The sequence below is a fragment of the Calonectris borealis genome, chromosome 6 (genome assembly GCF_964195595.1).
Source record: "Calonectris borealis chromosome 6, bCalBor7.hap1.2, whole genome shotgun sequence".
NCBI lineage: Eukaryota > Metazoa > Chordata > Aves > Procellariiformes > Procellariidae > Calonectris > Calonectris borealis.
The window spans coordinates 35,432,623-35,576,189 of record NC_134317.1 but is presented as its reverse complement, the minus strand read 5'-3'; the positions used below and the strand labels follow the sequence as shown (position 1 = coordinate 35,576,189).

Genomic DNA, 143,567 nt, shown 5'->3' with positions numbered 1-143,567 from the left:
TATATGACTGAAGGAAAAATATACCATTTTTCCTATTAAGAAATATGCCTATACCAAGGATTTTATACCATGTTTGAATTCCAAAGAGGAAAGACATTCAGAGATAAGCAACATACACATCTGTCTTCTTACTGACAAACTGCAACTTGGTTAGCTTAATCACAAAAGTAGCTTTAGAGTCTTTGGGGCTAATATGAAACAAAGTATTTCCTCCCGCTCGTTCCTGAGAGCTGACTTCCTTCGTGAGACAAAATATATTTCATATGGCTGGGCACGGAAGCAGCTCTCCTGCCCTCGGCCACAGCGCGTAGCCGTCCTGACAGAAAATACATTGCGGAGGAGAAAAGGAAAAAAGAAGCAAAAAACCATGCAAATTCACCCTGTCCACTGCTGAAGGAGAACAAGGGAGTGATGACTTCCATCAGGCTCTGGTTGCCTGAAAACAATTTTAATTTTCAAGTTTTTCTGACCCTTGCTGTGCAAATTAGCCCTCGGACGGACAGAGCCGCTAAGGAGTTTGACCGGTGGGGAATGGGGCTGTGCGCCGGGGCTGATGGAGCTCATGGTGCTCCCCTGGGGCCTGACCCCGGCGAGTCTGGCGTCCGAAGGCAGCAGAGACGTCTCAGGGCAACTGAAGAGATAAGAAGAAAGCACAATGTCTGAATTGGACTCCTTAGACGCTTCATTTTTATTTCTCATTCTAAGACTCCTCTCTTGGGCTGGCCTGGAAAGAAATGCATCTGGCTGAAGAATTGAGGGTCTGTAAGTAGAAAAAGAAAACATGGAGGTTTAAAGTAAAAATATAAAATAGAAATGTTAACAGTACTGTGTAACAAGTAGGTAGACACGAAGAAGAGCTATTTCGTTGTTACACCTGCCTGGGATCCTGCCCCAGATGGAGGGTTGGAGCTGAGGGGCGAGGTTTCCCTGTTCTGAGGGGAGCCTTTGCCCGCCTAAGTCACACAGGCAGGAAGACAAAGTTATTTATCTGCGGCAGCGCACATCTCTGCTGTTGCTGTTCCCAGTGTAACAGCGGCCTGGAAAGCAAAATGCTTTTGCTTCCTCAGCTCCTGACCACAAGGAACTGGAGTATGAAAGAAAACAATTTTTGTCTTAGTTTTGTTCTTGAACCTAACCAGGACCTACCCCATTTAAAAAAGGTCAAGTCTAAAGAGCCTTTTAATAAAGGCTTATAATAGAGGGAAATATAATACTGAAAAACAACTACACTCATCCCTTTCCCTATGGAGGCATATAGCTTCTTGAAAGAACTACAAACACAATGGCTCGAATGGATAGTTTAGTGTGAATGCATCACAAAATTGAAGCCATTTTAACCTTTTCAGGAACAACAAGCAACATTCCGTTCACACAAGTTTTGGACTGAGTGTGAATTTCAAAAGCAAAACGTTCACAACTGGCTTTCTGCAAATAATCTGCAGAACCAGCAATTTTTACCAACAGAATTCAGAGTCCCACAGTACAGGACGGCCACATCACCACGGTGGCAAACGCTGTATACAGTTACACCAAGTGATCACAGTGATCAAGTGAGCTATTCTATGATTCAGTCAGCACGAAGGTAGTAATATTACTGTTCACATTTTTTACTAGTTAACACTGAACTCTTTATTTTGAGGATGAAATAAATTGAGTAATACTTGGATCAAAAAATCGGGATTATCATGGAACGTTGTCTGTGTTCAACAGTTGTCTATATTCACAGACTCTTACAGTACAATATGCAGAACATGTAGATTTTTATAATATGAGTAATCCCATTTCTGTTTTGAACTCATTTTTTTCCAAGTATTTTAGTTGCAACATAAGCGTGATGTTAAGCAACCACTTCAGACAGCAGTTTAATCCATTAAGCATAAGACAACGGGCCTGGGGTTTTTTAAACTCTTACCCATAGGAACAATGAAGCAGCAACAAGGGTATGATCCTGAGAGGCAAAATTATACGATATACGACGATATATACGATTCAAACACTTAAAACTGAAATACTTGGAGATATATCAGACTATAATCACACTACAATCACACAGCAGGTAAGGTGTGGAGATGACTGCTTTTATAATTCTTTGCAAAAGTAGGAAGAATTAGCAATAATTAGCAGTGGTCCCTATTCTGAAACAGCAAACCATATTTTCTTTCTGGCAAGCAGCTGAATTATTAATGTTTGTAAAGTATACTGAGATCTATCAATAGAAAGCATACTAGGAGCGGTAAACACATCACCACCCATGTGTTATACAGACCTGCATTAATTTTACTCCTTTGAAACCTAGTTTGAATTAAGAACTACATAAAACTTTGATGTAAAGCAAATAATTGTTCTGCTCAAAACACAAACTGTTTTTGTGCTTTGAAGATGTGTGGCAGTAAAGAGCGGGAAGTCACAAATGATTTCCATGGGAAACAAATGACTCCACAGTACCCCTATCATTGCTCAGACATCTACTCCTGGGTCTATCTGATTACGTTGTGAAAGGATGTGAAACCTCAGAAGTATTATTTCTTGTATATTTTTACATGTCATGAGCACAATGAATGTGATTGCTCCCAGGGGCAAATCAGAGAGCATGCTTTTGCTAGAATCAGAATGTGCTAAACTCAGGTTTTGATCTATTAAAATAGACTATTTACAGCTAAGGTTTCCTTTTTGAAGAAACTTCCCCTTCTGAAGTCTCAATTTTTTTGCACATTTAGAGTTTGATAGTACATGTATGGTTACATGAGGATGCGCTGTTACGCATGGTGCACGTATTACGGTTTTGGTACTAAATAGCAAAAGCTGGTGTAGTGTAACCTGTTTTCCCTTCAACATGTAGTTCTCCAGAGAGAACCACCAAAACTTAGATGAGAAACCCTGTTTGTAGAGGCCCGAGTATTTTCAGGACTTATGAAAAATTGCATCTCTGATGCTGTAGTAAATAAATTGAAAGAAAAATAACTTTCATTCACCAAAAGGCAGAAACAACACCTGACTGACTAACTTTTTCAGGTGACATGTAAGAAAATGCATTCTTACAGCTTTATAGGCAGACCGACTATTTTTTTACATACCTTCCTGGATTTTATCCTGTTCTAGTTAAGTTTTCATCAAGCACCTCTCAAAGTATCTGAATATCTTTGCAACATCTTCCTGCTCAGTGCCTCTTAGGAAGACGCAGCCATTTCGCAGCTGCTGCCTGTCATCCCTGCATTTCTGGCAAGTGTCTCTATGACGTGACAAATAACTTTTGGCCCATAACACCGATTCTACAAAACTACTTTCTAATTAAAATGTCATTTGAAAATGCCTTCTTATCCTAGCATCTGAAATGACTTGAAACTAAATAGAATACATAAAAAAATTATCTTCAATTTTAAGCTTGTCTTTTTTTTTTTCATAATTTCTAGCCTGCTTTAGGCAAAAAAAAGTAACTTCTCTGAAGGAGTGTAAACAGGAGCTAGAGGTTCATTCCAGACCATATGCGAGGCAAAAGAGCACATTAGCTCGTTTCAAGGCAAAAATAAAGATCATGTGAGGAATGTGCCAACTTTCCATAGATAACCAATAGACAGCGATTTGACTTCCTAATTGCATTTCTGTTTTTCCAAGGACAGAGGAAAGAGAAGAGCTTCAGGGAAATGAAACTCCCCAATGTTAAGTATCAGCATGATTACATTTGCTATAACTGTGCTGAGAAAGATGACTTTTCTTTCTAAGTATAGAAAAAATAGCAAATATTCTAACAAGTGATCCTGAGGTGCCACATGAATTTTCTGGTCCACATAGACATAATGTTTTGGAATTGACAGATCCTTGTATTAAAAGTCATAGTAAGCCTTCCTGATGTTGAACAGGCACTGGAGCAGGCTCTTCAGCGGCTAACGCATCCTTGCGATTCACAGCCTCTGAACAAGCAGATGAATCTGCTCTCCAGCACAACGTTTCTTCCCTATCAGAGGCTGCGTGGAAGACATATTTCATGGCTGAGGTGAAGTTCATTGTATGAAATTAAGCATAAACTTGGTACACTACAGATGGTGTTTTATACATCACTGACCTCATATCCACATCTTTTTAGCATGCATGGAAATGTTTTACTGTACCTTGCATCCCTCTTTAAGGAACTATTTCTTCTATTTTGTCAGTAAATTAGTATTTGAAGTCTAACAAAATATGATGAAGACTATTGATTTTTCATCAAAAGTAGCCAAAAAATTTCCAGGAATAGATACACTGTGACAGGACTGTGGCATAAGAACTGAGCCCTGTGTCACACTGTGTTTAGAGATGCAGTGCTGCGGGGAGGATGGAGGGGAAAATGGTGGAGGTGTGGATGGGAGCTCTGAGCCATTTCTTAACGAATCCTTTTGAAGTGCTACCACTTAGGGGGCAGCTCAGGTGGGGAACAAGCTCAAGCTAGGATATCAAGCTAAAGATGATCAGCAGGTCTGAATGTTAAAGTAACCGTTACAGTTGGTTGACTGCTAGTTTGAAGAGAGCCTTTGTATTCACCCTGTTAGAGAGCAGGACAGCTGAAATTTCCACCTTGTTAGTAGTTGTTAAGCAGAAGTTTTCCAGAATCTGACAATTTTTTGTTGCTTTTCTGCAGTGGGTTATGAACAACAATCTGTTCTCAAAACATGAGAGCTTCTTTTAGGGTGTTGATTATCGCAGATAATTTTTTTCTTGTGTCCACTCCTACATCTCAGTCAGTCAACAGAACCGAGGCTGTTTTGAAAAACAACTTCTATGCATGTTTTTCACTTGTAGTCTCTCAACTTAAACGGCGTAGTTTTCCTGGCTTCTGTTTAACTCGGGAAACAGAACCAATAATGAGCACTATTACAGGGAAAGAGAGAAGTAATTATTTGAGTTGGAGTGTTATTAGGTTCATAACGCTTAAATCATACTAGTGATTGCTCCCTATCATTCCTTGTATGTGAAGCCTAACTTAAAAGAGAAACTTGAACCTGCAAAAAATTTAAAAATCCTGGCTGGATTATTACTACTTTACCTCAAAGCAACAAATTGTTTCCTACTTAAGGAGATCCGTTACGGTGTTCTGCAACAGCTGTTTTGTGATTTGATAATCAGAATTCAGGTTTGTGATTTAATGCAATTCAAAATATATATTAGTAGTAATAAACCTGTCTTACAGTAGACAACACACATTTCCTGACCCTGTGAGGAGAACTTCTACTCATGGCAGTAAAGAATCAAAGTCTGCAGTCAGAAAAATGGACTGTTATTTTGTGATCAGCTGTAATTGTCATTTTGATAATACTTTACTAGTAAGACAAGCAATGCTTTCCTTCTCATTCCTAAAGGCAATAGTCCATGCAGGGAATCTATTTGTGTAAAGTGCTTGCTGCAATAGTTTAAAATGAAAGCTTACTTGAAAAATAAAGGTTTAGGCCTCAAATCAAGAGCGTTATGTGGCATCCAACCTTTATGTTTATATCCTTCTCATTCTAATAATAACCATTTTCAGAATCTGAAATGAAAGATGAGTGGTAAAGGCAATATTGATTTATCTTTTAAATGATGGAAGGTCCTGTACGGATTTCTCTCTGTTTTCATTAAACAGTGTTATCCAGGTGAAGTGATTTCAGAGCCTACTTTCAAAGGGTGTTTGCTTTTCCAGGCATATGGAAACACCTGCATGTACAGTTTGAGTATCATGATGTATTACATAGAAGAATAAAGCTAAAGCAGGTAAAAGCAAGTCATACCTCCATCCAGAAGAACAATGTGTGTTGGTAAGGGACTTTCTTACATGGAGGAAAAAAACACACAGAAAAAAAAGGCTGTCACCCCCTAGGAATTTCACGAGTACCTTTGCTAAAAGAATCTAAAAAAATAAGTGCAAGATATTGTAAAATCGTTTCCTTTACTAGTGCTCTGGTTTACCACCAACTTCTGTTTAATAGAAGCATCTGTTTGAAGTGTTTGGAACTTCCAATCAAATTTCAATATTTTAAGAATTTCTCAAGGAACGAACACAAGTTTCAAAAGTCAATTTTAGTTTTTTCCCCACAAAAAAGATACAGGTGTAATGTCAACATCCTCTGTCAGCTTCTCAGAGACTAAAATTGGGAGACATTCAAAACAGCCGTGGCAAGGCTCCAGCCGTGGTAGGAGGAAAGCTTTGTCACGCCTGCCAAGAATCTCAGCGACGGAGAGGAGACAGCTGAACTTTGCCTTACATAGTGGCTGACAAGCCCAGAGGTCTGTAAGGCTTTCATATTTTCATTTGGCTTTACTTGCTTACAAAAATGTAAACTCTGTGGGAATCCAGAAGAAAAAAAGCTTTCATTGTAAGTTACTAATTCATACTGTGTTAAGCCAGTAGTTACAGCTTTCGCCGTGGCATCCAGCTACTATGGATTTCTTCAACATACCTTCTCATAAACAGGTTCCCCCCCCCCCATACTGACTGATAGGGTGGCTTTATTCATCTCTTGACCTAAAGGGCCCTGCTTTGCCAGAAATAGCCAAGAGGAAAACCTCACGTGACATGCCTCACATATGCGTTTCACTGTCGAAGTGTTTAATCTTGCCCGTGAACGGCTGAGTTTCCAAACCTTCAACAGCCATTTTCTTAAGTTACCTTTGCCAAAGGACAACTGATTTATTCTTGGAGGGGTTTTATTTTCTTAATTCTTTGGTTTGTTGGTGTTCTGGTGCCCTGATGTGACATAATATTTGTTCTTACCATTTCATTTTCATATCTCTTGTACCCCCCAAAATACAAATCAGCAGGCTGGGACTATAGCATTAAGGAAATTATGTTGTGAATTTGGTTTAAATCACAGAACAGCTTCAACCAAAATAAATAGATTTTCCTCTCCACTTGAGTAAAAAAACCAAATAAGTTGTTTGGGGTTTGACATTTAAAAACATTTTAATATTCTACTTTGCAGAGTTACTTTTGTTTAGAGAATGTTGCTTTTTAGTCATACTTTGGATAAAGCTCAATATTTTGGCTTTCCCAAATATATTTCGGAGTCTGTGTTCTTTTGTTGTTAATTTTTTGTTGTTTTTGCCAAGAACATTTAAGTGTTTGAGGTTGAGCGAGACCCATGTTGGGTGTTTTTGTCCTTCTCAAGAAATCTCTTCTTCCCCAGTTCAGTCACTGAACCAATATCTAGTTTTATTGCCTAGATGGAAACTTTACTGTAGTTCTAGATCATGGACTGAATCTGCCAAGGCATTTAGGTGCCTAACACCCATAGCAACAACAGGAATCACTAAATTCCACAGAGAACTGTGCTGATTATTCTTCGCTTTCTCAGTGGGCACTGTGCTATCAGGTCAGATTCTTTCCACCTCTGGCTCCCTGCCCCTCCCTGCAAAGGAAATACCATGAAATTTTTCTCCAGAGGAACACGTTTGATTTCACGGATACTGGAAGTTGCCCTTTACAATCCCACTAACCTTCATGCCCCACAGAAGACAAATGGGCTGGGCAGTGCCTGGCTGGGTCGCTTCTGCGGGGAGCTGGAAGCCACTTGCTGGGCCCAGGCCACCTCGCAGCTCCGTAGATCGTAGCAGCTCCCAGGGGCAGCACCTCACACACAGGCTTCTCCTCTCCCTGCAAGGAACGGGGTGGACGTGTCAAGGGGCATCAGATGTGCTGCATCCTATTTTCTGCCTGAAAATTGAAAGGGAGCCATGAAAGCTGGTTTTATGGGACAAGTGGGCTAATGTAGCAAGGAAGCCAAAGTGCTTTCCCACAGTAAAGCACCTTATTAGGATTCTTCCCAGGGAAGCTGAAGGAGGAGGTGCTCCTGCACACGCTATTAGTCAGCTACCCAGCGAGATGGCAGGGCAGTGGGAAGAGGGCATCTGTGCAAAGCGTTCCTGTGTGAATAAAGAAAGGGGATTTATAAACTGCTGAAGTGTCCAAGTCATGAGTTTTGTTTCCTTTTTAGGTCTAATCAAGATTTTTATGGGAAAGGCAGCAAAAATATTGCTTGCTGCTCGTGATGCTGTATTTCTGCTACATAGAACGAACCCTCAACACAGGCCAGTTACAGGAATGCACACCTGACCGCCGATCAAACAAGAGCATCTCACGCACACATCCCGTATTTTAAGATAGTTGAACCTCACCTTTTTCATTATGCTTATGTTCACACGTACACTGTCAGTTTAAATTTCCAGCCTTACAGCTGACCTCTGATCATTGTATATTTTTGTCGTCGATGTCAAATGAGTAACTGCAACCAGAACCCCAATCCAGGAACTACATACAAGTTGCTTCCTCTGTATTAGTAGCCTTGAGAAGATTACTAATCCTCCTACCTGTGTGCAAAGTGACATCAAAGTAGTATGGTACAATACAAATGAGTTGCCCCTGCCATGGTTATATTTCACGGGGTTTGGGTCTCTTTAGTTCAAACTTAATTTTCTCACAGGAATTGAAGTATCTTAAAGAGTGCCATAGGTAATTATATTCAATGGAATAGTGATCACTGTATCCATTTGACTGAGTCTTCTCACTATATTTTATAACCTAATGTGCTCCCATTCTTATTAATGAGTCATACATTAATAGATTTACCATATAATCACAGATAAAGTAAGAGAGGAAAACTGTTACTAAGAAACATGTGATAGCGAGGCTTAAAATATTCTGGGATAGGTTTGAACTACTTGCTGGCTAGGAAACTGCTGAATCATGCCCTTAGGCTCATACCGAAAATCGTGTTTCATTTGGCAAAGCACATCCAAGCTATTAATGTTCCCTATTGTTGAAAGCCTGCTGAATAGCTGCTGATCACAAAGGATGAAGAGGCATCCTCCTAACTTTTCTGCCTCCTTGAGAGAAAGAGAATAGCAAGTATGTTTTCTCCTACAGTAGCTCTCCCTTTCACAACATTAGCTTTTAACAGAACAAGAACGTCCCCAAAACATTTTCAAAGCATTCTGTCAGCTTTCTGAGTTTGAGACACCTTAGAAGAAACTTTACTTGTCTTCTTACACACATAGCATTGATGGGTAGTAGACACCACTCATCTCTCAGTTGGAGTCCTCTCTGGTGAGACCGTGATGTTCTCAGTACACGGTCTGTAAGCTATTTCTTAGACCTAAGGGGAAAAAAGAGCCTTTCTTGATTGTTTAAAGAAGATCGAATTAATACAAGGAAAGTGGTTCTCTCTGAGGTCTTGGAAAAGGTGACTGCTTAATGCCCTTAACAAGGAGGGAGAGGTTTTAAAACGTTGAGTTCAAAAGCTCCAGCTGGAGTTAATTATGTTCTCTAATAGGCTTTGTGATGACTGTGTTTCCTGGCCTTCGGCATCCCATAGGCGGAAGGCGAGACGAGAGTTGCCCTCTGAGCGTCTCCGGGTGCCTCGTTACCTCCTCCCTTATTGCTTCTGCCCCCGTACGACGGAGCCCTAGGCTGAAGTCCTGGGTTTATCAGCAGGAAGGGTGCAGCGCAGGCTGCTGGAATGAACTTGGCAAAGTCCGCCGAGGCTGGCTGGGCACCCCTCTTCCAGCAGCACAAGTTCCACCCCCCTTCCCGCCCCGTGCCGGTGCGCAGGGCCTCTCGCCGGGCCCCTGACGCAGCGCGGCGGCTGCTGGCCTGGCTGGGGGCCTTGGCCCGGCTGGAGGGGTCGGTCGGGCAGAGCAGCCCCCCCGCCAGAGCCGGCAGGGGACAGGCACCGCGAAATGGCGGAGAGAAGCCTCAGAAGGGGAGAAATATTATTGCGGGTCTCTCTGCTCAGTCTGGGAGTGCGACTTCCCACCCCTCTGGTTGACTTGACCTCTCCGCAGTGGCTGACTGCCATCCACGTAATGTCTGACCGTTTAAAACACGTTGGTGTTTTTTAAACGAACGGAAAGTATATTACCCTTTAACCATCTACCCTGTAACCTTTATACAAGAATTTGGGTGTCACATAATGAAACATTTTCTCATGCTCTTTTTATTACGGGAGGGGTAAGAAAAATGTCTGCGGTGACACAGCCACTTGAAGTTGCAGCTCTTGCATTTTGTCTGTAACTTACATATAATCACGTAATTTTTCTTGCAAATAAAATCCATCTTTGAAGAGGAAAATAATCTCTAGGCAGGAAGCGTGGGCAGCCCCTCTCTCCAGTCTCCGTGGAGGGAGTTTACTCAGAAAGCAGAGGATGACATTTCCAGAGTTTCCTTTACGGAACTTCAGCTTGTGGTAGGTTGGACACATGAGGTCTGTTGAAGAGACATGCTGAGTTAATTTGCTGCTTTAGTAAAGCTGCCTGGCACAGGCCATCTGCCATATCCACACTGCATAGGTACCTTGTGCTATGTATTTCTGCTATAGAGAATGAACCCTCAACACATGGTAACTACAGTTACCTTTGTGCTATGCATTTCTCACAAGTTCATGAGTAATTCACTGAACTCTTCAGCACCGCTGTAATTAGGTAATTCCTCCTGGTCTCTGCCCAATGGGTTACTCTTTTTCCTGGAATCCACAAACACATTTTGCTTCTTGGTCCGACTTTTTTAGATTTCAACAGCAAATGACTGAGACTATCAGAGTCCAGAAATGGCAGTCTCCTGCATTCATCAGGCCCAAGACACAAACGACCTGTATTAATTAACCTTCCGTCAGTACCATTAGGACGGCACAGAACCACCTCACTCAGATGACTTCAGAGGCAGGAGGGAGATCGAGAGGCGGTTTCCTGTAGCGTGACAAGCGATGCCTCAGGGCAAGGGAGCAGGGAAAGACGGGAACGTCCACTGAATAAATTAAAGGTCTGACGGGTGCAGGGATTTAAATAATGACTAGAAGCGAGGTAATCACGTGAAACCAATGAATCTCATTCTGCTGTGTCTGTGTGTCCTCTGTCACACGCTCCTGGTGGGCTGCCATACTTCCCGCCTCCTAACATTTCATACACTTTCATCGTCCCACTCCGAGCTCTCCAATAGAGTCTTCTATGGGCGCTGGACAAATATTCCTTTACAAGAAGCTGCTTTCTCCCCTGCCTCTCTTGCTGTCAGCCATACTTTGCTGCTCTGTGAAACCAGTCAGAACTGTCTTTTCCATTTCTAACCAACGTTTGTACTTAGGGCCTCCAGAATTGGTTTACTTTCCCCATCCTATTGTTTTGTGATCGTAGCCAAACTTCTGGTATAATTTATTTAGCATGATGTAAGATGAGAATTGCTGACTCATCCTCAAGCACATCTAATAATGCCTTGTATCACTTCCTCAGGATGGTCTTGCGAAACTGGTCTTCCCCTTTTTTTTGAACAGTGTTATTCGTAGATGTAAGCAAAGTTAGCTGAATAAAAATGCATTGTAGGAATGGCAGTCAATACTACTGAGGTGAGCTATTCCTATTTTATTGCTTAAGCTTTTACTCAGTAACAGTTTTCACAGGCAATGATATGTAATGATTAAATTGTTTCTAATTTATCTAATAAGAAGCAGGATAACATACTGATAGACTTTTATTTTGAAGTGTTTACAAGGAGGATGAGAACGGCAATTTTGTGTTAATGATTCTGTCTTTTATTGAAGAGAATTAGAAGACCAAAACGGTCATCAAGAAATCATTCTCTGAATATATATCTTTATTAATTCGGTACAATATTTGCTTGTTGTCCTTTCCAAAGATGAAGGTTCAGACCTCCATGCACTGCTATGATAAATTGCAAGAACCTTCACCTTCACTGCAGTTCTAATCCTCCTTGTACGGAGATCTACACAGAATGACCTCAAGTAATGCTTAAGTATGATCCAAGTAATGCTCCACACATTCATAAACTACAAAAATGAAAATTGCTGCTGCCTTGGTCATCTTACTTGGCACTAGGCTACAAGGAAGGCCTGCACGCTGAAGCTTAGTCCATGAAAACCACTGATAACCCTGCTGAAGTGCCACTGATTGGGTAGCTCCTCTAGATCCCTCTTTTCTGGTGTCAAATTTGTCAATGAATACAAAATTATCTTCAGCAAATAGGTGATGCATGGGAAACGTACAGACCCAGAAATCAGCACCTATCCTGAACACGCAGGTGCAACTTTCATGATTTGGAGCTCTGTGGATGTGGAGGTGGGTGGCTAGGGTTGAGGAGAATGCTGATCTGTACTTCAATTCCTTTGTCACGTTTAAGAGGACCTACAATTGCCAGAAAGCGCTGAGGTTATTAACATGATCTTCTAGCACTTCTGTTTCCATGCTCTGATACCCATCTAACCTGTGTCCTCTATGGCCAGTGGGGAATGCCAACCAGACAGCAGATGCAACATGGGAAAGAAGTACAAAATCAGTCTGAAGTTACAGCTTTCTGCTGAACATCCAGCTATCAGCCTTGGTCTCTTCTGTTTGCTCTGTTCCATTTAGATAAGACAACATTTAGATTTTACCACAGCTAAGCAGATAAAATGAAACCGTCCGTTCCTCTATAGCCCTGAACTTGAACCAGTAACCTATGTTAATAACTCAAGTAAATAAGTCAAGTTACCATTTTGTTACTGAAAATACAGTCTCAGTTAGCAAAGCAGAACTGGATAACAATTTCATTTTTGTGGAGGGAGGACATACCCAAGCATTTATCTTAAAAAAAAAAAAAATCTCTGTTATTGTCTAATCAGGCTGCTGTGAATCCAAAGATTAGACATCCTCAGGTCTGATTCCTCTATTCACTGAATTCCTCTATTCAGAAAATCTATTCCTCCTTGTGTCCACAGTCACACAAAATTAAAGACATAGAGGAAACAAACAGTGGGAGAACAGTTTCTTTTCCCTCTTTTGGCTAAGTATGAGCCTAATGACATAGATTCAGGGGAAGGAATTAAAGGTGATGAGTCGTATTTTATTCTTTTGTAGATATTGTGGATTTTGCACTGAGGCTAGCGGTATCTGCTAGCTTCAGGCACTAATTAGAGCAAGCAGGATAGTAGAAAACAAAAGAGCCAAAGCATGACTCCACTTCTTTGAAAATCCCTGGAAAGGCTATCCTGGGACAGGAAAGGCAGTAAAAAGGCTGTAAAGTTAAAGGTCCTTGAAGTGTGCATGACAAAAATGGCTGTTGCTTTATAAGAAGACATATAATAAGAGAAACATGCTGTCTTAAAAATAAGTAAATAAAGGCTTCCCAACACATATAAAGTTTCTGGTATTTCAGATGGGGAAGAAACTTTTCAAAAGACATTCAGGAGACTTTCTTGTACAAAACTTTTCTCCTGGGAGAAACGTTTTAATTTTTTTTTACATTCCTTCCATGGGCATATATCTAGTGCTATTTTGTGTGTTTCTCTCCAGGAACCAGTTGTATTCCAAATGCCCCAAATTCCAAGTGTGCAAGGGTTGCAGGGGAGTTTATTCGTGATGCCATCCTCTCAGTCCACTAATACCTTGAGATTATGCTACTGAAATTTGCAGTGGACTTCTGCAAAGCAGCTCTGTCTGCTCATTCAAAACCTCTTGAAAGAAAATGTTGCATGGCTGAAGTTGCCTGTGCTCAGACCTCCACCAAGGCAGCTCTGCAGCTCAGACGGGCTGTTTAGTGTTTCTTTGGTTCCCAGCTGTGTCACAGTTTGCTCCTTCGGGGCATGGCTGAACAATGCCAAGGTCAGTACAGGATGACATGGAATAGTATATTGCAGCCAAGCAAACAACAAAAAAAAAACTCCTAAAGTTTCAAGTAAGTAATTTTTATTCCTCTGAAACTTCTGTCAAAACTGTCCCAAAGAATGGATTTTTTATCTTGTTTTGTTATCTTTAGAAGATAAATGGACTGCAGCACACTTCATACTGTAAACAGTAACTTTGACTGGCCTTACTCAGTAGCAGCTGAACAAATATCTCTAACATGGACAACTCCTCCCTCTTTCTCAGCTGGACAGACCACATATTTTTATAACTCACTGTCAGTTCTTACGTCTAATGCGGTCAGCCAGGGGAAGGAAGCTCCCAGAAATAAAGGAATTCAAACACTGCATTTACCTTTTCAGCAGTCTTAGAACCAAAATGTGCCTTTCTAGGAGCAGCCTCAGAAAACACACGGTCCAAATTCTCCAAGTTAAGGTCTGCAGCTCTTAGTTAAATCAGCAGGCTACAGAGAGCTAAAAGAGCTCAAAGCAGCAGACTGTATAGGATACGTATATATGCAATGCAGGCAGGCTCTGCACAGGAATATTACATGTCAGCATTTTGGAAAACAGTTTTGGCAAGTCTGCGTAATGAAAACAGGAATATTTGTACTGTTGTGCCAAAATAACTTGAGGGAAAATCTAAAATTCCTAACAGTTATGCTAAATAATTCAGAAGACCTTGTATAGGAAAAGAAGATTCTCTGCTGAAATTATATGAACATTAATCAAGAGGCATCAGTTTGAGTCCTTTAGTTCAAGATAAAATAATCTGAAATGGTTCAAACTGTAATGAAAATGTTAATGTGAGGAATGTGTGTTTTCCTCACTTCAGGTGTCCTACTTAAAAAGGCTCCTTAGATGAAAAGGTGCCAAAGCTGCTTTACTTGTACTTTCTAAGCATAAAGAGGATTTTCACGCTAACCATTTTGTTCTTTCAACCACATATTTCAGCCTTCTGTCTTCAGCAGTGCCCGTTTGAAGATCTGCTGTATCATTGCTCTACGAAATCTGACTGTGGTAATTGCAGAGTTTTGACAGTACTTGGGGAAAAAGGTTTTAATTCTTATAAAAGATGCCTGAACACTTTAATAATCATGCAGAACAGCTCGTAATAGTGAATTCAGAGATTGCTTAGAAGCTGAAAGCAAACATTAAGACATTAAATGAAGAGAAAAGATATTTTTATTGATGGAAAAGCTATCCATTGGAGAGATCTCTGGAGGGCAATTAACTGGTGGTTAGCTGATGTGGAAAGTCAGTGTGAACTAGTCTGCTCGCTCAGCAGTGGTTCTAGAGGAAAAACCGACCTGGAAGAACTGCAGAAATACATTACATACAATTGGAGAAAAACGGAGCTGGAAAAAAGGTACCTGCCCTTGAAGATATTCAGAATTAGAAACTCCACAACTTTCAGGGTTTCAAGCATGTAATCTGACTTCGTTACTGCTTGTCTTCTCCAGATATGAAGGAAGAATGGGATGCAGTACTCCATTTTTCCCAATTCCAGAGAGAACAGCAGCCTGTACGATTCAATTCATGAATCATACATGCTATAGACCTGTTTCCATTTATTTTTTGATGTTATTTATGTTTGGCCTTTGTTGTGCTATAACCTCACAATTCTTTTCTACAAAAACAGATAGGTGTTCCCTATCCAGTATTTGAGCAGTCAGTTGGTTCTGCCTAAATGTAGCGCCTTGCACTTGTCTACATTGGATTTCATCTTATTTTTTCCTGGACCACTTTATCAGTTTGTTAAGCTGTGCTGTTGGCAATAGACATACAGCCATATCACACATCACATTACAGGCATAACACATTTTTACCCCTTCTTTCTAAGGACACTGGACTTACGCAATCACACTGTTCTCTGTCTCCTCCATCACTTCCTGACAAACAGCTTTTGAACCACTCGGTTAATTCCATCTAAATATGATGAAAGAGAAAGGTCTCAAAGATTGACTTGAACAGTTTTGTGAGAATCAGCAGCTGGGGAGAGGAGAAGCCTGAAACTCTTTCTCTTCTCAGAGAGAAAAGCCTTTGGCACGAGCACAAGACTCGTGCGTGCCGCTTGCCCTGCCAGCTGGCTTATCGGGCCCTGAGCACTCCTGGGCCCATCGCACGTGCATCGCTCCCGAGGATCAGGCCGAGCATGTGCTCTGCTTTGCTCTGCTGATAAAACAGGGGAGAGGGGAGCAGTGCAAGGAGACCTCGTGGAAGAGCTAGGATTACACAAGATGGGTAGGAGCTACTGTTATTGCCGTTGTGGGTGTGTAGGGACCGAGGACATGTATATAGAGAAAACCATGCTTCGTTAGTTCTGCTGCTCAAGGAAGAACTTATTTTCAGACTCTGGTATGGTGTCGTTGGGATGCGGATATCCTGTATACTGCCTTTCCCCTCCCTGAAGTGCACAATGGCTTTCCATGACAAAGTGGGTGTGTGTTCTAAGCCAATCTGTACAGCTTTAACAAGTGTTTTGCTGTTTTGGGGGTTTTATGGTCTTAATGAGTTATGCTTAGGTACCTACTGAAGTTCTAACAGCAGCGCCTACTGTACATTCTCTTTCCCTTATCTGCCAAAGGAGGAGAATCAGATTTTCTAAACATAAGTCAAGTAATTTCCCATGCATTTACGAAGGATTAAGAACTCTTAACTCTGCATGTGTGAAAACAGCTTGCTCCATCTATACCTAGAGTAAGAGTGGAGCGCATGGTTGCGTGCTTCTCTTGTGACCAAATGCAATAGTTTAACTAGAAAGAAATATTGACCCACACAAGGACAAGCTGAAGTATTTGAAAAAGCTTTATTGAACAGCGTGCACTTTGTCCATGCACTTTGCAAGCCTTTAAGCAAACATCCTTGTTCAGTTTTTTCTGCCCTTCAGAGTTGCAAAATACAGTCTGTCTTACTTAAAGCAGAAGCTAGAGGCATAGTCTTACTCCAGGAATAAAAATCAGTTTTAATACTACAGTGATTATCACACCATGCAGTTAACAGCACTCACAAGCAGGAAAAAGAATGTGTGAATACAGAGGGTAAGATAATAAGGACTACTACTTCAATACTTACTACTAGCTTCTCTAGTACTAAGTACTTGAGAAAGATATGAACGCAGAGTACAGCACAATATATTCCTGGATGACCTGAAAATAGGTCAGTCTTCAGGCAGATAAAAAAGCATTATCATCTCCACAGTGCCAGGTTTAAAAAAAGCTAGATCTATTAGTTGAACTCTTTCTCTAGCAGAAACAATCTTTACTCTCAATTATTTCACGTTTGCTTGTAATCTTGTATTGCTTCAAAGTTGTGAAGAGCCTGTGACTTGGCATTGACTCAGTAATATCTGCTAGTTTTTAATACTAAAAAGCAGCAGAAATTATTGTTTTAAATGAGTCTGCAATTGCCTGTTCATTTCTATTACAGAATGTTTGGTTTCTTTATGAAGCTTTACCTGCAAATTGTGATCCTTTGTAGATTAAGAGTTTAAATATATGCTTTGAAAACTGCTTGTGTAGGAGGCTCTGAAAGAAGCCTCTGTCCAGAGGGAAGGGAGTGTAACACTGTGACATGAAAAGATGTGATCTTTGACAGTGGTCACTGAGGGAACGCTCAGCCACTTACAAAGGAAATGAGCTAGCTCTGCTAACCTGGGACATATACACCATATACTTTGTAGAAGCAAAGACAGCAGTAACTGTAGTATTTTAAAACTACTAGATATGAACCTACTTACTCTTTTGGAATTTCTACGAGAGAGTTTTCTCATGAAAGAAAGAGAAAATAATTTAAATTGAAGGGACTGAGTTCACTCTATCCTTTTTCCTTTATCAAGATTCCATTTTTAATCCCTGTATCATCAGTGCTCAGTTTGAGAAAACTCTTTTCAAAATAAAAGCAATAAAATACTCCAGAGAAAAATAGTAAAATATGTAATATGCTATATACTTTGCCTTCCACAGGCAGGGTTGATATTGCAACTACCTAGTAAGCCAAGTAGTGCAACAAGCAAAAAAAGTGGCAGGTATCTTCAATCATTCTACCTTTGGTTGCTGAGCACCAAATTCCACAGGGTCTTAGAAAAAACTCAGAACCTTCCAAAATGTGAACACCTGAGTAAAGGAAAACAGTGAAACCATCCAATGGTAAATTGTGAAGGGCCTTCTTCAGTCAAAAGTGTGTTCTTTATCCATTAAGTATACTACACTACACAATGCCATTCACAATTCTTTTTCTTTGTACCTACAGGGGTAACTACATTTTCAAGTCAGTATTCTAACACTTTTCTAAGTTTGTAAGTGGCAGTGAAGGAGGTAAACATTCCTGAAAATGAAAATTGGTAATCTGACTTTAACATTGACATTTTGGTAGCTCCTATTAAAGAGGCATATCACTTACCCTAATGCTACCAGCTCTGATACATGCAACAAAGCCTGTAGTTTTAACTCACCACATTCTAATTCCCACATGTGAATGACTAATTTTTACTAATAACAATTCTAATTCCCATAGGGGAATAACATGGTAATAACTAACTGGGGACAACTCATGAAGGTATTCTTCTAGGAGAACCTCTAGTTCAAAGAGGAATCAGTTCAGGGAAATCCTAGTGAATGAGCACAGCATCCTTCCAAAGATTAAGTCAAGTAAATGTGCCTTAAATGCGTGTAACAAGAAGTAGTCCTGTATAAAATACTCAGTTGAAGTACTTTTCAAGACTAAAACCAGAATATTAAAAGTATCACATTTATTTGTGACCACTCTTAGGCCTAGTGTTCTCACCTACAGGTTGCTGCGACAGAAGGCCATCATCTCTAATTCAATATGGTAAAAAGATAACTGGGAAGGCAAAATAATTTGCTTTCTATTCCTTAGCAAGCCAATACACAAAACTGCTCTATCACCAATGCTGGCTGAGGTTGTAAGACCACAACTTCAGCTATTGCGTCTTAAGTTACCACCGTGGATGGTAAATAAAGATCAGTTCACTAAAGACAGAGCTACAGGGTCACTGAAAGGCTGTTACTACACTTGTTTCCTCCTTAATGCTATTTGTGCTTCACAGCAGTTTCCATCCCATCACTACGGAAAACCTTCATCTACAGGATCCATGTTAAAAATAGCATACTGAGATGCCCACAAACTGAATAATACAGGACAAATAAATTTTTATGCAAATTTATTCATTAGCTTTAACAATAGTAATACATAAATCAGTACTATGTCCAGCATAAGGTTGTATAATAAAATATGCTATTCTGGTAAGATTGATTTCTAGTACGTACATTTTAAGGGCAGTTTTCATCCAAATTGGACACATTTAAAAATAATAAATAAATACAAGGCCAAAAATGCTTACTTAATGAAAGTCCTGCTAAGTAAGACTTCAGGCTCCACATTGCTTCAAAGCACTAATCAGTACAGGTCTCTGCGTACATCTTAGACTTATACACACACCAAGGTTGTGCTCAAGCAGCATACATTTTTTGACATCTGACTCAGACCAATACATACTTGATTTTCAATTTAGACCTCGTTATTCCTCTTAAAGTTAGCATCCACTTTCTTCTTTCTCTTTTAGGACTGTCTTGACTTCCAGCTGTGTATCTGCACATACGAATCCTAGCAACGTTATGTGTACAAAATACAAAGGTCCAGCCCCCTCCCAATACTACTTTTTTGGCTTGAGATACAGACTGCACTATCTAGTGGAACTGTTTGAGACAAATTACTACTCAACTCAAATAAGGCTACATTGCTTTTGGAAAAAAAAGGACTTTGCGGACAGTCGGGAACATGGTATGCTCCCAGCTCTCTGTGTTATGTTTTTGGAGCTCTCTAGACTTTAGGTGTACACCCTCTCTGGGATGTCTGGTGCTTAGTGCTACAGCATTAAGCTTTAGGCACACTGGGTTCTGTAGGCTATATACAGCCCACAAGAAACTGCGTTTTCAGTTTTGTCTCCCTGATGGCCAGTGAGTCCAAAATATACAGTGTCATTCAGATGTTCAAAGTGCAGTATAGAAGCATTCACTGACATTTGGGCTACCTTTATTTATATTCAGCAATATTAAAATTTGGTCCCAATTTAGATTAGATACACATGAGAATATATTTGGCAAATCAGAGTATTTTATTTACTAGTATACTTATCACATACTGTATAGGCTATCCTTTGGGCATATTTATTCTACAAATCTAGACAAGCTTGTTTGTCTTCTGACTTAAATTCTGCTGATGGCAAAATTCCCTTTTCCTTAAGCAGTTACACTCAGGATTGAGTCACAAATTTTAAAACTACTCTAATTTACACATTTTACTTTATTATATCAAAACAAAACCCAAAAGCTTGGTCAAAGTATAAACACTTATAAACCTAGTGAAAACATCCCTGAGAAACTTTCAGTAACATAGTAGTAATGATTAGTGTTGGTCCATTATAGGAGAAAAATTGTTACATCCATTTATTGAACACTGAGGGCTATAGGTACATTCGATTCCCATTCATTCACTTTCACTCCTCTTAATGTTTTGTATCTGAGACAAAAGCCACTAGAGGTTTTTTACATTTACATTCTATTTAGTTTGATACACAATATAATCATTACAAATTTTAAGACGAATGGCCTAGATTCAGCCCTGGTGTAACGCCTTTAATGTCAATGGAGTTCACACACTTACATTCCAGGGTTGAAGTCTGGCAACACAGATGACTGTGTGAAGGACAGTACCTAAAATAAAAAACCTTAAGAGTTATACAGGATACTTTTCAGAAGTTGCTGATGTACGTTTTTGTATACCACTTATTTTTCAAACAAAGATTTAAGTTTAGAAGTCGTACTGTCATGCCATAGGAAAACGCAGAACACTACCGGGTTCAACTCTACTGAGAAAGCAAAGTGCATAGAGTAGCTTCCACAAAAGTGCACATATGGTTAATGACTATGGGAATATTGTGTTAGTACACGTGCAGGGTAAAAAAAAAAAGCAAGAACTTCTTGAAAATCAGAGGGATTATCATTCTTCATTGCTCTGAAGCTGCTTTAGAGGGCCACAGTCCAACATCTCGCTGTTTTAGCAGTTTTTAAGAACAAACTAAGTCAGAATTCACATATATGTAAAACAGATAAATGCAAGTAATCCATTTTTTGACTTCTTTTGCCTGGAATACTAATTTTCCAATACATCAGGCTTTAATAGGGTTTCTGAAAACAACAGCATTCAAAAATAAACTAAAGCTGCTTGTACTCTAAGGCAAAAACTAAATTAGCCCTAGACTTCATCTTTCTGTACCAGTACTCCTGACCTTAGCACTTTCTGCTACATCAAACCTGAGCAGACCTGTCATTTGCAATTAAAAAAAGCCATGCTTTATAATGTTACATCAATAGCTTCTGCTAAAATGAGACTATGTTTTAGTTTATGAAGTGCAACAAAAATGTAATACAATATCTTGTACCTAGCACTCATCTAATTTGTAAGGAACCATGCAAAAAACCCACAAAGGTGTTTCTGTAAAGTTAAACCAAAACGGATAGAATACTAAAAAGGTATTTTGGGACGACATTGGAACTTAAGAGTCAACTTCAAGAATCCAAGAAGGATGTTTGTAACAATTTGAGACGATAAGGGAGCAGAACTGTTCATGGTAAGGGAAGAACAGAAAAACTCCACAAAACCAAATACTGTATGTCAAGTTATCCTGAAGCAACTAAAAAAAAAAACCTCGTTTTCCTCAATGAGCACGAATTGTTCAGAATTCATGAACAAATTGAGTATGTATAAGCACTAAACAGTATCACTGTGGGGGTCAGCGACAGAAGTTCAACCTTATTTTTGTGATCAAATACTAGATGTATGACTTGTGGGGATCCTTTGAAACACCAGCTGTTAAGAACCAGCTAGGTTGTCCTCTGTCAAACATGAAACATTTGTACAGGATCACTGTAAGATGAATTTAACTCTTTTGGGACAGCTTCTTCAAACAGCTAAGTTATGCATTCAACTCTAGAGAAACACCTCAGGGTCACAAAAGGCAGTATATGTGTTTAACCATGATATTTGTGTAGCAAGTTAGTAAGAAAAGTGGATCCTTTCAGACAGTAGATGTATTACCAGGTGGTGAACTGTCAGAGACTGCTTTGGGATCAGGAGTGCAACAAACAAAGAGTTGTTTTCCCAAGGTTTTTTGGGCAAATCTGAAGTACATTATGTGGCCCATCGCAACAAAAGACACAGAAATAAGCACCAATAAGCCAAAAGCTTCAGGGTTTGGGGCCAAGATGACCATGATGAAGTGCAGCAAATCAAGAAGATAATTCATGGAGTTTTGGACACCGTTTATGATGCCTCTTTCAGATTCTACCACGTTTTCTTGGAGCAACTGTGTGACAGTCAAATCAAAGGACCAAAGGCCTATGGAGAGAAAAAACAGTTATCCATACAGCTGGGCTTCTCATGGTAAGCTTTCATTACTGGCACAATTCAATTCATACTTGCAAACACTCACTTCTGCCAAAAATGCACGGGACAAGCTAGTCTTGTCAGACAAGAATGGATTTTACGCTGACAGTCAAGAACAATTTACTTCCCCTTTACTAATATTTCCTGAAATTATACATACAGCTTGACACATTAACTTGCCTGTCACATCTTGCTTCAACGTCTATTAAGTTAATGTTTTGCTCATCTGTTTCTTATTTAAATAGCTGTTTTACAGCTATTTACAGTGTATTCATGCTAGCTACGATTGCTAAGTTTTGCGTAAGATGTTTGCAGAAAAATCAAACATGTTTTAAACTATGCAGAATACATAATAATTTACAAGTCTCAGCTGACACTAGCTTCTATACTGTTTCAGTCCATTAATGATTCAGTTTTAAAAATTTATCTTGCAAACAAACTTAATACATGTGAATCAAGTATTTTCTTCATCCAAAATTCAGCAAAAGCTGCAGAAATTAAGCATAGAAAAATTCTACAGATGAGAATTACTGTTCATTACATTTACGTATTTGACTGCCTCTTCTGTTGACAGATGCTAATATTATGTTAACCAGCAATTCCTCAAAAAAGCAAGCTGTCATCCAAATCAAAACTCCTTTGCTGGTCACAAGTTTAAAGGTTACACAATTTATTTAATGACTGGATTAATTTAGTAAACTGCTAAGTTTGAAGGTTTTCATAGTGGATGTGTTTAGTTCTGTTTCCAATTAACAAATGGTTTTATTTGGTTGCGAAGGAAGATCATTTAGAGATGAGCATTCCAAAAAACAAGTTACATTCATCTCCAAATGTGGTAACTTTTCTCCTATTAGTGATGTATGATATGCAAGTAGTACTGCAGTCTCTGCACTAGCGATACTATTGCAAGATCGCTTCATTTTTGTGATGTGTAATGAATTAGCCTTAGAAATGTGATATAACACTTCAACTGTAGCCTACAATTCTAAACTCAAATTTGTATTTAGTTGACAGGCACTGTAACTTCTGGAATTAAAAGCAGCCAATAGATCAGATTTTAATAGAGACATAATACTTACCAACTCTAGCAGCAATGACTCCTGCAAACAGGAGACTAACAGAGATTAAAGGCACAGGCTCAGGACTCATCTCTGGGTCACTGTTAGCAGGAGTAGTGGACCCGTTTAACAAGTTGGGCATTCCAGTTGCAAAAACCATTGCAGGCTTATCTTCTGGAGATGTTAGAGTAGGTAATGGTTCACTTTCAAACAGCCTGGCACTGATGTCAGCAAATGGGGAAACAGTCAAATCCAGAGGACTTCCAGGCATGAATACGGAGATGGCACACAAGACCAGACAAGCAAATTGAGCAACTCCAGAAATAAGGCCCGTGCGAACCAGGCCACATTTGCGACGAAGCCAAGTGAAAGCTACTGTTCCCATGATTCCAGTGACTGCAGAGGCACCCATCAGGAGGCTTAGCACAGAGCCACTCAAACCCTGAGTGTATGCATAGCCTGTAGTAATACAATCAAAGCCCAGAACAGTCATATACAGAAATGCAAGACCCATGCCTGCAAGAAACACTGGCTGGTTGTAGTACGCAACCCATCCATCACGAAACGTGATGAAAGGCTCAGCAATCCGGGCAGTGCAGCTGACTTCCTTCTCCTGTTGGGGCTCAAAGCCAGTTACATCTTTCTCAACAATTAACTGCACTCCTTCCGCGGGTTTCACGTCACTCTCTGTGAACAGAAATGTAACTGTTAGATACACTCCTGCCTGGAAAGTGCAGAGCATAAACTGCAAAACAACTGTTTGCAGTTAGTAAGTTCACTGCTACAGAAGTGCATCAGTTAAATTCTGCAAGCAACCTTCCTCTGATTACTTAAGTGTTTTAAATCCCACCTGTATAGTAAGATCAAGTAAAGTTTATCCCTATCAATTTAATTAAACTGTAGTAGGAGAAAGCATATCCTGCTTCTTTTCAATAGACTTGTGACTGAATGCTCCACTTCCATAAAGAAATCATTTGCTTAAAGAATGCCAATGTTAGCTGGCATTTTAACATAGCTTTGTCTGTTTAAATACACTAACCACAGAAAGTAGGGAATACTTAAAACATCTGTCAAAATCTCATGTCATGAGAACCGAGGCAGAGATGCTTGCTGAAGCCTACCAAAGCCAAACGCTTTCAAAACTTGACTTAAAAAAATCTCAGACCATGCTTTTCTACAATTCCATTTTCACTCTAATATAGGAGAAAAGCAATTCCACTGGTCACAAACAAAAACCCAAAAAACCCACAGCAGTATTTAGATTAGTAATGTGGACAGAAACTGTATAAATATATATTTGGATGCTTGAGCAGTGTTTTTACACTGTCAAGTTCAAAACAAACTTCACATACAGCAAGTGAGAGACATGAAGTATTTCTGCAGCTTTTAAAAATGCAAGTCTTCTACTGAAATCAGAATACTGCAATAACAAAGATTAAGAGGCATCTCCTACGTATTGACATTTGCTAAATGCTTCATCCTTCAGAAGCATTCAAGAGCCAGTTCCAAAGCTATAGAGCCTTCTACTCTCTTCATCTTGCTCCCCTATCCTAGGCTGTCATCAGCCTAGTCCAATAGCTTACTGGACCAGCTATTACCACAACAGATCTGCTGGCTGGGAAGAAGATATGTCTCTACAGCACTTTTAATACAGGCCTCCTATCTCACTATATATTGAGCAAAGAACAGATTGCTAGCTAGCTTTTAAAGAAAAAACAGGAATTCTTTATAAACTTTCTTTAAAAAACCCCCACAACATGTTGTAGCTGGCAGCCCATAGCTTGAGCTTTCAGGAGTATTCACATATTGCTGTCTTAGAAATGGGAAAATGCTTAAGTTTTGTATTCCGGTATTTGACATTTCAAGTACTTCGTAACAAAAAGTCTGCTTCTGAAACAATTTTAATTTCTGATATTAAGACTATCTAAAGTAGTGTTAATATCAATTTCAAGGTTGCTTATAGTCATAGCCATCTACACTGCAAATCCCAGTTGTTCAGCTTGGCCAAGGAAGCAGAGTAGGTCAAAGGAGATTTTTTTTTTTCCCCTCTTCACCATTTCCTGCAGCATGTGGAACCCACTGAAGCATGCCAGACTAGAAATATTACCACCTATTCTACAACCTCCTGAAAGCCTGTTAGTACTATGCGTAAGTAGAGATGAGTTAGCAAGAAAGAGTCCTACGCAGGCTGTTTTGCTTGAGGACACTACAGAGCAAAGGGCTTTGTCAGCTTATTAGCTATGGTGTAGATGGATAGGAGCATTCCTCTTGAACAGCCCTAAATAACAGGGCAGACTTACTCTAAAGGATTAATTATGAGAATTCATTCTTTGTCTGCATTTTATGGGATTCCTCAAATAGCTGCACAAAGTATTGTTACTTAAATTAGAGTCTCTGGTATCTATATCCAAAACCCAAAACCTTCAAGCTATGAGTAGAAAGCTTTATAGCCTAAAAGAAGCGTCAACACTTCAGTTTGACTGATACAGTGAATATACTGTGAATTTGAACAGTTACTTTTGTGTTTTCAATACCTTTCTTTACATTCAGCTGTTTCAGTTCCGATTCTTCAACTTTTGCAGATTTTAGAGCCAGAGTAGGGGTTTTCTGATAAACCTTCCAGAGCAGCAGATATTCCACACACATTGACATCAGGTTCCAGCCAGAAATGAATCCACAGCCAATCATCGGGGAGCCAAATGTCATTATCTGACCAACTGCCATTGGGGCCAAGATATTGGTCAACTGATCAATTCTTCTTATTGTGGCATTCATATCTGTCAGAAATGATTTCATGATATGAAGTAATTGCTGAGCACTTACAGTGAAATATTCACTAACATAATTGGGGATTGTACATGTATACACATCAAGCAAGAAGTTTTGCTCCAACTGTAAGTGGTTCCAGCAGGAGCAGGAGTTGGACTGCTAACCAGAGGCACCTTTAGAGTGTTCCAATGTTTAAGTTTACTGGGACCAACCAAGGTGTTTGCAAGCCAAATCCCTACTCCTTCCAGTTGTGCCTACATGAGGACTTTCAGGTTTCGCATGCTGGGTCTACAGTGGAAGAGTAGTCCTGCAGGTAAAACTCTTAGTCATGAGATCAGATTACCCTTACATCCTAGTGACATTATGGACTCCTAAGTCTACCTCTGTAACATTCAAACCCAGCATACACAACTCCAGATATTAAAAGGAATCTCATATGGTGGAATTCTTTCCTGTGAAGATAATTTTAGCGACTACTATCTCCCAATACTGGACCCTGTATTTCTTAATCTCCTCCATTTATTTCTAATAACTGGTGACCACAGTACCCACCGTGATAGCAGCAGACCTTTGAAATGGCTTTAAATTTCCTTATCGAGTCACATTGGTTGATGGCAGTTGTAGGCATTCTCAGAACTTACTGAGCAAAGTCCTCACTCCTTTCTGTTCCACACTTTGATGTTTATGGTCAAAACACGCAGACCATTCTTAGCATGAACGCATCTTCCATTTGCTGGTAGGGGATGTCTCACCCTCCCCAATCTTATCAGCTTTAGTGTCATTACACCCTCTGGGCTCCTGTAAGTTTCCAATTAATGGTGCCATTGTTCCACGCCTAAAAGCTGCTAGACACTCAATAGTTTTGCACATCAGGGCTTCAGGCTGCTTAGAAGTACACCTCAAACCCATTTTAGAGCCCTATTATGAAATTAGAGCTTTTGAAGGGCAAGTGAAACTGTACACCAGTATGAAGCTGCTTTTCTGAATCTGTAGAGAATTACTCCTTGCCATTCAAAGAAATGTTTAGATTATTCTGTTTAGAATTCAGAGTCAATTCAATGTTAACTATTTGACTGATGATGAGCAAGTTAGATATTTGCATGATATTTGGTTTAGAAATTCCAAGAACTAAGCTTTGTTTTTTGAGTTATTTGAGGAAGGCTAATATTTCCACTCAGGAAAGGTACAAAGTAAGAGTGAATGGAAAAATTAATCAAGGACAATACAGAAGGGGAAGCCAAGGCCATTTTTTATTTCCCTATTCCACTAACTTACTTGACTAAGTCCCTTCTTTGAGGAAAGGTAACAGCGCAGAGATTGACAACAGTATTTGCTGCAAAGTCAATGTTGGCATTTAATTTTTTAAGTTAAGGAATTTCAACAGTCTCCAAATTACATTACGATTCAACACATAACAGCCCTATTCAGCCTGGAAGAGATCCGTTAGCTAGATCTGTTGAACTAAGGTGCTTAGTTCAATGGCTTTTCTGTTTTTAAATTAAGTTGCATGAGAATTTAGAGTAACCTCTTGCCTGATTTTTCAGTACAGAATGTAAGTAGTCACGTAATTCTGTCTGAGATCATGAAGCAGTACAGAGGCAGGACTGCCTCCCATGCAGCAGTTCTCTGCGGGTGTGGTCTGTACCTTATCTCCTGTGTAGTAAGTAGTACAGGCATTGGGAAGATGATTTGCTGAATAATATCTGACACAAGAAGAAAGGTTAATGAGAACCATTAGAACTTCAAGGCTTTTACAGATAGATGATATGTTTCTACTTGTGATTCACATGCATAAAGAAAGTTAACCTGTACTGCTGCTCTACAAAAGGCATGACCTAGAAAGGCACTGCAAGGTCAAAATAAGACTATGGTGGAAAATTTCTATCCTGGGAAATGAAAGCAAGACACATTTAATGCATCTAATTAAGAACTAGCCTCTACTGGATGAGATGGGGAAGTAAGATTCCTTCATTGGAGATAAACATCAAGAATAAATCTGCAATATACAATTCAAATCCCTAAAAGGACTCTGACACGTAAACTGAACTTTATGGGCAATTTAGGCAGCTTCATACAAAATCAGAGTCCAGAAGCTGAAATACTGCCTAGGCCTGGAAGTATCTAAACTCCACAAGTGTGAGACTTAAAACTTTAGTCCCAGTGTTACTTTAGCGAGCTATAAATGTCTTGGCAATGTTAAGCTGCTCTGTGCCTTGTTTGCACTTCAGTATCAGTTCCTCTGTCTGGGAAGGATTAACTCCCCTTACAGGGTTGATTCAGAGCCCACATAGCCTGCGCAAGTTCACTGCAAAAAAATGCTGCTTCCCATACTGTCAGTTACAATCAGAGCAGCAGCAAAGCCAAAGATCCCTTGGTACGAATGGCCTTGTGGCTAGGACCCCCCAGCAAAGGAGAGTCAGGTTCAATGCATCCTTGGGGAGGATCCCAAACAATCTTTCACATCCAAGTACTGTCATGACCACCAAGCTGCAGTAGAATTTGAATGGGAACTCATTCTCTCTCCTAATAATGCCATGCCACTGTGCAAAGGAGGGGAAAAAGAAGGAAAAATATTTACTAAGCGAAAAAGTAGATTAAGTCTGTAGTCTAATACCAAAGGTATCAGATGTCAAAGGAATACAGAGCTTTCAGTTCCAACTGAAGAAAAGTATTCACAGCTTTTAGACATCTAATGCTAGAGATGTTTTCAAATATATCTGCATGCACAGCATTTCCTACTGGCAATTTCCTGACCCACCTACTTTACTGTTCTGGACTTCATTCTCATGTCCCTCTTTCTTTGATCCCTATGTGAGGAGCGCAGTTACGCAACAGTTTTCTGTTTCATTCCAGGGACCTAAAAATAAAATATTGCAACACTTGGCTTTAAGTGCCTGGAAGTTAAATAGCTTTTCTATTAAACACTGGTTATTTCATTTAAGAGTGTGGTGTATGTTTATTTGTTCAGCAAGAATAAAGTTTTCCTGATAAAACTGCAGTAGCACTAAAAGGAAGACAAAACAAGTTTAGGGATGCCTAACTGAATTGTAATCACAACAGTAATTCCTAATCTTAGTAAGTGTAGGCCAGAGCAGGGAAGAGGAAAATAAAAGCTGCCCTTTTTACCTGCTGTTTTCTCATAATATCTGTAACTCAAAGATGTGCTGACCTCTGTAAAACACTAGTCTAAAATCAAGCTTGGAAAGTAAGACATTTAAGGTATTAAAAAGGCAACATATTTCACCTGCCAGTTTGCTTCTGTCTTCCCCTGCAACCACAACAATCCAGTCCCTCTGAATTGTGATCGCTGTGGCAGTGCTGGCCAAATTGGCAATATTTGCTATTGTGATAACCAGGATATAGCACATCGTCTAGAGAAACGGGGGGAAAAAGTTACAATGTGAGAAAATTGATGAAGGGAGATCTCCACTCCTACCCTGTACAACCAGAAGAGACACTTTTACATTTGAATCCGTACATTTTAGTGTTATTCTTCAGACAAAACAAGACCAAGTCTACTTTACAATTCCTGACAGAAAACAATCACCTCTGCTTACCCAACTAGCTGAAAGTTTAATTTGCCAGTTGTAGCTCACAGGAACATCTAAGACTAGATGAATTTTTATTTTTTAATTTTTATTGTCTTATCTGTGTCCCATGCTCCCCAAAGTTTCTTTGTAAGTTAATTCCTCATTAGCAAGTTCAAGCACTCACAAGAAGCCATCCATGGTATAAGGTCAAAAGCTGTGTCTTAAACAAGAAGACAATCATCAGGATAATACCACAGAGGATGACAGATGCATTCTGTACAACCAAGGATGTCTGGGCCACTGTTTTAAACGAAAACAGAAAGCAACAGTTATGAACGTAAGAGTGAGCTAACTATAAGCTTAAGGAGGTTATAATTAAGGAACATGCACAGATTCTTTAAGTATTATTATTTTCCTGTTCTCCCCCCAAAATCTAAGTGGTAAAACTATACTTCATACTACATCATCTTAGAGAAACAAATTAATGTCTGATGTAACTTTGTAGCTCTTAACAATTCATAGCCCTTAATTTACAGCCCAAGTAGGTCTTTTCTCAATCAAAAAAAACCAAACTGTACCCGTTTAAATGCTGACACTATTTTTAAAGGGGTAAAAACAAGACTTAGCTTGAGTTTATAAAATTCACCTTCAGCATACCATGGAAATGATGCTATTTTGTAAACTTTTGGAAAGTAAAAATGCATATGAAGAACTTGATGCCATGTTATTTATAAAACAGATTGGAGCATACATACTTAAAATACGTATAATGCAAATGCAGTGCATGTTTACACTTAAGTGGAAGATGTTTGTATCCAGAAGACAACAAATAATGCAAGTGTATCTTAGTATTAGACTGTAAAGAACTTGGTCTGCAGTCCTTAAAGTTATGTGCTTTTTACCTTGTGCATTTCTGCACATCTCTACGTATTGTACAGGTTTAGCCTGAGTAGTGGACATACCATGACACAAAACTGTTTTCCTCTTGTCTTTGACACTATCTTTGTATAATCATTACCACTCTGAAACACTATCCTTCTTTAAAAAAACTGAGCAAGCCCCGTTCTCATATTTGACTTGAGGAGTTAACTCTAACAGCTTTATCTTTTTACATTAATTTGATCCATCCTTAAGTAAATAACCCAACTCTAGGCATCTAACCTTTGAGCCTGGAGTTCTTGTCCACCCAGTCTCCAATAATGGCTCCCAGGAGAAGAACTGATCCCGCCACAACCAGTCCGTAGACTGCAGTCAGGAGTAAGCTGTTTCCATACAGTTCAACCAGGAATACAGACACAGCAAAATGCCACATACGATCTCCCTTTAAGAGTAACAGAGAGTACATACACAACATTACTATTTGCACTTTGCAAGCACACAAGCTGACTATTTTACTAATGCCCTGACAAAAGTCTGTATTAAAATAAAGGTTTGTTACACATGAAGGGGTGTGGGGGGGTGGGGGTTTGTTCTGTTTTTTGGGGGTTGGAGGTTTTTTTTGACGACTACATCCTGTCACCATTGATTTTTATCCCAGTATCACTAAGATCATCTGTCCTAATCAAGTGCAACATTACAGCTTGTAATACCACATCAAAAATCCCAGATATTTTCTATTATGATATTACAGGACAAAGTCTGTTACCAGCCATATCCAACAAACCTCAGAAAGCTCACACAGATTTTCCAGCACAGATCAAATATTAGCAACAGATTTATTGATTACTGATACTATTTAAATAACTTGTCAAGACAGCAGTTTGCTCTTAGATGATCAAAGCTTCAATGCTGCTTTAAAACACAAGATAACCAGTCAAGTCAAAGCAAGTCATAATACAATTCGGGACAGACATGGGTAAATCAAGGAAGGTGTTGTCCTAAATGTTAACTGAAGTTTCTGAAGTCAATGGACTTAATCTCTTTTTTAATAATGTTAAGCATTGGCATATCACTAAGAGGTAGAATATCAGAGTTAGTTTAGCCTATTGTAAACCCATTGCTAGTTCAACCTATTTAGCCTATTGCTAGTTTAACCTAGTGCTTAGAATACAAAATTTTCATGTTCTGATACCACTTACTACAGGTAAAAAAAAAAAGAAGCCCAAAATGCTGAACATGTCCAAGTAAAGTAATTTTCATACTATTCGAAACATTTTTAGGTTTGCTACCAGAGAGACCTGTGGCTTGCTAATGAATACATCGACGTTTTTATGTTGTCACATGAGAGGAGTCATATCTCACTTTATTTTTAAATATATTGCAAGAAATGCACTACAGAAAAAGCTTTATGTAATCAGTAACAAAGCAGAAGAATGGAAATCATTCATATTATTCTAGGGCACACAGTTTGTTTAATAAGGGTCCCTAATGTTAGCCTTTTATAAATCAAACATGAAACTGTTTTATTCTGCTGTCTTATCTTAAATAAGCAATTGCTATGTGATACAGCAAATAGTACAAACTTCTAAAGACCTCAAATATTCTAAAGTGCTGGGGAGGTGTAACATAAAAGCACTTCTAAAAAGCAAAGTCTGCCAAATCTAACATATCATATAACACAGCAATCAAGAAATATATAAAAAGCATGCTATTTGGAGGGTCAAAATAACTGCGGTTTGATTAAAGTCTTCAGCATAGCATAGACGCACAAAAAGAATTCGCCTTTTAATATTACTGAAGTTCTCTGAAGGAGGTTTCTTCAAACATTGTAATGTATAAACATTCATATTTGTTTCCTTAACCACAGGCAGAAAAATAATTACATTCCAATCATGTGGGAACAAAATTTCACCTGTTCAAGGAAAAGCTCTGGGTATTTTACATGTTTTCTAACTAAAACCAATGAAAAAATGCAAATATAAGCATAATCAGCTTAGATGTGCCCTCTCATGTATAAGAAACCAATTTTCACTCTCCAGAGACACCTGAAGTCTTCTGTAAAGTAGGTTCCACTTTTATTCCATAGTTAGAAGAAGTATATATAAAGTATTCCAGCAATGAAAACATAGGGATATAGCTGCCCAAATCTAGCATTCACTTAAACTTAGTATGACCTGAGGTACCTCTTTAGTGAATTTCACTTAAAATACATGCAGGTGGACTAACTAAGCTTTGATTAGCCTGGTAACTGTTTATTAAGCTAGAAAAATAAGCCAAAAGAGTACTATGACATTAAAATTTCCTAACAGAAGTTTGGTTTTTATACAGAGATGTTTCAGTAACTGAATTCTAACAAGATGAAAAAGACATTTAAAAAAAATTTAAATTATGTGAAAGTCAGTGGCAGCCACCACTGTCAGACTGAAAAACCTGATCTCACTTGAAACTCACAGGAAGATTCCTTTGAGTCCAGTGAGATCCTGATTTTGCTATACAATTCATTTAAGGAGCCTGTGAACTCTGTTCAACCTTATCCAATACATTCACCCAGAGTATTTTGATCAGGCCAATCCACACAGATAATTTTGAGGGTAACTAAAGCTGTTCCAACCTGGAAGCATGACTTTCTTCCAAGAATTAAAAACCTTAAAGAGCAACCAAGATTAATTAGTGTCACAGAAGAACAATATCAGTGAATTAGAGAGGTTTGAAGCAGGTATGTAATTTCAAGCTAAGATCTACTGAAATTTAAACAGTAAATATTGCCCTCAGAAGTGGGCAAAGCCTTGATCATATATACTTAATCCCACTTTAAAGTGTCTCAAACTGTGTATTTCAACTCAAATAATTAACTACAGCTGTTTAGCCTCACCATACTTTTAAAGATGGTTCTTGCTCTTCTGTCATTCCAATTATCCCTATAATCATCTCAGACCGAACGTATACAATCCCATCTCAGAACCGAAGCCCACAAGTTAAGCAGTAGCCAGGCTACTACCTACTGACAGGCCTCCTGAGGTCCGAGCAGCACTGATAAGGCCAGGCAGTTGCAAGTGACCTCCTGGCAAGCATCAGGACTGGCACCAGCAAGGTGAACCCAGTTTCATTCTGTACTTTCTCTACTGCCAAGTGATAGACAACAATGAATTAAAAACATAAAAGCAATAGCCTAAGGTCTGAGACTGCAGATCAGCAGTGCAGTCCAGCCTATTAAGATCACTGAGGCCAAGCACACATTCAAATGCTTTACTGAACAAGAGCCTAAGACATAGTCTAGACTTTGTTCAAATCTGAAAATTTGTGGAGATGTGACATGTTTAATCATTTACAGCTTCTCTCTGTATTTGGGAATGGCTTAGTAACACAGAAACCAAATTAGCTCTCCCAATTACAGCAAAACCACATTTCTATCAGGTTTTGTATTGTGGACATAGCCATTTTAGAACAAAGATGCTACATTACTTTGAGTTCTGAAGATTAAAGTGCTTGTTTATGGTTCCTGTTAGCCAAAACATTCAGACTACAGGAACACTAAAGCTTAGGAGATACAACAGGTGCAGTCCTGCACCTAGTTCTGTCAAAATAAGCTGTATTTCTGTTGTTTCAGCAGGTTTGGCTGGGTTTTTTTGAGTCAAGATTTTCAGCACAAAAGAAAACACACTGGAGCAAGGAGTATACTATTAATATTGCTAAACACCTGAATAGACATCTTGCAGTCTAATGTTTGTTATGGTGGCGACACTGCTCTCAAACTCTGCTTTGTCACCTTTACTCATGTACTCTGAGAGCAGTCCCACTGCCGAGCTTTGAAGCACTTGTCAGGGAGGAGTAAGCAGGGTTAGTCAAATTGCCAGTTAGGCACTTCGTGGACATTACTGACAAAAACTGTTGCAGGTAACGACCCTGGCCTCTGAAAAGCAGTGAACCAAACAGAAACATCACCATCCAGCTCCTTCAATAGTATTAATAATAGCTAAAATATTGCACTTGTTTAAACAAGCGTTTGGTACCACTCCAAGCCTTCTTCCATTAGGAGAAACATCAGTATGACCTTTCAGGTTAGTGAAAGCAAGGAGCTGCCAGAGTTAGGCATGCAGTGTTGTAACTGTATATCAGCCATTTGTTCAATGCTATACAAAGCACACATTAAACCGGTCCAAACCCAGGACTAATGACAAAACAGGGAATATTGGGGAGGAAACTTTCCACTTTTTGAACCAAGCCATTGGATGGAGACTTAAGACTGTATTATAAGATACATATATATATTCTTCATTTTATTATACAGAATAGAACCACACTGTCTATTCTTAGTGCATATTTTAAGATTTTTTTAGTATCTTTCAAGTGAGTAAAAACTGGTGTAGTAAGTTACTTTAGTACAGAAGGAAAGCATTTCAGAAGGCAAACAAGAATAGACATCTCCTGACACTCAACAGGATTGCTAATGACCGGCAGTAATGGGTCCATCGTAAACACTGAGTATTTCCCATTAGTAGGTGTAGTAAGTGTAAGAGTCCTCCAAATACATGTTGCAACGGACTGTCTTTCATTCTGCTACGGACTATGCTTCATTTCTTTGACTCAGAACTTACTCTACAAGGAGTCTCACTGGTTCTGTAGTTACTTAAAGCATAAAAAGGTACAGAACCCGGCCTTCAGGAAATTGAGTACTGCACTACTCAGCACTAATGAAAACTGAATCTACTGCAACATATCATGTAAGGATTATGAAGACTTTTAACAGCAAGGTGTCGTAATAAGACCTCTGTCTTTGTGGTGGTGTGCTATTTCATGAAGATTTTTTGGAAAGTACCAATAATGTTCAGGTATGTCATTGCTGGATTAATAAAATCCTACTTCTACCAGGCCAATATTTTACTTACCCAAGTGGACAGTGCATGTCCAAGATAAAGAAGAAACTTTGCAGACGTAAAATAGGCAACCACAGATCCTAAATGAGAAATAAGAAACAAATGCTAAAGCAGATTCGGGCACATCCACCACATTTCAGTAGACACCGTGTACTATTCCCTGCCGTGGAGGAACGCAACAGAGCGAAGCCGCCGCCGCCGGGACACGCCGCGTTCTGGGGCGGCGGCTACCGCGCCGGAGCCCCCCACCCGCGGGCAGCAGCGCGCAGCAGCTTCGGCGGGGCCTCTCGCTCGCCCCGCGCCCGCTCTCCCGCGCCCACTCCGCGTCCGGCAACCGAGCGAGAGGCGGCCCGGCCGCCCCCGCCGCGCACTGACCGCAGCGCCGCCGCTCGCCCGCCGGCTCCGCTCCCCGCGCCATGCTGGCCCGCTCAGCCGCTGCCAGAGCCCGATGCCGAGAGGAGGCGGGGGGACGCGCGGCTTCGCTCCGTGTTGCCTTCCCCGACTTAGCTAGCACTGTAGCTGAAGTCGGAAAGCCTTAGCCTTATGCGCCGCGGGCGGCTGGAGACGCTCCGCCGCGGAAGGGCCGAGCGCCGTACGACGCCCGGCGCGGTCTACGGGGCCTGGGCTGCCGGAGGCGCGGACGCTTCGGGCTCGGCGTTGTGCCGCGCACCGCCCTTTGTACGCCGCGGCGGGCACCGCCCCCGCCCGGCCCGCCCCGGGGGCGGCCCCCGGCTCGGCATCGCCCGCGCCCGGGACAGCCGAGAGCAGCGCCCCGCGGGGCACAGCTGCCGCGCAGCCCCCGGGGCCGGCACGGGGCGGGCCGGAGTGCACTGCCCGGCGGCCTCCGCAGCGGCCGCGGCTGCCTGCAGGCATGTGTTGGGCCCCAAGCACCCACGAGACCCGCTTAAAAAGCGTCACAAGGTGCTTTCTCTATCGCGGGCCGTAAGTGTTCTTCGTTTGGGTTGGCTCGCTCTTGTTGCCTTTTTATTTTCTGACCTTTTAAAAACGCGAAATTCTTGAATATTCAAATGCATCAAGAAGCTGGGGTTGTAAGACAAGCAGCAAATACCACAAGACTAAGGCTGAAACACTTGCAAATGACAGTGCTCCTAATTCATAGCTTTCAAAAAAACCAAAACAAAGGCACCAAGGTACCAGGGTGAGATGTTTTCATTGTGCAATACTGTTCTCTCCTGTATGTGTAAAACTGCTTTTGGTTTGCTCCCCCCCCCCAAGTATATAGGCCATCCCAGAAGCAAATGCCTGACGTAATAGACCAATAATCTGTTCCAGTTTTGCCACTCCTGTGATCTTGTTCAAAGTATTTCTTGTATTAATTAGATGAATTTCTATGCATGAATCACGGTTTATCCTTTGCATAAAGGGAACTATACCTTGGGAAAAAGTAATATAGAAATAAAAATTCATATAAACATAGGAAGCCTAAAATTACTATTTTAATGGAATTGGTTATCCTAGGTGAGTTAAGTGTTTCTTCTTATGGTATGTTCCTTAGAAAATGCACAAAATCTTTTTTCAGATTGGCATCAAAAGTAGAGGAAATTTTCTTCATGGCTCGTCTTATAAAACTTTACTGCTTAAACTGTATTCTTCTTTACTAACAGATAAAAAGAGAATTATTTTTCCTAAAACTTAACATTTTAATATTATTAAATATTAATATTAAATAAATAACCTACAGGATATCAAAATCAACTGATCCTTAGTTGGTTTTAAGTCTATTAACTGTCAGTGCTTGCACCTTTACTGACAATTACGGTGTATTCCCCAAGTAGATGCACTGAATTAACTCGGGTTTCTTCTGAGGTAAGGCTCTGATTAGTGTCTAAGTTACTCGTATCTTGGGCAGTAAGGCGACGCACAATCTTGAGGAGCAGAGTGAGATGCCTGTAGTGGTCCACACAGGCCAACACATTTGACTTGCATCTTTTCCACCCCTGTCCCTGGTGGCACTTCTGGCTGCTGTTACAGTTTGGTTACTGGACTAGATGGATCTGGGGTCTGGTCTAGCCTGTCAGGTCCCATACATAATACAGCAGCAGCTGACCTGGATCCGAAAGAGATTTACTCTCCATACAGTAACACTAGGAACACTTACCAGAAAAGCACTGCTGGTTAGACCTTTTTTTGTTACTAGAGAACAACTTAGATGAATTACAGTTTAAATAACCATTTCTGACGGAATGCTTGCAGTACTTTACACATGTGCCTTGGATTATGTAGCTGAAATCATCATCCTCATTACTTTTTCCTACTGGGCAATGAGTCTTTTCTGTGATATTTAAGGCATAAGAAAAGGGCAAGAAAACATACCTACCATCCTTTGAAATTTAAAAAGCAAAGTTCCCATATTTCTCTGAGATTTCTCAGGCAGAAGTAAGCATAGTCTGTCCAGTATATACACAGCGAATCCAATGTGTCCATGAAATACTGAATTTATTGGACATCAGTGAAAGATTGTATTGTATGCAGTGTAGAGTTGATACGCACACAATAAAGTGTGCACACAATAAAGCCTGTCCAGAGCGCACGATGTATGATGCAAATGATTTGCATAGCGCAAATAAACCATGCAGTTCATATATTGTAGGTCATGTATATCCCAGACATACTAGAGTCACTGCACACGTGACACTGCACAGTCAACCTGCACCAATAGGTACAGTAGGTACCATCCAGAATTTGTTGTATCTGAAGGCAGTAACAGCACCTTTTCTAACAATTTGCCTGCCAAACGTCCAGAGGTGCTAGACATATAGCTAAAAGGCCATAGCTGATTTATGAAGCATTTGTTTACTTCCAAAAGCAGTGGAGTTGGTAGGCAGGGGAAATCCATAGTTTTTCTCCTGAATTTGCCACAACTTTGCTGCATGATCTTTCCCCAGCTGTTTATTAAAACAAGACTGTGCTCAGGTTTCTTTCCCTGGCAAACACAGAATAACAGAACATTCCTTACAAGACTGATGTTAAACCTAATACAGTAGCTTGAGCACTTTGATTTTTACATCTAAGATGCTGCTAAAAAAGCCCCAAATATTCTTATTAATACTCCACTAAATCCAAATTTTATTAGATTGCTTTGTGAAGCCCTTGTGAATATTTTTAAAGAGGCAGCTCTTGTTTCAGGTTGGCTGGCTCACCGGAGTCTTTTCACCACAATACTTACAGATTTCAGATGCATTTAGGGAGGCGTTTAATAGCTGGAAGCTGTACGAGAGGAGTTACCAGTTTTACTTGGTATAGACACGACTCAGCAGTCTTACAGCAATAATTTACATAATGGGACAGCATACCAGCTGTGGATCTGAGCCCAGGTCTGACTAATTGTCACTGCCAGGGTGGAAGTAGAGACAAAAAAGTGGGATTTTGGAGAAAGAAGAGCCTTCCTTTGTCTGAACACAGGTGCCAAAAGATGTCTTTAGATTCAGAAAGTCTGCTTCCATATCGATGTTTAGGTTTGCAAATAATAGCTTCTGAGTTTTCAGAGGTAATAGTTTCAATAGGATTTGCCTCTTCCTTTACAACAAGGGCAACCAGTATATGCAGAAGCCCTGGATTATGTTAGCAAGTGTTGACCAAAACAGTAAGCCAACCTTGCTATGCAGATAACTCTGGCTTTCCACCACTCTCTGGAATATACATGTTTGTGGGCAACCCTATAGCCTCTTCTATTGCAAGGCCAGCCCTAGCCTCCTACTTAATAACTTGATGTTTCCTGTTCTTACCTACATCTGTGCTTTTCCTATGGGAAGGCTTAATCATTTCTTTTATCACTGCTTTTCCAGATTGTTAGATAGCACAATTTATCTTTGTTTTGTTTCTCTTTTAATGTGAGGAAAACCCTTTCAGAATTTGTATTTACTGCTATTGTAGCTGTCAAAAAGCCATTTTATTCTTAATAGAAATCTTTACAGAATTCTTTACAGCCTATCACTGGAGATGCACAGGAATTAACAAGACATGTATTTATGTTCTAGTCTTCCGAGCCAAAGTTTTTCAGTGGATAAATTCCTTATGCTTTATTAAAAATACATGATTAACGTCATCTCTCTAGTTATTATTTGAGTGAAGAAATGTAACTACTGGATTATTTTTCAGGATTTTTAAGTTTTGTATTAAAATCTAAAAATAATTTCATTCAAAAGACAGAAACATTCTTCAAAATGTTTCTTCTGTCTATAAATGAAAAAAGTTATAATATATTTAACTTGTCTGGCAACAAGGGCAACAATTCAACTATAAGATGTAAACAACTGAAAATGTTTTAATTATTATACAACTATGATGCTAAGAATATTCAAAGATACACTTCCAGGAAAGACATGTCTTGAAAAATAAGAGAGGATATATTTTGGCTTTAAACAACTGCCCACATCAGTGGCAGGTTCTATAAGCACTATGCTTGTAATAGAGCTTCTGAATCTAGAGCAATAGCAATTTTACAAAATAATACCCACAAATGTCATCATGGTTTAACCAAAGAGGTGTGAATAATAGTGAGAGACCTCATGTAAGCTCAGATCTTACACTCAGCTGAGAGGTTTCGTGAAGTTTAATTATGATGATGTTACCATTCTTCATTAAGAGGCCCCTCTTGGTGTGCGAAGTGGTTTTTTACTCATATAGCTTACACAAGGCCTAGCAAAACTGAAAAGAATAATCTGCCATCTTTTGAATGGTGAAGCCTTTACTGAACTGACCCCTGCTATGACTTAGGCATGGAAAGCTGTGACTCTGTTGCTCATAACCCCACACGTGCAACTATCAGAACTACCATCTCCGCTTCAGCTGACACTCAGAGTTCGAAGTTTGCAATGCGCTTGCACAGGCAAACAGGCAGAGATGGGGTGCAGAAAAGTCTCCCAGGTTTTTTTTAGGATTCCTTTCAAAAGAGATGCTTTTTACTCCAAAACTTAATTTCACTTACATGTAAGTAATCTGAATATCTATACAGGATATATCTATCCTTATTAAGCAAATGTCTACTCCCTCCCACTTTCTCTAAGATTCATAGTGTTATGCTCCTATTGGATTTGTTTCTCTCAGACTTCAAAGTGACAGCTCCTGTCTCTCAGGGCTAGATGACAGACTGCAGTCATTTTAACCTGAAACAATCATCATTTTCATTATCAGAGCTAGACTCCTGTGACAAACTCTTGTAGGAAAACCATCCAGAAGTTCTAGCAAATTCAGAATTCAGAGGTTTATTCAGAGCGGCTAGAATTATCTAGCTTGTACAAAACTCCAGCTCAGGGGACTGAACCAGCTCTGTGCTCACATGCCCGAACTAAGATGTTTGTAATTGAAAAGTGATGGCCTAACTAGTGAGGAAAACAACGCTTAAAATCCTCTCTTATGTGTGACAACTTGTTTCAATAAGAGACTCCTTTTGTCTGATCTTTCTCAGTCATAAGAAAACACTGTACCCAAAAAACAAATAAGGAAAGCATCTTGTAGCAAATGAGAAAAGTAATTAAAAGACATGAAAAACACCACATCTGCTAGGAACAAGTGGATGTTTCACACCCAAATGTCAACAGTAGCATTTCTGCAAACTCCCTATATCATACTGAACAGCCATTCTAAAGAGTGGGAATTGTGGACTTGAATTGGAACACTGTGTCTCGAGGAAAAGACTGAAATGAGTCTGGAGGGTAAGATAACAGCCTGTCTGCAATTTAAGCTCATTTTGTTTAGTTTTCATTAGACCTTGCTGCAGTTTATCTCCTACAGGGTGTCATTGTTCTGTTACTAAACAATACAACAATGCTTAATAAACAGTATTTTGTTTCCTGTCTGTATTTTAGTATGCAATATGAAAACATTGGCATTTGTTATTTTCCCTACAGCCTTCTAATACCTATGAATTTTGCCTTTATTTCTTAGTTTAATGTTCAGGAATTTTGATACATACAATAAAATCAAATGTGAAAGCAAGTCAGTATTTGTAGCCCTTAAAAAAGAAACCCTGTTATAAGTAGAAGGCATTCTTCTCTTGAACAACTCCTGCTGAAGATTATGGTGACCTCTTTAACACAGTCAGATATTGATATCCCTGTTCACCTTTCTGCAATATTTTATTCTGATTCGATGCCAAGAAAATACTTAAAAGCACATTTTTAACTTCAGGCACATGTTTAGTTTCCACTGATTTCAATGAAATAAAAAAAAATAATTTAAGACAATGTTGAAAGATTTTTTGGAATAGAAGTGAACCAGGGAATAAAAGCTTCTTTTGACCTGCCGTTAGTTTGAACTGAACAATCTGTAGTATCAGTGATCCCACAGCAGGAAAAGGGAAATCGCTTAGAAGAGCTTCAGTTGCACTATCAATTTCTGTTTCTGGGTGTCTCCCAGAACAGTCTTTATAAAAACATGTTTGTCTTTGGAGACCAGTATTCACTTATGTTCAAATTAGCCACAACTTTAAAGTCATTTTTTGGAAGGCAAAGCATAAAGTACAAGAAGTACTTAGAATTACATGATGAAATAAGTATATGTCAACAAATAAAATAATTAATTTAAACTGTTCTGCAGTTATACAAATAACATCTACCTCAACAGCCATCAATTTTGTAGGCATCAATTTTGCAGGTGAATGAATATGGGTGGAACCCTCCGCCCATATACAGCACCTTATGTGAACAGGACTCTGCACTGGGTCATAAGACTTAGCCAAATAAATCTTCAGCAAAACCTGCATAGATGATTCTGGCATGCGTTTATAGGTATGAGAAAAACCTCATACTACCAGATGACTGTACTTGATGTTAGACAGTGATTAACTAAGTTGCCATATCTTATTAAAAATTAATAAGCCAGCCTCTTCCCCTTTTGCAATATCACTAATAAAATCCTTTGGTGTTAGCGCTGTATTGATTATTCATAATAACCCATCTAGTAATTAGCCGTCATTCTACAATTACTTAGCTTTCAATTCTCATAAATTCTAGCCTTTGCTTTCAAAGACTAGTTTACCCATCAGACTCAACCTGATACCTTCTCGTCACTGGTGGTATATGACTTCACTAACACTAGTAAACATCAAATAACTATTGTTTCAGTCAGGTAAAGCTGTTCCCATAGAAAGTTTTGTCCATCTTTAGGCTTTTTTCTTAAAAGGTGTTTAGCATTAACAAGTAATTGAAAAATTAAAAAGAAAACCTGAAAATGTACGTTTGTTCTAGAAATTCTTTTATAGTGGCTCTAACTAGAACTTTCATTTTAATATTGTTATGTTAATTTTCTAAGTTATCTGAAGTGCAAGTTAAAATAATACCAAGGGAAGCACTCTCTGTTCCATTAATGACACCTGTGGCCTGATTCATATTACAGAGATACTGTGAGGGAGACCCCCCCAATATCCAGAATGGTATGTGGAATCTGTTGGCCCCAGCATATATACGTAGCTGTGCTCAGTGACAAGATACAAACCTCTCTGCCTCAGGATGTTTTTCAAAGAGATAGTCTTTGGCCACAACGGTGGTCTTAGCCCTCAGTTTCAGCTTTGTGCAAGCACTGCTCTATCAGAGCTGAAAATGTGGCTTACAGTATTTGCAGAGCCCTTTTTTTTCAGTATCTTAAGCACAAATCTACTCATTAGCTTAAATCAAGCTAACAAGAAAACACAAATATGACTGATAGCTTGCTGTTATCTTGCTATAATACTTCTCCACCCTATTATTATGGCTAGCACTCCCAAATGGACAGAATGACCTGTTATCCTAACCCAGATAGCTGGCTGAAGTACAATTTTTCATGGAACAATTATGCTCAGTGGCCCAAATTGTGATACATTTAAATAATTTGGGAAATCAAGTCTCAATATAAGTGCCCACTGAAAATTTGAAAAACAAGTGTGGTCAACATTTCAACAAAAAGTTCATCAGAAGCAAATGCAAAGTCTTGTATCTGGGATGGAATAACTCCATTCAACAGTACAGGCTGGGGGACAACTGTCTAAGAAGCAGCTTTGAAGAAATGGATTGGGGAGGCCTGGTGGACAAGTTGAACATGAATCAGTTGAACATGAAGCAGGGTGTCCTCGCAGCAAAGGCAGCCAAGTCCTCAGCTGTTTTAACAAGAGTGTGGCCAGCAGGCCCACTGGGAATTGATCCTTTCCCCATTTGGCACCTGTGAGACTGCATCTAGAGTACTGTGACCAGTTTTTGATTCATCTGGACAAGAAAGACATTGACATACTGGAGTGAGTTCAGCAAAGGGCCACCGAGATGATCAGGGGGCTGGAGCACACCACATAAGACAAAAGGCTGAGGGAACAGGGCCTGTTCACACTAGAGAAGAGAAGAGAAGAGAAGGCTCAGGGCACATCTTAATACTGTCAGAGGATACCGAGAAGATGGAGCCAGACTCTTCTCGGAGGTGCACAGTAATAGGATGAGAGGCAACAGACACAAGTTGGAACATGAGAAATTCCAATAGCTACAAGAATTTTTTTTACCACAAAGGTGGTCAAATACTGGAATAGATTACCCAGAAAGGCTGGGGAATTCCCCTCCTGGGGGTGTCCAATATACAACTGGACAAGTCCCTGAGTAACATGCTCTGGGACTTACTTTGAACAGGGCATTGGATTAGATGACCTCCAGAGGTCCCTTCCAACCTAAATTATTCTATGATAATGGAAACTTTATCACCTTCAACACTCAATTTCTCAACCTGCAGGCTGTGGACATCTCTTTTGGGGGAATTGTAAATAAATCCCATTACAGATCCACCAAGCAGAGTCAGTGTATGTGAAGAAGAAATGGTCAAAATCTGATTCTGTTTGTTTGAAAAGGCAATGTTGATTTGAATTTGGGGAAGAGTTGTACATAACTCTATATTACAGAAGAACTACCTGTATTCAGTGCTTATGAGTCAATTCAATTTAAATCAAGATTAAATTAATATAATAAGCACATCAGGAGATCAAACATTAATAAATTAAGGGAACCAATATAGAAAGTTAGCAACATCATGGGGGTCCTGGTCATATGAAGCCTGGCATGTGAGTCAAACGTGAGTTAGCAAGAATCCTTTCCTGCCATATCAGTGTCAGGAAAAAAAGCAAATATTTTCAAACAACTATGAGAAGAAAAAAATCTAACAAAGCCTGTATATTACTGGTACTGCAAAGAACAGCTGTGTATTAGCTATATTCTTAAACTACACTGCATGGGTTCACACATGGACAAAGTAAAACAACGGCAAGAACAATGGATTTCAAATTATCTCTTAATACAGTATATTGATCTTTTTTTTCTGACCTCAATTGAGGCTGAGGCAGGGCTCTTGCTTCACTGCAAAAGAGATTGGTTTAAGTTGCTTTTCAAGGTAAATTTCAACTAAGTAGTCTTTTAAATCTATGGGCTGCTCACTAATTATGTCTTCAGTCCTATAAAAACATGTAATTGCCCATTACTGTATTCAGTAGAAATAGTCAAGTATTTATTATGCACGTGCTTCCAAGTGTTTTCAGGATGAGAGTCCATGCCAAAGTCAATTAACTATAGGGCTCCAAAGTGTTGGGAAATTATATAGGATAAACAGGCAGAGGATGTTTCTTAAGTGAAGGTGCAATTCTGGATGTCAGACATGGTCAGAAGCATTGTTGGGATGTATTTAACCTTGCGAACAAACACAAGAGTTGTTGTAACACATAATTACGAAAGAAAACATTGACACAATTAAGCCTCTAACTAATGTCTATTTACACAATATTCACATCCATCCTGAGGAGCACAGGTTTTTCATTTGTGAATTCCTTTCTTCTGTAGTCTTTCTGTTTTGACCACATCCTTATTCTCAGCAATCGATTTCGTACCTCCTGTTGCAAAACAAGTATTTTCTTTATGCTGTTGTGCATAACAAGTTTCAAAATGGTGATTAATTTAGCTAAAAAAACTGCACAGTGACTACACGCTACATAGGGCCAAAATAAGCTGCCTAAACATAGGCATCTAGTTTGAGAGACCTCTGTATATGTGAGAGACTCAAACAGCAAATACAACATAGGTCTTACAAGACACCTGTGCTCTTCTGGTATATTAACTGGGTGGCAGACAGGATACCCTCTGTCATCTCAGATGATAACAGATGTCTAAATTTAGAAAAACAGATCAAACTCTTACTCTCTAAAAACCTTACTGAGGCTGTTGGAGACATGCTAAATCTTTAGGACAGCAGGTGTTTATTAATATGGTAAGGTTTTGGTTTGTATGTTATCCTCAGAGTACTTTGCCAATATTTCTACACTGAGACTCAGCAGCACCTCTGCGCTAGGTATTACAGCTACACTGTGGAAGAACTGAGGTTCAGGGAAATTGAAAGCCACATTCAGTTTTCCCAAATTCTTCTTCAGCCTTTGTGTCCAGCATTTTTCACTGGAAAAGCCTAGAGCCAACCAACTGAAACACTATTACTTAGTTGCAATTTGGATGGCTGAGTTTGGCCTTACATAACTTCCTCTGGGATGATTGCTTGGAGCCATCAGAACCCTTGGATGCAGTCTTAGTGGGGAACTTGTCCTGATTGATTTCTAGCAGGCAGCCTCAAAGGAGAAAATGAGGGCTTTACAATACATGAGCTTGTGGTGTTGTAGTAAATAGCAGGTTGTAGTAGTAACTGCAGGAGCTACTCACTAGGAAGGTGAGAATCATTCTAAATTGTCCGCGGGAACATGCTTGCCTTCACAATTATTGATCCTTAGATAATTAAATACATGGAAATTGGCTGTGCAAATCACTGTTTGGAATAAAATGGTTCAGTTCCTTATCATTTTGTATAGGTGCCTAGACTTAGAGATTTAAAGGAAGCCATCAAAAGAAGTATTTCATTAATTAATTCAAGACATGAGATTCACTCTTTGTTCAGCTTTGCTAGGTACAGCCATTTAATTAGTACAATTATGTAATTATGCTCTGATATATCAAATTAACAAATGCAAGATACATTCAATTCAAGTTTTATTACTTTCTCTAAAATGCACAGGTCAAAGACAGGACCTAAGAGAACAAGAAGGCTGGACATTTACTTAAGTAAGAAAGGATGGAGGAAGAAAGAAAATTCAAGACTGCACCTGCCCATGTGGACATGATGGGATCTCCAGTGGGGCCTGCGGGAAGTAGAAGGCAAATGGGAAGAAAGCAAGGAAAAAAAAAATGAGGCTTGGGCACACAGGAAGACAGTACTGAGAAAGAGACTAAATCCAGCGACTGACCAACAGGCTGGGTGCCAGGCACTTCTGGATTCTGATCTTGGATTCATTGCTGACTCACCATGTGGCCGCAAACAAATGACTCCACCTTTATGTTTCTGTTTCTCATACGCAGGGTGATATTTATCTACTAGTCTCACGGAATGTTGTAAAGATAATTAATAAATGTTTGGAAAGTACTTTGAAGATGAAAGACCAAATTCACAGTAAGGCCTAGGAGGGCATCGAACTGACTTGCTCATTTGTTTTCAGCAAAAACAGTCTATACTTATAGAAAGCATGCAAAAAAATGCCAACATAGATTTGTTACTGCTGCCTACTCTCTCCTCTACCTATTTTCACCTGTGATTACACTCTGTATTTAGCTAATGTTTGATTCAAGCAAATCATATGTGTACAACTATTTATCAGCTAAAGTTAATCATGTGCCCAACTGATTGTCAGATTAGATTCCAAGACTAAATGGTGTGTAGACGGCTGTCTTTTATTGTATATCTACAGAAACATCTAATAAACACTTTTTCAAATACAAATAATAATAGCTGGTAAGTTATAAAAAAGTAACAAATACATTTAGCATTGGTCATCAGCTCTCTGAAGTTGGGACCATTTTTAAGGTCTATTTTTGTGCCTTAGCATCAAAGTACACTGTTGATGGCGGGTGTTCAATAGAATTTTATATTATTAAAATATATTTAAAAAAATCACCACAAACTATAGGATACATTTATTATTTCATCTAATGTCAAAAGCCTACTACACCTTAGGCAGCTTTGTGTTTATTTGGTCACAATCAGACCAGAAGCAGACTGGTATTCTGGGCTGGTAAAATTCTGGTTACTTACTTTCCCTAATGATTCCTCTGCTCAAGGCTGAGGTCTTTCAGGAAGGCAAAACAGTCTTAGCTGTTCGGCCATTAGTGTCTTATGGGTGCCATAAGTCAACTGTAATTTCTATTCAACTTAATATGCCTGTCCCTCCTCTGAGTCTATTTAAAGTTTTGTGTGTCAGGCTTTATATATGCAACTATCTATGAAATCACAACAACTTGATCTAATTTGGTAATGTTGAATAACAGAAGAAAGGTCAGCTGAGAAAGTTCACTAGCCATCCCTAAATAAAGTTTGTTTGTAAACTATTCAAACAAATTGTTTAATAAATATTTTTGAACTATATATTTAGTTTGTTGCCAATTAAGATTTGCTGTGTTTGGGTCAGGTACTGCTGCTGACTTAAGTAAATTATCATGATCTAATACAGCAATAGAAAAGACTGCTATTCAGTGTGAATTAGTACATGAAATACCAGACATGCCATACTAATCAAGTTATTAGTCCACTTTTGCTTCTCCTGTATCTAATCAGCAAGTAAACCATTTTTTCAATCTAAGGACAACAAGAAAATCTGCTGAAAGACCAAAATATTAGTAAATGCTGAGACAGAATTTGCTTTTATGGCCATTTTAGTTTTGGGCAACCCAGTAATTTATCATCTCTGCAAGGTAGGAAGCAGGGGTGTGTGCTTTATTTGCCAAACAAAAAGAAAACTAGGTTGTCCAGCTCGTTTTCAAATGGGAACACAACCAAGCACCCGCATAGGTTTTGTAAAATAAGCCAGCAAGTCGTAATTATCTAGCAAACAAAATAACAGCTAGTTTAAGAACACACACAGGCTGTATCCCCAAACCATAGCACACAATCACTAGTTTTCAAGAACACCACATATAACATCACTTGAGAAGTTGCAAAAAGTGACATTACATCTAAATATTCACATCTGAATATGAAAGAAAAACAACAATATTTTTGTGGCTTGAGTGGCTTAACTGAAAATTGGATGGAACCACTGATAATTCACTGCTTGCTTTCTCCTTACTGATACCAAAATGAAATGATATAGCAGCTTGCTAACCAGTAATCTTGGATTCATCTTGTGTCTGGCTTTGTCACTAATACAGGGTGCACCTATACTGCAGTCTCTAATACCAATCTAGTTATGGCAGCACTGAGTTGAGCAGAAGTTACACAGTTGTCTAGGAAATGGGGTATGTGCTCAGTTAGTCCATGTCAAGCTTTATGCTGCATACCTACTGGTACTGATACAGAATGAATACCGCACATGCTACTAACTCCAGGAAAAACATATCAATAGTGTGTCACATTTTTCTTTATGCTTTATTAGCAGCTTGATAGCTGTAGAGTGACAATCCACTGATGTCAGAGTCTATTTTTGGTTCTATCACAGGTCTTTTGTGTATTCCTAAACAAGTGCGTATTTTGTCTGTTTCCTGCGCTATACAAAGAGAGATATTTTCTAAAATTCTATTTTTAAAATTTGTGGATGAGTAGTGTCCTTCACAGTAAATTCAGAGTGCTGTCATATGCAGTCATGTCTAGTTTTATATCCTCCAATTTCCGTATCTATAGAATGAGGATTATTTTATGTGTTATAATTAACGGGTCACTAAGAGGTTAAATTCATGAATGTCAGTCAAGTATTCTGAAAACCTGAAAACGGCGGCAGCATTCAAAGAATTATTATTATTTTCACCACATGCATATTACATAAAGCTTAACTCTACAGAGGCCAGGGAGCGGGAGACAGGGAACAGTGATGTTATTGTGCCCAGAGTGATATTAGAACAATGACTATTATAAGCCGATGATACTTTATCAACCGAACGGAACAATGGCCAAGGCTTAGAACCCGGTACTCTATTAGTTGTGACATTATAAATCAGAGAGATCATAAAAATGAGGTCAGTTCTCTGGGCTAATTGTGTTTGGCTATTTGTTGAGAATTGTTTGTATAGGAAAAAATGTGTAGTTCAGTTTACAGATCTTCTTTACTAAAAAATGAGAAATTCAAAAGGGCTAAAACTCAGCTGAGCTCCTCCCCCAGTGGTACCAGTCAGGTTCCTTTGTGGCAGGATGCCGAGCACTTTTAAAAATCCCAATGGAAAGCGTGCAGTTTGCAGGATTCACGTGTCATGAATTGTTCTTTGGGAGGAAAAGTCACACTGTTAACACCTAAAACATATGTTTACACACTGTCCACAGTACTGGGTGCTCCTCAGGGAACAAAGCAGTTGGACAAAGCTAAGTATTGGGGCTACCGCTATATTTTTCCTCACCTACTTGGTTACTAGAGATATATAGAGATATATATATTATACTAGATGTTTGGGTAATTCAACCACCATTTTATTTTTTTTTATATATATATAAAAAAATATAGCTAACAGCACTGGACTTGTCACACTGAAAACTATTGACCAGCTATTACCCAGTGTGTCTCACTTTACTATAGTTCTCCCAAGGAAAGAAGATCCTTATATAGCCAGTGAAGAGGTGCTGAAGTTCAGACAGACATCACCTTCCTTGAATGTCTTCAGAGCCCTCTCACCACTGCATGCCTTCCCAATGTGTTTGCCATGTGCTTTCTGATGTGAAACAGCTTTTTGATGACCAATCTGCACAAGAATTGTGGGATAAAGTACAGCTGTTACAGCAGCGACTGTGCAGCAGCACAGCAAAGAATGTAGCTGCAGGAGCAAAGAATGCTTATCTATTGAACGGAGGGGACAAGAGGGGAAGCAGAATTAGTAAAAGTAAAATCTGAAATGCAAGATGTGATTCTTTAGGTGTTAGGAAAAACATCAGAATTAAAGAACAGATGGCGTGAAAGGATGAAAGTGGCTTGACTGGACAGGTCAAAAAATTTATTCTATCGCAAACAGTGTGATAAAAGCATGGAAGGTAGGAAAACAGGTTAATTGATCACATACAGTACTCTTATCAGCATGAAAGAGGTAAGGAAATTAACTTCAGTAGTTGAGCACACAAAAGAAAATAACGGAAGACTTCCTGCAAATATAATTAATGTGGTACACACTGTTCTTGTCCTCTCCTCTCTCCAGTATAACTTAATGGAAGTTAAACAGAAATTCTGTTGCAGCCTTGGGGACAATTGATCAGTACAATCTTTCTACTGGAGTCTGGGGCAGATCAGTGGGTATGGGAAATGGGTTTTAGGTAGCATTCCACCCAGATGCAGGTCATCTAACAGAAGCAGGAGATGTGAGCAGCCTCACTGGAAAGAAAGCCAATCAATTAAAGGAAGATGTTGCAGGTAAACATCAGGCCAGATTGTGGCAGGTTTTATTGGCCTTGTGAGGTGCTAGAGACCTTCAAGCTTTTCTTGATCTCAAAGATTTGAATAATAGGACAATTCAGGTTGGAAAGGACCTCAGAAGGTCTCTTGTCTAATCTCTTGCTCCAAGCAAGGTCAGCTATGAGATCAGGTTACTCAAAGCTTTATCCAGTCTGGTCTTGAAAACCTCCAAGGTTGGAGACTGCAAAACCTCCCTGGACAACCTGTTCCACTGCTTCACTGTCCTCATCTGCATCTTCTTTTATCTCATCTGAGAAATTAATTAATGCTTCCAGTTGCCAAATATCTCCTGTATCTGTTCCTGCTTCATCCGAATTGATGCTGGCACCCTGGAATTGCTTTTATTCTGCTAAGGAGGCATGACTAGCTGAAATTTTTTTTTAACAAAGTTCATACAGTATGAGCTGTGGCAATGTGAGGAGAATAAAGTACAAGGAGATGATGCTGTGCTATAAACTTAAAAAATCCCACCTTTGTTCAGGGGATTGTAAAGCATTAACAGATGGCACTGCCATGTTATGAACAGTCTCATAGCTGGTATATTTAAATTCTGTAGGTTAAAAGGCTCTAGTGTAGTGATTTTAGGAGCTCCCACCTGACTTCAGTACAAGCTGAAAACGTTCTCACTGTCATCAGAACAAGGATTTCAGTCCCCAGGGATGTTTTATGAAAGAAAAGAAGCAGCTGTGCAACCATTCCTGCCAAAATAATCAACAAAACAGTAACTAACAGTAACTGGCGTAAGTGGCTGTATATTTTGCACCCTGAGAACCGCAGGGAGTTAAAGTGAGAGCAACAGCTGTGGAAGTAGTAGTTAGGGAAATAGAAAAGGACAGCAAGATACTCTGTGATACAGATTTTTATTCATTCTGAGGTATGCATATGTGCCTTCTGAGACAGGGGCAGGATGCTCATCCCCTCAGAGAATTAAAACTCAGCAACGTCATTTGTCCCTCAGACAAAGCAATGATAAATGTTCTTCCCACACCTATGCACAGAGGTGTGGCACTCTGGTCTTTCATCAAATCTCTATTTGCAGGAAAACAGCTTGCTAGGTAAAGCTACTGCATAGTAAGAGCCTTCCATAATGCACTCTAAACCTGGCTGGGTTACCAGGAAATTTCCTCCAATTAATAATTCTTCCTGTTTGAAGATGGCTTTTTTGGATAAATCTGTAGAGACTGCAGCGTGCCTAAGAGCAGAGTATTGGCCCAATTACACCACACGCCCTCTTCAGACAAAATGCAAAATTTTCAGTCAGGATGTTGCAGCTGTTCCACTGATGTACACAGTGGTACTATGCAATGATTTAGGCCAGGAAATGGAGATTACTTCATACTAATGCAGAGCTGGTGATGACTTTTAAAAATTCTCAGAGGTAAAGTTTTATTTCACAATAAAACAGCAAGTAAATAAATACATGAAGCAATGGCACCAAAGTCAAGCATGAAGGCTGCTTAATAACTTTTAAATATGAAGGAATAAAAGTACAGTCTAACATAAAATGACAGTAACACATGGAACAAATAAAAACATCCTCAGCCTATTCACCTCAACTGCTGAGTTTACCAAAAATATTTAGCCTGCTATTGGATCATACAGAAGTTGCTCCATAGGCAGTAAGAACTACTTGATCCAAGCACAAACACTACATCTCATCTGTTTGATGAGAAACAAACTATTAAGAATTAAATAATTAAATGCTGCTAAATGATTTTTCTATGCATGAGGTCAGTACTATTTGAAAAGAACTGCCATCTATTCTGCTAATCAGAAATTGACACACATATAATAAACCCTTGCAAAAAGACCTATTTACTATCTACAGCTATACTATAAAGTCTTACTTTTAAAGATGAACTAGTTAGAAAATCATTAAAAATTAATCATATTGATGCCTAAGCAGAATTCCCTTTTGTTGTATCTCTTAGTAAAAACCATAACAAACGCTTCAGGGGAAAAACAAAAAAAAAAACATTATAATGCTAAAATGCAAATGCAAAGAACTTCAGTGAATTCAGTTATTTTTAATTAATCATTCTAATTAGCATAGTAAAAACCTCAAAATTGAAGATGATAACCAAAGGCTAGCATTGCCAACAGCCTATCTTCCCATACAAGAAGACAACTCAGACTACACTGGCATTTGTGAAATTGTTTTATTACTTAACAGCTAGCAGTAGTTACATATAGCACAAGATACTGTGCCATTTTGTTGTTGTTGTTGACTTCTTAAAAGGAACGTTTGATACTGGAGCATAAGGTCTATTGCATTCATCTAAGTGTCTGACATTCTGGCCTCGCTCTGACCAACAGCCAGTACTACAGAACAGATTTCAGTACATGTGCAATTCACTGTTGCATTTGCACACACTGGTGCAGAAGGAGACTTAAGGGCTTAAACCAATTCCTTTCTGACACTTGCTTATACGCTGAAGCATGAGATTTGGTTCTCCGTGTTCTACTGTACCCTATGACAAAAAATATCATTAGTGCTCATAAAATTAGTCTATTAAAAAAACAAATCAGCATTTTAAACTAGGAATTTCTGTGGCATTACATTTCACCCACCAACTGTATGCAACATGAATATTTGCAGTTTTAAACACATTACAACCCCACCACCCATCAGTGCTTTTTCTGTTATAAAATTAAATTAAAAAGAGGCAACAATCCCTACTATTTGGATGTCTCATTCAACCATTTTTCTAGTTCTAATACAACTGTAAATAAATTCTGCCACACGTCAACCACATAGTACCAGCGAAGTGTTAGATCAGAAAGATAATTAATGTCAACACTGTTAGCAATCATCCTGCCAATCATCTAGCAAGTATTTCCTCATTGTTGTTCTGTGTTGAGCCAGATACGTAGGCAGAATAAATGTTGCAATCTGTCATTAGAAGCTCTGCTGGGAAGAGGCTGAATACTACAAACCTTCTCCTCCCCCACTCCCCAAAATCACTTCCCTGTCTACATACTAGAACGGAAAATCTTTACCATCAATATCTTCAGCTTTATCCTCAGTATCAGAATACGAGACACACTGACAACTTCGCAATGGCTAGAAATTGAATTGTCCAGTAACTAGAGTCAAATCTTCAGCTTTCTTCATCAGCCACGTGCACGATGCAACCATGTGTTCTACCTTGTCAAAGAAAAATACCTTCCGTTTTGAAAATCTAAAAGCAGCTTGAATAAGACTGAATATATTATCAAGATAATATATTGAGGTATATATTGAATACCGAATATGTTTATCAAAAGAAATACTAAGACATGCTGCATGGCTTTGGAACGGAGTAGTGCCTGAAAGAAAATAGTAAAATGCAGTGATCTTAAATGCATATTTAGGTCTGATTCATTACATGTGATGTGGAAACTGCCCCCTTTGGCTGTTCCATTTCTAATAGTGTTTTAATTCACCTGAGTTTAGGTTTTAATGACTTCTGTAAACCTGAAAAAAACATTAGTTGAGTTATCCATGATGATTTAAAAATCCTTTTCAAAACAGGATCTGGCATCCCTCAGAGGCCATCAAGCCTCAGAGAAAATTTTTTATCTGTAGGCAAGGCAAATCAAAGGTGGAGTAAGAACAGCATCTATTCAGGTATAAAACTATTTAAAATTCTTCTTGTTCTCCTTAACTGTTTTTTAGTTTGATTTTTTTTGTTTGGGTTTTTTTGAAGTGTTTAGTATCACCTAACTTCCTTCTTTAACTTCTACTTAGTTGTTAAATATTTCAAACAATGTTGGCCCATTAAAAATCCAGACTCTTCTCATAAGTAACTTCTAGATTCTTCATCCTGGGAACAGCTATTCTTGTCACTTAGGGCTTCATCCTGAAATGAGTTTATGCTCTAGGATAAGTCTGACCTTGTCTGCTACACAGAGCACCAATTATTCCCATATATTCCACTACCCATACAATATTTTCCAAATAGTTTACAGTAGTTTTGCTTTTTATACATAAAGTATCAACAGATTCTGATCAAATCCAAACTTAATTCTGAAACTCGTATGGGTTTCAACACAAGTGCTTGCTGAAACTTGTGGGCACTTTTCTACAGATTCGTAGTGATCTATACCTGGACCTAAACGAAAATTCACAAAAATCTAGAACTATTTAAGTAGGGAAGCTGTTCTACAAACCAAATTAGCATCTGTACTGCATCATCATCTCTGCTTTGCTATCTAAAGAGTCTCCTAACCTCTCCTTGGTGTATAATTTTAATACACAGTTCTCAACTTCCAAACTGTTTTCTGTAAGATGATTCAGCCCTTGCCAATTTCTCCACATTATTCCTGTTCGATTTTCACTAATAATTTCTTAAGCTTTTCTGTCTACACTTCCAATATTTTATCTCTGCTTCACTCTTTCCTAGGAATGACACTAACTTGGGAATTATTTTTTTTTTAAGAGTTTAACTACGAACTCCTTATTTGACACCATACATACATATGAAACATAGAATTCCACAATATAAAGAAATGCTACTAACAATAATTAGAATAGCTAGGATGATTATTATCTAATACAGTATGCTTATGTGCATATATATAAACTTGTATTTCTGTACTCACACACAAACTCGCACACACTTAAATTTACACAAATGAGACATGACGTTCCATTAAAGCTAATGGACATCCTCCACAGCGAGACTTTCAAGACTGCGTTGCTTATATTCCCTACAGAAAGAATGCAGTCACCCAAACAGTTCTTTATAAGCTAAATCTTGCTCATCTTACTTTGTAATCAAATGTCATTCGATTCAAATTACCTACAAGAGGAAGGCAGCAGAATTTGGCCTTGCGGATTACTATGCATTTAAACAAGTAAGATGCAGATGACATGTTTTATATAATAAGATGATAATGACTTCTATTACAGCTAAAAATACCAATTATAATTGCAAACTAAAAATAAATCTATTTTCCAATTATTACTCAAAAGAAGAAATGCTTTTTATTTCCCAATATCATGTATGAACAAAATTTTCCAATTTTTCAGTCATACAAATATGTATTTTATTCTCCACGGTGTTAGCTGTTAGCTCTTTTATTAAAAAAATAAAGGTAGAGCACTAAAGGAGGAAGCATACAGTCTGCAGGAGTCTATTCTAGTGCATGATTGAAAATAAGCATGGCAAAGTCTCCTGGCAACACTTTGTGTAAAGAGACAGTAAACAAATAAGTGTAAGTTACATGCACAATAACTGAATGCTAGAGCCTTCATTTCTTATCCAAAAATATTTTGAATGGTTCTATGTACTGTTAAGGAGCTGTTGCACTCATTTCAGTAGTAGACAATCCATGTAAGACTATATTTAGTGAACTTATTTAACAGAGGATTAAAAGTCAATTAAATACTTCAGATAAAAAGTAAAATGCAAAAAAAGAAAGAGTAGTAATCATCTTCCTCTGATTTTTAAAAAGATCATGACCTCCTTCTAGTTAATATAACTTTTAATCTGATCTCTTAATATAATTTCTGCAGTAGCTGTTTAACTAATAGAGTAAATCTGACAGTTGCAAGGGCTGGCTACGAGGCCTTTTCAGCAGGTATTTGCCAAATCTGTCTGTTCTGCTTTAATTGTGCTGAATACAATATAAATTCTTTAACAGTTGTGACAAACTTACCACTTAAACTCTGCTCACCAATAAGCCAGGCGCAGCCTGTGACACTACTGTTCAGGGGCTTGAGTGTGGGTTTTTTCTCCCCACTGGGACAGATACTTGAAGAATCCTTGCAGTCCGACTGTCAACATCTTAACATACTCTTTATGCCTAAGGATTGCTTTAAAATTTGAATTGCCTTTTGAGTTTTGAACACTGTTCATAAGAGGATTTTGACCACACTTACAGATTACAAAACGTGAAGTCTAAACACTTCCTCAAAAGGAAGTAGCACAGTCTTTTGCATTCTACATAGCAATAAACCAGGGACTAAATTATAATCCTGACATTGACATGAACAGTGAGAATGGGGCAGATCAATTTACCACAGTCCCCTGTTTAACCTATGTTATGCGCAAATTAAAATGGTCTCCAACAGCCACTTTGGGGATTAATTACTTACCACTTTCTGCATACTATAAACACACATTATTACTCCAATGTAACTACTTTTGCAGATTGTTACTGAAAGACAACGTGGCTTGCTTTTCCTTTTTACCATGTACTTGTGCTAGAAAACTGTAGTTCTCCCAGTCTAATAAGTTAAAAGAAGCAAATAAACATTTATTCCTTAAAAATTCCTCCCAAATGCTTAGCTGTCCACCACAACTGAGAAACAAGTTCCCAAGAGATTTTGTTACACACTGCGCTTTCCTTCTCTGCTCCGAGAAAGTACACACCCAACTCCTCCTTGATCAGGAAACAGGAGGAGACAAATCCATCTCATCTTGTTAAAGAAGGCAGTATGATTTCAAAAAACAAAAGAACTTCTGCCACATAGATCACCTTTTCTAGTGTAACCAGCATTTGAAACAAATTGTTTTTTCTTGTTTATACTTCTTTGCATGTTCTTTCCTGGGCTTCATTTATCAAATACAGATGGAGACAGCCTATAGAGCTAGATGGACCTTTGATCTGACTCCAAGCAGCCACTTGTGTGTTATCTTATGTTCTAACCTACTTTTTTTTTCTGCCACGGAGCGCCATGTATCTGAAGTAGTAGAATTTTCATTGTACCAATTTGGTCTTGTAATTCAGATATAAGTATACTGACATAGTTTTATGACTGAGATAACATTATTGACTATTTTTTGGTGCATTACAAGGAAGGGCCATATCCATATAACATACACATAGTCCACACTAGAAAAATCTACCACATTCCTCAAGTACCTATTTTCAGCTTCCATATCAAGGACTGAAATTCATTATCTCCCTGATAATCATTTTTCAACATTTGATTGAGGATGGAAACCAGCTGAGAAGGCTAAGAAGATAGAGAGAAAGTGAAAAACAGTTGCCAGTTTTCCCTTCTTTTGAGAGAACTTTAATCCTTTTGGACTGGAATAATTCTAGAAATTTATGTTCCTTCATTACAATTCATTGTCATGCCTCTTTTTTTGTTCCGGTCTGGAGACAATCAAATGTAGTCACATCTTGCTCACGTTGCTTGCAATTCTACCAACAGAGGGTAGCTCCATAGTTTAGTTTCATATGCTACTACTGCTAGGCCACTTTAAATTTTCCTCCTTTATGCCCATGTAAACTGATACTGACATTACTGTCACCTCCAACCTATTGAGACTGTAAGCAAAATTTGGCAAAAGGTTGTTTATTCTAAATTCAGTATTCTTATTTCTGACTTCCACTGCTAACCAAGGTCACTACTACTGAGTATGTCTGTCAAGTTACACTCATACTCTCATATTCTTTTTAAAAGGTTTTTAAAATTTGCTCTAACAGCATTAACTGAACTTACAACACGCGTAGGCCGAGATTTTAACTTAGAGGTATCTAATGTTTGTTTTGGGTTGTTTTTTTTTCCGGACAGCTACTTCACTGTCTTGATTTCAGAAGTGCTAAATACCTTTTATTACAGAAATGTTGGGATATTTATAAAAATGATATGTTACTCGAATGTTCAGTGTTGCAAAATTGTATGATTTACCTAGGCTACCTCTCTCACATATGCTCATGTATGTCACTGGCAGAAAGACTGTTTTTAAGCTTTCTATTACCTAAACTACTGTTAAAATATATGCCAGGAATTATGTAACCATGCCTCTCCCTCCCTTGTGGTTAATTCTTGCTCCAAATGATGAACTATCATATTAAAAAATCAGTACTGTGAATATTAGTAACTCAGTCAACATTACTGCATTTCAAGTAACTGTATCAGCTACAGATAATACTATTAACATTTAAAGCCTACCAACACTTACATTGCTGGTTTCTTAGCTTCTAAGGTTCTGCCTTAGAAGAGAAGGAAACCTTTTGAGGGCTATTATACTATATAAAAGACAAGGTTCTTACACCTCACAGTAGTTATAGCCCTTTTGTACTACTATATGTCCTTCTTCCTTAATTGTAACAGCTGTAACTACTCTAAAAATTGTGGTAAAAGTGGGAAAGAGTATAGGATCAGTGATGGTGTTTCACAGGGGGATAGTTGGGGAGAACAGTTAAATCTCAGTGATGTTTACACTTTAAATAAGATGACAATCATAGTAATGCATAGGACAGCAACTTGTGACTAGTGAATTTTGCCTTTCTTCAGGTTTTATGTCAACATGACACATGGAAGATACTTTTGGCCAGTGATATTTCAAAAATAAAGGTTTCATGAGATCTATTCTGTGAGCTTTTCTGTCAGAGCTCACCTAGCTGTGGAATCCTTAGTCTGCTGCCCCATGAGAACTTGATCAGAATATTTTCCTTCTAGCTACTGAGATGAAGTGTCTAGGCTGCCAAGCAAGCACGATGGTTTAAAACAGTCAACATAAAAACTGCGATAAAATTAAAATAGATACAAATTCACCATTCAGTGCAGTGAATTTTTTTGTACTGAGTAGTTTTCTGACTGTGACTTCATAAAGCAAAAATAGCCTCATTAAACACGGAAATAGTAATTTCTGCTCATAGGCAGAACATGTGAACATGTGAAGAAAAGCTAGTTCTGTTCCTCACTCTGCCAACTCACACAACTTTGGCTTAGATTTCCTCTCTGTATTTATCTATCTCAGTCAGGCATTTTGAGTTCTATGGACCCCTAAAGCAGTCAGAGCACTAAGTATCACATTCATCATAAAATGATGGTGAACAAGTATAACCCTCAAGACTGAAAACTCTAATAAGATTTCAGTTATTTGGGTCCCAGGTGGTTTTGCCATGTGTGCAGGCTGATTTGTACCGAAGCTTCAAATAGAGAAAAAAAAAACAATGGCTAGAGACGAATAAGGACAATGGGTAAATGGGAAGCCCTCAGCATAGCCTAAGACACAAAGAATTAAGTATAAAAATAAGTGAAGCCAAATAAACTGTCTGATAGCGTGGCCGCTGGCACATTAGAATTTGAAAACCTAAGAGTTTCCTTTCAAATAATCCCCCTCTCCAAACCTGGAAAAACTAAATTTTCTCTCCTTGATGTCCAAGTGGCTGTATTTGCTCACCAGCAAGCACTAAGTTCAAATGTCTGTAACAATGAGAACAAAGGGACAAAAAGCACTTGAGAGCAATGCATTCAATAAATCAGTCTAGGTAAGATCCTAATCCAACTGGGTGTCTTAGAACAAACAGCCTTACCTTCACTCTTGCCTCAGAGAGCCTTGCAAAGGTATTAGGCATTTCCGCCTCTCTCCAGCCTACTCAGACATGTTCTGGTCTGCCCAAGCTCACACTTAGGCAGGTCCATTTTGTGTCTAAGGTTACAGTCCCATAAAGCATGTTTCCAATCTCAGCCAAAATGACCAAGTCCCTGGATCTAGGAGACCCGTATTAGAGTAACACAAGCAGGCTGCTACTTCTGTACCTTCAGCCCATGCTGCTCAGGCCTGCCTACTCCTTCAAAGCAATCTAATCTCTGTGTTTTATCTTCAAGAAAATATCAGTTGTACGTAGTATTAAACACAGTACTTACTGTCAGGGAGGCACTCCCAACAGGAAATAGAAGCAAGCACATAATTATTCCTCTAGTCTTCTCCAGGCTTCCTAGCTCAGCTTGCAAAAAGCAGACTACTGGGCAGGCTGACTCTTCTCTCAGAGTGTATTTGGTGCAGTTCTCTTTTCCTTTTCTCATTAGGCAGAAATATTAGCATGATCTGATTTTGCATCAAGATGCCCCAATCCAAGGTAATGCACATGAGGCATAGGTCCATCCGGTGTTCACAAGCAGTTCTAAGCCACTCATACCCCTGCTCCTTAGTGGCATCAACAGAAGGGCTTCCAGCTTCCAGCCAGCAGGCCTCCAGCTTTACACTGCAAACAAAATGTTTGTTGTTGTAAGAGAGAGCACTTGATTTTTTTAAGATTCCTGAACATTCACTGCTCAAAATGTATATCTGGAAATCTGATTCCATATTCAAACTAGACGGTTACTATAGTAAACCTGTGTGGTACTGGGTTATGCGAGGGACTGTCGTGCCAGGTTATAAACTCTCTATAACAAAAGAGAGTTCATAAACAAGAGACAAAACCAAATCTTTTAGTTCTACCTTTCTAAGTCAAATTACCACTCACATGAGCTTCTCAACTCTCTTTTTAAACTCTAGCAAAGTGCACAACAAGGTGTTCTGCACTACGGAATGAAAGATTATGAGAATTAAAGGTCAAACTGTGTTCTCAGCTACAACAACATAAGACCTGGAGAAAGGCCCTTGTATTCATTAGTTACTCCAGTTTTACACTGAAGAACACAGAGTAGACTTGGAAAAGTCTATTTTTAAACCCTCCTTTATTTAAATCATGAGAAGAAAGACTATGCTGGGAGTATTTTACAAACAAGCTGCTTGGTCCAGCACTTTTAGAAGCTTTAAGGAATAAAATCAGCTTGTAAAAACTAATGATATATTGATGCTATGCAAGTTCTCAGCTATTTTCACAACAGCCTTATAATCTTCCATGTGAAAGTGATGAAATTCTGCTTTTAACTAGAAAAGTAACAATTTTATGCATCTGACCTATGCAGAAGTTTTGTGCAAAGGAGTTTTCAGATTGCTTTAACAGTGTATCAGAAGTAAATACTGAAAAAACTGACTGTACTTCAAGCTCATAAAAGTGCTCAGACTTCTTGTTTTGTTTGCAGTAATAGGACTTTTAAAGCAGAATGATTAGAGGGTTTGCAAAGTTTCTTATGCAATTGATAATCTAGATACTTAACCTAAGGAAACAAACCGCAACTTTACATAGATTCCGGTACATAGATCCAGATCCCTGGTTGTGTAAACTAACCTAACTCCCTTCAAATCCTAATGTCTCAATCAAATTAGCAGAAGGATTACCACAAAGCAAACGCAATTAATTTCAGCAATTTGAATTTTCTTAGATTGGTATGAGTTAATAAGTTATTAAAATTTAGGTTCAACTGAGAAGTTAATGTAGAGATAATGTTACATCTCAGGATTTACTCACATGGATTCTGAAGTTACAATGTCTGAATACAAAATAACCCAGGATGAGAATTTAAAATATTCCAAAAAAGACCAAAAAAAAAGCCAATCCCCTCTGACCATGCTCTCCGCCTTCTAGTGATCTCATCTACCTGTCTTATATCCCAGGCTCCATTCTTTGACTATCTCTGGATTCACCAAACAGCCAGCACAGTTACAGCTTGCTCTCTTGTGGCCAACATTAGAGCTACAATTGTCCTGGTACCGTTCAGTTCCAAGGACCTTCAAGAGTCGTTCTAAAGCATGACAAGTCTCCTCAGATTACAGTCACTTACAGCTGAACCTATAAATGACTCAGGTTTGAACCCACAATCAAGTTATCGTGGCTTAACATGCTACCAAGCATCAGCTTAGATACAGAACTGAGCATATGCAGATTTCTATCCCACAGTAAAGCATGGAAACTTGGCACTGCTAAGCCCCAAAGGCATTATCAATGCTACCCTCTACCTCTCACATCTGTAAAAATCATTGGACGCAAATGTACTGCCAACATCTTGAAAAAAGATCTTGAAGACTGATAGCGGTTTTCAGAAGGATGGCCTAACATTCTCAGCATGCTTTTAACAACAGTCTGTCAGAGCTTGAGCTTAGTTATTTGAGGATACTGTTTTGGTCATGCGTTTGCTAACACGCGATGGCAACTTCAAATATTTTCTGGCATCCGTAAGGGCTGCCTGTTTTGTAACTGTTTACACTGCTGTTGGGTAATTTGTGTTATTGTGTATATTTTTAAAGATCCCAAATGCTGAAAAGGTGAAGACTTTAAAAAGACTCTGAAATATTCCTTGCTACTTTATTAACATTGTGTCAGGCATTACTAACCTCCCAAAAATAGTTTTATGCCAGAAATAGTTCAGAGCACCTAAGCTGGCACAAGAGAAGTGCACAGACACAAGCAGATTGACCAGAGATGTATCACTGAACTACATTGCCCACTTAGTTGTCAGCCAGATCAGCTCCTGAGTCACCTCACCACCTCTCATGAAGAACAGTGCAAGCACATAGCACACAACAGAACTACAGCAGCCCTGAAATAAGGTTGAATCAAGATGTCACAGCTCTGCACAGGAAAAGGTGCCAACCTTTTCCTTTGTTGAGTTTTAAACACAGCTACTCTTATTGTGGGTATGAATGTGAGTAATTTCAGGAGTAATCATGTTCCAGGAATACATCCATTTTAAAAAGGACTTAACAAGAGCACATTCCATATCAGTAGAAGAATCAGCAATGCGTGGTAAGACCAGAAGTTGAAAACATTCCACATTTGCTATTATGCCTCAAGACCATTATCATCACTCTTATGAACCAACCAAGGAAACATTCTCAGGAACAGAGTGATGAATTTTTCATTAATAAACATTAACTGTATTTATTACTGAACATGAAAAGGATCATCAGTACAGAAATTATACTTTGACTACTGGATTACTTGATCATCAACCTTTGTAACATATCAACAGTAAATAAAACACTCAGGCAGCAAAGGGTTGGGAGGTACTCAGATTAAACAAATGACTCCACAGAACAAAAGTGACAAACTACAAAGCACACTGAGCAATAGCATCAAAACTGTTGTTTGTGACCCAGGCATGCGTATTTCTTCTAGAATTTGAAGGGACAAGCCCCAGAACCTCTCCAACCCCTAGGCAACCGTTCCCCAGCAGCTTCAGTTAATCTGCTTTGGGACTGCCAGGATCACATAAGCCCTGGTACACTGCAGAGAAAGCCGGATCAGCTACCTAACCTGTCTCACCACACCATCCCATAAGCAGCCACGTTGATGCAAGAGTGGAGGCAGAAGTGTGTGGCAGAAGGTGGAGGGAAGAGCAAGACTGACCTTTTATGAAACCGTAACCTCAGTTTCTCTTTCTGTTAAAGGCAAATAAGCATAACATTTGCAAGTTACTGTGTTGTTAAATATTCTTATAGCCAAATTGTCTTTTTTCATGCTTCTACTAGCAGCCAAAATCCTTATTCTCCCTACACCACTACCAAAAATTCCAATCAACATCACAGACATTCCAACCAAGCTTATGGATACCACCAAAACAAGGTGTAATCTTGCTCACAAGCTCTAAGTATTATCAAAATACATAACACATATGATTATGTGAGCCACAAATCACAAAGCAGCAAAAGTCAACACTCCTACCTCACTTACTAAAATAGAAAGTATTTCAAATAATTCATGAAGATTTGCACAATAATTGCAGTGCAGTCAGCAGCGTAAGGACTTGTAGGATTTTATGAGATTTCTATCCCAACTGAGCTATCAGTAGTAGTCTGTAAGTTTGGGATGGCTCTTGAGTCTTTAGAATAATTACACAACAGTATTTAAAAAGAGGGAAAGGGATAACATGAGACCAGAAAATACCTGTAATGTTCCTACATCAACCACCTTGACAAAGTTTTACCCAAATTCCCCACTGATACCCACTAATACTCATTAATAAATATATGATCTATTTTCCATGAAAATCAGCAGGCTTCTGATTTCCCACGATACGCAGTTCATTCACCAATTAACTCAGTGAGAAGAGCATGTAATTCCTTTCATAAGTAAATCATACTCTATTTTGTTCCTCATTAGTGCTAGTGGAAGACATTTTCAAAACCTTCTTCTCACAGTAATTGGCTCCTTTTACCACTTCTCAGCCTACATTTATTTATGATAGCAAATCGTTATAATATTATTTGTCGTTGTGCTATCATCATCCTGCCACTTACACAACTTCTTCCCTGTATTTATAAGGACAGGAAGACAGATGCATCACTGCAATATATCTATAGTAGAATGGAAGAGACAGAGAAATATTAAGACCATCCTACCAAAGAGGAAAACATATAATCTTAATATCTGTAAATATTATATAATTCATATCTCCTCTGGAATACCTTTACACAAACTGCTTGAAGGTATTCCAGAGCAAGCTGCCTGACTCTGGTTCAGGGTCACCACTGCACCAAGCAGTCCCAAGGCACTTTTCTTTTTCTTCTCTTTTTCCTTCACACTGTACAAGGCCCAGTCTCCAGCCCTCATTCCAAACAGCGCTTTCACCTTGGCCTTGCCAATGCCCTCACGGACACGGTGACAGCTCGCCGCCAGCGTAGCATTCCCAGGAAGTCTTTCACTGGGCCAAGACGTCCCCTGCTGCCCGTGCGGACGGCAGGCCGGTACCGGGAGGAGCGGGACCCCTCCTCCGTTACCGCCACCGCCGGCCGCCTCAGGTGCGACGGCGACAGCCCCGCCCCGCCCCGCCCCGCCCCACCCCTTCGCGCCTGGCGGCTCGCGCGTGCTCAGTTACGCCTCCGGCGGAGCAAGCGCTGCTGATTGGTGCTCCGCGGGGCCCTGCCGCACGCATGCGCGCACGCCGCCGCCGGGCTGTTTGCGCATGCTCCGGCGCGGCTGGCTGTGCCCTTTGGGAGGTGGTGCGCGCGGAGCCGCCGCCGCCGCCGCCGGGTTTGTGCGCGTGGTGCCCGGCGGGGCCCGCTCCGCGGGGGGATGTCGGGCCGCGCGCCGCGGCAGGAGGAGGGGGAGAGCGCGAAGCTGCGCCACAAGGAGGACCTGAGCCGGAGGGTGAGCTGAGGGGCCGGAGGGAGGGAGGGAGGGAGAGAGGGAGAGAGGGAGAGGACCGCGACGCGGCTGGCGGCGGCGTCCGAGGCCGCGGCACTGTGTGTCGTCCCCCCCCGGCGTATCGCCGCGGTGCTCTCGGCTGAGTGGGGCGGGCTGAGGCGCGGCCAGGGCCGTGCTGCCAGGGAGTGGGGGCCCGGCGAAGCCTGTAACCTCGGGTGTGATCAGCGTGAAGAAGAGGAGAGCGAGTCCTGTCAGGAAGCTGGGGCTCCTGTAGCACCGGGGTTTCGTGGTAGGGCTCGGAGGAGAGCGTCTGTCGTGTAGCGAGTTCTGGTCGGCCTCGCTGCTAGCTCTCTTGTCGAATTGTTTTTTTGGTTCTTACCGCTCCGAGTTGAGCTTGAAATGTCAGGTGAGTCGCGGTGAGGTTTTTCTCTGTAGCATCTACTTCAGCTGTATCTGCTCAAAAAGTCTGGGATTTCAGTCACAGAGGCTGGCACTCCTCATAAATCTGTTTTCTGTGGTGCCAGTAGCTTTGTTTAGTATGAAATCTGTCAAGTCTTATGGAACTGCTTTCCCTCAAAAAATGCCTTACTTTCCATATGGCCATATTGTATAAAGTCACTGGTATTTTTGATTGCCTGAGAAGCTGTAAAGCTAGGACATAACAGTATTGCAGGTTGCAATTTCTGTTATGCTTAAATGTGGCTGGTTTAGTCCGTAGCAAAATACAATGCTGCTGGTTTGTCTGTTGGAATTGTAAATATAAGATACTGATGTAGCTGCTGGAAAAGTTGTCTTTTCTGTATGCCACATTCAGTTTGGCTAACCTAGCTCTGTGGCAGCTTTCTACCGCGGCACCAATTCCAGGAGACACAAAGGAAGAACAAAGAAAACCGTATCTCTGTCTAACAAAAAACATTAAGTGCCTGCTGACCAGATTTTGTTCTATTTGTTGGCTTTTATGACGGTCCTCCTGATTGCTCTTTAGCATTGACAGCTGTCATTGTAAAAGAAAATGGGAATACCTGCCACCTCTGCCAGTGCAGTTGAACAGAGTGGTAAATCCCCCTAAGGAAGTTTGTGCAAAACTCCAGAGTGATAGAAAAGCTTCCATTGCTCTTAATACAGTTTTAGGGGGGGTTAGGTTTTTATTGGTTTCATTTTAAATATGGAGAATACCTGTGATTGTAAAGTCTATTGTAGATATTATGCTAAATCTTGTTTTCTAAAGTTATTTGATGTTTTATTAGTTATTTGCATGTTTTCTTTTCTTCTGGGGGAAAAATGTGATCTCTGATTATAAATAGGTAGAGGTACTCTGGCTTCCCAGTAGTGATTGCTTTCGAGGGTAGGAGAAATATCAATCCATGCAAGATAATCCATTTCTAGAGCAGTTATTTAGTATTTAATTTTTATATCTACTTCCACTTTGTCTTCAATGGTCCATTCGGAGAACAGCAACTATATATGAATGTAACTGTCTTAAAATATCAGTAAGCGTGTTCACCACCAGGATTATAATAGTGGTTTATTTTTAATAATTAAATTGAGGTGCATCTTTTGCCTTTCAGATTAAAGAGCAGAAGGTTGTAGTTGATGAGCTTTCTAATTTGAAGAAGAACCGGGTAAGTATTTAGGAATTTGCTTTTGACTATTCCATTTTAGCATCGGAGAAATAAGCATAGAGACAAGGCGGGGGAAACAAAATCAGAGCATGCTGTCTTTAATTTGTTTTAATACAGATTTTGGTACACATGTGGTCTGCTGTTCTCAGAATAATTTGTCCTCCAAATGATTTGATTATGTACACTTGTGCAGTGTAACACAGTATGTTGTTGGGGTTTTTTGCCTTTTTACGTTTTACCTGAGTTATTTCATTAAGATGTTTGAGTTGATCAGAAGACTTCATGAAGTATTCTTACTTTTCATGTGTATGTGTTTTAAAATAGAATGTGATCCCTCGTGTATGAGGAAGAGAGAAATGCAGAATAGTCATGGGTTGATCATGAGATGTTTTTGAAGGTACGACATTAGAATGTTGGTGTTGTCAGGGCAGAACTTACCCTTCTGGCATAAAAGTGAAGAGGTATCTCGGTGGACCTGCATCAGCTTCTGCTGCAGTGTGGTTGCCAGAGTTGTTGCTTTGACTTAATGCAGTGTTGTTTTTGTTTTACAGAAGGTTTATAGGCAGCAACCCAATAGCAACATATTCTTCCTTGTAGACAGAACCGAAACGCTATCTCAATGCAAAAGTAAGTTTGCAGTGTAAAAGTTGATCAAACAGTTAACTCTTTAAAAGCTGCATTTGTAGCTGTGAATGATCCCAAAAGTATACTAAAATGAAAAACTGGCAACTATATCAAATGCAAAGTAGACCAGACACGTGCTTGTTTTTCTGTGTTGGATAAATGTAAAAGTCTTCCCACTTGATATATGGATGTGATAAAAGAGCAAGTGCTGAAGATGTAGGAAGAGCGAGAACGTCTGCCCCAAAGAGGAATTGCTATTCTCAGTGTGCTTTGGGAAGCTGTATAGCGCTTTGTCCCTTTTTTAAAAAAAAAAAAGTCTAAAAGTTGCATGGGATGAGTAGGAAGAAAATAATGACAAGTTAAACTGGAGGCTAAGCTAGAAATCTTTAGGTAGTTGAAAAAATGGATCTGTGGGATTATGAAGATAGGAGAATGATGATAAAGAGAGTTGATGATTGAACAAATGTTAGAAATATATAAATTTATTTCCTGGAATGAACAATTGCTACTTTAATTTTCTTTCCTTTGATTTGAGTTAATAGTGTTGACATTTTAATTGACAGTTGACTTTTCTTATTATTACAAATGTGTAAATCATACTTACATAGGCAATACATAGGCAATAGTTGGCCATTCCCCTAATTCTTATGCCTGTAGTGTGGCTTTCTTTGGGAGAAAAAAAAAAATCGTAATCTTTGTATAATTGAAGGGGAATAAGCTACAGTGAGCTATGTTTGTGTTACATCAAAACTATAGCTTTTTTGTTACTTAGTGTTTCATGTTTATCTCTTTAATTGAACAAGTGGCTGGAGTTACTCATTTCTTAGATACACTCTTAAACTTATCTACTCATAAACTCACTCATAAACTTAATCAGTTTATGAAACTGATTATTCGTGTTTTTTTCTCTTACGCAGATACATTAGATGAATTAAAGAAGGCACATCAGGAGATGGAAAATTCAGAAAAGACTAAAATCAAGAAATAATCCATCTGTATTCAGACTGTGACTGACCACAGTCACAATGTGTGGTATTTGTTGCGTTGTTACCTTGTGTAGCCAGCATGCTATAAATGATTTCTTTAACGAAGACATACTCTGCCGTCTTAGAAGAAGAGGACCAGATAGTAGCCAACAGTTGATAAAAACTGCGTCTGATCTCTCTTATGAGTGTCTGTTTTCTGGCCATGTACTTCACTTGAGGGGACTGATGACTCCTCAGCCTCTGGAAGATGCCAATAACAATATTTTTCTTTGGAATGGAGAAATTTTCGATGGAGTGCCTGTAGGATATCTAGAGAATGACACTGAAGTAATGTTGCATCATCTTGCATTATGCAGTAGTGAAGCAGACATTTTGTCACTCTTTTCATCTCTTCGGGGTCCATGGTCTTTTATTTATTATCAAGCATCTAGACACAGTTTATGGTTTGGTAGAGATTATTTTGGTCGTCGTAGTTTGCTTTGGCAATTCAATAATGAGGTTGACAGTGCTTTCCGTCTCACATCTGTAAGTGTTTATTCCAAATTGGGTAACCAATGGCAAGAAGTCCCAGCATCTGGAATTTTCAAAATTGATCTCAAAGCTTGTGCAACAGCTAAATCTTTGTCTTTAACATTGTTTCCATGGAAGTACAGCTGCACAGAGAAAGCAGTAGAAGAAACATTCATTAATGTTCTGGACCAAGTTTCAACACCGAACCACATACCTCTCATGGTGAATGAATCAAAACTATGTCTCAGAGCACCAGTTATTCCCTTAAATAAAAGAATTTCTGAAGCTTCAGGTGAATGTCCAGGCACTAATATCAGCAATGTTATCCATACAGTTTCTGTAGAAACCCTTCAAGGATTTCTTGCAGAGGAACACAAGAAAAAATTAGTCCATCAGTTTATTGATGTTTTAAATGAAGCAGTGAAGAGACGGGTTTTATCTCTCTTTAGAGATGAAGATCAGAAAACAAGAGAAGTTCCAAGCATGTCTAATAGGAAAGCACACGTTGCGGTGCTCTTTTCTGGTGGCATTGATTCTATGGTTATTGCAGCCCTTGCTGATAAACATGTGCCTTTAGGGGAACCAATTGATCTTCTCAATGTAGCTTTCATGATAAAAGAAAAAGCTAAGCAAAAGGGTACCACTAAAAAACATACCAACGGGCAAGGACAGCTTGATTTGCTTTGTCCTCAAGAAAGCTGTAAAGATCTTGATGCTAAAACTGGTGCTCATTTATCTTGCTTTGATGTTCCTGACAGAATCACTGGTATGGCAGGACTGAAAGAATTAGAAGCCATTAATCCTTCAAGAAGCTGGAACTTTGTGGAAATTAATGTTACACTAGAGGAATTGAAAAAAATGAGACAACAGTGCATTAATCACTTAATTTATCCACTAGATACAGTCTTGGATGACAGCATTGGCTGTGCAATTTGGTTTGCTTCCAGAGGAGAGGGTTTCATTAGTAACAAAGGAGAACTGAAACCGTATAAAAGTCCTGCAAAGGTACTGATTGTTTTCTGCCTTATGCTTGACCTGTGAATGTAAAAACCGTTCTGTTGTTTCAGAAATCAGCAGGGGTCTTCAGTATTTATAAGGCTTCTGAAATTCAATGGCAGAATATAGAATAATTTCATACTGATAAACTTTGTATAATTCTGGAGTTCGGTTCTTTTGTCATGTAATGTGTACGGCTTCTCATTAAGCTTGAATGAGCAACAGTGTGACTAGGAAAAAAAATAACAATCATCGTATCATTTTTGGTGTTTCAACTCCAGTAGTGGGTAACTGGTATTCAATCCAAACTGAATAGGTTAAAAAATTTAGAGATAAACATTAATGAAATATTAAATAATACTGTTTTGTGCCAGCATCCCAACAGCTGTAAAATTACTAGCTTTTCTTAGGCACGCAATTAATAATGGCAGAAATGACTACTTGGAATCTTTTGTAATTTGAATCTGATTGAATGACAGAACTACAAAAAATAGTTCTTCCTTTTTTGTAACTTATTTTCATGTATGTAGTTTTAAGTAAAATCTTTTTAGTAACTAGATGATTTTCTTGGGAATTTGATTCTTATTTCTCACTTCCCAATTCCTGATGGTTTGTGTAAGGAAGAATAAACTGTTTAATTTCAGAAGTTTACAGTTCACTATTGCCTTTGCTTTTTGAGGCTTCTATTACTTTTCTACTAATTGCTAAATCTTAAAAACACAAAAAAAACCCCAACAAAAACCCCAACAAACGCAATAGTTTGTGTAAAAACTACTGCTGTAGAAACAGTTGATTTAGTTGACTGATCTACTTAAGGATGTGCATCTCAGATTTGCGAAACGTACAAATTCATCTTAGGTCCAGAATATGTTGAAATGGGTCATGAATTAATAAAACATAAAGTGAAATTGTCATTCTCCCATCAGTTACTACTGTGCACAGGTAAAAAAATCAGTTGACCACTAGCTGGTGTCAGATTAGTGAAACACACTTGACTGTATGTTAAGAGATTTCCACTTTTATAGTGAATTGCTGTTGAAGGCATAGCAATGGACCAGATGTAGTAGTGGTTTTCTCTTGATAACGTTTTATGTGCTTATCATCGAGTAGACAGAGCAATATGACACATTTTATTTTGTGTAATGCAGTTGTTATTAACCGAGTAGCTGGTGTGAGTGTACATTCAGATGACTATTTAGAACCTACGACATACTGCGTAATCTGCAGCAACAATTTTTTTTATAAAGGCTGGTGCTTAACAAATGCTGTTTATTGTAATAGAAACTATCAAAAACATTCTTTGAAGATATTGGTGTATTTGTGATGCACACAACATTAATTTGGTGTTTTTTCCTTGCCTTGGTAGAAATGTTTGTGTGTACCTTTAGGTCTGATTGTGAACCTACTTCAAGTTTCCAGTGACTTTACTGGGAACTGTTCCAGCTCTGTGTAAGGCACATCCAGTCATGATAGATAATTTAGAAGATGTGTATTAAAAATTATTCTCCTTAAGATATAGTTAAATGTTTAAGATCTGTTACATATTATTAGCTTGGATAAATATTAAGAAAGATTTCTTTTATTGTTTTCTTAGGTTGTACTTACAGGAATTGGAGCAGATGAACAGCTTGCTGGGTATTCTCGACATCGTGTTTGCTTCAAAAAATACGGCTTGGAGGGTCTGCAAAAAGAACTTGAAATGGAGTTAGATCGCATTTCTTCTAGAAATCTTGGTAGAGATGACAGGATTATTGGTGATCACGGAAAAGAAGCCAGGTATTATTGTTTTAACGTGAAGCAAAACTGGTTTTGCTGGTTAGATTCTGCATTTAACACTCCCAACAGAAAGTTTAATTGCAACTTCTATGGATTTTATTGTCTCTAATTTCTGTTGCAGTTTCGTTAGTGTGTACTGTGTTGGGGGGGGAGGGGGTTGTTTTTTAAAAAGTGGTCTGTAGTACTGTGGAAGAGTTACTTGAGCAAATTTAGCAACTTGAACATTGGATTTCCGTCTGGATGTTTTAAGAAGCAGCAACAGATGTTGAAATAGTCAAAATCAAGTTGATCTTATCATTTTAAGTGGAACAGTCTTCTGCACAACTTTGAAGTGTTCTGATGTGGTCACTTGGGGAGTGACTTTGGAGAATGACAGCATAACATAGAAGCCACATATTCCTGTCCATGCAATAAAGGCATATCAATATCCACTGCGTTTCCTGGTTGTTAAGTCAGAATAGTTAAAGAATCATTTTATTCGTGTTTACTTCCTCCATGCTACCACTAACTTGCAAACAATTCCTTAGGTGTTACCCAGTGGCAGAGGCCACTCAAGTGCATGAAAGGTCTTTTCATGTGATCTTTGTGCCACTGTTTTTCCAAATCTGTTGAGTTGCACATTTTCAGTTTAGCAGTTGCAGTGGTGGACAGACAATGCTGTTAATTGTGCTTGTGATTAGATATGAATGCCTGGCATTAGGAAAGTTGTCAGAATTTGTTGTGTAAATATTTTTGATTCACAGTTACAGTGTAGCTTCTTACAATATTTTTAAATACTTAGAAGTTATCTTGAGAAGTGTTACTTTAAAATTTGTCTTCTCTTCCATTGTATTTTCTTCATAATTTTTGTTTTGTATAAACCCAACATGCCTAATGCTTGTTCTTACTCTTTTCTTTGCTTGAGTTTTGAAAACTTCCAGGCTTCTGAGTTTAAACATGATATATTATGTTTTCTTTCTCCAAGACAGCGTAACTGCTTTGGAGACTTGCCTCAGTACTGTGACACTGACGTTGAAGGTACATCTATAGTTAGGAATTGACACAGACTCTGAAGTCTTTGCATGTGGTAAAGGGGAAAACCAAGACTATTTGTATGAAGTTTTTAAAGGGTCTTTCCCCATGTGTATCTTTCCTTTAGATTTCCTTTTCTTGACGAAGATGTTGTTTCGTTTCTCAATTCTCTGCCAATGTCAGAAAAAGCTGACTTGACTTTACCTCGAGGAATTGGTGAGAAATTGATTCTGCGCCTTGCAGCCAAGGAATTGGGCCTTACAGCCTCGACCATTTTGCCAAAAAGGGCAGTACAGTTTGGATCTCGGATTGCAAAACTAGAAAGCAACAGTGAAAAAGCTTCTGACACATGTAGCAGGCTGAAGTTATATTCAGTAGATGAATTATAAAGCTACATCTTGAGATGTTGCATTTATCCTAAATGCAAATTCAGTAAATTTTTGCAGTTTTCTTCGAATGTTTGGTCTGGTTTTTACACGCTTGGACATTGCTATTAATCATCAAAGTAATACATGTAGATGTGTACTTGTACTAGAGACTCACTGTGAATGCATCCTCGGGGAGGAAGGGAGTACTGTCTCTGGAGAAGAGAGGGTAGCCAGAGGTTGGCTTTCCCACCCTTCGTAACCGTCAGCGTCGCAAAAAGCATATTGAATCTGTCCAACCTGTCACGTATATAGAATTCAGGACAGTAGATTTTCCTCTGCTCGTCTTGCAGCTCTGCTTTAGGAGAGAGTTCAGGTTATGGCTTTAGAAGGGAGGGCGTGGTGAGGAGCTGGCCTGGGTTGCCAGAGCCGAAAAGAGCTGAGGGTCTTGGGCCTTGTTGCCTCTTGGAGATCTGCCCTCCAACCATCATGTTGCCCTTTCGTTACTTGAGAAACAGACACCCCACACACCCCCTGGATGTTTTGGGATCATCCCATGCAGCCTCCCAGTCCTTGGCCAATTCTGCAGGGCTGGGTTGGTTGGTGGTCCCCAGCCTGGGGCTTCCTCTGCTCCCAAGCTGGGAAGCTCCCTCCGGGCTGTTTTTTGTCCCTCGTTGGCTCCCCTAGCTTGCTGTCTCTCCTTTTAGCCTTAGCTCTGCTACTTTACTTACAAAATTGCAAAGCATCCATTGTGTACTTCAAGGAAGATCTCTTTTAAACAAAACAAAAAAAAAGGTCTCAAAAAACAAAAAAAAGAGAAGCTTGAGTCAGCTTGTTTTTTGGATTGTGTATGGAAGGATTGCAAAGGTAATGTTGTAAGAAAAACTGGATACATGCTCTCCAGTGTTTTTGGTAAGGTCGGAGCTTAGTACTCAACTTGCTACGTTACAGTTCTAGTTTTTATGTTTGTCCGATTAAGTAGAGAAAGGAAAAATCATACCAGAAAAAAAAAAATCCATTTTCATACAGAGCATAATATACATCTATTCCTACAAAGTATCTCTAAGGGTATAAGTAGATTTTCAAAATAATTTGTCAAGTCTGTAAAAAAATATTTATTACAAAAACTTAAGTTTCAGACTGCTTCAAAGCACTGGCAGATTTCTTACTGGTGCTCTGAGGAAAATTGACTCCCTAGGACCTTACTCTAGGAGATTTGCAAGAGTTCTTGCATCATGCTCTAAAGCAGGTGGAGATTGGACCAAAAGGAACATCAGGCTTATGAAATGTGACTATTGTTCATTATTTATTATCTCTGTAGTAGTGTTGCAGTATTCCTAGAAGTTATGTGTCACCTAGGACCCTAAGAAAAAAAAGTTGTGGGTTTTATACCTAGGCAAACAGTTTCTTTTCCAAACTAAGAGGCCTTTGATATTTAGAGAAACATGAGAAATAATTTTGGAAGGCTTCTAAATAGTTTTAGGCAGTAGAAAGAAACCCTGTAATTCGGTGTTGGCAAACTTTTCCGTTTATCCAGTTATTCATAAGAAATTAATTTATTGTTATTATTTATGGTACACTTATTATTTATAGAGTTTCTTGACTAAATGTTTGGTTCCAGGGGGTGGGGGGAAAGACATTTTAAAATACTTGATGTATTGAAATCACATTCTATAATACTTTAGAGCAACCTACAGGAATGTTACTGTCTTACAATCTTGCCCTTAAGAGCTGTATTGTTTTCTTGCAAATACTAGTATAGTTCTTGATTAAATAATATTCTGTCTCTTTTTGTTAGCCTCTCTAAGTATGGTATTTTAGAAACTGGAGAATATTCTTGAAGAATGCTCAGGCCTGATAAGTGTTCGCTAGAGCTGAATAAGCTGATGAGGCAACCTGCTTGTCAAACTTAGTAGCACAGAAAAATGCTAGTGCCTTGTTTGCGAAGTCTGACGAAAATAAGTAGGAAGAATTATGTACTACCTTGTCCTCTAGTTGGCTGGCTTCAAAAGATGACATACAGTGCTCAGTGAAGATTCCCAGTGGACTGCCGGGCCAGCTAAAAAATTCATGTTCTCGGACAGCAACTTTGCTAGCACTGATGGATTCAGGTATGCCCTTGTATTATTAAGAAGTCCATCAGATTTTGAGAGAATTGGCTGTTGGAATTTACTGTTTAAACCTTTCATCAGTTTAGATGCAAATTCTCATCACAGAACTTGTCAGCTTCCTCCAGCTTACATTGATACAAAAATTGGACAAATTTTGATCAGTGTGGATTACATGGCAGAAGTTTGGGGCATATATACCCAAAGAGAAATGTGTCAGGTTCTTTGAGCTCTGTTGCTCTGAAATGGACATTGATACAAATGGAAAAACCCAAACAGATGGAAATATTTTTTGAGTTTTTGTTCAGGAGGTGAGTACAAAAACATTCCTATTAAAAAAATACCTAATATTGCATGTAATTTATAGATGGCATTCCTAAAAGCTGGGATTATTACTCAAAAAAATACAGATCATTTGATCTCATGCAAAATTATACGCTGATATGAAATACTGTAAATAAACACATTTCCAAAAGAGTTCAGCTTCCACCGTGGTATTTAAGTGATTGGTCAGATTTTCAAAAGTCCTCAGTACTCTGAAGCACTCTCTAAGAATAACGAGAGCTCCAGGCTCCTGAATTCTTCAAAATACATCTCTAAAGACACATGCATATATTTTTTCCTAACACTTTACATAGTTTTATTTATATTATTTGCCATGTCTGTATAATTAAGATTTAAAATTGCCTTGCTATATAATATATAAGGTGGTGTTAGCGACAAAGGAATCCTCTAACTTTCTAACTAACATATAACTAGTAATTCCCAGTGTATTAATAAAAATACTGTCAGGTTATATATGCAACAGCAAAGTGCATCTGACAAATACATTTTTAAAACTGAAGAATAATGCTTACATTTGGGTGGTACAAACATATTTTTATGGCAGGCAACGATAGTGTTCTAAAAGGTTTCATTTGACCTTGTAGAATTTTGTCCTCATTCCTGATTTGCAGGTCTAACAGATATTCTATGATTTTGAGGGAACCTGTGGTGAAAACAGGAATGAAGATCCAACTTAAAATCCAAACAGTACAGGGGAAAAAAAAGCGTCTTATGCTATTTAAATTGACACTTGGCAGTCCACAAGTTGAGCTACATGAAAATGTATTTAGGTTTGATGCGGTGAATAGGTTCACCAATGTGGTAAGATCAGCAGAGGCCTATTAAGATACAATAACATATCAGACTGCAGCAGAGGTTAGCTCTCCAGCAAAAGCCTCTGAAGAAACAATTGGAAAAAATCATAGCTATCTGCAGGATTATAGAGTACCTCAAGTTCATGAACTCTGATTCCATTTTTACTGGGGTTTAAAAAGAAGATGGAAACCCCAAATCTAAGTAAACACCTTCAGCCATATTCTAGTAAGAAAACTGTAAATTTACTGATTTTTTAAAATTCAAATTTGACATTGATATGTTTATATCTTCTGGATATCATATCTTGTAGATTTTTTGTATGCTTAAATGATAATATATCTTTTATATATTAAATACTAAAATAACTTTAGTGTTTTAAGCTGTTGTCATATTGCTACTTCTAAAAAAGGAAGAAAAAATCATATCTTTTTTTATATGTTGTGGAGTCAAAACTGAAAGAGAACTGCCACTTTTATTTTTTTGGGGACCAAATTTTAAATGTCAACATTTTCAATGTGCACAGAATGAGTATTTTTAGTCCATGGGGGAACTGATTTTGATGTTGGTACTCCGTCAGTAAAGGATATTTCATTAAAGATCATGATTCTAGTTTGCTGTCTGTCCTGTAATGTCTTTACAGCTAACAAAGTATGAGAGAATATTGTACTTGGTTAAAATTAGCGTCAGAGATAAGGAAAAAACATGCTTGCTCCAGGAGTTAATAGGTTTGTCTACACTATGTTATCTAAGGAGTTCTTATAGACCAGACTAATACAGAGTTCAGTGCTTATTTCTCAAATGAGTATGCTGTATTTGCTGCTAATACTGAGCTGTACAAGCTGGCACAAGATACCTTAATCATAAGGACAGCATTGCCCTGAAAGAAGCATAGCCTTCAGGTGGCATTTCTGGATGGCACAATAGCAGTCTGAAGAATGATCAAAACAGATTCACCTGAGAAGGTATAAACTATTCCCTGAGGGATGCTTCTCATTAGATATGGGTTTAATTTGCCATGATGTGTGCAAATCATCTGTATAAAGAGGCAAAGCACTTTTAAATGTGAAATGAAATCAAAATTATACTTCAGCTTCCATGTCTGCTGATCATTGGTAAGCTTCTGAAGCTGCAATTCTATCGGTCATTTTATTGATGTAAGCAGTTAGGTATTGATGTAAACAATCCTTACAGCTCATTTAGTAACTGTTTTCTGATAGGCTTCCTGTCGTGCGTCAGGCTGAAAGGCTCAGTTGTTTGACATGGATATGCCAGGTAGAGAATATTACCCCATTCCAGTGGGGAATTTGATGGTAAGAGGTAAGGAATGTGCACTGTAAGATAAATACTATAGTATAGTCTTTAAAAGAATCTGATTTCAGATTGGCATTTACTTAACTGAAATTGCTGAGTATACCATGAAGGTTTGAGAGGAATAATGATTTTTGTAGCTTAATAAAATGTATTTTGATGTAGGTTTTTTTTTTTTTTAAAAAAAACAGATTAAATGACACTCACTATCAAATACTAGTTAAAGTTCTGTACATACAGGACAATTGCTGGCAACATATAGGGTTGCTGGCTAAATATTGTGTAACCATTTATTTTGTATAATGCAGTTACTTTTTCTGGAAATAATGAAAACAAAAAGTTCTGTAGAACCAAATGAAAAACGTCATTGTTCATCAAAATAAGAACTTGGTTTTTTAGATGCTTTAAATTCAAGCATGTGAAAACATCCTTACAAAAGCACTACAAAACCAAGGGTTAAATTGTAAACAAGGAGAGTCTGTGCTGGGAGGTTTTTTCCCTTCCATTATTTGAGCACTGTAACACTTTAAAACGTCCTATAGGAGGCAGTGGTTGTATTATTTCATGTAAGAAAACCGCTTGTCTTGCTATAGATATATTAAATTCCAAGTAAATTATTTCAGTTGGCCTAACTACTCTAAAATTTATTCAAATATATTTAAACATACTTCATGAAGATAGAATTTCAAGATTAAATTGTATTTAGGTTTAAAATCTTAACAATTGTTTGACTGTTACTGAATATACCTTAAAAACAAAATGACTCCTGAAGTGATATAAAATGATTACATTCTATGGGTTTTAATAATATCCAGAAGTTTAACAAGCAATGAGGACAAGGCGTATATACTGTGTACATTTATAGCAGTGTAGGGCTGCAAGGGATCTCCAGAGGTCATTGAATTTACAGCCTTGTTCTGAGCGAAGAATGAAGTATTTGCAGAGCATTCTAACAGTTGTTTTATACATAACATGCAGTGATTGAGGAATCTGTTTCAATAGGTAACACGCTCCATTACGTCCCTTCCTTAAAATAGAAAGCTTTTCCTAACGGTTTTTTAAGCCTTTTCTGCAAATTAAGCTAAATACTTCAATCCTTCCTGCAACGAAGAACAACTGAACACTGATTTTATAACACATTTTAATAGACTGAAAGTCTTCAGAATATCACCTTCATTTAGTCAGCCTCTTACTGCAGTAAAAAAACCCAACCCTGTTTCTTGTTTTTTATGTGTTATTCCTATAAAAAAGACCAAATATATGCCTCTCTTAGCACTATATTGTTGATTCGTATTATTATTCCTACAAGTCTACCTCATTATTCCTAGTTGGTATTTTGTATTTGTTTGTCTTTAAGTGTACTAGTCTACTGAATTTTATTTTGTTGATTTTTTTTTTTTAAAAACCAAAGATCATCGTATTTGTAAGTAGGTTTTCAGAAGTGTCAGCAGCCGCTTTCAAAATGGCATAAGCTGCAATTTTACCACTTCCTTTTGTGCTTTCAATTTTCAGCCACAAAAAAAAAAAAATATACAAAATGAGACATTGAAGCAAACCTTTCAAGACCTTGTGTGCTTTATAGTCACAGTTCATCAAAAGGCCATCAATAATTACTCACTGAGCACAGATTTTCAACCTACTATGTAATCTGGTTTATTTCATTTACTGAGATAGGCCAGGAAATTGTCACGATAGCGTTTCTAATTCCTTGTTACACAAGACATCTCCACTTAAATATTTCAGAAAGTCTTTACTATAATTACTTGGGGTATTGTTCCCATGTACTTGTTTTGGAAGAGCTTTAAGCATTTTTTTAAATTAAAAAAAATAATAATTTTTGCTGTGTAAACTCTCAAACACTTAACTGAGATGAGATAAACATAATAGTGATCCGTTACTGTATTTGTAGTATCACGCAAGAAAGTTTCTGCAGTGTTTGAATCAAGCTCTCTGGTCCAAACAACAGTAGTTTTGGGAGGCTTGGGACATACTGGAACCACTCCACCTCCAGTTCATAAGGCTGCATCCCCGATGGGAAATCTGTATTGGATTTTATCAGCATTTATTGTGTCAGAAAACACAGCTATTCAGGGATTTCTTACTCCTCAATGTTCAGAAAGTTTGGAAGCAGGGAGAGACTTTTGAGCAGTAAGACTGACTGGCTTGTTGATCCCAAGGAAGGTACGACAGCACTAAAAACTGGGATAATTGAGAGATTAGGTGTAATATGGAGGAAAAAAGGTTTTGCTCACTGTAGTTTCACAAATTCCAATCTTTCATCGATGTTGAAATCAGTGAGACACATATATAAACATACTGCTGGTTAGGGCCTATGAAATGTGATCGTTAAATTTATTAAATTGTGTATTACTTTACCAAGAAGATTGTAGTACTTAGTATCACTAAGTAGTTTATTACTTGTAGTTAAAATCCTATGAAAGTGAGACTCCAGAAATGCTATGTAACAAAATGTAAATACTATGTACTCTTCCAATGCTTTTTGTTTAATGAGGGATCTTAACCTTCTTCCTAAAATTAAGTATTGGTGAAAAAATAATGCACGTATCTTGTTAATTTGTTACATCTTGCCCTTGAGTTAAAAAAAAAAAAAAAAAAAAAGTCTGTTTATAACTGCCCTACAAATCCCAATTACTTGTTTGTATTTAAATGGAGGCAATTTTAAACATATGCATTATGAATGAGAAAAATCTTGTCATCCAAAGTGAAGAGGTACTTAAAGTATTTATTCCAGTAAATACTATTGCCATGAAGAATAATGTGAAAGTATATTACACTGATTATCAAAAGGCAAGGTCAAATAACCCATTATTCACATCAAACCTCAGAACTTGGATCTTAACAGCTCACTTACACTGTGATTAGCTTTACTGAGCTGTTTATAAAGAAAGGAGAAAATTAAAAGGCACTAGCCCTATACCCCAAAATTTTAATTTTGTGTAAGAAAGAATAAGCCTCTCCCACCAGCAGCAGAAAATTAGGCACTGCTGAAATTCAATTGTACTGGCACAGCTAACACATTGAGATCTTCTTGAAAATCTGTGCTCTCATGTTCACTTTCTGTAACTTTTCAATCACGGAATGTGTGAATTTTTTTTAACATGTACTGTAAATTAGAAACCTTATATGAATTATGTATTATATTGTTGAATTATAATATGGTATATATTATAAATATATAAATCTTACTGTAAACTATAAAGTGTAAATAATTGATATATTTTCATTTGTGTAAATTTATTTTTATCAGAAAGTGCGCTTCTAATTCTTTTTGTTATTGTTTTAATACCTAGAACTCTTAGACATTTGCGGAACAGTAACTGGAATCATTTTGGTGATAACCACACAGCATTGAAACAGTTTTTATTGAACAATTTATAGTTGCATTTACTTTACTATGTTACTTTTTAAGATGCCAACCATCGTATCTTCTTTTTTAGTTTTGGCACCTTGATGGAATCTTCTTCAACTCTTTTTGAAATATCAATTCCAAGGGGAGCTCTAGAAAATAATAAAATTATGTATTTGTTAAAAATAAATAACATTATTGCCACATCACACAGATGTGCAGATTTGCAGTCACAGTATTTTTGGAGATTCCCTACACTGTAAGACTGTGTGACCATTAAAATGGTCCAACTGAAGCTGTAGCTAGAAACATCTTTATATTGAGGAAATGTCTGCATTTGTAGCCATTCCAAACTTGGGGAAACACAGTTGTGATTTCAAAGCCATCTTTTGGGGACGTTGTTTTATTTAGATTCTGATTTTAGTTGATAATTCATTTTACATCTCACTGATGAATGCAAGACACACTACAGATTCACAGGTATCTCTTTATGCGATAATCTTAAAGAATGTATAGTCCACAGCAAATAAAACTTAGTATCTTATTCACTGAGATATATAAAGCAAGTTATTTTTGAAGAAGGGTATTTTATCATTTTTCATGTGAAAATTACAAAACAATTTTTTTTGTCCTGAGAACTTCCAAGTCTTACTGGAAGTGGAAAGGGGAAAAACGTGAAAAGAATTTCCAGTTTAAGACTAGCTCGTACTTTTGAAATACTAGAACTTTGTTTGGCCTTAAGCCTAGGATCTACTTAAATCCACAGAACATGTCTTGCCTAACAAATCACTACAAAAATCGGTATTATCAGGAAAAAAAAAAAGTAGTATCAGGTGTTGTATGTATGTCAAATTCTTTTTTTAAATTGATTGCTTATTAAGAATACAGTTTGACTTGGAGCATTTTGATTTATGTCTACAGTGACTGAGAAGCTAGAGGGAGTGTATTACAGCTTAACTTGCTCCAGTTTTCCCATACCACACTGGTAATAGGAAAATACATAGAACGGTTACGATGTATGGTAATTTAAGTTTCTGAGCCAAAACAAACATAAATGCCAGGCATAATCATTTTTATTTTACAACTACATTGAAAAGGAAGTGCTGGTAACTTTTAAAGCTTATGTGCACTGCAAAGACACTCCTCATCAGCTTCTGCTACTCGTTTTAGTCTACACCTCCTTCCGCTTTCATTGACCATAGTGAATAAGTGAAGAAATAGACTGTGAATTAATTGAGTCACTTACTTTGGTTCATAGCGGATGCCATCAGTACTATGTAAAACACCAAGTCCTGCACGTAACCTTTCAATGCCATTCCTAAGCAAGAAAGCAGTTAGGTAAAAATGTCTGTCATAACTATAGCGTATGTGGTTCGGTCACCATAAGCAGTTGTTCTTGATTCTGATGTCAGCTTTTAAAGAACATTACAGAAACACATGCAAAGAGAAACAACTCTTACCATGCAATCATAACACCATTATCAGTGCACAGTCTTGGAGGAGGACACAGAAAAGCAAAATCATTTGCATCTGCCAAAGTCTGTAGACCTTTTCGGATATACTGATTACTGGCGACTCCTCCTGATACAACCTGACAGCAGTTTCAAAAAGAAAAAAGGCATTAACTCGAAAGTACTGATGGGTCACACTCAACTAACATCTTATTTAAAAAAAGGTTATCAGGTGAAGTTCTGATAGTCCTGCAATAAATAACGCATTTGAAGATTAAAACATATCTTTGAAGATGTAAACATATCAAGAGTATGATATGTGAGCTTATTATGCTAAAAGAGATTCCTGAGTAAAAGCATGTTATAACTAGAACAGCTGTCAAGTATTGGGGAGCACTAGGTCAAATTATGTGGCCTAAATTGTTATGGAAGGTGAGATTAGATGGTAGAAAAATCTCTTTCTAGCTTAAAACCAAACTATGAGAGTCTTTATTGTAAATATTATATGAGTATTACTTTAATCCTGGTATTTTAATAATGTAATACGTACTGACATCATCCTCATCTGTCAAAGGAGAAAGTACAACAAGACACATGCATCTTCAAATGATGTTATACAGTCACATATAAAGGGGAAAAAAAATGTATACCCACCAAAGTTGCATTTGTTGATGATAATATGCTATTTTTTATGCAGAACAGCATGGCTCGATATGTCCGCTGGATAATATGAACAGCCACTGCATGCTGTACAGCAGCAGCAATATCCTTAACACAGGATAGGATCTCACCTTCTTGAATACCTATAAAAATGTATGATCAGATGAGTTTTCCTGAGTATAAGTCATCAAAAACACAGTTTATATCTGACTTTGTTGGAAAATACCTTCCTCTTTTTCTTTTTGTATAATGACTTTATTGACAAGATTCTGAAGTCCAGAAAAAGAAAAATCACAGTTACGATATTGTTGCATGGGAAGTCTGAACGTGTGCTGTTGCCGGTTTCCAGTTTGAGCCAAGTGCTCAATCGCCTTCCCCCCAGCCATGCTGTGGCACTCTGGGTGCTTTCTTAAAGAGAGTCTTCTTGCTACCTAAGGAGATAATAAACAACAGACTCGGAATAGAGAGCTAAATTAATTCCTCCTGTAACTGCATCACTGTATTGTAGTCCGTGGAGTAAAATTAGACACCACAAAATCCAATCCAACGTGCAATTATGAACAGGGCACAATAAGGACAAGACATACGCCGGCTGGATTTTTTTTTTTTTCTGGAGTAATTAGAAATGCAATTCTAGAACAACTTGGGCAAACATGAGGATCAACGAATTTTGCAGGAAACATTACCCAATTTTTATGCTACAGGAAACACACACGGACTGCCATACTGTATTACCAGATAAACAGGAACAAAATGGGTTTCAACTTTCAATAATCCCCTTTCTGACTCCACTCACTGCCCCTCTTTTTTAATTAATACACACAAATACTGTTTAAAAACTCTGCTTGTGTTTGAGAACAACACTGTAAGTGATCAATTTTACAGATTGTACTCCGGGACCCAGAAATTCTGAAAGCCAAACCAGGCTTTTCAAACTGTACAAAAAAACTGGTAAGAAATGTTTTAATACATATTGTTTTAAATCTGACAGCATCCTTTAAAATATCACTATCAATCTTCTCAAATACATAGAACTCGTTTGTATAATGGGTGTCAATGAAACTTCCAACACCAATTTTGGTTACGTTGTCTGTTTGCTAAAAATACAATTAATTTACGTGTTACAACTGATGCTACGCATAGCTTTTTAACAGCCTCTTGTGTCTTAAATCTATGTAATGTCTTAAATCAATAGGAAAAAAAAAAGTTAAGCAAAGCTCATATTGCACTGTATTACTGTCCTCGGGCTGATGATACTACTACCATTATGTAGTATAACTGCAATAAAAAGAAAAAAAACCCCACAACTAGATTCACTTACGTAAGGAAATACTACCTTATCCAGCATGTCACCCGGTGCTATATCTATGGACTGTCCAAGCAGAAGGAAGTCTGAAACTCCCTGTGCCACTGCCAAGAGGCAGTGGCCTCCAGAGAGTAAAAGAACTAAGAAGGGAAATTCCACGTGATGTGTCAGTCTGACGGTCAGTGCGTGAGCCTCCATGTGGTGGATGGGTATGAACGGCTTCTGGTACCTGTTCACCAAGTTCAGGCTGTACTGCAGCCCCACTTCAAGGCTTAGTGCGAGTCCTGGTTTTACCGTAGTCGCAATAGCTGCAAGTTCGTGTACAGAAACTCCACTGACGCCAAGAGCTTCTCTTACTACTTGCTCGATGTTTTCTCTGTGAAGTTGCTGTGCCACCACGGGAATTATTCCACCTGCTCTAGTAAAAACAAAGAATTACGTTCGTATTTCATAACAGATAAAATGGCATAAAAATAGATTTTAAACACCTCTTAACCTTGCCATATCCTGCCTGTTTCCTTAGTACATTCTCAAATGCCTTGTTTAATGCAAAGGGCATCTATGCACTGAAGAGAGCACAATTATCACTGGGAGGGCAGAAAAGGATATAACTTGCCCTTTTTTGGTACACATACCTCTTAAATGTATCTCAACGCTGTTCCAAAGCAACGTCTGTAACTTAATATTCACAACCCCTCGCTTGTCAGTTCATGTACTTAGCCACCAATGCCTATATTTGATTAATTTTCCCTTAACAAAATTTGAGACATTTGGTGGTTTTAACAGTAATAATGATTTCATCTTTAATTCAAGCCTAGATAAGTAATCTGTCTCTTTTTGAAATAAAATACTGGAGGTAACTTGTTAAATGCACAGCACTTCTCTCCTCACCCTGAGTAATATCTCAAGCAAAATGTGGTGTGGCCCAAGAGATAGGTCATTACACCTACCCACTTCTTACCGAGTTTTCTGGAGGAGAGAAGACTTTTATACGGATGATATTGCAAGTAAGAATAACAATAAAATCATTAAGGCAAAAGCCCCGAGAGAAGTATATTCTCACTGTAAATGGACTTCCTTCTGACAGTGCAGCGCTTCTCCCAGAACACTGCCGGCATCGTCCACCACAGCCGCGCCGGTGTCATCACAGCTCGTCTCTATTCCCAGAACTAGTTTCCGAAGATGCTGTTTTCCAGAGTGAGCAGAGCTGCTTCTCAGCCACGCAGCTTGGCCATGTTTAACCGATTTCAAAAGGCTTTTGGCAATGCTGTTCATTGTTAAAAATCTATCTGGCCGTTATGTCTAGAAAAGAACTGTACAGTTTATTATTACTGGAGGGTTTTCAAGCACGAGCTCTGGTTTGATGTTCTGAAGAGGTGGCATTACTTTTATAGTTATGACTGACCACACAGGACTTTTAAGACTCTAAGAAAAAGAGTCTTATATGTCTTTGTTTTACCTTAATGTCTTTGTTTTACCTTAATGTCTTTGTTTTACCTTAATCGTGCTTCAGGAGAGTTCTTCACCCCTGCTTGCTGCGTGCGGTGCTTCCCGCAGTCCTACGGGAGGGACACAAACCACAAGGTAAGCCCGTGCCCGGCAGCAGAGCCGCGGCGCGGCCAGCCCTTCGCTGCCCCAGCGCGCAGCGCGGCTCCCCGCTGCTGGCAGGCTGTCTCTTGGCACCCCCTCGCCGTTTCACCGCGCAAGGCCTACTTCCATCCTCCACAGACCTGCGGGACGCCGCACGCCGGGCAGCGGGTGAAGGCGGAAGGCGCGCCCCGGCCCCCTGCAGCTCCAGGGCAGCGCCGACCGCCCTGCCTCACCGCTCCTCCGCTGCCCCGCCGAGCGCAGCCGCGTCTGACACCGCGCACTCGCTGTACCCGCGCACCGTGATTAACCGCCATCTCGCGCCCCCCCCTCCCTCAGGGGTCCGCTGCCAGCCGGGGCCCGGGCACGCCCGGCCGCCCTCCCACCACCCCCGGCCCGGCCCGGCCCGGCCCGGCCCAGCGCCCACCCGCGCGGGCAGGAGGCACGGCCGCCGCGCAGGGCGCCGGCGCGGGTCAGGCAGCCGCGCTCTCCCGCCCACCGGCGGGTCACGGGGCGCGGCTCCCCCGGCGCAGGCGTCGAGCGGGGCGAGCGGCGCGGCTGCCCCCGGGCCTGCTGGCGCAGGCGCTGCGCTCCTGCCTCCCTGCAAGGCCGACAAGAAACGGCAGCCGTCCGAGGGCAAATAATTTTAATTCCGCAAGTGAAGAGCTGTGTACAACCGCCCGGAGGCACCCCTGCCCCGCTGCCCGGGGTCCCGGCCGCACACCCCGCTGCGTCGGTAAATCGTGTCACTTGTACGCAAAACAGTGATTTTCAAAGGGCTAGCGTAGCCTTGTGACAGTCATTATTTAAAAATTTGACAGTTAGCACTTTCTGTACAAATAACACAAAGAATTAATTACTTCCAATTGCTAAAAAAAAAATTGGTAACACATGACCTTTTTCTTTTTTTTAAACAGCATCTTTATCAATAAAGTAAATAGCCAGAAAATTCTCTGAGCAAGAAAAGAAGAATGCCACTGTGGGCTTAGCTTTTTTTTGTTTGCTTTTTAATTTTTTTTCCAGCTCGCTGGCTGGCACTGCAACCAAAATGTAAATCAAGTCTTAAATGGAGTCTTCTGTTAAATCTGAGCCGGTTTTGGCCGGCAGACATATGGTAGACTTCAAAATTCATCCTTTTTCCAAGATAGAAAAACGTGCTCAGAGCTCTAGATGTACCTCCTTTACTCTAGTTACAGAGTTGATTATATAAAGATTACTCCCTTTTACACGGTACCCCTAAAACACAGCATTCCTCCACGTTTCCAAGACATGCAAATTACCTACACTTTCTTCTGCAAAAGCATACAGTTAGTCCATGTGATTTGCCTATTCACCTACTTCTAGTTCAGCTTCTATTCTAACTTACGACCTACAGAGAGTTTCTCTCGTGTTCTGACATTGTTGCTCTATAATGGGGCTGCTTCTCCTACAACAGCAGCAGCCCTTTCCCCCACCATTACAGGCCTCTCAACTACTGAAAAATAACCCACCAGTCAAGTATCACAGAAAATAGTCAAAAATCCACACCTTAAATGTCAATTTTTCAGGATGTCCCATTTACACATAGAGAAGTCAGTATCCTGGTAAGCAAAATGAAATAAACACAACAGAGGCAACTTGTAAAAGCGTACATAAACTGAGCTATCAAGTTGATGTAGAAATCCCCTGAGCTGACAGTTAAGGACTTTCTTCGGTCTTTGTGACCAAAAAAAAAAAAAAAAAAGAAAAAAAAAATCACAAGAACAGATAATGAATTGCACCGTCAGTTTATGCTAGCTGTCACAGTATTTACTGTGAGACAAACTTTTACAATGCAATAACAAGCACAACCACCTACAATCCATACAGCGGAAACTAACTACTTTCACTTATCTAAGAATGCAGCCTCACCAGTCCTTGGCATCGAGGATCCTGGATTTATATGTAAAGTTACCATTTGCATTATGGTTGAACTGGGTATTTGTGAAACGTTACTCTCCATTTCAACTGTTACTCGCACCTTCCTTACAAGTCACTTGCATCAGCCAGGCATACGTACAGTCTTAGTAGCGATTACGCTTTAGAGCTGGGCCTGCCCAGTTCTTCATGGAAATCTTTCTGCTAGAGGTTTCCCATTCACATTTAAGTATTTGAAGGTATCTTCTTATAAACTCAACTTTCACCCCAGACAATGCTGCAGGAAGTAGAACTTGTGTCTCGGATGTAAAAGCACCTCTCACTGAATGCAATTAGATACTCGGCACAGCAGACTGCTCGTTTCCTTCACCTGGGGAGCACCAGTAGCCATGTCAGGGGCAGTCAGTGTCAGCCTTCTGTTTAATATTTATTGATGCCAAAGATTCGAACGCCATGCAACTGTGGCAGCTTGGGGATAAGCACGGTCAGGAGAGAGGTTGTGTTGAGGATGAAGTGTGTTGGATCATACTTTGTGTAGAAACTCGCCAGGAAGTACCTATGGGAGAAAAGGGAGCAAGCTTAGCTGATAACACCCTTGTCTGAAAAATAAACAAACAAAGCATAGTTGAAAAAAGTGCTTTAGTAACCAGTCATATTTTACTGATTAACAACCCATCTATTCCTGTATTAAGTATCTCACCTGAGGTTCTAGAGTATCGACAGAAAAATTATGGACTAAGTCTCTTCTTCCCATACTTCTCAACGTACTAAAAAGCAGCTCTCTGCTAGTATTTTCCTCCGGCATTTCTCCCTGCCCCTCAAGTTGGAGTCTCTGACTTCTGCAGCTACAAGCCTGATTTGCGATACAGGTTTTAAATGGTGTAAGATCTGTTACCAAAATACTCGCAGTTCTGCTACCCTAGCAAGCTCAGTGACAAAGCATTTGGCATTTTTCAGTGCAAAAACCGTTTAAGCTGAGCACTAAGCTGAGCACATCTGTGATTGACGTGATTTTAAAATGCTTCCCATCTGACAGACGTTCCCAGCACGTTTTTCTTTTAAGCTAGTCCACAACCTGTTCAACTGGAAGAATAAGGAAACGTGCCTCAGAAAATTCAATTCACTACCGATTTCTTTACACTTTGAGCCAATAATTTAATCTCATTCTTTGCAAAAACTAGTCACAGAAATGAGGCTATCAGATTGTTGGGGTTTTGCTTTTTTCCCAGCAAAACGGAGATGTTTATTCAGCTACTTATGCATTATTACTGCATGAAGAGAACCATACGCAAGTGTTATGAATACAAAATTCCCACTGGAAAGTGGGAAGCTATCTTTGAAGAAAGAGAGAGGAGTTATATATATTTTTTCAGTTTCTATCCTTTGTGAACCAACTTTCTAAACATGATGCAGAATCTTCCCTCCTGCCCCCACCCTGCCATGCAAGTGGACAACTTCCTTAAGGGAAAAAAGGAAGACTTTTTAGACTTGGATATTAAATACATATCTGATTTCCTTTAGTTACACAACCATACTTTTGTCAACAGAGACAGGCGGTGTAGAATTTCTCATCTATTTACATAACTAGTGTAAACAGAAGACAATCTGTACAAAGCAAAACCAACATGCAAAATCCTGGACCCCATTCAGCGAGGACTGCCGCACTCCTCGTAACTCACAAGTTGCAAAATGGTTATAAATGCTGTCATATGCATGCGCTAAAGGCAATTAGTTAGATTTTCGATATTTATGACTTCACAATCTCCTAAAGAACTTCAAGAGTTAACAGTAAGTTTTCCTCATAACGCTTCTAATCTTTAGAACCTGCCCCATTAATAACTGTTTACAAACTTTGACTTCAGTATGTGAATTAGAGTGTTGAAAGGAAGAAAGATTGTTGATTATATGGCCTGTAAATATGTACTCCCTACCTCTGTGATGTAGAAACAAACAAACAAGCAAAAAAAGAGAGAAAATGCTTTTCGAATGTAAATTGCAACTCATTTGGTTGTAGCTTTTGAAATCATGGTTTTATGATTCAATTAATCCATAATACAGTTTTGAACTCACAGAATTATAGGAGAGATTGTGAAGAATTTTCTTGAAGATGTAAACTGTACTCCATAATCCAGTTGTTCCCAGTGTGTTAGTAGCCTAGCTTTCCCCTGATCAGGTGTTTCAAAAGGAGTTCCCTTTACTGCATGCAAAAACACATACATTCCCTGGGGAAAACAAAAAGTGAATACAGTGGCACTTTTAGCTGTATTTTCTTATAATTGTTACATTGTTCAATGCATTGTAAAAAAAAGAGTAAATGAATTCTCACTCAGAAGAGCTGCTAGCCTGTAATAACAAATTATAGAAGAGGAAGGAAGAGACAAGAAGTCATTTGCCCGAGGTTGTGCAGTCAGTGGCACAGTCAGAATTAAAGCCACAGTCTATGTGACATCCGACCCACTGCCTTGTCTTCTACATTAGATGGCAAAAATTGCATGAAATCAACAGAATTTTAACAAGCACTGTAACAAGTTTAGGCCTGCCAATTTATATTACTGCTTTCCTAAGATGGTGTTAAATGAGTTATGAGGTAGAGTCTGCACAAAGCAAAAAAAAAAATCTATCTACGAATACTGGCAATATTACAAGAACTTTTGAAAGCTTTCTCAGCCCCCCAGTAGCTTCAAATACTTAGAAGCTGACTACCAGGAATCTGTGGAACACCATCTGTCCATCTCTTCGCTGCTCCTCCTTAACCACACCGGACTGTTCTTTGCTGTTGTTTCTATTTGATGGGAGCATGCCATGTCTGGTCTGTTCTGAAAGATCAATTTGGGCCCAAAGATCAATCAGATGGGGGAGTCCACTCTCTCTTCCAGTTTTAACGAACGTTTGTTTTCTATCAAAGAGAGCACACTAACTCCAAAAAGAGTCTCTATCAGAAAATATAAAACTTCCTTTTTCTTTCTTTCAGGTGCGTTCATTTCTTATGCACATACAGAAATTGTTACAGAAAGCTTTATACAGAAAAATCACATTTCTTCTGAATTCTTATAAAGGAGGTGAAAGTTGAGCAAGTCACTTCACGTCTTCTTCCACTTTTTTTTGGAACGGCCCCATGACCGGAGGCCTATTAACCTAAGAGAATTAATTTGCTTAATTAATTCTTCAATTCACGATGTTTGCAGCATCTCAGTTTTAACAACTTAACCAAAAAGGCACTTTTAGGACAGATCCAAATGCTTACTACACATTTTATTTCGCACTGGTACTTGCAGAAAGGACCACCAAAAATGCTTTCAAGGTCAGCTAAGAGTTTTCCATTAGTAGGAATCCAAGATTTTCTTGTTTGTCAACAATTCAAGGATTTGTTTCCAAAAAAGTGCCATTTAAATGCTGAAATATCCAAAAGTGCTGTTTACACTCATCTTCTAGTGTTCCACTAGAAACCTACTTGCCAGCGCATGCTCTCATCCCTGCTGTCATTATAGCTACTTGCAATGAATTCGGTAAGGCATTTGGGAAATATTTAGTAATACTTGTCTCTGCCAACATCTTCTGAAATCAGGCATGTCTGATGCTGTCAAAGATAACGTACAAAATGCTCTAATGATGCTTACAATCCCACTATTAGTTTTAAACCCAGCTACAAAAATAAAAAGCTTGAATAAAAAAAAAAATTGTTTCAGGATTCTAGAGGATATTATTCAACCTCAGTCTTTAAAGTGAACTATCATTTTCCTAAATAAGGTATCTTTTAGTAAAGGCTTCTTTGCTGTTAATCTTAGAAAGCTGAGTTAGCAAACCTCAAATATGATGTAAATTGCTGGATTATAGTCCTCTTTTCTCTAAGCTTGGCAGGACCAATACATACTTGCATTACTTTAAATGATTACAACAAAATTATAGCATTCTGGGGAGAGGAGGCAGAAAGATTCTTAAGATCTTCAGCTTCCAAATCCTTTTGCATACAAAAGTCATCATGCAAATCACAGACCACTGAATAACAAATGCTTGCAGGGCCTGGGTCAAGGTAGCCCAGTTTTTCCCACTGCTTTCAAGTAAGATTTTTCTTACAACGTGTATAGTGACAAAGTTGTATGCTGAAGTCATTCTGAGCTGAAGTTTATCTAGCTTGACCAGAAATCAAAGCAAGAAGAACACAAATGTTTCTGTCCAAGGAAACGGGTAAAGTGCTGAAATCAAACATTTTGGGACACTTAACAGATTTACGTAGAAACATTAGTAGATAATATCCAAGCATTAAAAATGTAATATATTTTATGGATTCAGCACAGCTCTCTAATAACATACAAAACACTGTAAAAGTTGGTTGGTATGATGATTTTATGTTTGCAAGATTCTAGCTTAATTAAATGCCTTTTAAAAGAATTCATAAAATATGTAAGGAATATTTCAGGTCTTTTGCACTTAAACCCAAAGTGATCATGTGTCAGTCCTCCTCCCAAAAACAGCCAACTCATTTAATAGTGGATAAGCCCAGTAGAGGTGATGTTTTGGCTAGATGGATTTCCTTATCCATACTGCCTGGCCATTCTTCTCTTCTCCTGCTACTAAAAATAAATACGTATGAATAACTTTTCAAATTTTGTTACAAGAGAGGGTACTTACCAGGTTGTGAATCACATTTGTTAAAGTCCAGGCGACAGGGACACTAAAGAAAGGAATGCTGAGCAAGACAATGTGCAGCATGCCAACTCCGAGCGCATAGGTCAGCCACATTCCACGACTGTTCATCACCCGCGTGTTTGGATTTACCTCGCTGTGGGCAACTCCGACGTTCATTTTTACCCTATAAAAAGACCTGTTTGAAGATTGAGACTACTGTTATAGAGAAGTACTTAACATATGCAAGTTTCAAATTTGGGAAAAGCCTGTTTTAAATAAGCAGGTCTGGAAGGAACACAGTGCATAAGCGAAGATGTACCTCAAGATCTTCGAAGTATGGTTTACAGAGAAGTCAGTACAAAGGGGCTGTTGGGAACCGTTTTTTAAAAGAAGCCCAAACAAACAAAACCCACAAGCCTGCTACAGAAGGGACATTTAAAAAACGTATAGTAAGCTGTGCTGTTAGAAGCTGAAGTTGCAAACCTGTAAGAAACCAAGCTTTGTAACTTTTGTCCTCTAAATTCCTTTCTCCATCCACGACAATATCCGCAGTTCTTTTTCACTTCCCATACCAGATAATTTTCCTCCTGTTTCTCATTCATGTAATGGCTAATGAAAAATACTGCATATACCAATTGCCCAGCCACCTACTGCTAGAAGGAACAAATAAGGACTAATCTATGCCTGCTTTTCTTGCAGCAGAGCACAGATTTCAGATTTTCCTCCTCTCCCCATCTGTTAGTTTTCAGACAGACATTTCTGTCTTTCAAATCTGGCTGAAATTAGCCAACGGGTTCAAAAGTTTTCTTAGTGACAGACATACGCAGCGACAACAGAACAATTTCATAATGCTGATTTCTTCAGGAGATTGACAGAACTTACTGGAGGTGACGCTCTCGTCCTGTTGTACTAAAATTTGTAATGACAATTAAAAAACCTCATTGCGTACTTCATACTCACGTGATCCGTAAGACTATTTATATTCATTTATGGGACTGGGATGGAGACTTTTTAACTTCCTTCTAAATCAGTCTATAAAAGCATTGTTTAACCAGCAAAAATAGTTTGCTTTTGGTAGGAAGTTTGTTTCTTATACCCGCTTAGTGCTGTGAAGCACTGTTAATACCCAAGTGTTCCGCACTATTAACAGTAGGCTGTAGAATAAAAATAGATGTGGTGAACCTGAAACTGAACGGGGGCAATGCTATTTTAATCAATACTTGTTGCAAAGTATTTCAAAACGTGCACGTGCAGGGAGCACCTCCCCCGAGGTGGGCGAGGTGAGATCGTTCCTCCCGCCCCGGGACGCGGCGCCGCAGGAGAGCCGGTACCTGGGGATGGCTCTTGACAGAGTCTGCCACCTCCTCCTGTCTTTTCCTCACGTTTCTCCTCTCAGTCCGCTGCACCCCGCGTTGTCCCTCTCACCGCCGGGAGCCCAGCCGGACGCTGTGCCCGCAGACCCGGCGCAGTTCGCCCCTGCGGGAGCCGGGGCCTCCCCGGAGAGCCGCTTCCCTTCCCGGCCACGCACCGTGCGGGCTCCCCGGCAGACCCCCTCCCGCCGACCCCGGTCCGCCGGGCCCCACCGCTCGCCTCAGGGCCGGGCCTGGCAGCAGCCGCCGGGCGCCCCGGGGCCTGCTGGCAAGCACCGGCGCGCAGCCGGTAGCGGCGGCCCAGCCCGCCTTCCCGCCCCCCGCCTCCCGAGCGCGGCCCCACCTTTCCGGAGCCCCGCCGGCACAAGTGTCGCCGGCCGCGCTGTGGCCGCGGCCGCCGAGGAGCAGAAGCGGAGCGCGGGCCGCCGACCGCAGGTAGAGCCCGCCGGCCGCCCCGTGGGCAGGGCTGCCGGCGAGGGGAGGGGCCGAGCCGCCCGCACCGCCCACAGGAGCGGCGGTCGGCGGCGGCGGGAGCGGGGAGCCGCGGACGCGCAGGTAGCGCAGCCCCGGGGCCCTGCGGGGGGCGGGCGCCCGGGAAGGGCGGAGGGGAGAGGGGCGGAGCGGGGCAGCTGCCTGCCTGCCTGCCCGCCCGCCCGCCGCGGGAAACGCCGCCGCGGGAAACGCCGCTGCTGCCTCCCCCGAGGCCTCGGACGGGGCGGGGACGCTGCTTCCCCCGGGCAGCTGGCGGCACCGCGGCGGGAACCGCTGCCGCTCCGGGCTGCGCGGGACGGGCCTGGGCCTAGGCCCGGGCCTGGGCCGGGGCCTGGCGGGACGCGGCGGCCGCCGAAGCGGGGCCGGGCCGTGCTGGGTGGCGAGGCCCGCTGGCCGGGGCGGGAGCCGCGCGTCCCTCGCGGCGGTGGCTGCACTCCCTCCCCTCCCCTCCCCTCCCCTCGCCTCGCCTCATCTCCCCTCCCCTCGCCGAGGGGCGCGGCGGCGCTGCTGCCAGCGTTGTTTCGGCGCGGCCCCCCGCGCTTTTCTTAACGAAAAGCAGAACCGCCCTTCGTGTGGTTTTAGGTGAACTCAAGGGTGACTGTCCGCAGCTTTTATCTGCAGCTTTCCAACGTTTTTTTTTTTCTCGTAAGCTGAAGAATTACCTGAGTACGTGTTCTGGTGGCTGTTGGAGTGGGGTTTGGGTGCTGCTTCGGAAATCTGAGAGGCTGCAACTATGAAGTTTAAAGAGTTTTTGTTCGCAGTTTACCTGATGGTGTGCAGTATTACAGCTGTTTAGAGAGCCCCTGTTGCTGGGGTGCCTGACTTCGTTTAGAGGGGTAGAAGGACTACGTTGGTGATGGTGCTCAGACACAGAAAATACTATGCCTTCCCACTGAGCACGGATTATAGCATGTCCGGTCAGTGAAGAGTTGTAGTAGTCATGTGGCTTGAGCTGAAATACGTATCTTTTAGCTAAAAGTAACCAGGGGTTGGATGCATTTCCATAGGTAGCAAGTACCAGAGATCCATCCCTCCCTCCCTCCCAGCGGATCCCCCCAAGATGTGGCCAGCGTGGCTGTGTGACCATGCGTGTCCTCCCTCTGCGATCCAGCCGGCAGCCCTGCGTGGGGTGGTTTGGGTCCAGGGAAGGGGAGGGCACGCCGGGAGCTGGTTCCTCTCCCAAACCACCTGCATCAGTCACACCTCATAGAAAATTTTCTTTGGGATCTGCAACGTTTTTGTTTAAGACCCTCCCTTGTCTCAGTCAGTGTCTTCTGATAAATATATCCAGCTCCGATCTGGCACTTGTCATTAGTAAATCATGAAGCACTTGACAGGGGAGTCCTGTATGACACGTGAATGCGTGAGGAAACCTGCCATCCTGACTGCATGTACATGAGTAATATTGGTCTGTCTTCAACAACACGTCTTCCCATGCTCCTTTTCCAGTTTGTTTGGTGGAAAACTGATTTGTCAGATCTTTTTACCACATTTGAAAGGCAATTTGGAATGTAAATAACAAGTATAAAGAGAAAACCTCTTTGTAGCTATTCTCAGAAAAGTTTTAATGCTGCTGCTTCTTCAAAACCTTTTTTTTCCCAAGTGACCATTTTTTTGCTTTGTCTTTTATGTTTAAAGAATGGTAGTCTTTAGAAGGATATCGAGGCAGAGAAGTGTCCTGTAATTGTTATATCAGCTGCATATACCCTGCTGGATAGCGGTGCTCTGAGGTGTTGACCGCAGTCCCTTGCTGTGTCAGGTGGAAATCTGGGTTTGCTCCATTCCTCTACACATGCTCATATCCTTGGGATGGGTGCTGAGTGTGCGGTCTGTGTTCTCCAGCAGATGGCTTGGACTGAATCGATGGCGAAGCCAGGACTGCCGAGATTGTTAGCGTTTCAATGTAAATAACATTACGTAACATAACCCAGTAAAGAGCGCTGCTGTGGAGAGAAGAAACATTCCTTGTAGGACAGAGAGCAACCAAAGCCTGAACCATTCTTGAGGTGCAAAGAGCTGTCTAGCGATGATCTTTCTCCCCCCTCCCGCCTTCTCATATGCATGAAAAACTGTGGTTGAGTTCCTTGTGTCATGCTAAAGGATCAGCAAAGATTTTTCCCGGAGCTTAGTTAATTGTGTCTGCTTGGGTACGTAAACAGCGATGCCAGCAAAAATTTGCAGATCCACTTACAATCTCTTCATGGTAGAGTGTCTCTGTAATGCAGCAGGAATTTTGTAACACTTTGTAAGTGTTTTCAGTGATAAAAACAAACATCTTCATTTGCTTATTATAATATGAGACATCTCCATCTGTGGAAGATGGAGAGACACAGAAATAAAGTGGCCTGCCTGAGGGCATGCAGTAAGTGTGATCAGAAGGGCAAGGTTGTAATTCAGAAGTTACTTTTTTTCCCTCATTATTGCCAGTAAATCCCATTGCCATTGAATGTAACTTTTGCCTCAGCACCACTGTGCTTCCTTCCCACTTCCTTCCCAACTCCAAACCAGTCACCTTCAGGTCGTATTGCTTCCATGAATTTTTGGGTACTGGGAATCGTACGCGCAACACAGCAGTGCTGAGCTCAGAAATTTTAAATGTAGGGAAAACACAATGCAAGGAGTTTGTTTAAAAAAAAAATTAATACAAGATTCAAAATTTCTGTTTTTTTGCATCAGTGCTGGAATTAGACCTGGTGCTGGGTAAATATCCTATCTGAAGACATTTCTGACTAGCACTCTGGGTTACCATCTGGTCTGTCTACTCTTAAAATTGCAAGATCACAACCACGTGTTATAGTAATTTACAGGAGATGACTACATACATGTGAGATACTGTTTTGATCAATATATCTCTGAATTCTTAAATTTTTTCATTAGAAGTTTAATCTGCTTAAAATAATGTTTTCTAATGTTTTTCTGTGTTCTGTTTCTTCCACAAGTCAAACCCCCATTGACTGCAGAGGAAACTGGGTCCTACTGTATCTTGAAAATTATATTCTTTAGCTGTAATGTTATGTTTTGCATACATTTAAAAGTTGCTGTAAAACAGTTACTTAGAAATACATATTTGTAATGTACGTTTTACATTCTTTTTCTGTTATGTTTCTGTGCAGCTTCTCTGACTCTTAATTCCACTATGAAACAGCTGTCGGCGGAAACTATTCGTCTCCTTTCAAGTTCTCAGGTGATTACATCAGTTGTCAGCGTGGTGAAGGAGCTGATAGAAAATTCCTTGGATGCCAGTGCAACAAATATTGATATTAAATTGGTAAATCCTCTTTCTTTCTTTTACAAAGAATTGGATGTAAAATAAGATGCAAGGAAAATTGTTCCACTGCAAATGTATTTTTTTAGGGTATCATGGTTTGGGGAATGGAAGAGTATTAATGGTATTTATGCATATATATTTAAACCTCAAATAAAAATGGTCCAAAATCAGTTTCCATTAATGTTTTTGAGGCCCCACTGAAACAGTAAGGCATATTTGTGCTCCTGAGTGTACGTTGGGGAAAAACTGTCAACTTCTTTAATACTTCTTTTCCTACTTACAAATTACTGTTTCTGACTAATTGCTTGTTTAAAAGATGTTGGACTTAAGTTTCACAGCTAGACTGGAATATTTGATGCTCATTACAAAATATTGTCAGGAGGGTGAAAATGGAAACAATGGAAAAGGTTGATGGCCATGCTAAATGTTTTTGTAATATAAATTACCACGTGGTCCCTAATTAGTATGGTGAGCTCTGGCTACTTCTAACATTTTATTTTTATAAGATGTTAAAAAAAAAAGTTAGCATATCACTCAAGGATAGTTTCTGAAAAAAGAAAATATTTCTTATAATAAAGAACTGGTGCTTTTTCCCCCAAATTGGGTAAAATGGCTAACTGATCAGCTTCTCTTGCTGCTGTGAGTATTTCTGCAGTATTTTGTCAGCAGCTGCGTAGTAGCAGTATCTCCTACTTAGTAAGAAAGTGTGTTGCTACAGTCTGTATAAATGGATGTATCCAGAATTGCATCCAGTTTCCTTTCCTGCAAATAACAGTGAATGTATAAGCTATTCTTGAATTAAGTGTTAGACAAATGCCCTTAATTAGGAGGGCAATTAAATTTCTGCTTGTTTCTTTGTCCATGTCACTGCTATCTTTTCTGAATGAGTCTCAAGTGTTTTTCGTCTTAGTATGGTTTCCTGCAGATGCCAAGGAACATGCTTATTTGTTATTTGCCTTAAGTGAGCTGAAGATACTCTGTCTTCACTGTGATCTGTGATGACCTCTATCTTCTCAATGTTTAGACTGCATAATATCTTGCTTTGTGAGTAATTCTGAAGTGAGTAGTGTGTGCACAGTTCGAGGGGTAAGGGTATCAGAATCAGATCCTGTGAGCCGCTCAGTAACTGCAAGAACTCAACAGAAGGTTTTGGAGCCTTCAAAAATTGTTAGAACAAACCTTGTCTCTTTTACTTGAGTGCCAATATAGAGCCATGCAGATAGCTGGAGGAGAAAGCCTTCTAATCAGCGTGGGTTTCACAGTGCAATAACCAGCTGTTTCCATAGTGAGAGGTCCAAAATCAATTAAAAAGAGCATTTTCAACCATTTCCAGTGCGTGAGTCATCTGTGCTACTGTTACGTTCTTTGTCAGTTCAGCCCAATCCAAATCCCTGTATTTCTAAAACAAACAAACAAACCTGTCTTTACACAGGTTGTCAGTGAGTAAATGAGATTTGTTCTTGTTGATTGTTCTTCTGTGGGTACAAAGGGAGAGGAGAAAACCTCCACTTTGCACAAGTGTACACAGTGATACTGTAAAACAGTGGATTTTTTTTTCTGGGATTTTTTTGTGATAAGGATATTTTTATATCAAAATACTATTTTTATTGCGTGCAATTTAAATAAGGTCGACCACATAATAGAGCTCAACAACCACGTTAACTCTGGATTAGTTCAAAAGCATAATAGAGAACAGAAACTTTGAAATTTCATTTTACAGCTTGATGGTTTTTCCCTGAAACTTGCAGCATTTTCATTGGTTTAACCTTTTCCAGATGGATTAGGAAGGCTAGCTGATTCATTCAGACTTGTTACCCAATTTGCCTGAACAAAGACAGGAATGGCTTTTTTTGGAGACAGACAGACAGGAGTTAACCTGCAGGTGGAATGGTTCTCGGGTAGAAACCGTGGCAGTGGTCAGTTGTAGTGGGAAGCTTTGGCTAGTGTATTGTTCTTGTTAACTTCTTGGTTAACCAGACTTCAAGAGGTGATGTTATTGAGCGTCTTTGCACTGTGTATCAATTAGCTGTTACACAACACTGGGAAAACATCAGCTTATATTGTAGTTTCAGATAATGTGATATTACTTTAATTACAATTAAAAGCCAGTCATTTGATTAGAAACTGAACTGGGGCCTTTCTATAAGGTATTGAGTGGTATCTATTTATTAATTTGAACCTCAGTTTGTTGCTTTTAGAAATACAAACATAGTGGAGCTTGCCTTGTTGTTAGCAGCGGGGTCAACTGCCTCTGTAGCATGGCTGTGCATTAAGCATATGTAGAATGATGGTTTTATTCTTGACATGATGTCCTGGTTTCAGGTTAAAGTATGCTAAAAACCATTGATGCAGCAATATAATTGCTTGCGTATGGATAAAGAGACTCTAGTTTCCCTGACTGACCTCTAACAACAGGAATTTATGAGAATAATTGCACAGTCTGACTGAGACCTGCATATTTTAATTAATAGAGAAGATGAGCAACAGCCTGTGTTAGTACTTGGAGCAAAGTTGGGATTCGGGAAGGACGAATCTTAGCTACAAGTTTACTACTATTATATGAAATGGCTGTTATAAAAGGCAGACACTTGTTTCTGCACCTTTTTTTCCAATGCATGAAGTGGGAGCTTTAATTCTTAGAACCTTCTCAGAGGAAATTTAGCTTGGGGTGAGGTTCCACTGTACACCTGATCCATCTCATCGCCTGAAAAGCAAAGCCCTACATCCATCTGCACGGCATTGCTAGACATTTCTGCCTCCCATGATCCATTCATCTTGCTAATGCAAAAGAAAAGTAACCCAGCAAGAAAAGTGGATTATTTGTGCTGGTTTAATAAGCTGAATTGACCTTAGAGTTCTCATGAGTAACAGAGCTATAGCTGAAACAAAGATGGGACCGTGCAGTCGTGAGTAAAAGAGGAGGGAGTTGAACTGTATGGTTTGGCATCAGTGATCTGACGGAGCAACTTAAACATCTCATGGGATCACAACCTCAGTAATCTTTAGGTCGTGTAGCATGGTGGAAGGTGTTACAGAATACAAAGTTTAAGCACTGTAATATTTTAAGTAAAATGTGTGCAAGTAAAAATGAATAGTATTAGAAAAGAAATAGAGAATCATTCAGGTAACATTTTGATTCAAGTTGAAGAAGATAAATCTCACTTTTCCTAAACAGTTAAGTGGTCTGGAAATAAAAATTAGAATGGAAAATAGGGGTTCATTTGTAAATGCTCAAACCCTTCATTAGTGCCTACAGCAGCAGGGTAGAAGGTTTCCCATTTATATCTCCTTATGTGTTTTTATGTTCAGTTGAGGTGTATTGCTTAGGTTCTGTTTTGCTTCCCAGTAGGAGGTTGACTCAAATATTAGCAAAAGCATTGTTTTTCACCTGAATATAGCTCTAGCATCATTCATTAATACGGAAAGTGAAATGTACCCACATTTCTATTGTGTATCAGTTAATTAAATATATATAATTGTGTGCCTGCCTCAGAGGCTTTTGATGTTTCCTAATGCAGGTTATGTGTGAATACAGATAGTATCTTTAGATACCTTCCTTTTGGTTTTAATTGCATTTTTTTTTTTAAGTCGAGAAATAACCCTGGGAGTACATTATATTTTTTCATAACTGTTCTCAGTATACGCCCATATGGGACAACAAAGTTAGTTCTCTCTAATCAATCAGCTTTCTGTGAGCAACCATCACATGCTCTGTGCAGCATCAGTGGTGGTAGCCGCTCATTCAAGATATTCTTTCTAAGCAAAAACAGTTTTAAGGTTGCCTAGATGTATTATACACTACAGCACGTTTTTCTGTATGTTACATCACAAGCTTTTCAAAGAGCCAGGTGTGCTTCTGTAAAAGAAGTTTAGTTAGTGATCCTGCTGTTCTAATTACTTTCTCCTCCTGGCTTGTGATTCTTTTGGGTGCAGTTTACCTATGCAGATTATAATGGAGCTGGAAGGAAGCATTTGTTTGCTGCACCTGTTTGAGATGTTATAGAACCTGAATTCCATCATTTATTTAGCTGTCCTAATTATCTGGGTTTTCAAAGTTTTGTTTTACCCTATTTATGCTGGTGCTTATTGAAATAATATATTTAAATTGAAATTCAGTAAAGTATGTATTGCATATATATAAAGGTAAATCACAAAGATAGAACTTTGCTTCCTTGAAAGCTGTTTTTAAAAGAGCCTCTAGGAACCTTTACTTCTTTCTGTAAATATTGTACCTCTTTACAAGCTTGCGTATTTCTGTCCCCATTCATGCCTTGCCCCCATTAGAATTTCAGCTTCTGTACATTGAGACACAATATAGAGACTGGAAAACTACTGAAGTAGTGAAATCGCATAAATCAAGACTGATATTGAAAACAGTTCTAAGTGAGGGCCCACTGACTTTAATGGATGCAGGGCTGCATTTGTGGTGATTTCAAAAAAATTGATACCAACTAGGTAAGAGAGGTGAAAAGAGGTTAAAAAGTCTTTAGCTTTCCAGCTATAGATTTCTTTCTGAGCTTAGGTTTTGCAAATTTCATCACAGTTTAAAAAAAATTTACTTAATTCCTGTTTTAATTTTACTGTATTTATATTAATGTGCTGTTTCCAAACCACGAGGTATGAATTACATTATTTAATCAGAGAAACCATCACTAGTATCCTAACATGTTGTATTTTTCTTTTTTTTTTTTTTTTTAAGCAGAGACATTTAATGGTGGTTCAATTTCTCCAAATATACAAAACTCCCACTTCTATCTGGGTGGCTAGAAGCTGTAACCTTAGCTGCTTCAAACTTGTGTCTTAATTCATTTTGTTATTTTAGTGCTTTGTTATGTTTTGTTCTTTTTTAGGAGGATTATGGGTTTCACAAAGTAGAAGTAAGAGACAATGGCAATGGAATCAAGGTTGCTGATGTTCCAGTTATGGCAATTAAACACTACACCTCAAAAATAAGCTCTTCTGAGGACCTTGAAAGGTTGACAACATACGGTTTCCGTGGGGAGGCTTTGGGATCAATTTGCTGCATATCAGAGGTGACAGTTGCTATAAATGTGTCTGGTCTTTTGTGTTGTGATTTTTTTGCGTGTGTTTGTGAAAGTTTTATTAAAATATCAGTGCAAAGACTTTAAATTGTTCTAGCAGCCTGCCAGGGATATGTTTTCCAAACAGTTCAGCTGGTGTATGCTGCCTTTCCCATCCGCCCCCGAAGTCACGTCGTATGGTTAGGAAGCAGTATGGATTTCTTGTAAGGGTCAGTCCTGCCTTTCTGTCATACTGGTTACAGCAGTGCTCTGTTTTTCTCAGTCAGAATAGGTCAGAGACAGATTGCTTGGTGTTTCCTTTTCTTTTGTGTCGGGGTATAGATACATGATTCCTTATACATATATGTATAGATACGTGATTCCTTAGAACACTGCCTTATCCTCTTTATTGTTATCAGCAAATATAATATCAAAGAGTATGGCTGAGTTTGCTACTTGAATTAGGGTAAATCAAAATGAGGAACAGCAGGTGATGGCCAGGAGAAATCACTTCAGGGAACTGATGGCCCACATAACTACCATTCCAGTAAGGATTTCTGCCTTGATGTTATCTGGGTGATCTGCAGTCATGGGATCTTGCTGGGCTCCATATTGCTCCTTGACATGTATATGACTGCAGTTGCACAAACTTTGTTGTCCGTATGAGTAAACAGGAACCTGCTCCCTGGCCTAACTGAGTCTGATCCGTATGTTTGTGTTAAGAGGACTGACAGTGTACTGGTATTTAGGATTTAACTTGTTGACTGAAAGTAAGTTAGTTCAAAACTACCTGAAAAGTGGTCAGGCTATTAAGGGCACAGCATCTACCTCTTCCATTGTGCTCTGCCTTTTTGTATTTGTGCTGTGCCAAGGTCAAATTTTGGATTCCTCTTTCTAAGTCTGCCAAGGATTAGATCCTGCAAGAAGATACTGATTATCTGTGTCTGATTGGAAGCGTCAGCTGTTGAGGTCAGGAGAGATGTTAAAGCTTGACTCCTTGCTACCTTGGGCTACATTCACCTTGCACTAAGCAGGAGTGGGTTGTGTGCTTGGATGGAGATTTCCAAAGATGCTTTCAAAAGTGTTGGTGTTTTGACAAATGATGACAGACCTCAATCATTGGTTCCTTCTGATGAGTTGTCAGAGCAGGATGCCATCTGTTCTGAGCGTTTAATCTGCTCTATGGTATGTTTCATAAGAGATGGGAGGTGACCTGAGTGCATTAAGTACTTTAATAGGTATTACTTTAATCTTTGGATCAGTAATTATGTTAATTAAACACTCCTGACATTAATTGCATTCTGGCTACCCAAACTGCCCCCTGAAGTTTCAGTTAAGAGGTACTTTACTATTGGCCCTTAAGTAGGTCTGTAATATTGTCATTTCCAATTAATCAATTACTGTTTTTTCTCTCCAGAGGCATGGCTGAACTCTGAATGATTCATATGAGACACTGAAATAAACCAAAGTATCCTGAAGCTCTATATGTGTGATAACCTTTTTGTCTTTCAGGTGGTTAAAGTGCAGTGGCTCTATTGTTCAAAATATTGATACCTGAACTCAGGGAATTGTAGTTTTATTGAACTTCTGGTGTATGACTGGTCTTGCTAAAGCCAATCTGTGTATTACCTTAATAGCTTACAAAACACGCAACTACTGATTGCTAGATATATTTGGGTGGGAAAAGACAATATACGGTTTGTTTGATAGCAGTTGTTATGTTTGTGGAATCTCACATGAATTTAAGAAGTTGCTATAATATGCCTATGGATGAAAATGCAAAATTAGCAATTGATTTAATTGTTTATTTAACCTGTGTTTAGAATAGAAGATATAGGAGTGTGTGTTGTAGGTAGTAGGGATTGCTATGCTTTGTGTATAGTGTAATAGAGATGCATGGCTTTTAGTTAAATGGATGGAAAAATGAGTAATGTTGTTTAATGTTTCTGTGACTGTCAGAAACATCTGTAAAAGAAAAATTTTATAAACTAATTAAATATAATTGCGGTGACTAAAACAACGCAATGGTAAGAGTGGTAGCAAAACTTACTAAGCTTATTCTGAACTTTGTAAATCCTTGATTAACGTGATTTTTTTAAACTATTCTTTTCAGGTTTTGATCACGACAAAGACAGCTGCTGATGATATCAGCACTCAGTATGCTTTGGATAGCAATGGGCATATAACTTCTAAAAAGCCTTCCCATCTTGGGCAAGGTAGGATATCACTGTTCTGGTGTTGCACTGTGACAGAAGTATTCTGTGTTTCTCTCAGGCTGTATTTGATGTTGAAATACCTGTTCTGTACTTGAAGGCTGAGTATGAAGTCTTTGCAGCTGTAAACATTTCTTGCCTTATGTCTGTCAACTGAGAATGTGTTGTTATTGTAAGAAATAATATGTCTTGGAAGTTGCTTTAGATAGTAATTATAAACTAGTTTCTCCTTCTCTGACTCACTTCTTCAAGCTGACAGCTATAAAAACTCAATTCCCTACATCCAGGCAGACACTATATGTAAGTATATGAAAGATTTGTTCAGGACCAAAATAATGTTTCTGTACGTAGCAAAATCCTTGCTTAAATGATGAAGAGTTGCCCTGCTGCTGTACAAAGGAGTTGCTGGAAGCAGCATGGCTGTAGGGCCAGGCAAAATCACAGTTCTTTCTAACGTGTGGGAAGGGCATGTCACTAGAAATCCTTCTGCGTGTTTGTGTGGAAGATTAAAGGTTGCCTCACCTCAGAGGTGGCCTTGGTGTTTCAGACGTGGTGCAGGTTTGGGGAGGCATCTGTTCGACTTTGTGCTCTGCTCAGCTAATCGTTGCTCAGCGAGGACCATTAAAAGACCATGCTATGTCCTCACACTCACACTCCAGCTGGTGTGTATTCCCAGAAGAGAAGCGGTTTGCTCTTTTCTTGTGACGAGGACGTGCTCCTGAGGGAGCAGTTGCAGCTCTTCTGTCCCAGCTGAGCCGCAGTGGCTGCTTGTTAATGTTGTGCCCACAAGCTGCCCCCCAGCTGGCAGCAGTGCTCATAGACCCGATGGGAAGCTGACTGCAGACCCGGCTCCCTTCCTCCTCAGCGCTAACTGACCGTGGGGAGCCATTAAGCCCGAAGAAGCTGCTGAGGGCTAGTCAATGCGCAAAAACTGAAGAAAGAGCTGAAGCGGAGAACTCTAATTTTAGCTAATTTTAACCAGGGACTGTCTTTAAGAATTTGGCTGTAGTATTTTTCACGGTCGGAAAGCCTGTGGGTTGCATTGCCTTCTCTTCTGTCAAAATTGTTGAATGATTGTCTGAATTCTGTGACATATTTAATACTTTGCAATATCCTTAGAGACCTGGAATTTATGTGATTGTGTTGGTAGATGAATATTCCTCCTCTTACTGTGTACTGTGCCTTGAACAGAGGTATCAGGCTCTTCAGGTACTACCCTAAAGCAAATGCTTGTGAAGGGCCTTAGTCGAGCTCAGTGTTCCTTTGCCTCCAGATATGTCTGACTAGATTCTAGGCTGTTAATCATTTTACTAATGAAAGTTAAGTTAATGTGCACTGAAAGAGTCCTCACCTTTATTTAATGTTGATTCTCGCTATTGTCAGTGTGTACAAAAGAAAGCTTAATGCTGCAATCATAGCTCTAAATAAAGGAGGGAAATCACAGCTCTCGAGATCTATAGGTACTTTTTCTGGGGAGAATGACTGCTAATTTGGTATATTTCTTCTCATGCTAATATAATATAATTTAGTGTTACAGGGTTTATTTTGTATGCAGCAGCATACAGACAGGTCTCTTCAAGTAAAAATGAAGTTTCCTCAATATCCAGTCAGTGGTATGCGTCCAGTGTAATTTGTGCTTATTTTTTGTCACCTGCTTGCAGGTACTACAGTAACAGTCCTAAAGTTGTTTAAGAATCTTCCTGTAAGAAAGCAGTTTTACTCAACAAATAGAAAATGTAAGGAAGAACTGAAAAAAGTCCAAGATCTACTGACAGCATATGGTATCATAAAACCAGACCTGAGGATAACCTTAACGCATAATAAGGTAATAATGAGTTTTTCTCTATCAGCTATCTTAAGGATCAGTTTCTGATGAATTTATGCAGTTCATCTAATACTTACATAAAATCTTTCATTCCTAGGAATTTTCTTTCATCATAGGTTTGTTTTGAACTTCCAGGTTTTTTTCCTCTTCATAGATGTGTATTTATGATCGTTACAGATTTTGATCCTAAACTTCTAAAACTCGGGCTCAGATCTGCCTTTTGGTCTGCTCCAACAGATGTCTGGTTAGATATATGAAGTATAAAAATTATTTTACATGCTAGCGGTTAGTAAAGACGATGGTGGTGTTCTGCAGAACAAAGCAGTGAGATCTTACTAGGCCACGGGGCCTGATGAAGTGTTAACCTAAGCTAACTGAAAAAACTCTCAAAACTTACTTGGTTAGGCTATCTAGCTGAATTGACACTATAGCGCATACAGGTAGCTTGTTGTATGCTGAGTCATAAGAGCTTAATGCATAATGATGGTTTCATTTAAAAAGGCTAAAAATTTCAAAACAATTTGCTACATTGCTGTAAGTAAGTAACGTATGTTATAACAACAGGCTTAGCTGAGGTAGTTGTTCTTTGTTTAGACTTGGGGAAACTGCTTGGAGGCTGCTTGGAGGCTACTTTGACTTCACGGCATACTGAACAGTAATTTTACAACGCAGATACAGAAGTTGCCCACACAGCTACAGGAGTGACGCATTGAGCAGTTGTCCTTTACCTGACCCCAATTTAAACATAGCTAATTTTATTGGCACCTTTGAGAAGAAAGCTATGCGAAAGAATTACCAAGTTGCCACAAAGTAGAGAGTGACATCTCGTGGCCAGATCCCTCAGCAATTTTTTTTCTCTTATAAAATAATTTTGTTTGTTAATCTTGCTATTTGGCGTGTTCACTGAGCAATTTTGATCAGTTACTCTATCAACGAAACATTCACACTTCAGTTCCTTTTCAGTGGGAATGATGAATGACACTGTGCTTTCTTGAAATGACAACAGATTGCCCATCCTTTTCTGGAGTTGTATAACGTGCTCTAATTATATTTATGTATGTATTTCTAAATATCAAAGTGTAGATACTGTGAAAAACAAAAGCCAGCCTTGTGGCTACCCAATTAGTATTCCAAAGCTGAGAAAGTGCAGCTACTTTCAGTCTTACTTCATTGGGACCACAGAAAGTTTGAAACCAGAGATCTCAGGGGAGTGCACTTCCTAGATTGCATTAAGCTCCTTGACATATCTAGCAGTGATTCACAGCATTGGTCTTAAATGTTGGTTAGTAAAACTAATTTTGTCTTTTATTGGTGGTTTGGTTTTGCCCTCTGACAAGTTGCAAATGATTTTTTTTATGGTATTTTGATTTCATCTCCTTTGATTAGACTATTACATATCTTGTTTTTCTTTTTTTCTGTGCTTATTTTAATACAATGGCAATAATGTGCAAGAAGTTGATTGCATGTCTTTTTCACAATACTTACTGCAAAAATGGTGTGGAGAGCAGCATGATAGCAGCCATTGCACGTTGTTTTTGACTATTAGCTTCAGAGGTAAATTCTTCAATACACAATTTGATTAGGTAAAATAAATCAGTACAAACGCTATCTGCAGGTAGTATTATTCATTGTAATGACAGAGATGGTGCTCATTTTTTGGGCTCTTCGCTTTGCACTGCCAGCCTCATGTTCGTCTAATTTATTTAGGAAAAAAAAAAGAAGAAACTGCTCAGACGTGTTTCAACACAAGAGGTCGCTCAGTAGCTATTGCTGAGCAGGCAAAATTAAAGGCTTAAGAAATCATATAGAAAGTGTAGTGTCTCTCTCTGCAAGTGTAAATATTTTAAAATAGTCTGAAAATGTTAAAAAACTTTGAATGCAGATTCCTGTGTTTCTACTGTTGTTGTCATTCCTTGCAAAATAAAAAGTTACCTATTGCATCATACCTTTTAAGAAATTTGAAATCCTGAAATTCCAATGCATAATAACTTTCAGGAGGTCTACAAGCATCCGTTTTACCGTAATATCACAGAACATGAATATTCATTAGATCTTTTTCCTTCAGATGCTAAGTATTATTGTCATTAAAATTATTAATTCAGATCAGAAGTGATACTATAGTGATCTATAGTGATCTATAGTGATACTATAGAATATCTGTGCTAGAATAATACTCTACTGAATAGGGTTGTCTGTGTTTTGTTTTTTTTTTTGTGGTGGCTCTTTTATTTCTGATTGAAATGTGCTAGGAGAAAGAATCAGCTTCTTAGAATGTCTTTATTTTTTGTGTAGCTCATAGATTATATATTAGTTTAAAAAAATTGTATGTGCAATTCTTCAGAGGAGTTCCTAGAATCCCAAATTCTTGAGGCTGAGCCAATACTTTCTGTTGCAATGGAAGAAGATACACGTCAGGAGTAAGATCAGGTTCTGAGTCTTAAAAGAGCAAGAAGGTAGCAGAGATGAGGTATTACAGAAGGAGACGAGGAAAGATGGGTCGAAAGAGTAGAAAGGGTAGTAAGTGAAAAAGTGTAAGTGGAAGTCTATTTCAAAGAAATCTTGAAAATAAATTACAAAACCAGTACATTTAAAAAAACAAACCAAACAGTCTTTAAAGTCCTGTGTTTTATAAGAAATTAAAGGAAGATGGAAGAAAGCATACTCCTAGCTTTACCGAGGAAGAATGTAATGAGGCTGAAACTTTCATAGAAGTGTCTGAGGTTAGGCATCTGAAAGCCTAATTGATTCTAGCAGAAACTTATTTTGACAAGTCAGGCCTCTTATTGAGCTGTTGAATGTATATGTTTTTAGGATGCACAATACATTCCATGTTTTATTTCCATCATGGTTCTTTTTAAAGGTGTATGTCTTGTGCTTCTGAATGAAATTGCCAGAAATTTTTCTTGTTATTGTGCCAAATTTCATATCTGTGTTAGTTCAGAAAATATTACCATTAAGTGTCTGATTTCTGTGAAGAACCACAATGCTCTTGCCTTTGGGTTGTTTCTAGTGAGTAAGAAAATAGATATTCTTTTTTCAGTCATCCAAGGGTTCATTTATTGCGTACTCTCCGTCAGTGGATTTCTGAGATAGGAAATACTCAATTGCTCTTTAAGCTCAGAATGTTTTGTTTGCATTAGCAATAAATAATGAATCACTTTGCAGATCAACCCTTGAAGTACTATTGCTATTTTGACAACTTGGATTAGCTAGTGCTCCTTCTTTTTATGAAGGTTTATCCTGCCAAGACATTCTTTGAATACTGATAATGTTGATCCTCTTGCCAGTATGGTTATGTTAGAAAGAGGTATTTTTCTTCTTTCATCACCATGTTCCTTGAAAGCATATTGAATAATGAGACAGTCAAATGGAAATAATTTACATGAGTATTCAGCAAGTTTATTTAAAGTTAACATTATCTGAAGGCGTGCTAAGAACATTCCAAAGTTAGCTACTGCTTAAACTGTGTCAAACTCTTCAGCCTGAAATGCCATGTTTAGCCACCTATGAGCTCTGGCTCAGTGTTTTTCATGTATAATATTTTGAAGCCTTGGTCACACACAGTTCTGCCTAGAACTGTGTCTTCTTTGTTCCTTGAGAGAGACGTGGGTCAGAACTTCCGGATGCGAGAGGTCCATTTTAAAGCTGCTATTATAACTGTGGATGGTATTCTTCCCCAAACCCCCTTTGTGGCTGTGGTTGGTGTTGACTTAAAGGATGCCATCTTCATTTTTTTTTCCTTTACAGTAAGTCTCCTCTTATTTCCAAAGTTGGATAATCTCAACCTACAATCTAGATTCAATAGTCCCAAACCAGTTTGTTTTCTGTGTTTGAGTCCTCTGTAATAAGTATGGTTTTTCTGAGACAGAGTAAGTGCATGTGGTGGGTTGACCCTGGCTGGAGGCCAGGTGCCCACCAAAGCCGCTCTGTCACTCCTCTCCTCAGCTGGACAGGGGAGAGAAAACATAACGCAAGGCTCGTGGGTTAAGATAAGGACAGGGAGAGATCACTCGCCAATTACCATCACAGGCAAAACAGATTTGGCTTGGGGAAACTAGTTTAATTTACTACCAATCAAATCAGAGTAGGGTAATGAGAAATAAAAACTAAATCTTAAAACACCTTCCCCCCACCCCTCCCTTCTTCCCGGGCTCAACTTCACTCCCGAATTCTCTCCCTCCTCCCCACAGCAGCGCAGGGGGACGGGGAATGGGGGTTGCAGTCAGTTCATCACACGTTGTCTCTGCTGCTCCTTCCTCCTCAGGGGGAGGAGGACTCACACTCTTCCCCTGCTCCAACAGGGGTCCCTCCCACAGGAGACAGTCCTCCAGAACTTCTCCAACGTGGGTCCTTCCCACAGGCTGCAGTTCTTCACGAACTGCTCCAGCGTGGGTCCCTTCCACGGGGTGCAGTCCTTCAGGAGCAGATTGCTCCAGTGTGGGTCCCCCACGGGGTCACAAGTCCTGCCAGCAAACCTGCTCCAGCGTGGGCTTCTCTCTCCACGGGTTCACAGGTCCTGCCAGGAGTCTGCTCCAGCGTGGGCTTCCCGTGGGATCACAGCTTCCTTTGGGCATCCACCTGCTCCAGCATGGGGTCCTCCACGGGCTGCAGGTGGATATCTGCTCCACCATGGACCTCCATGGGCTGCAGGGGCACAGTCTGCCTCACCATGGTCTTCACCACGGGCTGCAGGGGAATCTCTGCTCTGGTGCTTGGAGCACCTCTTCCTCCCCCTCCTTCACTGACCTTGGTGTCTGCAGGGTTGTTCCTCTCACATATTCCCATTCCTCTCTACAGCTGCCGTTGTGCAGGTTTTTTTTTTCCCCTTCTTAAAAATGTTATCCCAGAGGCGCTACCACCGTCGTTGATGGGCTCGGCCTTGGCCAGCGGCAGGTCCCTCTTGGAGCTGGCTGGCATTGGCTCTATCGGACATAGGGGAAGCTTCTAGCAGCTTCTCATAGAAGCCACCCCTATAGCCTCCCCCGCTATCAAAACCTTGCCAAACCCAAATTGCAAACCCAATACAGTGCATTAGGATAAATCTACCATTTTTAATAATGGGTTTGTAAATTAACCATTTTTAATAATGGGATTATACATTGCATTCATTCGTTGTGCTTCCAAACTCCATGTTGAAAAGAAATCTGCATCGAGCAAAACAGCAGCACGTGAGCTTTTTCTTGAGTTGGAAAGGCTACTCCATTTAATGTAATGATGATACAATAAGTCTCTCCCTAATCTGTGTATCTTAAAATATAAAGAGGAATTATGATTAAGAATCTGTAGTGCTCTGCAGCCAACATGCTTTCATGCTGCCCTGGAATATAGCTCAGTCTTTACTTCCATTCGAGGTTCAGTGGCTTTGCTGAGAAAGCCAAACAGAGAGTTAATTATGGTGTTTTTTGTGATGAGGACACCTGTCCACTAGGAAATGCGCTGAGACCCTCAACTCAACTTACATCAGCCAGAGAACAGCTGCCAGATGGTAACTACTTTTGGTCACTTCCAACCTGGTTGAATTTGAACTGGTGACCTAGAGGTGAAATGCTTTATATCCTATTACTAATTCCTTGAGGTTTCCAGTTTCTCATCCATCACTTTTTTCAAATGACAGCACAGTATATGTCTGAAATCTCAAAACAATTACTGTTTCACATATGCAGTGTGTGTTGCAGAATCTGAGATGTGCCTTTAGCTCTTGCAAGGCTTTCACATTCACTTTGTACACTTAAAAAAGGTTAGCAGAAAAAGGATGGTTCCAAAGCCGCCTGGGAGTTTTCCCTCTTCCTTACCAATGCAGTTTGTCACAGTTAGGAATGTTCTCTGCTACTTTTGGTTAACCGCTATTTTACAAAAGGCTTTTAAACCTCCTTTATTTAAGTGGAATTCACTGTAATGGTGTACATCCTCTGAATGACAGTTTAGGACTAGAAACTGTGTGGTTTTTTGAGAGTAGTTTAATTGTTTGGGAGGGTTTTTTTTTTTCTCCTTCTGCTATGGAAGTGGAATTTCTCTAAACACCCACAGTTGAACATGTGTGATTAAAGCAGCCAAAAAACTTACAACTCTCTCTATAGCCTTTGTAATTGAAAGGCTCTGAAGACGTGTTACCAGATGAAGGTCCTTGGCTCCTTGTAGTATCTCTTAGCTCCTCGCCTAACTTACCTTCCAGCTCCCAAATCCAAGCATTTATCCACTGCATGGTGCTCAAGAAAGCCTCTTCATTGAGAGGGTGCTCTCGTATCACAAAAGGGAAATCTGAGCAGGAAATATGTCAGAATTTGTAGGATGAACAGTGCTGTGGAACCTCACTGTCTTTCAGCAAATCCCCTTGATAGCAGTAATGGCTGATGCCCATGGGATAGATGGGTATGTCATCTGCATCTGATGAGGGCGAAAGTGGTGCCCTGAGTTTCTCTATTGCATACCTCTTCTGGTAGTTGTCCTACCATCAGTTATGATGGGACAACTGATTCCTCAGGGGCAAGTATAAAATATATGGGGAAAATAGTTATGATTATGTAGGGAGTTGCATTATTTTTCTTTATGCTACATTGAAAAACTGCCGTGATTTCTTTTTTCAAGGGAAGATTATGCAAGAGCTCTCTTTTAGTAAGATAACTTACCATTGGTGTGAAAACAAGATGCCAGTTATGGCATGGAGCTGATAAACAACATTGACGCTTTTCAAGGCTGGGATTTTAAAGAATGTGGTTAAGACTTTATCGTGGTTGTCGTCTTGATCTTAGCTGATAGGTTTTCTTCCACTGCATAGAACATGCCAGCCCTTGCAGCTAGGTGTCTGTGCATCATAAGCAAAAGAGGTTATACACATTGTACAAGGTGATGTCTTTTTGTTTCCCTTGGCTGAATTCAAACTTTTGGTATTACTGCCTGGCTTTGGTCTTGTATGTATGCCCACTTAACTGGTAGGCAGTGATGTTTTCAGTTTTGTTGGAGCCTAATAAACTATTAGGTTTTAAGTCAGGAAAGCTAAGGAACATACTGGCCCAAAAAGTTATCTGCAGTGAGATCTCAGATGCCAGGGTGATAGGATTTTTGAAGTATGTAAAACAAAATCAGAGAGACTGTGAAATACAGTTCTCTTTTACAGAGCTAACTCATGTTATGTTACCAACCTACGGCTCATGTACAGTGCTTGCTCTACTAGACTTTTACACCCTCAAACTTTGCTACAGGATAAATAACACAACGACTGTCACAAAGTAAATAAAGAAAATAGAGCATTTCTGGGTAGTAAAAGTCCACTTGGTTAAGTTACTGCCATTATGTAGTAATAAGGTAAATGGGATGAATCTGTTTAACTCATAGAATCATAGTTGCACTGAAGTAGCCACAGTCAGCAACAGCATCCAGTCCCCAGCTCTAATTAAGATTTTTCTTTTGTCTGTGATTGCAAATTACTGTGGCTGCTGGTAGAACTTCTAAAATATGAAGGATAGTTAGGGATGAGGAGTGGCTGCATTTTTTTTTTTCTGCCCTTCCTTGCAGTCTTCGAGGAGACAAATAATGAGCAGCTCTTACCCTCCTTAGTGCCATATACTGGGGACCCCAGTGGGAAGAGGTTGCATACTCTTTCTCCACTCTTTACACATTTTTCAAGGAATCCTTCTGGGCTATGTGTATGCATCCCAAAATAACAGAGATGCCTGCTCCATGTGTGCATGTACGTTGTCATCTTCCACAAAAGTATGCATATGCATATGTCCTAGGGCTGGATGGGGGTGGAGAAATACATACACACAGACACACACGTACTTATCTTCTGTATATGTGCAATAGATTTTATATACGTTATGACATTTTGTAAGATCTGATCATGTAATCCCCTTCAATGAAACCAGGAGGGAGGTGGGATATATTTGGCTAGCTCTAGCAAAACCTAAGATGGGCCATATGTAATAATATATCTTTGAGTAGGCTGTTTCTGCAGTGTCATCATACTGACTAGAGTCAGATTCTTCCTTGGCTCATCCTGGACACCCGCTTTATATGACCTAGAAAAAAATATGGGGGGTGTGTGTGGGGGTGTATTTTTAGCTAAACTAAAGGGTATAAGCAAGGTTAAAAAAATAGGATATTGCTGGAACCTCATGGAAACAAGCACTTTCTAAAATAAATGAAATGGAACAGGCATTGTTTCTTTGTGGATTTTTTTAATGCTTGTTGATATATCTGGAGAGTGTAGAAAAATAATTTTCTTTAAATTACCAGCTATTCCTATGTTGTTGCTTCATAATGTGCACTCAGGGCTAAAAATGAACACACAATCTATTCTGTGTTTATAGAGTATAGAATTGAAGGAGTTGCCTGACCTCTTTAGTATGTAGGCTTTAATTTAACCTACAGTGGTAACTAGTTCCTAAAATTTTGTCTGTAGTTCTGAGTATTAATATCTGATAAATATATGACTAGTTAAAACACCCCCTGACTTATTAACAATATCTACTTTTAGCAAGTTTGCATTTAGTAAGTTCTCATTTTCCACAGCTTTCTTAAAACCACCTTACTGAAGTGATCTTTTCACAGTGCTGGGTATCAGCCATTCAGCAGGTCAAGCAGTGTAATAACCTTGCATTAATCAGCAGCTAAGATTTATATCTGTACCTGCGGCATCACACTAGTATAAACAGCATGATGTTTATATTAGTCATGTAACAAGTGTCTTTCTCAGCTTGGTCACATGCATTTAATTTAAAACATATCCAGTAAAGAAAAAATGGCTTGGCACTTTGTGTTTCCATTTTAAGTAATCAATTTTAAAATAGAAGCAGTACAGGATATGTTTTATAAGAGGAGCTCTAAAGAAGAGGACAAATTCTTTCATCACTCCAAAATGTCTTTGAGGAGATTTACAGCAGGTGTAGAGGAGAGAGGCTGAGAGGCAGCATGCTTTGGGCAGCCCCGGGCTGTCCTTTGCTGCTGCCCGCTGCCAAAGCACGGTGGGGACTCTCCCTGCCAGAGCTGTGGACACCCGGCCCGTGGCTCTGCTTGCTCATTTCTCCTTCTCCTCTTTTTGTATTCGCTGCCCTCCCCAATGTAAATTGTCCTTTATGTTTGAGGGATTTGAGCTCGCTGTAGGATGACTGAGCTGTGATCCACCATGTGCAAAGGGCTGTCAAGCTGGTGTCTAAGAGGTGAGTTAAATTCAGGCAGGACTAAAAAGCCCCACTTCATGAATGCTGCAGAGTGTACGTGGAAATGGAAAATTAAAGATTTAGGGAATAGTTTTAGGCTCAACAGTCTCAAAGCTTTGCAATTCCACCTGTCCTGTAGGAAGGGAGTATCATTTTACAGGAGCACCGTGTTCTTGCGTGGAATTCACCCCTCAAGGCCAGCAAATATCCCACTGGACAGGTGGAATTTTAAGGCTATGTATTGCATTTCTTGAGATGGGTGTATGACCATGCTTTCACATAGCATCCTGTACCAGAATACTGTGAACTCATTTTGAATTTATTGGACACCTAGCACCTATTTAAAACATCAATTTTAAACAGCACTGCAACATCAGATTTAAACTGCAACTTGCTGCGTTTTTTTCTTTTGTGTTTGAATGATGCACATTGAAAGACACTCAGTCAGCTAATAGTGACAGAAATATAAAGTGGATCTGAATCTAGCAGTCTCAGTTGCCTAGAAGCAAAAAGCCAACTAAGCACAATTTTTTTGTTGTTGATACAGAGCAATAAAAATCAGCAGATTCAAAGTTAAATTAGTGAGAGACAAATTTTCACTTCCCAAAGTAGCTAATACTTTCTGTATATGTAAGTGGACTTGACAGGTAACTTCTGATGCAAGTTGCAGTTCATACTGCCTTGCTGTATTTAGTAAATCTTTGCAATAGTATTGCAAGATATGTAGCTAATAGAGCAGATATCCTTTTATCCGTCTAACTTTTACGAAGTTTTCATTAGACAACTGCTTTCCTTGTAAATACTTCCTTAGAAACTGCTTTCCTTTCTAAATAGCAGGCTTGTGATAGACCTAGAGTATCCAGATGAGAGCTATGAATGGACATCTAATAGCCTGATTTCTACCAAAATGACCTAGCTCTTGAGTATAAGTACCATAAGTATTGCAGTGCCCACCTTCAAATGTTGACCACCATGCCAGAGACATGTCATAAATCCTCAATTTATATGCTCGGTAAAAACACAAAGCCTACTGCTATATATCTCGGAGGAGAAGTAGTATTTTTATTTATTTGTTTTTAACAATTGTTTCAGGTGCAGAAGTCCAGATCAGTCATATAACATCCATAAATACAAGCTTTGCTTAATTTTCCAATCGCTACAAGTCTAAATAAGTAGTACGAGGAGACATGCCAAAAAGTACCATATCGTGTGTGTTAACACTGAAAGTTGTGAATATAAAAGGGTCAAAGTACAGAATGTTACATATACAGTATGTGTGCAGTTGCATATGCATGTTCATAGACATGACCTGAGTTCAACAAATATAATGTCAAAAATTTGACTCTCTGCCATTTGTTTCAGGCAGTTATTTGGCAGAAGACCAGGGTGTCAGATCACAAAATGGCCTGTATGTCAGTTCTGGGAACAGCCGTTATGGGCAGTATGGTACCTTTTCAACACTGCTGTGAGGATCCTGAGGTGAGTTTAAACTTCCTTCTCCCAAATCCACTTAAAGCCTGTCCATGAAGAGAGCTAAATCAATATTCAAAAAGAAGGAGACTTTGAAAAAGAGAATATTATCTCCAGATTGACATCTGATTAATGCATTTGATTCTATTACTGTCCTCTCTGTAAAATTAATTGGTTTGGTGATTGAAGATCCACTCCAAGAATCATCTAGTCAGGACTCATGTGGCACTGATCAAATGGCAGTAAAAACAGTTGTGATGACAAATGCAGAATTGCTGATGGCTCAGAGCTGTCTAAGTTGGGATTCCTGGCCCACAGGCAGGTTGTGCTCTGATTAATATCTGAGCGTTTATATCATTCTCATCCTCGTGGCCTCTTAGCCTTATACTCTAAAGAATATCCCCCTCAATTTCAGTGAGGGGCACCTGAGCAGCAAAAGAAAGAAGGCAAGTTATGCAAAATTTCCACTAAACACATATTTCAAGGACATACTAGTTAGTTTTCAAAAAACTTAGTGCACTTGGCTTTCTTTGCCCCTGCTGAAATTGAGGGAATTCCCCATGATGTTCTCCTTTGTCTAATATTTTCAAAAAATTTTTTACTTTGCTTCTATTTTAGTTGGAGACATTCTTATAAAGGGAAGTCTTGCTACTGCTGATCCTTCAAAGTTGCATTTTTCCTGTATCTTGTAGTAATAAATCTTGATCAGTCGCATAGATGAGATGAATCACCATCTGTAAAGTCCCATTATTTAGACTTTAATAAAGTGTGAATATATATATGTATTATTAAAGTTTAATAGCATTATTCAGACTTAAATCTTGAGTTTGTCAGAATGCCTGTAGTATATATATGCAGGGAAATGAGGGGAAAAAAGCAAAGTTGCTTCTTGTAGTTTACAAAGTTTTAGTTGCTTATGTCTGAACAGAACATCCAGAGTCATTCTTACCTGAATGCAGGTCGGATGTGCCCCACAGGGCAAGTGCAGGGGGCTCCGAAGGGAAGACATGGGGGTATTTAGAAGGGACTAGCTTCAAGAAGGCACTCTGGTTCTCACATTACCTCTCTGCTATATCATGAGGCATCCATATTCCTTGAATAGAAGTTGGGGAACATTCTATCTCTCTCTCTGTCTCTAAATAGTGTGTAAAATACCACGTGCATCATTTATAGGTGTATAAGTGATCCATGCATATTGCTCACGGACAAATCTACGTTCAGAAACCATGGACATTTCTAAATTAAGCAGCCAAACACTATGAAATGGCAGAATTAAGGTTGCCTGTGTAACCCTTTCTTTCTCCCTTTTGTGCAGGTATTGGAATAGGTATTTAATGACAAGGCATATGCTGCTTTTTTCCTTCCCATTAGGTCCACGCCTCATTCAGTACACAGACCAGAGGGCAGCTCTTTAATTCTTTTCCTTTCCTACTTGTTCATTGTATAGCTTCATACTCCTTTGCTGCAAAGTCTACTCTGAAGACAAAAATAATCTTGCTATAAACAACTTTCTGTAAGCTGTATCTTACCAACGCCAGAGTTAAAACTTCTATAACAAGTGATTCAGGGGTTTTAAAGACTGGCCTTCTTCCAAACATCTCCATTATGAGCACTGAATGAGACAAGAACACATTTCAAGCTGACTCCAAAGCATGCAAATTCAGGAGCTACTTGTAAAACAAAAAGAAACCTAAGAAAATAAGGAATTGACACAACTTTTTACATGTACAAAACAGCATTTACGCTTTTCACATCCCCAGTCTTGTAAATGGATGGATTTATTTTGGCTGAAAACTTTCACACAGGAAATTTTCCTAGTCTCTTCTTTTCCTGTGGAGGTTAAGTTTAGCAGATACACGTACCACTGGGAAAAAGATAAGAACTTAAGAAAGACGTTCTGCTGTCTGCTCAACACAGATATATTTTAATACGTACATAAGTTGTTTTTTATTAAAGTATTAATTTTGAAAATGGTTGATCTAATTTAAAAGCAAAAAATTTGTAATGTTTTCCAGTCTCTGTAATTTTGTCTTTATACTTCTTATACTTTTGTATATGAAAATTCTAATAATTAAGACTAGGTTTAGAAATTGTTGCTAACTTTTAATGAGCATACTGATATTCTACACGGCTTTAAATAGCAACAGCCGTCAGCCATTTCTAAATCTAGCAACTTCTTAAATGAGTTATTTAGAGACTTTCAGTTTTGCTTTAATGTTGTCTGTGTATAGAAATATTGTTTGAAGTGAAAGACTTTTACAAATATTTGGGAAGTCGAAAAGGAGCTTGAAGCATAGAGGAGGAGTGTTCAGGGGGGATGTGCTCAAGTTGCAGAATAAAATCTAGAAGTGCTGCATGTTGTTTTCTGATAATCATCCAACAGATATTTGACACCTCTTTTACTTGACCAGTGGTGTTTGGTTATGTGCGACGTTGCTGACCAGAACACTCCAGCTTTAGCACAGAATGCTTATTACAAGGTCAAGAGGGAATAAGGGAGCACATGAGCAGATAGCTGGCGTGACGTAGATGAATGGGAAGGATAGGCCAGATCCCAGGGATTTTAAATTCCGTTTCAAATGCATGATAATTTGGATTTTAGTAAATACAAGTGGTTCTGCCAAAAGCAAAGCTAACGAGGTCTGATTTTTGTGTTCAGTGATCCACCCTGCTACCAGAACATTCTCCAGACTTTCCCATATCTCCAAAATCTCCATCCTCACGATGCCCCCGTGTTCCTTCACCTATTAGTTTAGGCAAGTGGCAGTGGGGCAATGTGTGGGGCAGTATGTGGGCTGGTCGGCACGTCAGTTCTTACATGCTGATGGATCCTGGCTTTTGAAAAGTTACAATTGTCTTTTCCTCAGTAAGGTCATTATCTTGAGGCTCTCCTCTCCAAACAGCTGTCAGTTATCACAGAAATTGTGGAAATACAATATCTTTGGGATTTCTGCTTCTTCATCAGATTGAATTGAAATCTATCCAACAGTTTCAAAGTTGCTTGGTGGGGAAGAGGGGGAGGTGATGGGACAGGCAGCACAAGTCATCGGCCTCATTTTAACCTAAAAAAATCTAAGCTGAAGACTCTCAACAGAAGAATCTTAAAACTTGGAGTTAATGTTAGGTACTCTAATCGTGTGATTTTCCGAGGCTCCTTGGCGGTGCTGCGTGCTCACAGGTTCTGCTGCGGTCTGTGAATCGTGGGTGCTCAGCACTCTTGAGAGTCAGATGATTTGGATACAGGTGGCGTAGGTAAATTTAGGTGCCCTGAATAAATGCCCTATGACAGGCTATTTAAGGTGCCCTGCATGTAGAAAGGGAGGGTTTATGTGTTTTGGGCTTTCCCAGTAGGGGTAACTCACGACTGCCTTTGCCAGGTCGGGCAGCAGTGCATGCCTTTAGCTTGTACAGGGGTTAAGTTGGCAACCCTACAGTCAGCAAGCCTAAAGCTGACTGGCGTTGTTCTCCGCAGCCCTCAGCTGCAGACAGCAACCTGGTGCAACTGGCAGTCCAAATGAGAAATTTCTCAATAAATTGATCGAGAAAAATAGATACAAACCCATCTTTCTCAACCTCTTTTTTTTTTTCTTTAAGTGCTTTTATTTTTTGTATCATAACTTTCAAGAAGCAGTGCATGTGTTTGAATGACTTGGACTCCTGTACAATTTCATTTTAATATCTCGCCCCTAAAAAAACCTTTTTGGGGTTCTCTTTAAAAAACTTTTGCGCTGTATTTGTTTTATCACGGCAGATAAATCTTTCTGGATTTCTCCCAAAAGCTGAGTCAGACACTTCTTTGACAAGCCTTTCAAGTTCAGAAAGGAGTTTCATTTTTATAAATAATCGTCCAGTTCATCAGAAGGAAATACTGAAGGTAAGGTCCTCTAGCCTTTTATTCAAGGAATAGAAACATAACTTCTTTGAGGACAGACACCCCTATGCAATCTACAGCCTTTCTCCCACATAAAATAACTAGAGTATTACAGGTGAAGATACTAGCATTTACAACAGAAACCTCTTCCACAAGTCTGATGCTCCTGGTGCCTCAGTTCTGTTCCCTTTGCTGCAGTTACTTACGACCACAGAGCTGGAAGTTATGTTTATGGCTGTTTAAAAAAATGTCATTTCAGATACTCTATGTAAGAGACCAGAATAGTTGATTCTTTCCTTGTATTAGCCTGCAGAAATACACCTGTGCAGTTTTCCATGAGGGAACTTTATGTAGTTTCTTGTAAGAGAAAATAAAGTTTTGATTTTGTCCACTTCTTGCTTTGGGCTTATCAAGCAAATACATATACTTTCCCTTTAAATTTGTGTATGCATTGGATAAAAATGAAAGTGATAGTGCAGCAGCATTGGCTACAGCTAGGCATTGTGTAGGCAGAATTTGATACTCTTGGGTTTCTCACACTGCTGAACCTTGCAGCACCTCACTTGGAGCAGCCTTGCTGTCCTAATCCTTACCCTCCCTAGAAAAGAAAATCACGTTCATGCCGAAGTGTACACGTAGGTTTTAAAGTGGAGACAATGAAGTAGTTTTCAGTTGGCAGGCGAAACTTCGTAGATGTAAACTCTGAACTTGTGTTGGTACGTTAAGTGCCAAATAAGGCTAATCCATCTCCACGCAGTATTTGATGTGCCTGGTTCTTCCGGGAGTTCAAAGCTCAGCTTGAATCCCATGGCAGATTCAGCTTTTAACCAGAGCATGGAGGCTGAGATTCAAGGTGGGATTCAGAGTACTATCATACAAAGTAAACGTACGTTGCCCTTCGTTTAGGGCTCTTATTGTAGTAGTGCAAGTGATAGTCTTCCACTGCCTTTTTTTTTTGTCCAATTTTTTAGTTTTGGGTTTTTTTTGGCCAAGTGAGAATAACCATACATCTGTAAGAATACGTTTTGATGGGTTTGGAAAACAAGCTATAGATGACTTACTTCTATGTCCATGCTATGTATGGGGAAGAAGTGCTGCTGGACATCTTATTACTACAGTTCAGTGCCAGCTGAGGACAGACTGTGGGAATATTAAGGTTAAAATAACTTGAAAATATTTAAATAAGTTTACTGTTATTTAAACAATATCTAAGAATTAAAAATTAATTAAAAAATTAAAATCTAATCTGCAGCGGCTCTTCATTTTTTACACTTTCAATTTGTTTTTGTCTCGTTAACATTCTTTTCTCCAGTATGTATGTCTGTTGAAGGATCCCTGATACAGGGAAATGCAAGGATCTTAATTTGATCCTTCCAGTTAATGAGACCAAAATTCTGAAACAACTAAATAATTTTGTAGTCTTTTGGAGAAGTTTTTGGGAGGATTATAGAGAAAATAGTAAGGGCAAGCAGAGTTTGAGAAAAGCTGTAGATTTATAATTGGGTTAATAAAAGGAACAAATTAATCCTGTTCTGGGAAAAGGGCAGGTCTGTGGTGCAAGTGCTACTTTCTCAAACAGACTTTAGTTTGGCTGAAAGAGACAGCAGTGTAGTTGCATGGTATATAAGTAGATTTTCTTTAAAAAGCAAATAATATATTTGTGTTGATTGAGGAAGTAAGTATTGGAGTTGCAGTCCAGTTTGGGCATATCATCTTTTCTTCCAAGTGTGATCACTATATTAATTCAGAAGGTCAAAGTAGCTACCATTAGTGTCTTGGAAATTGGTTCTTTTTTTTGTTTTGTTTTAATTTAGCTGTGATGACTTGGAAACCACCAATAAACTCTCCTTTTGGTGATTATTCCAGCATATATGTATACCCACGAGGACCTTTTTAGCATTCTTTTAACTTCAAAAGAAAACCCCAACAAACCAGTTACACTTTTATAATGTCAAATTTTGTCTCTGTGCCTTTGTGTCTATTTTATTGCCTTTACTGACATCTCTTTATTAAATCAATCTGTAGTTAATTCGACAGTACTACAGTCTGGTGACGCACAAGGACTGTACTCGTTTATATCCTGTTTTCTTTTTGAATATTACTGTACCTGCCTCTGCTGTGGATGTGAATTTAACACCTGATAAAACGCAAGTTTTACTGCATTATAAGGTAACTAAGGTTTTAATCTGTTTTTGAGTTGTCAGCCTTTTACTTATGCAAGCATAATAAGGGCTTCTGGGACTACTGAAATGTTTGAAGGTAAACAGTGCCACTGTTTTTTTTTTTAGTTAACATGATAGCTTACCTTTATCACAGGACTGTTTTGTTTGAAAAGTATTGAACAGGCTCAGTGGAGGATTATTGAAAATTAATTTCCCAGTTGATTTCAAAGATCATTTTTACACTGTCAGATATATGTGTATACCGCTTGGTTTTCAGATGGCTTTATAGTGAGAGAAGCTAAATGGAATTATGATGTGTGTCCCTACATAAATCTCATGCTTAGCTTCACAATTACACTAAGTCATCCCTTTTAAAACGCCACATACATTAAGTGGGGCGGGAGGGAGGAGTTGATTTCTGGTCAAAGCAATATTTTGCTATCATGTGCATAGATTATTGTTGACATCACTTAAGTTTTAGGATATCCTGTCCATACTATCAAGACCTGAAATTTAGACCATATATGCGCATGCTTTAGAGGCTGTGTAGTGATAAATAAAGTCACTTGCACTTATTAGCACTTCATACAAAAAACAGTGCCGCAGAAATTAAGGCGGCTACATAGGCAAGGTGGTTATTCAAAGTGAATGTAGGTAGTCACACTAGTACTTCAATCTCTTCTTCACTGAAAGTTTTTGGTTTTGTCTATGTTAATCTTGTAAATGTACTGCCTGTGTCACTTGTATAAAAATTAACACAGCATTCTCACATTTGATCTAGTTTAAAACTTTCCTTTGGTATTAGAAAAAGGGTTGTTTTTTCTTTTTTCTTTTTTTTAATTTTGTGGGGTTTTCTTCTTTTTTTCTTTTTCATTTCCATCATTTGGTGCAAAGCTGTCTTGGAAGCATGCACCTTAAAAGCACCTACACAAACACGCTTACATGAAATGGGATGTTGCTGGTACATCTGTCTTAACTATAAGCTTCTAACTCCATATTAGGTGGGAATAGTTTTCCCTGGTACTGGTTTAAGCAGTCAGTACCCTGTTATAAAGGAAGCAATTAATCGCTTTTTTGCTATCAGAGTAAAACATTGAAGCAGAATACCTATCACAAAATGTTTGAGGCTAAAGGCGTCCAGTTCAGAGTCTTTTTAAGCATGTGTGAACAACTGAAATGCAATAATCTGTCCAGATTTGCCTGAAAAATGTTCTGAATAAGATCACTTTGCTTATTGTTCTATAGTCTCAATATCTGTCAGTTACATTTACAGGTGTGCTTGTGTGTGTGGCTTTTCTGTTGTTTTTTTCTTTTTTCCAGGAATCTGTCTTACTTGCTGTTGAAAATGTGTTGAAATCACTGTATGGGCCACTACCTGCTACAGTCCCTGGTGAAAGTAATAAAACAGATGTTACCTCAGAAGACATGTTTGTTCATAGAACAGAACAAACAGATGTGGTTGTTAATGAAATGGGACCATCTGGAAACGATGATCTACATGCTCGTACTTCATTCCTTTCGTTCAGCAATGATGTGCAAAACTGTCAAGTAGGAAAAAACACAGAGATCTGCTTAAATCATCAGACGTTCTGTGGTGATAATGTACGTAGTCGCTTGGACAAAAAAGAAGTTTCTAAGAGTGATGCCTTTCCAGACAGTTCCTTAAATTTATTGTGTGAGAAGGAACAGAATGGACAGAATATGACCGATATTCAAAGTAACAGTGTTCCCGTGGACCCCAAGTCTAAAAAAGCCGATGAGCATCTTTTGAGTTCTGATAATATTGACGAAATAGAAAAAAATGAGGACGCCTTAGTCCCTAAAGACTTACCTGAAATCTCTGCTGATAATTGGAGTATGGGAAGTGGATTTAAAAACCATCTAGGAGACAACCTGGAACCTGTTAAGATTTTGATTCCTGAAGTTGGAGGAACAATTAATAAGCAAAATGAACATACTGGTGAACAAAGCAATGATCCACAAATCTCAAATCAAAGCATAAAGAAAAGAAATGTGATAAGTGATAAATTCGGGCATGTGACGGCTTATGACTTAATTAGTAGTAGAATAATAAGGAAACCAAAGTCTGCAATTGGATTTTTCACTCAAGAATGTCGTCCAAAATTGATAACTGATAATCCAAAGACCAGCATGGAGGACATCCTGCTGAAAATTGAAGAGCAGTGGAAGAATTTGAATGAAGAGGAAAAAAAAAAGTAAGTTTTCAGGCTGTCTTGCTTCTAAATCTGGTAGTTACCAATGGGTCACCTGTAGTGAATTAAAAAAATTATAACTTGCCAGTTATTTATGAAACAATAGAATAGAAAGTGATTTTTGGCTTTTCAAGATCAGCATCGATATTGTGAGTTGTCATCTTTTGCTGTGTGCGTATGTGCACTGTTGATTTGAGTTACTCATTTTGCCACTGTGCCATGCAGCAGTTAGGTAGGGATAGTTTTGCTGCATTGTTATTTAGAGATAACAAGCAAGAAAATATACTGTTTTAATCCTACAAACTTCTGTTTTCTAAGGGCTGCCTGTATATACTCCCGATCACTGTCAATGAAAACCAGCATGGTTATGGACAAGGCACCGTATAGTTCCTCCAGAGCTTTTTCCAGCCAACAAGTTTTTTTTTTTTATTGCTACAAAGTGAGAATTCTTTTTCAGGATCTTTAGTACTCGAACATTTGGTAAACTCCTTTCCTCTCAATTTAGTACATATCCCAACCCAGGCTGCCTCAGAATTGTATTTATAAAACCCAATCAAATGACACAGGAATCTCTTTTTCCCTTAAACAGCTATTCCAGTGCTGGTTCAGAGAGGATAGTACAGTTTGAATTTTAATCTGTTTCAATCAAAACCAAATCTTTTTTTAGATTACAATCTGAATAGCTAAATTCCATATTTTTCTAAAAGGAAATCCATCTCCAAGTAAGGGAAATATTTTAGCCTAATTTGGGGCAGGGGTTGGATTAGTTAAAATATTAGGTATATGTTGTCCTTTATGTGGAACTTCTGTTATGGTAAAAGATTAATTAGAATAACAGATTTTGAGATGTTCTAAGACAGTTTTTTAAAAAAAACCCAAACCTTCTACTTTGTGTTTGTAATTTTATAAAATGTAAAACATCGTAGGGCGTCACACAAATGAGGAAAATAGAAGTAGTTCTTCAATAGTTTTACATGTAATGATTTGAATGTGTATTGTGATTTGTAGCAGCAAGTTTGGGAAATGAAATTTTGATTCTGAAGAACAAACTCATTGGAAGTGTTGTGAAAATGTGTTTTCTTCATGTTACGGAAGCAAGGAGAGGGAATTAAGAAAGACCACTGAAAAGGAAATGATACTAGCCAAAACAGTGTAATTTTAACACTAATGAGAGATTCGATTAGGAGAATGGTAAGAAAGAGAAGCTATACCTAGTGAATTACTGTTAATATATCTGTTTTTTCCTTGACTTCTCGACTTTGTTTGAAAACACCTGCATTGTTCTGACCACCAGCTATATCAGAGTTAAGTAAAACCTTTTTATCTAGCTTCTGATTTACCTAATTTAAGGCTCACTAAGCAAGCAACATGCCATGATCACAAAACCATACATGTGAGAAAGTGTTTTGTCCATCTCTGCATTAGCAGAAATATTAATGTAATAGTAGAAATCTACTCCGATTATAGTCATGCTTTTAATGAAATGAAACAAAAGGTTCTGCCAGCTGTTTCAGAAAATTTTAATTTGCTCTGCTTTAGCTTTTGAGATTTCATGGTTGCTTTCCTGGTACAACTGTTATGTTTAAAAGTGTGCCTACAGATTAACTTTGTATTAGTTCAGGAAGGAGACCTCTCTGGTAATGAAGTTTTCCTTATATGTGGGAATGAACGCAGAGTGGTCCAGTGGATGTTGAAGTGAATGAAAAATTTACCACTAATTGTATTCATACATTTCAGCTTTGGCGTACCTCTTTTCCACTTTTAATGTTTTAAAATTCCCTCAGAAAATAACAAATAGGAAGAGATATGTGACATCTTTTCCTCCAAGGCAGCAATCCAGAAGAACCGTTATACGTCTAAGTCTTGCCTACCAGATACTCTGGATAAATTGGGCCACCTAGAGGTAACAGCAAATGTATATACAACAGGGCAGCCAAAGTGCCACAGTTCTATTGAGCACTCTATACCTTCACGCAACCTTGCTGGCAAGACACCACTTTTCCGGGGCTCTAGTCCTCCATCCTTCTGTGATAGTGTCACGTGTTTATGTTACAGTGGTTGTGCTTGGCTTCAGCATCTCTGTTTCTCTCTGTGGCTCCTCCAGCAGGTCTAAATGAGTTTAAATCCCTTTTGGGAGCAGTACAGCCAACAGATGTCTCGTAGTGACATAGGATAGCCTTTTCAAAACAAGCCAGCATTTATTACTCAACCGGAATGTAAAATGTTATGGTCTTTAGGTTATAATAGAAGAGGAAAGCTTCCATGCATGTCCATATTGGCAGCATCGCATATCCCCCTGCTTTGCAAAGCCAGGATTTAATTTCTTGCACTCACTCTGCTCTTTCTTAATACAGCTTGCGTATGTTTCTGACCTTGATATTTCTTGCCTATCAGGCTCAGGTAGGAGTGGGAGAAGTCCCTCCAAGTGCTGTGACAGTGGCAGCAGTAGTTATCCTGAAGGTGTAGGAAAGGTTCAGAGCTACACACACATTATCATGGGGCTAACAAATTACCTTGTCAGCACTCTACAGTAATTCTTCATGAGTATATTTGTACCGTGGGAGAAACATTATTTCAGGTAGCGTGGCCTTTGCTGTCTGTTGGCAGGTAAGAGCACGCACATAGACAGTCAGTAGTGGCTAGTAGTAATAACTAGCTCATGTGTGGTAGCTTTTTATTGCCTGATAAACTTTCCACGCATCTCATGGCTTGTGTGTGTCTGTGTGTGTGTGCATTATTTGCAACTCCTTTACATTGGGGTAAATATGCTTGCTTAGCAATTCCAGAAGAATTCTTTTTTACTGTATTTTGACCTTTTAGTTAACATCATTTGGTGGTACCATCATCAGCCATCCATCGTATCTCTAGCCAGCTCCATTCATATGGAGATATTAATCTGATATTAATCATGCCAGATATTAACTGCCAGATATTAATCATGATTATTAATCATGTTAATAATTGCTATCAATCCTTCCATACTGTTGCTTGTCGCCAGCATCTGTTTAGTCATAGTAGAATAGATTGGAAAAGACCTTTAAGATCATTGAGTCCAACCATAAACCTAATACTGCCAAGTCCACCACTAAACCATGTCCCTAACTGCCACGTATACACGTCTTTTAAATACCTGCAGGGATGGTGACTCAACCACTTCCCTGGGCAGCCTGTTGCAGTGCTTGATAATAGTAAGTCCATGTTGTCCACTCGTAGGAAACAGTGACCTATGCATTTCAGAAGACTCTGAAAAGCTGATATGGGCAATTAAAAGCTTTTTTTTATTTTCCCCTTCACAAAGGAAGGAAACGAAGAAGTAGAGTGTAATACTTACTCATGGTGATAGTTTGAGTTGTTCTGGTTTCATTATGTGAAGAGGCTGATGCTGAGACGTCTTACATTCAGAATGGGATGTCTCTCTATTCTGGACACGTATGAATCTACAGAAGTGGCCATTTCCAGTCAGAGTCTTCTCCAAATAGTCAAATTCAGATTATTTGTCTTATAAGGTCTGAGAGACCTTATATAAGAAGACTTTTGTTGTATGCTAAATATTTCATTTGGGTTTCAGACACAAGGGGAGAATAATAAATCGTGGATCCATTTTTCTAGTTAAAATAAAGCTGCCTTTGAAACTAGACTTCATTCTAGTCTTCCACTTCCCTCCTTACACCCAGGTTTGCAAATTTCCTTGGCTTTAGGTTTTGGAGCTTCAGGAAAGGATCCTAAATTTACAGTCTTAATTCACAAAACAGAGAAGAAACTGTTCTTCTAGCACTTGTTGATTATACTTGACTCTGTGGAAAGATATTTGGAAAGGCAAGGGTGTTCCCTTGTAGTTTGTAAACTTGCTGTTTTCTTTGTTTCTGAGCAACTCACTGATTGTGATGTATATAAATTTGCAAAACCCTCACAATCAAAGCTTGTAAGGCTAGAATTTTTCTGATGGTAGCCTAAAATGACAAGCAAGTTGGACTTTCTTTGGAAGTGCTTTTGTTTTGGATTATCAGTGTATAATAACTGAAAGTGTATATATCGGTGTATATAACTGAAAGCTCAGTTCTCTTATAGTTAAATATTCTCCTGGGTTACAATTGTGTCTATTCAAAGCAAAGTATTTATTGATCTGGTCAAAGCTATAAATGTATTTGGGATAAAAAAATTTCTGTTCAAGTGATTTCATCCATTCATTTTAAAAGGAGCAGATGTTTTTTATCTTAACATTTACTCCATATTTTCTAGGACATGATTTATTGCAAGAAACTATTTAAGCTGACTTTTTTAGTTAACTAAATATTGGTACCATATGTGAATGCTAGCACATCATAATTAATTGCAAATGGTGACCTTTTTGTTGACCTTAATTTTCCAGCATGCATACACATAATTGAATCAAACTGTTCCAGCAAGTAGCAATAAATAAATATGACCAGCTAAAATACTTATTTGCAATGCTTACATATGATAGTACTACTTTTTTTTATTGAAGATTGGACCGGTTTGAATTACCTGCTAGAAATCAGAATATCAAATAAGGGCAAAAAGAGGGAGTTCAGCAAATCCCTCCTTTGGCCTTCAAAAAAGTAAGATTCATGTGCAGTAGGCAAGTATAAACCTGGCATCTATAAAAGTTTAGCTATCTTCCTGACATTTGTAAAGTCATTAAGAATCCATTCAGGTTGTAGAGATTTAGTATGTAGTAATGTTTTAACCATTTAGACAGCATTTAGGAGTAGTTCGTTACTGAGTACTTTTTGAAAAATCTGTAAGTTTATTAGTTAGAGAATTCTGTGATAATCGTATCTATTCTGTATTCTCACACTTTTTATTTATGTGGCTAATTTTAAGCCATTTGAAATCAAATGTACTTCTTTATATTAAGTAAAGCCTCAGCCTTATGAAGTTATTTAGACTTCAAACTCTTACCTAACCCTTCAAGTCTGTAGAGCTCAAAATGACTTTGTGAATTGGGCTGGATGTGCCTGTGACAAAACTTCTTCCAAAACTATATATCTGATTGCGAATTAGGGTTAAACATAGTCTTTAGGACTGAGGTCAAAAGCAATTTGCTGTAGCTCTTCGTATGATGCAGTCTACTCCTCCCCCTTCAGCAATTCAGGTTTTGCTGGCTGTCACAATGAAGGAAAATTTCCAACTTATCGTCTTCAAAGGGTAATGTAATATGGGCACAGTCCCCAATGTCCTTCCGTCATAGTGGAAAGCATATTGATGTGGCTACTTGAATGAACCATGGGAGTTGTTCTTGTCTGTTGAAATGGTTACCTTGCCTTTTGTTTTAGTATGTTAGGAGTTGGGGTTTGGGGTTTTTTATCTGATTATGCTACTGGTTTGTTTTCTCTTTTAAGTTATGAAATAAAAGCTGCTAAAGACGTGGAACGGTACAACAGAGAGGTCAAGAAAGCTATGGGACAGACAGTGCACCGACCAACAAAGGAGGCAGAAAAACAGAAATCCAAGCTGAAGACTTCCCCATCCGACCAGCAGAAGCTTGACAAGATATTTCATGCTCAAATTGAAAAGAAGCGGAAACCTGAACAGTCTACGAAAACTGTGACAGTGCCTTTTTCTCTGAGTTCCTGTAGACATCAGCTTCAGAGACACGAGAAAAATGATTCAGATGAACATGAACTTTTCCTCATCCGTCGTCAGAGTTTTCCTGATGTCTGGATATTTGCTACTGAAAAAAAGCTAATGTTGCTGAATCCATATAGATTGGAAGAAGCCCTGCTACGTCAAAGATTACTGATGAATCATAAGCTTCCAGTAGAGAAACTGGACAAGCCAATTGTGTTAACGGACAGGTATAGTACAATTGAGCAAAAATTTGTTTGTTACTTCAAGTATCATTTGATAATTATTTACAGTAAACTCTGGTAAGGCCCTGTTTGCTAATTCTGTGATTAATTGTGCATTTATTTATCTGTAAGAACAGATTTTTGTTTTGTATACTTTTACCTTACAGTAATGAGCAGGTTTGGTCATACTCCAGTTGAAATAAGTATGAATTTTGACCAGTTTCATTGGTAATGCAGTGAAGACAAACTTCTTCCTCCAGAAGAAAATTAAATGCTCCACATTTTCACGACTTCACTCTAACTTTCCCCCATGGATTAAGGAATGCCTGATGTAATTATTATTATATGCCTAAACTTGGTCACTCTTTAAGATACGTGGATAGTTGTGATTTTGTTTCTTTAAACAAATTGCTTTTTCAGAATACTTTTAAAAATCTTGATCACTTCTCATCACTTACTACTTTTTTCTTATTTTTCTCACAGTTTTAATTTTCACATTTAATGATTTTGGTTTCTAACACTTTGGGGATATTTTTTTTTTCCAGTCTTATTGGTGGATCTCAGTATATGGCTGCTCTTTATAAAATGCAGAAGGATTACCAGAGCTTCAATGGATCAGGTTATTTGTCAGATCCAAGGCTTGTAGCAAATGGATTCAAGATAAAAGTGATAGAAGGTATGATGGTTTTAAAATGTTTTAGTCAGATTGGGGCTTGTTTCTTCTGATTTAACGATTTAAATGATTGTTAATGAAGATCATGTTATTCTACATCACCTTATCATTTAAAGCACTAACATTCTTCTTTCCTTAACATTGAGATGTTATTACTTGGTAAAGAATGTAATCTTCTACATAGAACATTGAGTAATGGAAACTGATAACTGAACAGAAAACTTCAATAGTATTTCAAAGAATGCTCTGAAATCCACGTTTGCCTGACTTTTATTTTTTCTTTTCTCAAAATGCTGGATGTCGATATCTTTAATTGCCATTGTGACAGAATTTAAATTAAACTGATGAGAATTCCTTAGTCCTGGCAGCTTCTTCCAAGGTGGTACTTACTTACAGAAGCTTCTGCGACTACGTGCTTTAGCTGGATACTCCTCTGCTATTGAGCAGTTGAGGAGGTCCAGTAAGGAGCTGGATCTGGTTATTGACTTACTTTCATATCAGAGTTATAACACAGAGCCCAAAGCGGCCAGTAAAGAGAGGGTGACAGCATCACCATCACACCTTTTGACAGAGTCCGATCTGAACTTTTTTTTGAGACAGCCTACTTTTCAATGCCTCTACGTTGATCACAGAACAAATCTGTTTCATATAAGATCCTTTTACCTTAGCAAGAGAGATCATATGTTTATACATTTTTCTGAAGAACGACTTATAGGGATGCTGTTGGAAACCCAGGGGCAACCCACCGAGGATCGGTTCTGCGGATCAGGATTTCTCTAGCAGAATTCCAAGAAAAGCAAACATCTTTGGGGGTAGTACCTAGCTGGCAGCTCAGAGAAAAGGTTCACTATAAGAGCTGTTAGAAATGCTATAGCTTCATGTGTTACAGATCCCCACATATGTACAGTGATGACAGATCTACTGTAACATATGGGATCTTTTAAGGGTAGGTACAAAAAAGGGATGTAGAGCAACTCCTTCACTCAGAGGCTGGCTCATGGGAAGAACGGAGCCTAAGCTGTTTTCTTCACTGAATCATGCACAGCAAAAACAAGGAGACTTCTTTCTGACTGGCTAAATCCCTACATAAATAGCAAAAACTTTGTAGAAGAGGTGTTCATGGTAATAATTTTAGGAGAATAAATATAAATAAAACACATAGTGTAAGAGGCAGCTCGTAAAAGGTTTATTCAGTCTAGCAAATCAAAAGCTGAGAAGGTCTATGATATGTCTCTAGACAAATATGGGAGAAAGGGATTGTTGCTTAGCCTTTTTGCTCATATACCTTCCCCCCCCACTTCCTCATACTGTAAGTTTGCTCAAAATCTAATTCATGTAAAGTGGATGTGAATAAATTGAATGTGAAAATTTGAAGACAGTTTCTAGGCAACAACGGAGGAGAGTTGTTGACCGATCTTGTGGTACTGGAGATGGGAAACTAGCTTTAAGATAGCTCAATTAGTTTAAGAGCAGAATTGTACAATATAACAGCAAGGGACTCGACACAGTAACCAGGAAGTAGTAATAGTCTTCCAATCCTGTGTTCCTAAGTATGTAAAATTAAGGAAATGAAATCTCGTGAGGAAACTGTTCTTATTTGGTTTACAGTTAGTGAAAGTAAAAGTGCTTTATATGCACTATACAGGTCAACAAACCTAGGTCATGGACTTGATCAGTACCATACGGCCAGTCCATATGAAGAATGGGAATCTAATTCAGTTCTTAATTCAGGCTTATATTTTAACTACTTGAATGAAACGTTAATAACATCTGAGGCTTGTCAGTCATGTTTATAAGGTTCTGCTGATGACATTACAGCAGTTAGAGCCTCTGTTATTAAAAGAGCATACCATTGCAGATGAAGGTAGAAATACCAGCAAACAAATGGAATTTCTCCCAGCCTTTTTTCCAACTGACCCAAGGATTTTTACTTAATACTTCATCAGTTGTTCCTTTTTCTTTTTTTCTTAAACTCATCCCTGAAATATGCTATCTTCTACAAATGTGCTATTATCTTCTACAAATACGCTACTATCTTCTACAAATACTTATTAAAGCTGATTTTCAGAAACACAGGTATTAATTGTTAACACTCCTTACATACCCTTCTCTGGGAATTTCACTATGCGGTTTGAGGTTCTTTATTTTGTAGATTCTTGTTGTATAATCTTTACGGTGACCTGCAGACCAGGAGTGATTTGTCCCACTTACACCTGAGTAGTCTATAGGATTTCTCAACTTTGAGAGAACCAAGTTTGCCTCATAAAACATTCTTCACTGTCCTTTATAGAAGCATTTTTTTTTTGTTTGCTGTCTGAATTCAGTGTCTACTCAGACATAGCCTGAAAGGGGGGCATTCAGATGTTGAACTAGAAGTTGCCTCAGAAAAGTTTTGTTTCTTCAGGATATATTGTTAATTTTTGGGACAGGGGTTGCCACTTTGCATGGTAGGTGATAAAGTCCCAGCTTGCTGTGGAGGGGTGTCCAGGATGCAAATGTGCACTTAACCCACAGTAGTTGGAGAGTTTCACCTTAGCAGCATCCATAGGAGCACACCTGAACCCCATTCTCTGTGCACGTACCTTTATAACTCGTTTTTCCTAACTTTTTGGGTGAATTGAATCAGTCCTAGTATTTGCTGTTTCTCAACTGAACTATCAACTCTTTCTTGCTGTCAAGGTTGACTGTAGTATATTTGAAGGTCTATACTTTCCTTTGGGACTTCAACCCTGACATGGTCATATTAGATGTCCCTTTCTGACTGCTGGTTGATTTCTTATTAATAGCCACTAGTGCATGGCTTCTCTTTTCATCCTGAGTTAAGAGTTTTATTTTCTGTAGTAGAAAATTTCGTTTTTCTGACAGGGACATCCTCTTTTATGTCACAAGCAAAGGTTCCGTTTCTTTAGTTTTGAATTTGAATGTGAAAGTGGTATTTCTGGTAATTTCTTCTTGCAAAATAACAAGCCTTTCTGTTGGTCCATGTGGATAAGTCTACAGTGGCATTGGTAGCTCTAAGATACCTTCCAAAACAAGAACAAAGGAAACTTAGCTGCTCCAATTCAATGTTTGGCAGTTTTGGCTGCAGAAGAAGAGGCTTTCCTTGACCCATGGTAATCAGTTTAGTAGGTTGCATTGATTATTTGTTTAAATCTCCACACATATTCCACCAAAGGGGAAGAGAAGGACCCTGAGTATTGCTGCCCATTATCATATATTAAGTCTACTCATAATACTCAGATACTAATTTGGAACGCAGAACCTCTTGCTTTCATATTGAGCACCTCACTAGACTGTTTCCTAGGTGAATATAATGACTTGAATATAGGACCATAGATTCATTCCTTATTTCCTCTTGGTGTGGCGGGTGTTTTACAGGACTGACTGACTATTTAATAACAAGAAAATCTGAACGGCTGCCTTAATTTGGAAGGTGGCTTTGGTAATTCCCTTGTTGCGTTGGGCTTGCATCTCAACTGGTCTTTGTTAAAGATGATGCTGCGCAGTTTAAATTCCTACCTTTTGGCAACTTATGGCGCAGAGGAACTTTTTATAAAGATTTTGATTCTGATAGTTTCTTACTTGAAACAAAAACCCCATGTAACATTGGTTTTTCCTTATTTGGATGACTTGTCTGTAAGGGACAACTTCTCTCATAGGATAAAAAAAAAAAATTCATTACTCTTGCACTAAATTTGGCAGGTCTCGGGATTAATACTCGGAAATTGAATCTTATTCCCTCATAGCACTTGGAATTCATAGAAATACAACTATACTCTTTAATGGCCAGGACCTTTTAGCTAGTGGGGTGGTTCTGAACTTTAGTTACTCTAATAACCTACCAGGAATCTTTCTTACAGGCATAGCATGGACATGCCTCACTCTGAACCATGTGACACCAGATGCACTACTCCTAGTAGGTTTTTGAAAGGTCTGATTAGGCCTTTTCTTCCTAACAAGGACTCAGTTCCACACGGAGTTTTGTTCTTGTTCTGTCATTTTGGTGGGAAAACTGTTTGGACTTTCAGCAATGTTTCCCTTACTCACAAATGCAGCCTTTGGATAGTTATTTTCAGAAGAGCGTGAGAGTTTCAGGCCTTATTTGCCTATTGTTTCATTTGAGGATAAGTCTGTCCTTTGAATGCTCTCTTGTTGTAAGAGAGGAATGTAATTTACCTTTTCTCCATATTGTTCAAAGACTGTATGACTGCAGCCAAAGTTGTTCCAAGTATCCTAGATCTTGGATGTACCTTATCTTCTTGTTTTGGTAGACTAAGATCTTTTGTAATGTCTCCTTGTTTCTCTTTATTTGATTGCTCAGCAGTCTACGGAGTTTTCAACTAGATTTTTCTCTGGATAGCTGACAGTGAAAAACATGTTGTGAAATAGCTCAGAAAAAGCTTCTTGCTGTATGTCAGTTAGGCAAAATCAATGGTTTCTTTGTGGAACGTGCCAGTTGTTGTGATTTGCAAAACTGTGACGCTGAGCTCCAGTCTGTCTTCCACTGCCCTCCCGCCCCCTCATGTTCTGGCCTTACTGAGGCTTCAAGTGATGCTACCTTTGGGAGAGCAGTCTGTTTGCTTTTACTTAACTCACTATTCTGGGATCTGCCAGGCATTTGTTTGCTGGGTATAGCTTGCAATGACCCCTACACACAGAGAAGCATTTCAAGAAGTAAGATGGATTACTTTCCGTCCAGTTCTTCCTAAGATGTGTTTGTTATATGTACCTTCACTGCACATCTGTCTGTTTGCCTTTGTGAAAGTCCTAGAGAGAGACGTGAACTCTTGGCTGGAAGGGAACTGAGAGCAAGGAACGTGTCTTGCCTGTTTTTGCAACAATATGGTGGGCCTTGGGCCATGCCTCAAGGCAGGCTTTTAGGGTAGAATTCTCTGCCTGATAGAATATGTGTTACCCACCATACTATGCACAAAGAATGTGCTTACAAGGCCTCAAAGAGCAGTAATAGGTAAATAACCCATCTTCCCTGGTAATATAAGCTGCCTCAGGTTTTGTAATCGACCAGTGGAAAATCATGCTGCTACTTAATTTCAGTTTGATTTTGACCATAGACTGGAAGATAGATAGTCTTATAGTGTCACCTAATCTAGGTGGCAGCTGGAAGAGAACAGTTTTTCCTGGCCATCAAGAAGGAATTATCCAAAGATGATTGTGAATGCTTTGTTTGGAAAGAGAAAGGGGAAATCTGTAGCAATGAGAAATCCACATTTTTAGTCAATTGAAAGCTAGTTTATTTGTTCACGGAAATATTTTCCTTGGAAGTTGCAAAGCATTTCATAGAAACTACCATGGAAACTGCTTGAAGACTGCTGTTTGAATACTCAAAACTCTTAACGTATATTTTGTCAAAAATTTACAAGTACACTGAGGCTCGGACATCTGCTTATATCATCAAGTGTTCCCAATATTGGAATTCCTGCAAAGACTTGCAGATAAATATATGTTAATCAGCATGCAATGGGTTACTTTGCAGTCTAAAGAATGTAAGCAGAAAAGGAGAATGACACACAAACAGAAATACCAAAGAAGAAAACTTCTCTTAGCCAGGATTTGTATTGTTTGATGTTAAAGCCCCCTTTGACTTTCAAATTAATGAGCAGTATGGTGAAGTCAAACCTGGCTGTCAAAATTTGCAGACAGGAGAATTGCTATTAGTATTGAGCATTAGCAGTCTCGTTAGCAAGCATGTATGATTGGTTTACTGGAATTGCAAAAAAAAGAAATGTTTTGCAAATCCAGAACCTCACTGTCATGAAATTTTAAAACGAAGCACTGGAAATACAAGTTTTTAAACTGAAAATCTTAACACTTGAAACTTAACAATATGTCCTTCTTTGGTAGCGTATAAAGAGGTGATTATTGAAAGGTTGTCAAATAGACTAAGCTCTTATTTTAGAGAGAAAGAAGCATAATCAAATGGTCTGGAACAGTTACTCCAATCTAGTCTTTCGTTAAAGCAAAATTGGGATAAAAGTGAAGAGAAAAGAGCTGACAGGGATTAAAAACAGACTTTCTCTTTTGCTCCTGTCTCTTACTGGCAGCCTTTCCCATTGGGAAATATTGGCATAGTACATCATGTTATCTCACCTTTAATAACTGGCGAACTTTCAGATAGTTTAACATTTTGCTTTAAGCTGAATCTGATTGCAGGCTTCAGCAGCACATAAAAAATGTCTGGTTTTGCTGGCCACGATTAGGGAAAGACAGCTTGAAAAAGAGAAGGAAGACAATGCTGAGTGAAAAAGGAAGTAAAGCTTCAAATTTAAAGCAGTGTTAAATATGTAGCTGAAGGAGGTTATGTGATTTTTTGGGGGGTGGGGGACTGTTCCCTATATCAAATTCCCACTCTGGTCAAAGTATCTCTTGCCACGAAGCTTAAAAAGGCCCAACAGCATTATTTACCTGGTGACACACCCATATTTAGAAAAATTTTCAACCTGCACAGTTCTCCTGTTCATCTATGCTCTTATTTAATGACTGTCAGATAAACAGTGCCTGGTCATGGATAACAGTCTCATTCTACTAGCTAACGAAAGTACATTGTGGTAACTTATATTGTGTATATATTTTCTCGCACTTCTGAAATCTGTCACATTGTCGTTTGGATTAGGAACATTATCACAATTTGTTAGCTTAATCCACTTTGTAGCAATCTATTTGTCTCCAGCTTTTTTGACTTTGCAAAAACCATTCGTGACTCAGGCTGAATGTAATTTATCCTACCTGGGGCCATTACACAAGAGTGGATTTATTTTCATTACAAATTGTATCCTTCTGTGCTCTCCTCGTGAAGTTCTTTACTTCTCAGACTTGCAGTGGAGGAAAAGGGAAGGTAGCTATGTAGGTTGGGTTGAGGTTTCTGTGCACGCAACACGAATGAGAGGAGGAGCTCTGAAGGACTGCACGAGAATATGTGAGCCTGACCCCTAGAGAACTTGTTTCTGACTGGGAGTGGAAGAAAAGTTAGCTGTACAGTAGCGACTTCATTCAAGTTTTTTGCAAGTAGTGTGAATAAGAAGTGAAACCTCTTACACCTCAAAGTTTGAATAGGTATTTTGTTGGGAAGGTTGTTTAAACGTTTTATTCATCATTCCTATTCAGAGTGGTACCTGCTGCAGCAGTGATATCATATGCATGATAGTATGAAGTCTGTCACAGAGCGTTTAGTTATATGGGCTTGAGTTCTTCCTTGCTGTGATAGGAGAAAAAACTGCTTTTTATTTCAGTAGAAGCTGAATTTGTTATGATAACATTTGAACTCTACAGATGTTTAAACCAAAACTTACATAGGAAGTAGTGCCAACACTCTGTTTTAATTTGTTTCCAACTAAATTGTATTTTATTACTACCGTCTACTTTAATTTCATGTATGTTTAATTAAAGCCATAGAAGCTTTAATTAAAGCTGTGCTCAAGACTGGGAATGCTGCAAAATGTTTTAAGCATTTAAACAGTGCCAGCTAGGATTTGAATTAAAATAAGCTGAGACATTTGTGATGTGAATAGGCACACATCATCACAATGAAACGTTGGACAAATAAATGCTTTTCGCTCCAAGGGAGGAGCAAAAAAAGTTTCCTAATTTTATTGAATTTGTGAGATTAATTTACTAAGTGATTTTATATCAGTTTAATTTTCTCTGAATTGCTCCAGAATAGAAATCAAAGCAGTGTATAAATTACTGTTTTGTTTTTGTATTTTTCAGGTGCTTCAGCTGCAGAAAGTCATCTGGAAATAGAAGGGATGGCAAATTGTCTGCCATATTACGGTATTTCTGATTTGAAAGAAATTCTGAATGCAGTAGTTAATGGAAATGCAAAGGAAGTATATGAATGTAGGCCTCTCAAAGTGGTAAATTACTTAGAGGTAAGACAGAAGTTTGCTTTTAAGTATTGGCCAGCTAAGCTTATCATAAAACCTTAAAACAGCTTGAAAATCTTTCTTCAGCTTTCTGTTTTAATTAATGTAGTTCTGTTCTAAATAGAAGTTACTTTTGAAAAGGCGAATGTCATATCCTCTCTGAGGTGTATGGATTCTGCATTGCTTACCAAAATACTTCCGTCAGACATATCCAAAACCAGTTGTCCAATGTGATATAATACATGCTGAAAGCTGATGTTCACAAAGTGTTTCTATATAGGCAGTTTTCAGACTAGAAAGGCATTTCTCCATGTTAGAATACAGAACTGCCATAAAATTGCTTTACAAAGTCTAGAAGGCAGTTGAATCCAGAACAGTCATCGAAATTTAACTCCTTTATAAATAAATCTATGAAGAAATTATAAAATGAGTTAAGGTAATAGCTTGTGAAAAGTAGGCGTTAATTGAAGCTTAATTCTCATGTAAATGTCAATGAGATGTACATTGTAAAATTCAGAAAGTGCACCATTTCCACTCAAAGAAGAAAAATTCCTATGATTCATTCAAAGAAAGGGCAGAGAGAGACAAATGGAAACTTTTTTTGCCAGAAAGCAAGCTGTCACTGGAATTAAGACATTGAAGTAAAAAATGAAGTCTCATATACAGCGAACCCCATATACCTCTGCAAATGCTTGTATTTAGTTAGCATCAATAACTTCTGCGGTTAAAGGAAGCACATACTGACCACCAACAGAGTCTCGTAAGTCCACTGTATTCAATGCAATAGTGACCAAGTTCTGCAGTCCACTGCCAGAGAGGAAACCATGTGTTCTTCACAAGCAGCCAGCATTATTAGTTGCCAGAAGTACGGTACTTGAGTAAAAGAATCTTTAATCTGTTTCCTTACAGAAATTATTATGCAACAGTTGGAACTGGAATGACTCTTGTTAATATTTGATATGCAAATAGATAAAATCATCCATCTGGAGACAATAATGGGCGTGAAGTTTCAGAGACAACTAACATATGTGGTACTAGTTAAAGCTCGAGCAACTAACAGTCGTAGTTTTCTATCACTTCTTGTCTAGATGTTTCACTAATGCTATCTTTAATCCCAATTCTTAAGATCTCTGTTCAAAAAGGTTACCAAAATACATGTTAAGTCTCTCTCTTTCGTAAGCATTTGCTAACACGCTTTCCTGAATCAGGCTACTTCAAAATGGGACCTAGGCATTTACACAGAATATGTGTTTTATCTTTTAAACATGTATTATACAAATATTCCCCTGTCTTTTGGGGTTAGTAAGTTTACAGCTGCCTTTGGAGCGAGTGACTCTGTTGTGTACTACTGAACCATTCTCGTGCACTCATGAAAGAAGCTTAAAGAAGGCATGAGTTAAGTGTTGAGACGGGAATGGTTTGTAACTTGGTTTGGAGGCAGAACCTTTATTTCCTCCACTTACAAATACCCATCAGTCAGACTGAGTGGGATGGAGTTGGTTTATATAGAGAGAGAGATATACACACACACACACAAACAGGTAAAGGTATATATCAAGAGATTATCAAAGGAAGCCTTATTAAGAGCAATGTTGATCCTGTGAGGAACTGTTAGAAAGAAGATGCATGTGCAGCAGTAACAGTAGCTGGAAAATACATATTAACTGGGAAGTATATGGCTTGCTGTCATGAAAAAAAAAAACTTAAAATAAGCACTGAGTTTTTTGACCATTCTGGGGGGTAAACACTGGAAACACCATTCACTTTCATGTTCAGAATTGCAACTTTTATCATAAATTTCATGTTTGAGCAGAAGCATGTCTGCAACTTTTGCGGTCTTTTGGTAGACCCAGGAGAAAGAATAGGGTAATGGTTAAAGAAGCAGCCTTCCTAGGTAGAGGATAGTCCACAGTGATCTCTTTTCCACTTGGAAGAGTGGCAGAAAATCCCAGACAAACAAAATGAGAAGATTCAGATTAAAATGTTATGAACACTGCTTCAGGTTTGTACAATGTGAACGGAGATTGCATGCTACATCCATTTCTGTCTAGGCAACATTACGAAAGCACAGAAGAGAAGGCAGTGGCAGGAAGGCCCATCTTGGATGAGGAAACAAAAAAACTGACAACTTCTTTTTGAAGTTGCTTGATTCTTTGAGGATAGGTGATTCAGTAATTGTGCTTTGTAGTATTGTGAGATAACTGGATGCAATAGACAATAGTTAATACAACATTAATCTAAAATTTCACTATAGTATTTTTAAAACTTTGTTTAGCTGACTGTTTGACTTCATTTATGTTAGTTCTGAAGTTTGTGATGTAGAATGTGTCCTGTGAACTGGTAAACATCTTCAGCTGATACTGGTGCCAACAAGAAATAAGATACTGGGAAACACAAAGCATCTTGCAAAAGTGGACCCTAGAAGAAAAAGAGTGCAAACATGACCAGGAGACTGACTGTGTGTGACTCCATTGTAGAAGTGTCATCAAATGACCAATAAGATATGTTTAGAGTTACGTTTGGGTTTTTGGGGTTCGGAATATTTATCAGCAGAAAAGAGAACAGTGACCTTTAAACAGTGAGTGCTTAATTCCTGCTTTCTGGTAGCCCCAGGTTAATGTGTTTAAAAAGTGGTACTTTAAAACTATTGGGGTTTTGATTTGTTTTTCCTTTCCACAGGGAGAAGCAGTACGTTTAGCTCGGCAGCTGCCCTTACATTTGTCAAAAGAAGATGTACAAAACACAATTTACAGGATGAAGCAACAGCTTGGAAAGGAAAATAAAGGCTGTGTTCATGGTCGTCCTTTTTTTCGTCACTTAACAGATATTCCAGAAGTTGACAAGCACAACTCCATGGAAATTATTCAGTAAATGGAACATTTTGTTTGGGATCATATTTCTCTTGCTTAATTTTGATCATTACTCTGTAATTTCAGTATGTTTTGTGCAAAGCTTTTGTATAATGACTTTTCATTATCATATGTTCACCTCCTAGAGACTTCTTCTATTTAAATTCAAATGCTACTTGGAAACTGGAAATAAATACTGTAGAGAAACAACTCGTCACTACTTTTTTTAAAGAATTTATTAAAGAAATGTTCTCATCTGGTTTGATGCTTTTCTTATTGCTGCAGGTTTAGAAAATACCAGTATGTCAAAATTTTTTGGATGTGAAGTGGTTAGAAGTTGCTTTCAACAGAGCCTGGCAAAGTTTATTGTACTAAGGAGATGAGATGTTAATTGTCAAAGGAATGCCAGAAAGCTGTAGGTATTTAAATGTGTCATTGCCATATGCAGTTATTATAGTTACACTTTTATGGTGTTGTATATCTTATTTGGAAGTTGTTAGCTCACGTAAATGACTATTGAAGTCCTAGTGTCCAATCTCCAAAAAGCTTTTTTACACACTTACAAAAGTGTGATTCTTAAGAGTATAATACACTCTGAAAACTTTAGATGAACAAAAACTGGCCAATGAATTGAAAGGTGAAAGGGTCAGAGTCACAG

General features: G+C 39.0%; 6 protein-coding genes across 19 annotated transcripts; 3 read left to right on the top strand and 3 right to left on the bottom strand.

The window, feature by feature from the left end:
* Positions 1-18,769: 18,769 nt before the first annotated feature.
* SLC40A1 (solute carrier family 40 member 1) lies at positions 18,770-35,829 on the bottom strand. Its single transcript, XM_075153678.1, has 8 exons — positions 35,556-35,829; positions 35,193-35,260; positions 30,589-30,748; positions 29,612-29,727; positions 29,142-29,268; positions 25,663-25,905; positions 23,150-23,815; positions 18,770-22,022 (listed from the first exon to the last, which is right to left on the bottom strand). The coding sequence occupies exons 1-8, from the start codon at positions 35,596-35,598 to the stop codon at positions 21,703-21,705; spliced, it is 1,743 nt and encodes a 580-aa protein (XP_075009779.1). The 5' UTR covers positions 35,599-35,829; the 3' UTR covers positions 18,770-21,702.
* Positions 35,830-65,156: 29,327 nt separating this feature from the next.
* On the top strand, positions 65,157-68,732 carry ASDURF (ASNSD1 upstream open reading frame). The gene is made up of 4 exons (XM_075153677.1): positions 65,157-65,295; positions 66,861-66,914; positions 67,466-67,541; positions 68,456-68,732. The coding sequence occupies exons 1-4, from the start codon at positions 65,221-65,223 to the stop codon at positions 68,524-68,526; spliced, it is 276 nt and encodes a 91-aa protein (XP_075009778.1). The 5' UTR covers positions 65,157-65,220; the 3' UTR covers positions 68,527-68,732.
* Positions 68,564-73,274, top strand: ASNSD1 (asparagine synthetase domain containing 1). The gene is made up of 3 exons (XM_075153666.1): positions 68,564-70,039; positions 71,625-71,806; positions 72,945-73,274. Exons 1-3 carry the CDS (start codon positions 68,564-68,566, stop codon positions 73,204-73,206), a joined length of 1,920 nt encoding a protein of 639 aa, XP_075009767.1. The 3' UTR covers positions 73,207-73,274.
* A 2,631-nt stretch (positions 73,275-75,905) lies between these two features.
* Positions 75,906-86,618, bottom strand: OSGEPL1 (O-sialoglycoprotein endopeptidase like 1). 5 transcript variants are annotated; one of them, XM_075153668.1, is made up of 9 exons: positions 86,537-86,618; positions 86,001-86,081; positions 85,586-85,970; positions 84,553-84,938; positions 83,443-83,647; positions 83,211-83,359; positions 82,566-82,696; positions 82,352-82,423; positions 75,906-81,257 (listed from the first exon to the last, which is right to left on the bottom strand). In XM_075153668.1, the coding sequence occupies exons 3-9, from the start codon at positions 85,665-85,667 to the stop codon at positions 81,164-81,166; spliced, it is 1,119 nt and encodes a 372-aa protein (XP_075009769.1). In that variant the 5' UTR covers positions 85,668-85,970; positions 86,001-86,081; positions 86,537-86,618; the 3' UTR covers positions 75,906-81,163. The 5 variants fall into 5 exon arrangements, with proteins under 5 accessions (XP_075009769.1, XP_075009770.1, XP_075009771.1 ...); XM_075153669.1 differs by having other exon boundaries at positions 84,553-84,935; XM_075153670.1 differs by having other exon boundaries at positions 84,553-84,940; positions 85,484-85,835; positions 86,020-86,081.
* Positions 86,619-87,006: 388 nt separating this feature from the next.
* ORMDL1 (ORMDL sphingolipid biosynthesis regulator 1) lies at positions 87,007-94,598 on the bottom strand. Of its 4 annotated transcripts, none has more exons than XM_075153676.1 (4): positions 94,345-94,598; positions 92,635-92,827; positions 90,076-90,227; positions 87,007-88,561 (listed from the first exon to the last, which is right to left on the bottom strand). In XM_075153676.1, the coding sequence occupies exons 2-4, from the start codon at positions 92,806-92,808 to the stop codon at positions 88,426-88,428; spliced, it is 462 nt and encodes a 153-aa protein (XP_075009777.1). In that variant the 5' UTR covers positions 92,809-92,827; positions 94,345-94,598; the 3' UTR covers positions 87,007-88,425. The 4 variants fall into 4 exon arrangements, with proteins under 4 accessions (XP_075009777.1, XP_075009775.1, XP_075009774.1 ...); XM_075153674.1 differs by having other exon boundaries at positions 92,635-92,815; positions 94,345-94,569; XM_075153673.1 differs by lacking the exon at positions 94,345-94,598 and adding an exon at positions 93,963-94,184.
* PMS1 (PMS1 homolog 1, mismatch repair system component) lies at positions 94,495-143,169 on the top strand. Of its 7 annotated transcripts, XR_012674160.1 has the most exons (14): positions 94,495-94,556; positions 97,607-97,761; positions 102,612-102,794; positions 104,896-104,998; positions 106,657-106,820; positions 117,341-117,457; positions 121,200-121,322; positions 123,345-123,488; positions 124,802-125,697; positions 131,058-131,513; positions 132,053-132,183; positions 136,041-136,096; positions 139,906-140,066; positions 142,740-143,169. XR_012674160.1 is itself a non-coding variant. In XM_075153660.1 (13 exons), the coding sequence occupies exons 2-13, from the start codon at positions 97,630-97,632 to the stop codon at positions 142,929-142,931; spliced, it is 2,802 nt and encodes a 933-aa protein (XP_075009761.1). In that variant the 5' UTR covers positions 94,495-94,556; positions 97,607-97,629; the 3' UTR covers positions 142,932-143,169. The 7 variants fall into 7 exon arrangements, 6 of the variants coding, with proteins under 6 accessions (XP_075009761.1, XP_075009766.1, XP_075009765.1 ...); XM_075153660.1 differs by lacking the exon at positions 136,041-136,096; XM_075153665.1 differs by lacking the exons at positions 139,906-140,066; positions 142,740-143,169 and adding an exon at positions 135,559-135,613 and having other exon boundaries at positions 136,041-136,076.
* The last annotated feature ends 398 nt before the right edge of the window (positions 143,170-143,567 follow it).

What these genes read in the sequence shown, in the direction of transcription:
- SLC40A1 (XM_075153678.1), bottom strand. Translation starts at nt 35,598, where the DNA reads ATGGCGCGGGGAGCGGAGCCGGCGGGCGAGCGGCGGCGCTGCG. An exon ending in GGGCGAGCGGCGGCGCTGCG is followed by an intron (nt 35,261 to 35,555) that starts GTCAGTGCGCGG and finishes TTTCTCATTTAG; the next exon opens with GATCTGTGGTTGCCTATTTT. An exon ending in GACATGCACTGTCCACTTGG is followed by an intron (nt 30,749 to 35,192) that starts GTAAGTAAAATA and finishes TTACTCTTAAAG; the next exon opens with GGAGATCGTATGTGGCATTT.
- ASDURF (XM_075153677.1), top strand. Translation starts at nt 65,221, where the DNA reads ATGTCGGGCCGCGCGCCGCGGCAGGAGGAGGGGGAGAGCGCGAAGCTG. An exon ending in CTAATTTGAAGAAGAACCGG is followed by an intron (nt 66,915 to 67,465) that starts GTAAGTATTTAG and finishes TTTGTTTTACAG; the next exon opens with AAGGTTTATAGGCAGCAACC. An exon ending in AACGCTATCTCAATGCAAAA is followed by an intron (nt 67,542 to 68,455) that starts GTAAGTTTGCAG and finishes TCTCTTACGCAG; the next exon opens with ATACATTAGATGAATTAAAG.
- ASNSD1 (XM_075153666.1), top strand. Translation starts at nt 68,564, where the DNA reads ATGTGTGGTATTTGTTGCGTTGTTACCTTGTGTAGCCAGCATGCTATA. An exon ending in CGTATAAAAGTCCTGCAAAG is followed by an intron (nt 70,040 to 71,624) that starts GTACTGATTGTT and finishes TTGTTTTCTTAG; the next exon opens with GTTGTACTTACAGGAATTGG. An exon ending in GATCACGGAAAAGAAGCCAG is followed by an intron (nt 71,807 to 72,944) that starts GTATTATTGTTT and finishes TCTTTCCTTTAG; the next exon opens with ATTTCCTTTTCTTGACGAAG.
- OSGEPL1 (XM_075153667.1), bottom strand. Translation starts at nt 85,797, where the DNA reads ATGAACAGCATTGCCAAAAGCCTTTTGAAATCGGTTAAACATGGCCAA. An exon ending in CATCAACAAATGCAACTTTG is followed by an intron (nt 82,697 to 83,210) that starts GTGGGTATACAT and finishes AACTGCTGTCAG; the next exon opens with GTTGTATCAGGAGGAGTCGC. An exon ending in AATGGTGTTATGATTGCATG is followed by an intron (nt 82,424 to 82,565) that starts GTAAGAGTTGTT and finishes TTTCTTGCTTAG; the next exon opens with GAATGGCATTGAAAGGTTAC.
- ORMDL1 (XM_075153676.1), bottom strand. Translation starts at nt 92,808, where the DNA reads ATGAACGTCGGAGTTGCCCACAGCGAGGTAAATCCAAACACGCGGGTG. An exon ending in CAAATGTGATTCACAACCTG is followed by an intron (nt 90,228 to 92,634) that starts GTAAGTACCCTC and finishes TGTTTTCCCCAG; the next exon opens with GGAATGTATGTGTTTTTGCA. An exon ending in ACAATCTCTCCTATAATTCT is followed by an intron (nt 88,562 to 90,075) that starts GTGAGTTCAAAA and finishes TTTCTCCCATAG; the next exon opens with GTACTTCCTGGCGAGTTTCT.
- PMS1 (XM_075153660.1), top strand. Translation starts at nt 97,630, where the DNA reads ATGAAACAGCTGTCGGCGGAAACTATTCGTCTCCTTTCAAGTTCTCAG. An exon ending in AATGAAGAGGAAAAAAAAAA is followed by an intron (nt 125,698 to 131,057) that starts GTAAGTTTTCAG and finishes TTCTCTTTTAAG; the next exon opens with TTATGAAATAAAAGCTGCTA. An exon ending in CAAGATAAAAGTGATAGAAG is followed by an intron (nt 132,184 to 139,905) that starts GTATGATGGTTT and finishes TGTATTTTTCAG; the next exon opens with GTGCTTCAGCTGCAGAAAGT.